Source organism: Pelodiscus sinensis, chromosome 28 (assembly GCF_052426305.1).
Source record: "Pelodiscus sinensis isolate ZL-2025 chromosome 28, ASM5242630v1, whole genome shotgun sequence".
In the NCBI taxonomy this organism is placed as follows: domain Eukaryota; kingdom Metazoa; phylum Chordata; order Testudines; family Trionychidae; genus Pelodiscus; species Pelodiscus sinensis.
The window spans coordinates 7,692,007-7,836,185 of record NC_143079.1 but is presented as its reverse complement, the minus strand read 5'-3'; the positions used below and the strand labels follow the sequence as shown (position 1 = coordinate 7,836,185).

Here is a 144,179-nt window from a genome sequence, read left to right as displayed (position 1 = left end):
AGTTATGCATATTCATCTTCAAAGCCACATTCCTATAAAAATATGGGGGCATAAAATCAAACACCTGTTACCCACTGGGCTACAATCTGCTGAGGGTACAAGTTGTTATAGCCAGCAATTGCAAAGCTTTAGTTTTTATCTCAAGCTATAGTAGTTTGAACTTTTAGCTCTGGAGGTCCCCTGTTTAGTTTCCATTGCCTAGGCCAATAGGGTGGTCACCACACGTGCTATTCTCTGCACCAATTCCGGTTAATCTGTGACTCTTACTCCTCTATCTGAGAGAAGCCGGTTGGATTGTACACTCTTTTTCAGATTATAAATTCTTTAGGGGCAGTAACTGTCATTTTTATGTATTTGTTATGCATGGTGGCCCCAGCTTGGTTGACTGCCGCGACAAGCACTTAAAAAATGGTGTCCATGTATTTTAACAAAGTCTAAAGAGCACTGTCCCCACTGGAGAAACTGAGGCACGGAGATGGGAATGCAATTGCTCCAGTTACCAGAGCTGGTCAGATCTGATTGTAATTATTGTTCACCCACCACCACCCATGGTCATAAGCTGCATCTCCAGTAAATTCTCCACCCTCTTTTCTTAAAAGAAAGGGGATTATAGAAGTAAGCTGTTGCATGAAGAAGTAAATTACTGAGAAAGTAGATGAGATTATCAAGGTTTCAGTGACTATTTCTGTGTCTTCAGGGGTCTGTCGTGGGGACAGATTTATGAACTTTTTGTTAAGAATTGGGGGATTTATCTTTTTCCGCAATGGAGGCGTCGAGCATACCTGGCAAGACCCATGTTATTTTTACTTGTCCTTGAATTACAGTGTCTTGTTTGGTTATTCATAATGGAATTCACAATGAAATGAACAGCTGGAGTGGGCCATGATGGGTTACAGGATGAGACGCAGTGGTAGGCTGAGAGTTATAACTAGGCTAGGACTGCAATGCAGAGAGAGAGAATATTTAGAGGGAAAAGAGACTGATTTGTGATAAGTTCCTTAAACTCATTTGCATTGGACTGTATTTCCCTGCATTCATCAAGTAGATTTTTAACTTTAAGGCGGGGCTTAGGGCTGCGGGGGGTGGGTTTCGTTTTGTTGAATTCGGGGAGGGGGGTTGCGGTTGTGCCGCATTTTCTGTAGTGCTGCCAGGGTGGCTTCAAAAGATAATGTAGTGCTTACAGTCACATTAAAAAGGCCAGGTATTGTCAGCTGACAGCTCCTTGCATTCTGCCTGGCTCAGTTTTGCTGAGATACAGAACATGTCTCCACTGCGGGCTTTGTCTACACTATAAACTGTAGCGCACTGCTCTCCCAGCACTCCTGGTAGCACCCTGCACTACACCCCTGAGCCAGAAAGTTACAGCACAGCAAAGTGCCAGGGTAAATGAACCAAAGTGGGTGCAGAGGGTAATAACTGTCCTGTCGGGGGGAATAGAAGTTACCACGCCACAGAAGCTGAACTGGGTTGGAGGATTCGTTCCTGCTGTTGGCGTCCAGTCCTGTTTCCTAAGAGACAAAACAAGACACACACTCAGAAGCAGAGAGAAAAGAACAGCAAGGCTAGATAATGTAGCTCCTGTATTTGGCTTTGACTCTTACTTGTAACATCGCTGCTGGGAAATACACTGTCTTAGCCACTCTAAGACCTGGCAAATTTGTACCAGCATGGGGCTGTTTTAGGGCATTGCATTTAGCCGCCTTTTTCTAGTCACAGGTTCACAGCAATGTTGCAAGACAGACTGTCCTCACATTATTTTGTCCACCAAGGCCTAATTTCCAGCACATGAATTGTGGTTCACTGAATCCGCTCCTACCGTGTTCTTGTTTACCAGGCATGATCTCAGCACAGTCTTTGAAATATATCAGCAGGTCTTTTTCTTTGGACTGATTTGGTCTTTGTCTCATTATGGCATCTGTACCCTACTGCATTTGTTGTTACAGATTTCATGGATTTTAATTCCCTTTTCCCACATTTGAGCTTGCAGCTGGGATAACTTTGTAGGCCTGGGGAGGTGCCCTGGTATGCCCTTAGGGCCTGTCCACACTAGGAAACTATTTTTAGGTAACTAAAAATCGATTTCATAATTCCCCAACTAACAAAATTGAAACAGTGTATCCACACTATGGGTACGTCTGGACTACAGGCTTCTGTCGACAGAAGTTTTGTCGACAGATACTGTTGACAAAACTTCTGTCAACAAAGAGCGTCTAGACTACATTGAGTTCTGTCGACAAAGCAAGCTGCTTTGTCGACATGATAGTGTAAACGCAAAGGACAGTTTACATTCAATAACACCTTCTGTCGACAGAAACTCTGTCGACAGAAGGTGTTATGCCTCGTAAAATGAGGTTTACCAGCGTCGACAAAACTGCTGAGTTCTGTCGACGTTATGTCGACAGAACTCAGCGGTAGTGTGGACGCAGGTATAGTTTTGTCGACAAAAGTCCACTTTTGTTGACAAAATTCTGTAGTCTAGACACACCCTATAAGAAAGCCTCAAAATTAGTCCGAGGCAGGCTTTGTTACCATGGATACACTGTCTCAACTTAGCACCCCAGGAAGCACTGGAGAGTAACTACAGGCAGTCCCCGAGTTACGCGGATCCGCCTTACGTTGGATCTGCAGTTATGAACGGGGCTTGCTGCCCGTCTCCCTGGTCTGCTGGAGACCAGCAGACCAGGGAGACAGGGAGCAAAGCGGAGCAAAGCCGCAGAGCAAAGCCGCGGAGCACACCGGCAGCGGGACAGCTGCGGCGCGTCTGGGCTGTCCGCTGCCCGCGTGCTCCGCGGTTTTGCTCCGCTTTGCTCCCTGTCTCCCTGGTCTGTTGGTCTCCAGCAGACCAGGGAGACGGGGAGCAATGCCGCGGAGCACGCGGGCAGTGGACAGCCCAGATGCGCCGCGGCTGTCCCGCTGCCGGCGTGTTCCGCGGCTTTGCTCCGCTTTGCTCCCCGTCTCCCAACTCTGGAGTTCTTAAGTTCTTAAGAATGCTTGGGCTTCCCAAGCGAACTCGGTTTTACAAGAGTTCTGGTTCATAGAGGTTCAACCCGTAATAAGAAAAACTTTTCCACACAAATAGCCTGTGGAGCTCGTTGTTACAAGATATCACTGAAGCCAAAACCTCGGCAGGGTTTAAAATATATTAAACATTTATATGTACGGCAGGAACAGCCAATGTTCTCCTAGTAAGGATTAAAAACAGAAGTTTTGGAAAGAATATAAGCTCTCATTCTTCAGGATATAAGAGAACCTCTAGTTAATAGGGGTCAGGAGGAAAATGACACTGAGCCAGCTACTCCAGAACAGCCTATACTGCAGGTTTGTTGCTCCTTCCTCTGAAGCAGATGCTATTCGCCTGTTTCAGAGACAAGATACAAGATGAGATGGATTACTGTTCTGTCAATTGGCCTGTCCAGATAATCTATCAGTCTAAATCAGTGGTTTGCAACTTGTGTCCCATGGGCTGCATGTGGCTCATCAGGGTTCAGTGGATGGCCCACGAGGCATTTTATTTGCCATTACCTACACACAGGAGTGCTAGATTCCGCTGGTTTCCGGTACACGCCATTGACTATGAGAGCCATGTGCTCACCCTGCATCCAATCAAAGCCCTGCTACAGTTCAGTTGGCACCTCCCACAAATTCTAGGAATGCACGTGCAGCTAGCCAAATTGCCTTATTCTGGGAGACCGTCTTGGTTCCAACAATCCCATGGCTCACTGAGATGGAGGACCACTCATGCAGCCCACTTGCTAGCCTACGTTGCCTATCGCTGGCCTACATCTTTTATCTGTCTAGCCTCACTATCGAATCTACCTTCCATTCCTTAAATTACATCATCCAAATGATAGTGAATATGATTCCACTAAAGCAGCGAGGAGTCCTGTGGCACCTTATAGACTAACTGAAGTGTAGGAGCATAAGCTTTTGTGGGCAAAGACCCACTTCGTCAGATGCATGTAGTACATGCATCTGACGAAGTGGGTCTTTGCCCACAAAAGCTTATGCTCCTACACTTCAGTTAGTCTATGAGGGTATGTCTACACTACCCCACTAGTTCGAACTAGCGGGGTAATGTAGGCATACCGCACTTGCAAATGAAGCCCGGGATTTGAATTTCCCGGGCTTTATTTGCATAAGCGGGGAGCCGCCATTTTTAAAACCCCGCTGGTTCGAACCCCGTGCAGCGCGGCTACACGGGGCTCGAACTAGGTAGTTCGGACTAGGCTTCCTATTCCGAACTACCAGTACACCTCGGACTAGGAATCCTAGTCCGAACTACCTAGTTCGAGCCCTGTGTAGCCGCGCTGCATGGGGTTCGAACCAGCGGGGTTTTAAAAATGGCGGCTCCCCGCTTATGCAAATAAAGCCCGGGAAATTCAAATCCTGGGCTTCATTTGCAAGTGCGGTATGCATACATTACCCTCCTAGTTCGAACTAGCGGGGTAGTGTAGACATACCCTAACAGTGGTCCCCAACCATTTGGGGTTGCCGGGCACCAGGGGGTGTGGCCGTTCGCCCGCCAGGCACCTGGGGGGGCGAGCCCCCCCACCATAGCCACATTCCCGGGGCCGGCGCTCTCCCCTCAAGCGCCGCGCACCCGGGGCTGGCGCTGACGCTCTCTCCCCCCCTCCCCCAAGCGCCGCGTGCCTGGGGCCGGCGCTCTCTCCCCTCCCCTCCCCTTCCCTCTCCTCCCCCAAGTGCCGCGCGCCCAGGGATGGTGCTGGTGCTCTCTCCCTCCCTCTCCCCCTCCCCCATGCGCCGCGGGGGGGGGGGTCAATCCGCGGCGCCCCCGGGGCCGGCGCTCACCGTGCCGGGGGCCAGGCCAGCCCTGAGCACTTGGCGGGCACAGACAAATGCCTCCGCGGGCACCGTGTTGGGGACCACAGGTCTATAAGGTGCCACAGGACTCCTTGCTGCTTTTGCAGATTCAGACTAACACAGCTACCCCTCTGATACTATGATTCCACTGAATCCATTCATTATTTTTAGCAGGGGGCCTGGTAGACACATGGGCGTTTCTTGTGCTGTTTGTTTCATCAGCTCTTTCTTCTCTTAGGCTTTTCTATTTGCTTCTCTTGGCAGCAAGACTCCTCGTCGCTATCCCCATGAAATCTACAACTCTCTTTGGGAATGTTTCGACAACGGTTTCTGTGGAGTCCGCCTCTCTGCACACAACAAGATGGATTCTGAGACAAATGTATAAAAGCTCTTCCTTTGAGGTTGTCTATAATTTTTTTTGACCAAGGACTGAGCTCCTGTTTCTCCCAGGGCATCTGCTAAAATCACTTGGCTGGTGCTCTAGTATTAACCCAATCTGAAATTACGTGAAAGGGCCATTTGAGTATTTGCATCCCTACTTTTTGGTTTCTTGGTGCCCACTGTGTCCTGGAATCTCATTGGTTTTACACTTCCAACCACTGAATTAGATCTCAACGAGAATACATGCCTGCCCTTTGTTCCTATTCTGTTACATTTCAATTGTCTCTCTTGTAGCACATCCATCTCTTTAAAAGTGAATAAAAGAGCAAGATCGACTTACGGCAGTGCAAGAGAGCCAGGCTCTATCACAGGGCATTTCAGAAGGATTAATTTCTTGAACAGAAGTAATCTGTGATTTGGAATAGTCTAATACATGCCAGGGAGGACCCTCATCAATCATATGTAGGCTGAGAAATGAATGAAGAGGAATAAGGTATTGGGTTTAAACTATGGACTATTTCCATCTTGGACTTAGAGACATTTTAGATTCACTTTCCCAGTCACCACAGCAGCGGTCTCATTATGGACACCGATTCTTATTCCAGTGTACAGGGGCCAGAGACAATCTACTTGAAAGGAGATGCACTTGGGAGACAATAGCAATTCTTTCCCCTCTTTGCTGCGATGCTCCGTGCTCTAAATGAAATCCTGTGGCCAGTGTCTCATCTCTATGAGCCTCAACATCTGAGATGCCAACTTCCAACCAAGCGTTGGTAGGGTTACTAGGGCGAGATGGTCCCCCAAAATGCTTCCTAAACCACTTTTCTACTACATGGAATTCATTTCATCATGAAGAGTTATATGGATAATGAGTGGATCTGGGAGAATGTCTGTTTTTCATTATTCTGAAAAAAATGCATTTTTGGCAAATTTACTATTTATCCCACAATTTTGCCAAGGTTGAATAAGCACATGTAGAGTTACAATATTTGGTCCTGCCGTGAGGGCAGGGGACTGGACTTGATGACCTCTCAAGGTCCCTTCCAGTTCTATGAGAGAAATATATCTTCATATTATATCTATAATACAAGCTAATGTAGGTTGGGAAGAAATTTGTCCTAGGGGCAGGTTATTCCACCGCTGCCCACTGCAGGCTCTCTTGTCCCTTTTTCTGAAGACACTGACACTGCAAAAGGATACTGGAGTAGATGTTCTGATCCAGTAATGCAATTCCTACGTTACATCCCTTGGTGTCACCTAATGAATGGGAAACACAGAGCCAATGAAAGCAACTATGGCATTGCAGACTGAAGAGCTGATCTTTGGCATTAATTTCTGCAGAAGGTTATGCGTAATACTGACTAAGTTTAAGATCCTTAGGAACCCGGGTTCCGTACTGTAAGATAAGGATTAGCTCATTTAATGCTTGAGAATGTTAACTGATCACATGCAAGGAGCGGAGAGTGATTCCCTCATCACCTCTGGGAGCAGCCTTCCACAGATGACCTGGTGAATTACATCTGCTGCTGCTATCTTCCTCTGAATTATTGTGTATTGGCTACTTCAGGATGCAACATCCTGGACTTGACGGACCAAGTCTCTAATCTACTACAGCAGGGCTGGGCAACATAAGGCCTGGGGTCTGGTCCTTGCCCACCTAACGCTTTGATCCAGCCCTTGGACTTCATCTGCCCATTGTACCGAATTTCCAGGTGGTGGCTCAGGCAGCAGGATCCTATTTCAGTGGCTCCCGTCTTCCGGTCATGGCGCTACCCTGGCAGTGGCTGGAGCTGCAGGCTCTTTAAATAGCCACAGCAACCCCAGTTGGCAGCCAGGCAACATAATAGCAGGAGCCCTTTTCTGTATTTTTAATTCAAAGCCTCCGGCTCCAGACAACTCTGGAGGGAGGCTAGTCCTCAGCCCCTCCCCTTCCTTCCTAGGCCCCGCCCCTTCTGAGGCTGGAGCCAACCCGTGACCATGTACCAACATTCATTAAGTGGCCCCCTTGCAAAAATTATTGCCCACCCCTGTGCTCTAGCAAATCCTATATTTCTAAACCATCCATTAAGGGTAAGTTCCCTCCCTTCTGTGACATGAAAGCTATTTCTGTACATTTTAAACATCTGCTAATGTAGAAATGAGAGGCTGACTCTGTGACCTCGATGTTCAGGTCTCCTCTTCTGCTAGACCAGCCTAAGTTTGCTCTGCTCCCTGTACTCACCTTCAAGATGTCATCAATAAAGGGATGAGATGAAGCCATTGGAGCTAGCCAAAACCACTTTTTTCCCCACTGCAAATGCTAATTCTACAGAATCAAAACTTTCTATGGGAACATGCCAGTTCGGTCAAAATATTTCAGAGACCAGGCATATTCACCGGCTGCCTGGGGGGTCAGGCAGCCCCAGGAGGCAGCTGTTTCAGAGCCAGGCAAAAAATACCTTTTCATTTCTCCACAAAATGATTTTTTTGTCCTGCCATAAGACTTTTTTGTCCCAGCTCCGATTTATTTTTTCCTCAAAATCTTTCAGAAGCGTAGTTGTTAGTCTGTAACTGAAAAAAAACAACCCCTTACAAATCAGCAAATACTCATTTATCTGAAGAAGTGGGTTGTGCCCACAGAAAGCTCAAGATACCCTCAAAATCTTGAAATTTGTCATGGGATAGAAATTCCATTTTCCAGCAGTCTGGACTCCTACAGACCTTCTCCCTTTATCCAGGTCTCTGGCAGAAGACAAAAACTCTTAATCTGAGTTTTGCACGGAATTATCTTTATTGGGGAGGGATAGCTCAATGGTTTGAGCATTGGCCAGCTAAACTCAGGCTATGTCCATACTGGTGGGTTCTTGTGCAAGAACATCTTGCGCAAGGGTTCTTGTGCAAGAACATCTTGCACAAGAACACATCCACACTGCCATGTGCTTTTGCGCAAGAGCATCCATGGCAGTGTGGATGCTCTCCTGTGCAAGAAAGCTCTGATGGCCATTTTAGCCATAGGGCTTTCGTGCGCAAGAAACCCCTGCCGTACGTTCACACTGCCCTCTTGCGCAAGAGCTCTTGTGCAAGAAGGCTTACACGTGTTAGAAAAGATCGTAGCTCTTCTGCAAGAAGCCCTGTCTTCTGACACCATACTGTAAATCTTCTTGCGCAAGAGCTGGTGGGCAGTGTGGAGGCTCTGTGGGTTCTTGCACAAGAATCTGCCAGTGTAGATATAGCCTCAGGGTTGTGAGCTCAATCCTTGAGGAGTCCATTTAGGGATCTGGGGCAAATCTGGCAGGGATGGTGCTTAGTCCTGCTGTGAGGGAAGGGGACTGGACTTGATGTCCCTTCCAGCTCTATGAGCTAAGTATACAGCCAGTCCCTGAGTTACAAGCAGTTGATTTATGATCATTTGCATTTACAACCAAACCTCCCATTAAGCGGTCGTAAAGGCGGTCCCCGAGTTACAAATGCGACCTGTGCTTACAAACAGTGCGGTCGCAATGTAACTCAATGGGTTTGACCTACGAACGTTTCGAGTTTTATGGCCAAGTGTTTAGTCCATAACCCATTCGTAACTTGGGAACCGGCTGTATCGCCGTATTATTATTATTTACACCTACATCAAAAGTGATCGGGCTGAGGTTTGGGAGGGGCAGTTTAGGATGCACCACAATGCCAAAACATAATTATCAGTCAGGCTGTGTACCTATTCTAAGCCAGACTAACACGTGTACATTGCAGGTCCGTATGCTAATAAACACAACTTTCACTGTGACAGCTTCTCATGTATTTACAAGGCCACTTCCGAATTCATGCCTTATTCCTTGTTAATGTCTGTTGCCTTCTGTTTTCTTTCATGGTTGATGCAAAGCTTCCAGTAGCCAGCTCTAGATGAAATCTCTAATCGTGCCTTAATAGAATAATGTTGCGCAAGCTGTGAAGGAGATGAATACAGCCCTTCAGAAGACAGATTCTTGTTGTGCAAAATATGACAGCCTTGAGCCAACTGTGTGCCATCCTGGATTCTAATCACTCAGGAGGAGTTTGATTCTGTCAGTCATTAGCCGGAGCTGGCCTGACCTCCCAAGCTAGGTTGGCTTGAATTCCTCGTTCAGGCCTGTGAAAAACACACCTTAGGAGGTGTAGTTCAGCTGATGTAAGCTCAAGTGTAGACACCACTAGGCTGATGGAAGAATTCTTCCCTTGGCCTGGCTCCCGCCTCTCAGAGAAGTTAATGGAATGCAGCAATAGAAGAACCTCTCCTGTTGCTGTAGCAAGTATTGATGCTATGGTGCTATAGCCGTGTTGCTGTAGCATTTCTTCTGCAGACATACTCTAACAATGCAAACAATACTGCATGTTAACCTAATATGGATGCCGTTGTCTATTATCTTTGTGTGCACTTGCTCACAGGGAATCAGCGGGTTTGATTCTTAAAGTGCTCACCGATGTGTATACGGATGAACAATCTAGCGCTGCATAAATGGTAACTTACAACGAACAATGATGTCAGTTCAGCAAAGCATTTATGCATGTGCGCAAGTGCTTCCCTGTATTGCAAAATACTTAAGCATGTGATTAGATGCCTTTGAAAGTCGAAGTTAAGTAAATACCTGAATGCTTCGCTGAATATACCCCATTTGCTGAAAGGGGCCAATCTGTACTGGATGCCAGGAATCTCTTTGGTTAATCCGATATTCTTAAATAAGTTCTAACTCCAAACAGGTAAGGCGACTTTTTACAGGACTTAATCCTGCAAGAGGGTGAGTGTCTCATAATCAGATGCCGAGTGTGACTTATTTGGGGCTTGTCTTCACTCTGCAGAAAATTGACGCTGCTGTGATTCATCTTCCAGAGTTTGATTTAGCAAGTATATATAAGACTCGCTAAATCAAACTCAGAGGGCACCCCCACCAGCATCCGGTACTCCTGCTTTTGCGAAGAGTAAGGGAAGCCAATAGGAACATTTGCTACCATTGGCGTCCTGCTGTGGGGGATGCTGCCAAGCTCAGCTTAAGGTAAAACGACTCCAGCTATGTATTGCATACCTTAAGCCAAGCTGCCGAGTCTAGTGTAGACCTGACTTTAGAATTTGTCTACACTGGACATAAGGGTTAGTTTTATTCTTGTAATTCCCTGTCTGGATGCTTTGATTCAAAATAATTTAACTGAAAGGACATGCACTAGGATTAGATTTAGGCCAGGTCTACACTAGACCCGGCAGCTTGGCTTAAGGTACTCCACTCCAGCAACGTAGAATACATAGTGGGAGTCAGCTCACATTAAGCTGAGCTTGACGGCATTCCCACAGCAAGAAGCTATTGAGAGCAAATGCTCCTGTCAGCTTCCCTTATGCCTTGCAAAAGCAGGAGTATCAGTGCCCTCTGAATTCGATTTAGTGAGTCTTAACTAGACTCGCTAAATCAAACTCCAGAAGATCAATCATGGCAGTACCGCAGAGGGAAGACATGCCCTTATAGTGCAGGTTCTCTCATTTTAAGGGGCATAGTCTCTGAAATCAGGATCTCTGAAATCTCATTCACTAGCAATATTTTCTTTGTCTGGAATTAAGAACTAAGTTTGTGCAGAATGTGTCGGTTCCGTTTGCTACTAGACTGAACGCAGAGCTTTGGCTGCTATAAATATAAAGCTGGCTCCAGAATCCACTGAAGGGAATGGGAGTCTTTCCATTCAATTCAAAGGGATTGGATCCAATTCACGGAGAGGCATATTCCCCATGGGCCCTCAGTCAAGAAAACTCTTCTGACATCTTCTTTTGAAAGCTAATGTCACGGAAAATGAGCCCTGTAATTGGCATCTCAGGCAGCCTAGAAATTTGACAAACTGTTTGAAAGGTCGTGCCAGCATGATTCTGTAAAGTGGTGCGGCTTCTGACAGCTGGCCTGACTGAAAAATGCCCTCTTGCCATACGCGAGGCAGGGAATGCACGCAACGCGGCATTTTCTGCACTGCAAAGCTGGGGATAATGCTGAAAGCTATAAACAACACCAGGATACGTATAAGCCAACAAACCAGAGCAACACAAAACATCACCGGCCTGGGGTTCAGTCCGGTTAATATGGCCCTGGGTGTGGAGATGTGCCTTCCCCACAAATAGGAGGGCAATTGCTAATGTAAGACGAGAAGAAGCAACACGCTCCGGCTGCTCAAGCCAGTTTGTCTGTAGCGAACACAATTTAGGGTGACATTCACCCCACAGCAGAACGCTGGCCTTATGGTGGAAGCCACTGAGTGTTTGGATTTAAGTGGGGTGTGCTCCTTATGATGTGTGTGTGTGTGTGTGTGTGTGTGTGGCACTTGGAAGCATAAACACTTAGGCTTTAATATTGGCTCTAATGCTGGTGATGTGGGGGCAAGTCACCTAACATTTCGGCAGCCCCTCTGATGGGAGGAGGGAAGGGGGCAGCTCCCAGCTGTTGCCACCACTGCTATTGCAGCCGCGGTGGCAGCCGAAGCCCCAGACCCTTTAAATCACTGCAGGAGCAACCAGGGGAGGGAAGGGAGGCATGAGTAGAGCCATGCTCTGGGCGGAGCTGAGAGCTTCCTGCCCTCAGCCCTGCCCCTTCCACCCAAGGCCCTGCCCCACGGAGGCTGTCGGCTCCCCTGCATGTTAGTCTGTTTCCCCTGCAGTCTAGACATGACATTTGCAATGTTCAGCCGGCTGCCTGACAGCGTCTCCTCATTGTTCTGGCTGTGCACGACTCTCATTAACGTTTATGGGACTCCCGCATGAAGAGCAAGGGGAAAATGTACCTCAGAGGCTCTTCTTCATGCAGCGGTTCCTCACTCTTTGACGCCTGCAGGCTTGGTTTTGCTGCAGGTGACAGAAGGTGCATTGCAAACCCGCTTCGACTTCAGTGGGACCTCGCGTGTGCTACAGAAGGCCTCCACTGTGAGTCAGTGTGATCTGTCGCATGGGTGGACTTTAATCTAGCTAGCACGGGTGATGGATGGGTCACAAGAGTAGTGCAGCCATGGCAGCATGGGCTTCGGCATGGGCTAGCTACCAGTGTACAGGCCGGCTGTGGAGCCTGGTTCTGTACTCTGGTGCCCAAGTGTAACCCACACACCTAGGCTATGTCTACACTGGTGCGATCTTGTGCCAGAGATATGCAAATGAGGTGAAGTGTGGAATATCACCAAGCCTCATTTGCATACCTAATAAGCCGCCATTTTTGCAGAAGAGGCTCTTGCGCCAGAAGGAACTGTCTACACTGCCCCTTCTTGCGCAAGAAAAACCCTCTTGCGCAATGACGTTATTCCCGAAAATAATCGGCGTAGCAGCATTGTGCAAGAGGGTATTTCTTGTACAAGAAGGGGCAGTGTAGACAGCTCCTTCTGGTGCAAGAGCCTCTTCTGCAAAAACGGCGGCTAATTAGGTATGCAAATGAGGCTCGGCGATATTCCATGCTTTGCCTTATTTGCATATCTCTGTTGCAAGATCGCACCAGTGTAGACATAGCCCCACTGTGGTTACTGAGCAATGCAAGTAGTACCTAGACCACAGCAACAGTTAAGAGCAAGAGACCTCCCCAGCATGGGCTGGGAGCCAGCTGGCTTTTAGATCAGAGGGTACAGGCTCCTATACTCAGTTCCAGACATTCCAGGTTCAAATCCACCTGGTGGTTATACAAGCTTGAGCTAAAAGGCAGCTGGCTGTCAGCTGAGGATGCAGAACAAACTCATTCTTGTCTCTCTGTAAGTGGGCTAAGTGCCACTACATGAGGCAGTGAACCACACACAGCAGGTTGTGTGGGTTACACGTGCACTGCCTCTTTCTCAGTTAAACTCTTAACACAGGAACTCAGGGCACGTCTACGCTACAGCATTATTTCCAGATAACTCAGGTTATTTTGAAATAGCAAGGTGAGCCTCCACACAGCAAGCTTGTTATTTTGAAATTATTTAGAAATAACAAGCTCCTTATTCTGGAATAATAAAACCTCATCTCATAAGGAATAACACCTATTTCGAAATAGTGGTAGCGTGGACACTCTGCTGCTGCTATTTTGAAATAGCTTCTCCCCAGGAGCATTCAAATTACTCCCCAGTGCTTCCTGGGGCTCTAAATTGAGGTAGCACATTCACATAGGGGAGCCTTCCTCGGACTAATTTTGAGGCTTCCCTGTAGTGTGGGCATGCTATTTCAAAACAGCTATTTGGGAGTTATTCCAAATAATTTATTCTGAAATAAGCACGTGGGCTGTGTCTAGACTGGCAAGTTTTTCCGCAAAATCATCTGCTGTCTACACTGGCCTCTTGAATTTCCGTAAGAACACTGACGATCTCATGTAAGATCATCAGTGTTCTTGCGGAAATACTGTGCTGCTCCCATTCAGGCAAAAGCCCTCTTGCGCAAATCAGATTTCTTTTCCGCAAAAAAGCCCCGATCGCGAAAATGACGATTGGGGCTTTTTTGCGGAAAAGCGCGTCTAGATTGGCCACGGGTGCTTTTCTGCAAAAAGTGCTTTTGCGGAAAAGCGTCCTGCCAATCTAGACGTGCTTTTCCGAAAATGCTTTTAACGGAAAATTTTTCCATTAAAAGCATTTGCGGAAAATCATGCCAGTGTAGACGTAGCCTTAGGCTATGTCTACACTGGCACCCTTTTCCGGAAATGCTTAAAACGGAACAGTTTTCCATTGTATTTCCGGAAAAAGCGCGTCTACATTGGCAGGATATTTTTCCGGAAAAGCACTTTTTCCAGAAAAGCGTTCGTGCCAATGTAGACGCGCTTTTCCACAAAAAAGCCCCAATCGTCATTTTCGCGATCGGGGCTTTTTTGCAGAAAAGAAATCTGTGCTGTCTACACTGGCCCTTTTCCGGAACAGTTTTCCAGAAAAGGACTTTTGCCTGAACGGGAGCAGCATGGCTTTTCCGGAAAAGCACTGATGATTTTACAGTAGATCGTCAGTGCTTTTCTGGAAATTCAAGGGGCCAGTGTAGACAGCTGGCAAGTTATTCCGGAAAAGTGGCTGATTTTCCGGAATAAGTGGCCAGTGTAGACACAGCCTTAGTGTATACATACCCTGTGAGTCACCTCCTGTAGCTCCAGAAATTGTTCTCTGCCATGCTTTTAGCTACCCTGCCAGTGGGGCCTGTTATTAGAACTACATGACAATTCACCAATGAAACATTTTTTGTCAATGGAAAATGACTTTTTTGATAAATGGAATTTTTCACATGAAAATGTCATTGAAAAAATGGAGTCCCCTCCCCATGAAACCCAAAACAACCTAATCTTGGTTTTGGTTTTTATTCATTTGGGGGACTGTGTGGGGTTTTCAGATTTTGGTTACTTTGATGAAACCCTGAAAAATATTTGTGGTTTTACTAAAAAAACCTCAAGGAAAACCAGCCTCCCCCCCATTTTGTTGACATTTTTTGGTGATAAAATTAATTTCCTGAGGAGCTCTCCCATAGTCTTTCGGTAGGCCGAGGCCCAAGAAAGCAAAATTCCTCATGCTCACAGGCATGATGAACCTGAGTCTCTGGAATTCTGGGATGGTTCAAAGCTGGAACCAAATGTTATGACTCAGGCTCATCTCTTTGCTGGTATGGACACAGTTCTGTATGCAGCTCCGGCATGCTACCTGTGCCAGGGACTCTAAAGGGAATGAGCCACCTAGAAATATGTAGTTATAGGGGCTTTCCTGGGCTAGGTCAGGCTGGCAGATCGGCCCTATTCCACCCCAGTGTAGGAATTGGGTCATGGTTAATGGAGGAGGAATGAAGCTATTGTGGGACACTTAACATATCTTAGAGCAGTCTTGAGGCTGCTCTACTGCACATGCTCAGAGCAGGGGAGTGTAAAGGTGGTGCGAAGCTCAGCCAAATCTTCAAATTTGGGTCAGTTTGGGTCACTGCACGACCTCAGCTTTCAAAGCTGTCTCCTGCTTGGCTTTCCCAGTCAGTGGGAGCCCCCTCTTGAGACCAGCGAGCGGCATCTCATTTCTGTCCTGCATTGTAGCGGTGCTGTGGGTTGGTGTGTGTTTTTTTTTTTTTTTTTTTTTGAAACCCAGCACTTTCCCACATCATGCTGGTAATGCTGCACTGAGCTGCGTGAGAGGCAGGGCCTCCTGGTGACAGGTGACCCAGCGCAGGCAAATGGAACATGACAAGCTGACTCAGCCTGAAATGAACGCGTTCCTACTACAAGGTGACAGCTTGCATTATTCCATTCCGGGGGAGGGTTAGCTCAGGTTCCGGCATAGGGGACAGTACCTTGCCTGTGTGAGAAGCAGCTGCTTCAATTCAAGTTCAGGGTAGAGCCCATTTAAAGCAATTGAAAAGGAGCCGCGAACGCCGTGCGCTCGTAGAGCAATGGACAGCCGCCAGTCTGAAAATACGTCTTAGGAATGAAGTGATGAAAAACCAGATTGTCTCCGACTAGGTCGGCAGAGGTGGGGGGTGCTGTGGGGGGAAGGGAACTAAAGCTACAAGGAGCCTGTCTTGGTGTCCCTCTGGGGATCAGGTTGGGAGGAAGCAGAGCTGAGTCTAAAGGAAACTGTGCTGAGATTAGACCATTACCCCTTCCTGGGGTGGCTTTATGCTGCTCCCTCTACTCAGGGCAGTGCAGAAATGGAACAAGATCTTCCCCACCACCCTGGAGCCATGTCGTATCCCTATTCAGCGGATGGGGAAACTGAGGCAGGTGGAAATTCAGGTCGAGGTTTCTAAAAGTGGCCTCGAGATGTCTGTATTTTTGAGTGCTCATCTTGGGTCTGGCTCCCAGAGATGAGTGTCCAGAGGCCAGCGCTGAAGGGTGTGGGACCCGCAGGTTCTTTGGAAATCAGAACTACTTGTGCATTAAGTTGAACACACCAAACTGGAGGGTCCTGAAGCTAGTGGACACTCTCGCCCACCCTTGTCAGTTAGGGCAGGGTTATAACATCCGCGCCGATGGACAAGCAAGCTGAAGCACAGAGATGTTAAGCTGGGGAGTTAATTTTTCCATCTGGGAAAAGCTGCCGTGGGTAATTACGATTATCCACATGAGAGAACCATCTCGTGCCTCTTCCATTCATTCACGACAAGGCCCTGAGCCTGCAAACTGATCCAGGCAAGCGGACCCTTACACCTGCCTCGAGCTCCAAAAAGTCAACGGGGGGGCTCTGCACGCGTTCAAGGAACCTGATGTGTGCATATCACTTTGCAAGAGCTGGGCTTAAATTTGTCATATGCACCAACTAGGGATGGGAATGTTTCACCGGTTAACCAGATAACTAGTAAGTCTCACCCTTAATGGGCGAGGGTTACTGGTTACGGTAAACTGGTGGGGGTGGAGCAGCCTGCCGCAGGCAGGAGCACTCCAGCCTAGCTGAAACAGCTCTGGTCCGCGGCAAGACGGGCACCCCAGCCCAGCCACGGCAAGCGCGGGGGGGAGGGGCTAGTCCTGGCACCCCTGCACACATTTAATTGGTAAACTGGTTAAACATAACATTTAACCGATTAACGAATTAAATGGGATTTTACATCCCTAGTACCAACAGTCTTTCATTCTAGAACAAAACCTTTATTAGTCACGGCTCATTTGCAGCTGCCATCTGCCAAGTAAATCTCCAAACCTGATTTAACCTCCCCCATTTTGCATGTCTTAAACAGATCCTTTCCACAGCGGGGCCTATAAAACAAAAATCCCATATCTCCACTTGCTTCTGCGGCCGTTATGAATTTACCGTCTTTCTTTGCCAACTGCATTATGCCTCCTGGCCGGATGGACGTCTTAATAAAGTGACTATTGGACAGACAAGGCTGATAAAAGACATGCCACCTCTAATCATGGTTAACGAAGATGACAGCTTTTGGGTTTGGTGTCCTGCCCAGGCCTTAAGTGCAATCCGTATTTCTACTCCATCCCTCATGAAGTCAGCACTAGCTCCATGAGAAAATTAATTTTTGCTGCTATGACAACAATAAAACGAATGCTGGGCTAATAGTTCCGAGGCTGAATCAGCTGCATTTGTTAATTCTTTCTGTGCTCAGAATGTCTGGTCCAGGACCATTGAAATCAGCAAGACAGTTGCCATTGACTTCAATGGAAGTAGTGTTAGGCTTTGCATTTGCAAATGTCAGAAACAGGTCGTAGAGGTGTGTCGTTGTGGTTGCAGTTTGATGCGACGTGGCAGAGTTCTTAACAGTTTTATACAGTAATTCCTTATTGAACACGTGCCCGCTTAGCACGTTTTCGTGATAGCATGATTTTTTTTTTTTAGGGAACGTTTTTTGAATTACACGACCGTCCTCAGAATAACACGATTTCCCCAGCCGACCCGTTGCCGGCGGCTGCGCGGGGCTTCCCCTGCCTCTCGGCAAAGCTGAGGAGGGTTTGCCACGCCAGTCCCTGCTGATTCCCCCTTGCCGGACGACTTGCCCCTTCTCCTCCGCCACTGCTTGCAGTCCAGCAGCTGGGTTTCCCCAGCCTGCCTGTCGCCAGCAGCTGTGTGGGGCTTCCCCGGCCTTCCTGCAAAATGGTGGAGGGTTCGCCGCTCGCCGCGCCGTTCCCTGGCGACTCCCTCTTGCCGGATGCACTGCAGGTCCCGGCAGACCCATCACAGGGGCATACTCCCAACCCAATCCCCCTCCCTTCTCCTCCCCTTTCTTTCCCCAGAGCCAAACACCTCCCCCCTCTGCTGTAACCCAGTCCCCTTTCTCCCCCAACCTTATGTCCCGGTCCCAACAGACACCACCGCTTGAAACGCAGCCCCCGCCCTTTTCCATTATTTTCAGTGGGAGAATTGACCCCGCATAACACGTTTTCACTTAACACGATCATTTTCTGAAACATATCTATAGTGTTAAATGAGGAATTACTGTATTCTGAAATAGTTCGCCTATTCCTAAGTGGCGGGGTTGTTTTTTTTTTTTTAAACCAACAACCCTGCAGCATAGCAGTAGTGACGGAAGTTCATTAGTTCCACTTCTTTATTATGTCATATGATAGCACTGTATTAAGCATAACTGGGGTCCCTTTATGCTAGGCAGCGTACGTACATGTGTATCAGACCTCCGGGACCAAATTGCTGATGGTATGCGGGGAATACATGTCTGTAAATAGGAAAATTAAGGAATAAAATAAATGAATGATTTGTCATAAAAATGAAGGGAGGGGATTGTTCAAGGGTCCAGTGGTCCTTGATTTTTTCAGAGGCTTAGGTACTAGACGTGTTCCAAGTTCATAAAAATGGCAGTTTTCAATATTTGGCCTATGAATGATCTTTGTCTCAGTGTAATATAGTTTACAATATGCCGTGAATGCCTTGGAGCAGGCTTACTTGAGAGACGGCCTCTCTCCCAGGCCATATTGCCACAATCAGCAATCCCCCATCTCTGCACTATGCCTGATACGTATCCCAATGACACCAGCAGGAAGATTTCCATTGACTTCAACATGCTATGCACGGTGCCCTGTGAGAGGGTCTGATCCTGCACCCACTGAGATCAGTGGCAAAGTTCCAGTTGACTTGGGTGGTGCAGAATTGGATGTAGAGAGAGGTGACTGGATGTACAGGTTGGACCTCCCTGGTCCGGCACCCTGGGGACCAGAGTAGTCCTGAAGGAGAGAGTTTGTCGGACATGGGGAGTTCAAACCTCGGGGTCTCCAGGGACTTCCCACCTGGCCACCAGCCTGACCAGTGTGCTGCTCTCAGCTGGTGGTGGGGCTCTACTCCCGGCTGCCATCCTGCTCTGGTGCGTGGGGCTCCCTTCCACTGGCTGGTGGGACTCCCTGCCCCTGGCCAACAGCAGTTCTGTGCCTCCAGCTGCAGGGGCTTCCTACCCCCAGCCAGCAGCATTTCTGTGTCCCCAGCCAGCGGTGGCTCCGTGCCTCCAGCCGGCAGGGCTCCACTCGTGTCTGGTGGGCTGTCCGCCTGGCCCTGCTCTGGCTGCTGGCCACTAGCCAAGCTTCCTGCCCCCAGGCCACTGGCCCTCCAACCTGCCTGCCAGCTGAGCTCCCAGCCTCTGGTCACCTCTGTGGCTGGCTGGAGCTCTGGTCCAGCAACATCCGTGGATGAGTCCCAGATTACAGAGGTTCAACCTGTGATAGGTTCCTGGGGAAAGCCCCTTGGCTTTGAAGTTGCCTGAACTGGCTGATCTTTATGGCATATTGCAAAAAGCCGCCACCTGGCAGGACAGCTGACGGGCTGGGGATATGATTTCCTGCTCTATTTGCTTGTCATGTTAAATTTTCACTGTGTCATGGTGCGGGTGACATTTCTATGTGGCTCGCACGTGTAATTGTAAGGGTGCTGGCACCTTGTGCACAGGGAAATTTGGCCAAGTCTTTTAAATGTGCGATAATCATGCTAATTTCTTTTATTCCACCAGAAGAGAAAAAGCAGCCCCTTTTTTGTTTCGTCTGGGGACAAACATTTGCTGTGCTTGCATCTGTGTTAGCTGCATTTGTACTAGCTACTTGGAACCATGGCCAAGAGAAACACCCGATTTGCAGTTTTCTGACTCCATCCAGTGGCAAAGAGGAGGAAAAGCAAGATGGTTCTTCTCCCCCTGCCTCCGGATTTTAGGATCTAGACACCCAACTTCATTCTGGGTGTGGCTGACAGGACACAGTCTGCAGTGTTTTTCTAGTTCAGCATGATCTGCCCATGAGCTACAACAGAATGCGGGATTTAGCAGATTGGTTCATTCAGTCTGATATCCTTCCCTCTGGCGGTAATTGACTACGTCAGCACTGTGACAACTCTCCGGCCTGTGCCAAGGCAGAGGTGGAGGGGCTGATATAGACCGGTGGAGCTTTCTTTCCTCACCCTTGTGGGGATCAACTCACATCATAAAGCTTGATCAGGGGACAGGTCAAACCAAAACCCCCATTCTGAGCAGCTTCAAACTTAGGGAGGTTAAAACTCCAAAACCCTGATCCTGGCCCATATTTTGTACCAGGTGCCCTTCCCCAATGAGAGCCATTCAACCTTGGATTGGCAGGTATCTGTATCCCATGATTCCTCAGGTACAAAATAGGCTACATAGAATCATAGAATATTAGAACTGGAAGGGACCTCGAGAGGTCATCAAGACCCATCCCCGGCCCTCATGGCAGGACCAAGCACCATCTAGAATCATCCCTGACAGGTGTCTAACCTGCTCTTAAATATCGCCAATGATGGAGATTCCACAGCCCTTGCTGCAGACGTATGCTCCACAATCACTTTTTGAAAACCAAGAGCCAAATCCTCAGCTAGTGTGACATGGGCTTAGCAACACTCACCTGCCTCCTACGTCAAGGGCTTTTAAAATTCCTCCAGTTTTGCTACCCTTGCCCATCTCTGGCCCTGCTAATAGGGAGCAGGTTTAAAACAAACAAAAGGAAGTTTTTCTTCATGCAGTGGCACAGTCAACCTGTGGAACTCCTTGCCAGAGGATGTGGTAAAGACCAGGGTTAAAAAAAAGAGCTAGATAAATTCATGGAGGATAGGTCCATCAATTTTTATTAGCCAGAATGGGTAGGGATGGTATCCCTAGCCTCTGTTTTTCAGAAGCTGGGAATGAATAACAGGAGAAGAATCACTGGATGATTCCCTGTTCTGTTCACTCCCTCTGGGGCACCTGGCATGGGCCACCGTTGGAAGACGGGATACCGGGCTAGATGGGCTTTGGGGCTAGTCCAGTACGGCTGCTCTTATGGATTAGCTGCTTGTGCTACATAGCAGTGCTTCTCAACCAGTGGTATGAGTACCCTTAGGGGTGTGTACCTCTGGGCGGTATATCAACACAACTGAAATGTGGAGAAAACTGAATTTTTGTTTTCAGTTTTACAGCGCTTTATTATTTTTTGTACTTTTTACCCCCACAAATTTAATAGCCTGCCTGGCTATGAATAAGTTGTTTAAACAAATGTGTTGCGATGGTAGAAAAAAAAAATTGTGTCTCTGCAAACTTGTAGGTACTGGGGGTACTTACAATTTTTTTTTTTTTTTGAAAAAGGGGTACTTTATAAAAAAAGGTTGAAACACTGCTATATAGAACTACATCTGATGAGTGCCTAGTGTTCAGTAGGAGAAGGCATGCTTGTAGCATAGCTCACAAGGAATAAGCAGATTCCCTTACAGGGGCAACAAACACCTGAAACAGGGTAGAAACGAGCAGTTAATACTGTGTGATTAAGCTTGGAAGGATTCGATTTTTATTGGTAAATGTCGTAAACTACAGCCTATGGCGCATAGCTGTCAAAAGGCTTAATTTAGATGAAAGGTGACATTTAACTTCGAGGTGATTTTCCTTATCAGCCCCTTTATCTCTGTGGTTGTCTCATGCAAAATAGCAAAACAGTTTGCACAATCTCAATGGCCCAGATCATGTGGTGTGTACTCACCATGAGCAGCACCTGACTTTGTCTACACTGCGAAGTTTTGGTGACAAACAAAATGGTGACATGCAAAAGTCACCAAAAATAAAGTCTCCAAAGCAGGTTTGCACGGCCACAGTTTTAGTTCTCCCATCGCTTTCAGTTGCTAGGCACTGTGGGAACGCGGAAGAGGGTTTTGGTGCCAAAACTCGCCAGTGTTGACATGCCCTAAGAGTTATCTTGTTGGAACTAAGGAGACAACTGGCTCTTAATGATTTTTTAAAAGCCCTAGAAAGGGCTCCGCCCCTCTTGTGAGTGCCCCTCGGTGGCCGAAGGGAGTCTTGTAATTTCTCTACCCGGCTGTCTTGCGGGAAAGGAAGCGTCCAGTATGTGGCCTGGGACCAGGCTTCTTCTTAGTCCCTGTTGTGGCTGCTGGGGGTTGCGGGGGAGACCCAGGCCTGCCCACTCCTCTGGATCCCGGCCCAGAGACCCTATAAGTAGCAGTTACCTGCTGTGTCTCAAAGAGGTCAGTTGCTGTCATGCAGAGCCGGCTTTAGGAAATGTGGGGCCCAATTCAAACCATTTCGATGGGGCCCCGGCAGCCTCTTTAAATCTCCAGCCCCTTTAAATCCCCAGCTACAAGGCACAGTCCCTCCCGCCTTCCAGCCAAACCCAGGGGCCGACTCTCCCTCCCGCAGCGCACAGAAGCCGCTGCGCTCCACCTCCAGGGCCAATGCCCCCTCCCACAGCGTACCCGGCACGTCAGCACACTTCCGGGTTTAGGACGCGGGGCCCTTTTAGGCCTGATTCGGGGGAATTGGGCGAATCGGCCTAAAGCCGGCCCTGCTTCCCTGGGAAGTTGCTCTGTCTAGCCCTTTCTCCTGGGCCTTATGGTCAAATCCTCCCTGTCCAGGGTTCTGCAAAGGGTTGCCATTGGCTTACTGGCTAGACCCCAGCCGCTGGACCTGGTTCTGACCAGGTCTGAAGTCCAGCTCCCACTTGGAGCTGTCCGGAGAGCTGCTGTTCTCCCAGTCATCCCTTCGGTCTGCCTGGGTCCAGTTCCAGGAAGGAACTGGCAGGTCCTGCCCCAGCAGCTTCTTTTATATTCGCCTGCTGCACTCTGATTGGCCTCAGCAGAGGCTGCCACTCTATTCTGCTTGGAGGACCTCTCTTCTGCTCCTGTCGCTGGGCAGGGTGCAGAAAGGCCTGTAGCCTCCAGCAGGGATATCAGGGCCTAGTCCACCCCATCACAAGCCCCCATTCTCTCCATATCATTCTTATACGTTTCTGGATATTTTGCAGCTATTTGAATGATGCCTATGAATTTAACACTTTCCCTTGGGGATCTTTCAGTCAGTCGATGGACTCTGGACCTCACAAAAATCCATGCTGGTTTGCATTTGTTTAACATAATGAGCAGCCACTATTTCCCTGACTGCAGCATTCCTAAGAAAGGTGCCAATTAGATCGAACACGAACCTTGTGAGGCAGGAAACTAACCTTGTAAGGCAGGAAACTGGCAACGTAAATGCGAAATAAGTGCAAAAAGCTGAGAGAGGCAGAAGAAATCCAGGGTGGTACAAATTAAAGCTTGCACTCATTTCTAGGTATTTGGGACTGATCCAAAGTCCACCGAGGACAAGGGGGTGACTCCCAAGGGTTGTAGATTGGGTCCTATTTAAGGGCAAGGGGGAGGGCCTATTTAAGCATCAAAAGAGTCTCGGGGGCGGATCCAGGCAAGTCGTGGGCCGCATCAGGCTTCTGGGCCTGAGGTTCCCCACCCTTGTTATAAGTGATTATTGATACAAAGTGAAACATTTCCAGCAGAAGGGCTTGAGAGACTGACTCCACAGTCCAGTGGTTATCCCTGCCAGGCAGAGCAGCAATGAAAACTGGGGATCTCCCACCTCCCAGGGAGCTGCTGTAACCAGGAAGTTATAGAATTAGTCTCATGCTGTCCTGTCTCTCTCTCTCTCTCTCTCTCTCTCTCTCAGTTAATATTTCATTGTTTATGCCAAGTGGAATTGCTCCAAAAGGTGGCTAAGCTGTTTACCAGAGACGTAGGTGTCCCGGATATAAGTCCTCTCTCTGCCCAATTTGAATCAGAGACTTTGTCTCATACATCCCAAGTGATAGAAATGTAGCCGTGTTAGTCTGGTCTAGCTGAAACAAAAAACAGGACTATGTAGCACTTTAAAGACTAACAAGATGGTTTATTAGGTGATGAGCTTTCATGGGCCAGACCCACTTCCTCAGATCAAATAGTGGAAGAAAATTGGCATGACCATATATACCAAAGGATACAATCAAAAAAATGAACACATATGAAAAGGACAAATCAAATTTCAGAACAGAATGGAGATGGGGGGGAAGGTAAATGTCTGTGAGCTAATGATATTAGAGGAGATAATTGGGGAAGCTATCTTTGTAATGGGTAAGATAAATAGTGTCTTTGTTAAGACCTAGGTGTAAAGTGTCAAATTTAAGCATGAATGACAGTTCAGAGGATTCTCTTTCAAGTCTGGTGTTAAACTGTCTTTGAAGCAGGATGCAGGTAATCAAGTTGTTGAGACAATGCCCTTTCTGGTTGAAATGGTAAGAAACTGTTTTTTCTTTGTGATCCTGTCTAATATCTGTTTTGTGGGCATTGATTCTTTGGTGACGTGTCTGAGACATTTGTCCAATATACATAGCAGACGGACATTTTTGGCACATGATAGCATAAATTATATTTCTGGATGAGCAGGAATATGTGTTCCTGATCTTATAACTCAATTGGTTAGGTCCAATAGTGGTGTCAGCAGAGTGAATATGTGGACAAAGCTGGCAACCGGGTTTGTTGCGAGGGAAAGTTCCAGGATTGGTATTAGTGTGGTATGTCCTGTGGTTGTTGGTCAGAATCATCTTGAGGTTAGGTGGTTGTCTATAGGAGACTATGGGTCTGTCTCCCAGAGCCTCTGGGAGTTTAATATCCTGTTCCAGTATAGGCTGTAGTTTATTGATAATGTGTTGAACAGGTTTAAGTTGGGGGCTGTAGGGGATGACAAGTGGTGTTCTATTGTTGGTTTTCTTGGGTCTGTCTTGAAGTAGATGGTTTCTAGGTATTTGTCTGGCTCTTTCAATTTGTTTTTTTGTTTCTCCGAGTGGGTAGTTGAGGTTTATAAATGCTTAGTGGAGATTCTGAAGTTTCTGGTCTCTGTCAGTGGGATTAGAGCAGATGCGGTTGTATCGAAGGGCTTGGCTATAGACAATGGATCGTATGGTGTGTTCTGGATGCGAGCTGAGGCATGTAGGTAACTGTATGAGTTGGTGGGTTTTCTGTAGAGAGTGGTATCTAATTTTCCATTGGTGATTTGTACTGTGGTATCCAGGAAATGGATCTCTCGTGTAGAATGGTCCAGGCTGAGATTGATGCTGGGGTGTAGGTTGTCAAAATCTCTGTGGAATGTCCAGTATTTCTTGGCCATGCATCCAGATCATAAAGATGTCATCGATGTAGCGTAAGTAGAGAAGGGATAAGAGGGGACGGGAGCTGAGGAAACGTTGTTCTAAGTCAGCCATAAAGACATTAGCGTACTGTGGGGCCATGCGTGTACCCATGGCTGTGCCGCTGATCTGGAGGTATAAGTTGTTCTCAGACTGGAAATAATTGTGGGTGAGAACAAAGTTACATAGGTCTGCTGTCAGATTGGCAGTGGTGTCCTCTGGGATAGTGTTTCTAATTGCTTGTAATCCGTCTTCATGTGGGATGTTGGAGTATAGAGCTTCTACATCCATGGTAGCAAGGATGAGTATCCCAGGTGAGTATTTTAACCACTGGGCTCTAGACCGTTCTTGGTCTGTCTCTCCCTCCATGTCCCAAAATTCTAGCATAGGCCCGAGAAACACTGTCAGTGAATTGACATTAAAAAACCAAGTAAACCAGAAAATTTACTCCAGCAATGCTCCCCCTGCTCTGCTAAATGTGTGAACAACTGGCTGGACAGTACTAGTGACAGTGTGGTGCTTTGGGCTCAGAGGGATTCAGACCCCACCAGTGCAGCGACGAATAAAAGCTGTAACACATATGGATTATGAACACGCTACCGTCCTGGCACCAGGCTCTGTCTTTGCTGGAAATGATTCTGCCCTTGGTAGTGCTGCAGATCAGGGGAGAAACGTGGGGTCCCATTAGAAATATAAAAAATATAGAAAAACAGCTGTTATTCTGAAATAACAATGTGAGCATCCACACAGCCATTCCGTTATTTCAATTTTTTTTGAAATAATGGACAGCTTATTCTGACACCTGTAAACTTGATTTTAGGAGGAATAACGCCTCTTTCAAAATAGCAATTTTGGAACAGCAGTCGTGTGGATGCTCCACCGCTTCTATTTCGAAATCGCTCCTCCCTAGGGCCATTCAAAGTAATGACTCCCCAGTGCTTCCTGGGGCTCTAAATTAAGGTAGCGTATCCACATTTGGGGAGCCTGCTTCGGACTAATTTTGAGGCTTCCCTGTAGTGCGGACGCGCTATTTCGAAATAAGCTATTTTGGAGTATTTCTTTCAGAATAGCTTATTGCGAAATAAGCGCGCAATGTAGACGTACCCTAACTGTGTAACTGATCAATGGTCTATCTGTTGCAAATGTTTTAGGGGATGTAGCGGGAGGGAGGGAAGGGTCGCCGCCCCTCACTGCAGGCTCCGCCCCCTCACAGTTCTAGCAGCTGCTGGCGGGCTCCCGGCTGCTGATGGTGTCCTAGCTGGTGAGTTTAATCATTTAAGTTAAACAGTCAGATGGTTAAACATTAACATCCCTGGGTCCCATCTCCTGTAACAAGCACAGCTTGGCTGAATTCAGGCATCTGGCTCATTGCAGGCACTAACAGGGCTTGATCATCAAGGTATTTTAATTTTCAGGGTGTGCCACTTGAGATCTCACCTAGAGGCGTATGTGCTGAGCCCCTTCAACACCCTTAGACTTCAGTCAGAGCAGGGGGTGCTCAGCACCTCTGCAAACCAGGCTTCAAGGACCAGGTATGGGAATTCCAGGTTTGCCAACCCTCCAGTATTGTCCTGGAGACTCCAGCAATTAAAAGATGAATCTTTAAGTACAGGTTGGACCTCCCTGGTCTGGCGCCCTCAGGACTGGGCCAGTTCCAAAGGAGGGAGTTTGCCAGACCAGGGGAGGTCAATTCTGACCCTCCTGCCACTGACCCCCAGTCTGGCTCTGCTCCTGGACCACCTGCCAGCCCCTAGCTGATCCCTCCTTGCCACCCACCTAGCTGGGCTCCTGACAACAGCAGGTAGAATTTCCAGCCACCAGCCTCCCTGCTGCTGGTCTGGCCATGTTCCCAGCCCCAAAAGGGCTCCCAGCCACCAGCCTCCCAGCCACTAGGCTCTCTGGTCCAGGAACATCCATGGTCCAATGCCAGATCATAGAGGTTCAACCTATCACCTGACCTGATTTGTGTCAGGTGTTGAAATCTCCCGGAATACGTCCACCCAAAATTGGCAACCCTAGTTACAATCAGTTGTTTAGCCTGCCCCTTAGAGCTGGTCTTAAGGGCAGGTGAGCCAGGCGGTCGCCCGTGGCCACTATTTTCAAGGGGCCGCTGACAGAGTCCGACAGAAGCCTGCTCGGGACATGCGGCAATTAAAGGGGCAATTCAAACCTTTTTTTTTTTGGTTTTTTTTGCTCCACAAATTTTCCCTGGCAGTTGTCTGGTGCTGCCAATTGATTAGGACTGGCCCTGCTGCCTCTGGACAAAAAGGGAGACATTTTTCCCAGCCTCCGTGTGTCCTCAGTTATTTCCTGTGTCTCTGTTCTGCCCGCCCTCTACTAGATGTCATTAATATTTCAGGGCTGTTTTCCATTCTGATCCAGGCCCGCAGTGCACAGCTGACTGTGGCATGAAAAATTCACAGCAAATTGCAGCCATCGGGAGATCTGGTGATCGTCAGATGAGTCAGACGCGGGTCCCGCCACGCTGCGTTTCCCTTTTTAGGGCAACACGCTGCCATGCGTGGTGCCTGGTGGAGCGTAAGTGTGTTTGCTGCCCACCTCCAGCTTTTGTGGTTACTCTCACACAGTTACAGAGCAAAGATCAATTTAGGTGCCGCGCTGCTTTTGATACTCTGACACGTTAGAGACGGGCTCCTTTAAATGTCAAGGGTGTGCTGTGGCAACACTATTGAATGTAATTAGCATTCATTACTGCCATACTTAGAGGGCACAACTAACATCAAGGCCTTATTGCTGTACAAGTAGAATAAGAGAGAGTTCCTGCCCCAAAGAGCTTTGTTTTAACAGCCAGGGCTGAAATGAAATTAATAGGCAGCAGGTACAAAACAAACAAAAGGAAGTTTTCCTTCATGCAGCACATAGTCAACTTGTGGAACTCCTTGCCATAGGATGCGGTGAAGGCTACAACTTTAACAGGGTTCAAAAAAGAGCTAAATAGATATGTGGAGGATAAGTCCATCAATGGCTATTAACCAGGATGGGTAAGAATGATGTCCCTAGCCTCTGTTTTTCTAGAGGTGGATGACTGGGGGGGGGGGGGGTCACATGAGGATTACCTGTTCTGTTCCCTCCTTTTGGGGCATCTGGTATTGGCCACTGTCAGCAGACAAGATACTGGGCTGGATGGACTGTTGGTCTGACCCAGTACGGCCGTTTTTATTTTCTTAGGGAGGGAGCATTATAGACGGGCGCTGTATCGTAGAGAGAGCATGGCTAAAGTTTTCAAAAGTGCTTAACACCCACAGTCGGGGTGCGGATTTTCCAAAGAGACCAACACAGTAAGTTCATATTTGGTGCTACGCTTTTCTGAGAATTCAGATCCTGAATGAGGGTGCTAAGCTGTAGAAAAATCTGGCCCTAAGTGACTTGCCAAAGTAGAGATGTTAAAATGGTTAATCGGTAGCACTTACCTGGTTAACCATTTTAACCTAGGTGCTGCCACTGGTGCTGTGGGGTCCTGTCTGCCCGGCATGGCTGGCCACCACCCAGTTACCTGGCAAGGCCTCATGCTTTCCGATTAACCATTTAACAGCCATATGCCAGAGCTCACATACACAGTCTGGGGTGTACCCTGAAACTGAGTCCACATGTGCTGCATCCCAGCTGGTGTTTTATTCACCAGAGCATCCTGCCTCCGTTTTCCTCCACATGCAAGGTTCAGGTCTGTAACTGCTACAAGGCCTCATCATCTGAACAAACACTGCCCTGCAGGCCAGAGAGTCTCTGAATCAGCTGATGTAGTTAATAGGTTTAGCTAATTAGTACAGCACGATAATGTAAGATGTTGGTAAACTGGGGCGAGGTGCACGTTTCCCTGCATTATTTTTAAAGCCCAACATGGAAGATATGTCATGCAGGATAGAACAAGTTGGGTCCAGTGTGTGGAAAAAATAGTTACTTTCCACCTGCGTGCAGCAAAAGATCCAAAGATAAAACCTTCCTCTGTTCTGCCATCCCAGCTACAGTACAAATTAAAATTATATCAGCCCTATCTCGGGCTTAGACAGGGGACTGGTAATTCCGAACACTTCTAAGTCCTGGGCTATGCTGAAGTGCAGATACCCTCCTTGAAGTCTTCTGATGTTATGTTGCTCTCTGCTGGAAAGGGCGCTGCCTACTTATTTACCCTATAATGCATCCATCACCATCTATGATCATCTGGGAGCAGTTCTCGCTCCTTAGGTCCTTTATCGGGTAACACTGTAGTGTTTCAGAAGACATGGGGCCTGGATCCTCACTACCTCTGCTTCATAAATCTAAAATCTCCCCTGTATGAAAGTTGTGCCTGTGAGAAATTGGAATTAAGGTACATTTCTCGTGCTATGATTTGATTTATAGTTTGCACTTTTGGTGGGAGAATAGAATAGAACACTAAAACTGGAAGGAACCTTGAGAGGTCATCAAGTCCAGTCCCCTACATTCTCGGCAGGACCAAGCATCATCTAAATCATCTCTGGCAGGTGTCTGTCTAATCTGCTCTTAAAAATCGCCAGTGATGGAGATTCCACAACCTCCCTAGGCAATTTTTTCCTTAGTGTGGAAGTGCTCTACGCAGTCCCAATGATGAACCCACCCCTGGCCTTAGCTAAATAGTTGCTTTGTCAATAGAGGAGTCAATTTTAGGTTTATGAAGCAGGGAAGGTATTTTGGATCCATTCCTCCTTTCATCTGAAACTCCAAAGGTTTTTCTTGGAGAGCAGGAAGGTTGGATAATTGCTTCTGATTCATGTTTGGCTGGATAGAGGCAAATCTCTCCACTGGACACTAACTCATTTCTCCAGATGGGCTTTGATTTCTCCTGGTATTTGAAATAGATGATTCAGGGGCCTTCTCTTTCTTTGCAAAGAGACATTGACAAATCCCATGGAGATCACTTCTGCTCTTTTGCCAGCTGCCATAGACACATTCATCAATAGTCCAGCCTCCATTTTTCCCCCTAGATGCTTTGAAGGCTGGAGTCATGTATTATGTAGAATATATATGGATCTAATGCCAACTATAGCATGCTGGTCTCCAGACCCATCTTCTGAAGATTGATCTACAGTAACCCGGTGGCCGGGGCAATTACTGGCAGCTCTACGGATAGCCTTGTGCCTCACCAGGGCCTTCAGTTTCACAGTCGCCTAGAGGAAGAATAAAGGCATCCAATTATGCGAGACTTGGGAAGCTTTCAATAAGCCGATGATTAAAGATCATCATCCTCGCCCTCTAACGATAAGTAGCTAATGGCTGAGGTTAATTGCAAGAGCTGGCTCTGGCCCATTGAAATTGTGAGTCTCTCAGTGCAGTTGGATATTGCATAGTGGACAGCAGATACTAGGATATGGATCTTCCGCTGCCGTCAGCTGGAGTAACTCCATTGATTTCAATGGGCTGACATCGACACTGGCATTTTTTTCACGCAGTTTATTCACACATTTGACACAGACATTACCGGCCATTCACAAAATTGCCTGAGCTGCTGGTGCTTCTGGGATACCCTTCTCTTGTCTCTCTACCCCTCTCTCAGTAACCCTTGGTAATGAGGGAGGGAGACTCAGTGTCCCACAGAAAAATGAATCAGGGGCCACATAAACACACACACACACACACACACACACACACACACACACACACACAAACCAACCCCCAAATCCTCACTAATGTGGCCCCCAACTGAGTGTATGTCTACACTGCAGAGTTTTGTCGGAAAAACAGCCGTTTTTCTGACACAACCTGAGTTACGTCCACACTGCAATCGCGTTCTTCTGGATGTAAATCGAAAGAAGAGAGGGGTTTTTCCCAGCATTGGTAATCCTCTTTCTATAAGAAAGAAGCCTTTTTCTGAAAGAGCTCTTTTGGAGAAAGGCATGTGTGGATGGGGAAGAGGGAGTTCTTTCGGAAGAAGAGGAAAGAGAAAAAAGCACAGGTGCCCTGGTGGCCACTCCGTCCATAGCAATCACAGCTTAAATGTGAGAGAGCCTCCGTTCAGTGTGGATGCTATCTTTTGAAAAAGCAGATCGCTTTTTCGATGCGCTTTTGTGTGTGGACGCTCTCTTCCGGAACGGGTTTTTTCGAAGGTTTCTTCCAAAAGAAGCCTGCCATCTAGACGTAGCCTGTGAAGGAGAGAGTATCAGAGGGGTAGCCGTGTTAGTCTGAATCTGCAAAAGTGGCAAGGAGTCCTGCAACTTGCATCTGACGAAGTGGGTCTTTGCCCACGACAGCTTATGCTCCAACACTTCAGTTAGTCTATAAGGTGCCACAGGACTCCTCACTGCTTGTGAAGGAGAGAGATGCTCCCAACATTCCCCTCACACATCAGAACCTAGGCTAGTAGATTTTGTGTGCTCCATCCCCAAGGGTGAATAGCGGGGGGCTGGGGAGCACCAGCATGGGCTCCCCAATACTGGGGGGGAGCCCCGAATCTCGGGGGCCAACTCCAGGCAATCCAGCCCCCTGGCCTTAGGTTCCCTATCCCAGCTTTATAACCTTTTGTGTTCAGGGCACTTGTGCGGGTTCGGCACATCTCTGGAACCACCCTGCAGCAGATTTTTCAATTCACTGAAAAATTTCAGATTTCGTTTGATCTGAATTTTCTTTCCAGAACTGCCACTGAAGTTTAAAAAAAAGTCAGTTACTTGCTCAGCTCTGATTCACACCCACTGGGGCAGAGACCTTTTGCCTTTTATTTGCCCCGAGATAAGTCTGTGTGCCATGCTGTCAGGTGCACACACATTTACTGGCTGGGTTGAGAGAGCCAAAGAATAAAGACTAGACTTGATTTCAAGCTAGAAAAGGGATGCATATTTTACCAATCTGATCTGGTGCGGAATAAGTGAAAGCCTTCGTTTAGCTCAATAGGGCTTTTGAAAGCAAGGCCCTGGAAATCCTTGCACACGGCATTTCTATGGTGTTACGTTATTTGGAGAACGGGCTGCACACATTGATTCGCTGGCTGGTGCCTCTATGTCTGGGGGGGTCTCATGTTGCCCTTCCCTTCCGGCACTTCCTGGGCAGCTCTGTTAATGCATCTGAGTCTCTCACTCAAGGCCAAAGGACATGCCACGCTCGGCAATTTGTGTTTCATTTAAGACAATGGCTACCACACAGGCGCCGACTGAGTTGTCAAATGATTTTTTTCCCAGTAAATTGTCAGGGCGGGATTCATCTTAGCTCCCCACCCCCACAGACCAGTTGGACCTCCCTTGTCTGGCACCTTGGGAACTGATTGGTCCCACTTGAGGGAGTTTGCCTGACCAGGGGAGTCCATTCTGCCCCCCCCTGTTGCTGGCCCCCAGACTCTGTTCCGGGTTGTACTACTAGCCGTGGCCCTAGCCCCAGTCGCGCTCCCAGCCTTGGCTGCCGGCCCCACCTGTGCTCCTGAGCCTTGGCTGCCGGCCTGGCTCCACTCCCAGCCACCTGCCACTCCACCGCCGGACACCGAGCCCTTGCTCCCAAGTGCTGGACCAGAGAGTCCCGGACCAGATCAGTCCTGCCTGTGGTCAATGTCCCATATGCCATAAGGCCGAATGATCCAAGAAGTCTGCATGCAGACATCAGAAAATGTGAGTGGGTCCAAACTGCAGTGGTCCTTTCGCACTATGCGTCTCCCTTCCCTTGAGCCCAGGAAATCGCTCTACACATGCTTTGGAAGGGTGAGTGCAGGGGAGTTACAATAAAAGCAAACAGTAGGGGGCGCTCTCACAGCATCAGCGGAAGAGATGAGGGAACTGTGGGGGAATGTGCTTATCAAAGCCAGAGATATGGGTTGGGGTGGGAGTTCTCCCTCTTGTTTGCAGTAGTGGAAGGGGTGATCGATCCCCCTGCTTCTATGAAAGCTGACCTCGCCCGTGTTAACTGCAGCGAGGATGGGAACTGTTTTCCTGTCCCCGGAGCATCTCTGAGATGGGACAACAAATAAAAATGGCAGATTTTGATAAATTGGAAACTTTGGGGGACAAGGCCAATCACAAGGTTTTATTTAGATAAGTTCAAATTTATTCCGGGTTTCCATTTCAACCTTGTTTTCTTTCTTTAACCTCTTCTTAGACTAAAGTTTCTTATTTTTTCCATGCAAGCGCGAAATAAGTTTTGTTATGTGCACTGAGGCAGGCGCAGATGCGCACCACTAGTAGAAAAACTTGCTGCCAGCTATGGGCGCTCTACTAATCAGCTGGGTGGCATTTGAATCTCTCCTGGGTGGCCAGTATGGAAGGGTAAAGTTTCTTTTAAAAAAGTAACCATGTAATTGATTGAGTTACACAGATGGAGTTATTCAGTCGGTTACACAGTTAAGCACACTGTGGGCTGCAGGCTCCTGACACACTGGAACTGTGGGCTCCCAGTGGCTGCCAGACCTGTGGGCTCCTGGTGCTTGCTGGGAGTTTAATCGATAAGCATCCTGGTTAATCGGATAAACTCTTGCATCCCTAGTAGCTACCCAAGCACTCAGCTTACAGGGAACACACAGGGTGGCTTGGCCCCATGCGCACTATGCACACGGCTGATGTGCTCCTGGAGTCAGATTGAAACCCCAGATGGGAGCAAATAGCATGGGGTGGGGGGTACTGGGACTTACTAGAACACAGCCTGGGGTAGCTGGCATCCTGGGCCGGGTGCAAGGTCAGCTCTGAGTCCCCAAAAGTGGCAGGCCTGGTACCAGACTCCCCCAGCCAGCACTTCATGGCTGACACAGCAGCCAGGAGCTGGGGTGGTGGCAGCCAGGAATCCAGGGACTCCAGTGGCAAGTTGAAGTCCCACTCCAGACTCCGGGGCCTTTTAAGCCACTAGACCCCAGGGCAGCTGCCCCTTTTGCTCTATTCCCCTCCCTCGTCAGACCCTACCATCAGGGACACTGATGGGGGGTGGGGAGACAGCACTTTAACATCAACAGTGCATGGGCCAGTCCCAGTGGCCACTTCCTGCCTACATGCCGTCCCAGCCCGTCCCGGCCCACTTTCACCTCTGTCAAGGTCTCACGTAAGAAAAGAGGGGGGCATCTCTACTCCCATCACACGCAGTCCCTGTTCACTGCACTCAGCTGATTCAAGCTGATGAGCCTGGCCCGTTGGTGTTCCTTGCCCATGGCTGTGTTTCTGGTTCTGCTTCTCCTTCCTGCTTTTCGGGTCCCTCCTCGCTCCTGCCTCCATCCCAGTCCCCATAACTGCTCTGTAGCTCCCAGTCCTTGGCTCCCGCTCCAGCTGATACTCGGGTTCCGAGCGCTGATTTCTGGCTCTTGGCTCCATCTCACTGTGGGTCTCTCCCCCATCCTGCGCGCTCTCTGGACCTCGGAACGTGGCTCTGGAGTTGGGTTCTGGCCGCTATGCTTGGTCCCCCTCACTTCCAACCATTAGGCAAGGCTGTCGCAGGCCAGGCCTTAATAGGATGTGATTACAGCTTGTACCTGAGCTATTGTCAATTTAGCTAACTGAGGTCTCAGACCTTAAGTGTGGCATAGGCACAAGAGTAATTACTGAGGATGCTGTGTCCTCCTTGCTTTGGGATCTGAGCTAGCTCATGTCTGAAAATGTCAGAAAGTATGGGCTAGTCCTGTATCATAGAATCACAGAATTGGAAGAGACCTCAGAAGGTCATCAAGTCCAGCCCCCTGCTCTAGGCAGGACCAATCCCAACTAAATCAACCCGACCAGGGCCTTGTCAAGCCGAGACTTAAACACCTCTAGGGATGGAGACTCCACTACTTCCCTAGGTAACCCATTCCAGTGCTTCACCACCCTCCTAGTGAAATAGTTTTTCCTAATATCCAACCTGGACCTCTCCCACCACAACTTGAGACCATTGCTCCTTGTTCTGCATCTGTCACTACTGAGAACAGCCTCTCTCCATCCTCTTTGGAACCTCCCTTCAGGAAGTTGCAGGCTGCTCTCAAATCCCCCCTCACTCTTCGCTTCTGCAGACTAAACAGACCCAAGTCCCTCAGCCTCTCCTCATAAGTCATATGCTCCAGCCCCCTAATCATTTTGGTTGCCCTCCGCTGGACCCTCTCCAATGCGTCCACATCCTTTTTGTAGTGGGGGGCCCAGAACTGGACACAATACTCCAGATGCGGCCTCACCAAAGCCAAATAAAGGGGAATGATGACATCTCTGGATCTGCTGGCAATGCTCCTCTTAATGCAACCTAATATGCCATTAGCCTTCTTGGCTACAAGGGCACACTGTTGACTCATATCCAGCTTCTCATCCACTGTAACCCCCAGGTCCTTTTCTGCAGAACTACTACTTAACCGGTTGGTCCCCAGCTTGTAACTATGCTTGGGATTCTTCCGTCCCAGTGCAGGACTCTACACTTGTCCTTGTTGAACCTCATCAGATTTCTTGTGGCCCAGTCCTCCAATTTGTCTAAGTCATTCTGTACCCTATCTCTGCCCTTAAGCGTATCTACCTCTCCCCCTAGCTTAGTGTCATCCGCAAACTTGCTGAGGGTGCAATCCATCCCCTCATCCAGATCATTAATAAAGATATTGAACAAAACCGGTCCTAGAACCGAACCTTGGGGCACTCCGCTAGAAACCAACTGCCATCCTGACATCGAGCCATTGATCACTACCCGCTGGGCCTGACCTTCTAGCCATCTTTCTATCCATCTTACCGTCCATTTATCCAATCCACAATCCCTTAACTTGCTGGCAAGAATATTGTGGGAGACCGTATCAAAAGCCTTGCTAAAGTCAAGATATATAACATCCACTGACTTCCCCATGTCCACCGAGCCAGTTACCTCATCATAGAAGCTAATCAGATTGGTCAGGCATGACTTGCCCTTTGTGAATCCATGCTGACTATTCCTAATCACTTTCCTCTCATCCAAGTGCCTCAATATGGATTCCTTAAGGATCCCTTCCATGATTTTTCCAGGAACCGAGGTAAGACTGACCGGCCTATAGTTTTCTGGATCATCCTTCTTCCCTTTTTTGAAGATGAGCACTACATTTGCCTTTTTCCAGTCATCCGGGATTTCTCCTGATCTCCACGACTTTTCAAAGATAATAGCCACAGGCTCCACAATGACATTTGCCAACTCCCTCAGTACCCTCGGATGCACTAAGTCCGGACCCATGGATTTATGTACGTTTAGCTTTTCTAAATAGTTCCTAACCTGTTCTTTACCCACCACGGGCTGTCCATCTTCATCCCATCTTGCGTCACTTGGCGCAGAAGTCCAGGAGCCGACCTTTCCCCACATCATCTGTCACTAGGTTACCTCCTTCATCCATTAGGGGCCACACACCCTCTCTGATCACCTTCTTTTTGTTAACATGCCTGTAGAAACCTTTCTTGTTATCCTTCACATCCTTAGCCAGTCGCAATTCCATTTGCGCTTTCGCCTTCCTGATAACCCCCTGGTTAGTTTAGACTTTAGAGAGGCTCTGATTTGGGCTGTTTGCAGTTGGGGCTTTTCAACAGCAGAGGTCAGGTTTGTATAACAAAATACAAGGGCTGTACAAAACTACTCGGGAGTTAATATGGCCACTGCAGCTCCAGGGGACACAGCAGTGGGAGGGGTACATGTCCCCCAGCTGGGACAGGTCCAGGTTCGTCTGTCCCCTGTGTGCCGCAGCCAAAGTGAGGAATGCAGCAAACTGTGCATGTTCCCCTGTCAATGGGGAACAGCTAGCAACGTCCCTGTACAACTCTGTGGAGGGGAACATCATCCCCACCCCGCCTTCCCTAAAGGGAGCCTGGGGGTAAGGGGCTTGGGGCTGGAGAAATCTGAGGTGGGAAAGGGGGTTGCCTTCACCCAGCCCCTTTCACCTACCTGGTGATTCTCTCTCTTTTCTGTATGGCTTTATGCGACACAGCCCTATTCCAGGCACTTCCCTTTTTCCTGGTGCAACCCTGACCTTGCTTTAAAATGGGGCCACACAAAAGAGAGAAGCAAAAAAAAAAAAGCCCCACAACCAACACCGGGGATCCTGGGCAAGGGGGGAACATTTACCTGGCATAGCTTCCTGGGGATGCACATGGCTCCATGTCTGCCGCAACCCCCAAGCACCGCCCCCTACTGCTCCTGTTGGCTGCAACTATGGCCAATCAGAGTGGTGGGGGAAAAGCCTCCAGGCAATGATATTTCCCTAGTTAGGAGGAGGGGGAGAGTGAGTGGCAGTGAGTCTGCCCTGGTTTGCCTGACTCCAGCCCATGATGCTCTGGGCTCCCCCTGCAGGGTGCTCTAGCCCTGCCAGAGGATTGCAGTGGGGGTGGGAGTGGGAGGATTGGCAGGGGTAGAGTACCAGTGCTGGCTCCCTGATGCTGGGAGGGGGAACCCCAAGCTGTAGGTTCCCCACCCTGCTTTAAGACATGACAAAAGGAATTCACTGAATTTGGAGGCCCAACTCTTACCATTTAGGAGGGGTTCTTGCACAGACAGACAAACTCTCTCAAATACCTAGTAGATGACAGGCAGGAGTGTATGCTATAGTGAATATGGACATACATGCTACTATTGCATACATGCATTATCGTCTTGCACATTGGTCCAGTGAAGAAGTAACTCCTTGAGTATTGGGCATTTGCTTGACTCATTTCAAAGTGCTCAGTTACCATGATGAGTGTAATCCTAGAAGCAATCCATCCTATTGCATCAATACAAAACTTTACTGGGCACTTTGAGGAGAGTGGAGTCCCATGGATTGACAGGTTTATGAATTAGCTCACTCATCTTTTGTTTGTCTTTGCAAAAGTTAATATTCTACAACCAATACTCTGCTTTTGCTAGAATATTTTAATACAGAAACCTTTGTAAATAAAATAAAATAACATTTTAAATCCTCATACACCATGTTTAAATTTGCTTATATTAAATACATCTCCAAATACAAATAGAGAAGAAATTATCCCAAAGTGGAAGGCACGAATGTTCTTAGAGTAAAAATTGAATCTAAAAAAATGTGCACCCAAAACAGACAACCTTTAAGGCAAGTAAGAGAACATTATCATTTCATAGTGTTCTTCTTCTTGTACCGTTTATACAGTGTTTGATTGACAGCCCGAAGGAAATCACAGCATAAGAGAAGAAATGGATATTTTTCACATTGTTTGTGTCGGAGTGACAAAGGGGGGCAGATCGATACTTCTAGCGACATTTTTAAAAAAGCGTAGCTGTTCACTGTCAAAATAAGCCACTGTCGGCTAGAATTTCAACTGGTACAAAATGGCACCACTTCGCTAACATCTAAACCGCCATTTATACCAGCGGAAACTATGGCTCATTTTAAACAGCAGGCTAAACAGAGAACGCTCAATACCCCAATAGGGTTCTGAGTTAGGAGGTAATTCCAAGTTTACCATGGAGGCTTAGCTAAGATTATGACTTCACTTGGGCAGTTCTGAAGCCAAGAGACAATCTCCCTTAGCAACACTTTTGTGCCCCAGTGCATGGAAATCTGCCTTCCTGAACCACATCTGAACGCGTTCTCAAAATAAAAGGACCATTCTGCTTTACCGGGCTCACCCTGGAACCTCTCTAAAATTCTGGATGCTTTGGGGAGAAACTTCACCTTTTTCATTTTTGTAACATCTTTTTGTCTTTTTTCTTTGGCACATATTCTCCTGTGCTTCACCGTAAATATACTGATGCGAACAATGTCAACAATATCAATGCCAAGAGTATCCGTACCAGCAGGCTAACGCTATCATTAACAGCAGTGCCAGCAGCCCAGAACTAATAAACGACCCATAAGAACATACCAGTGTGCAAAGTCCCATATCCAAGAGCAACCTTACTGCAATAAATCAATGTTCCCAGCCTTATGCTCATTAGCAACCTTACAATAAAACAGCAGAGTGCAAAGAGTAATCTTACATGTAAGAAGACACCAGTGTGTGTCTGCTGGAAGGGAGGCGATAGTCCTGGAATGAAGTGGTGAAGAAAACAAATTAATAAAAGGATTTTTTTTTGCACTGTCCTTGGAGTTCATTGATGGCATCTGAAGTTCTCCAGGAGCACTGTGATTCAATCAGCTGGCTGGTTGAGTCTAATACAGTCTCTGGCCAGCTTGCCCATCTTCCCAGCTCGAATGAGCACGCTGCGGGGCCTTGAAAGCGGTTGAGAATAAAGGGGGTACTGTACCCTCCAAATTATTTTTCAGGACCAAAATTCTTCTCATATCTCAAGCGTTGCCAGTCAGTGCAAGAGCTACTGAACTGACCCGGAAGAGGGAGATTCAGTCTAATGCTTCAGTGATACAAGCAGATTTCCTCCAAGGGTCAGGAAGGAATGTTGTTCTACCATGGGCAGCTTTGCCCATCCTTTTAAAGCATCAGGTGTTGTTCACCATGTTGAACCATTGATCCAGCTACTTGGGTGGTCCTTCGGCTTTACATGTAATTTGTAATGTACAGACAGGATCCACTGCACCAGACTTCCCCAAATCTTAGATTATACATATATTGCACTGGTTTAATAACTTACATACAGTAAGCCATGAATGGCAGTCCGATGTCATTATCAAAGAACTATGACACAGCTTGAAAAACGCATTTTCTTTCAGAGAAATGGTCAGTCCATTAAAAAAAAAAGTTAATGGGACTCTCAAAATTTCCTTGGCAAAGGGAGGAACCAGCACGTGAACAGAGATGAAACTGTTTTTCAGACTTTCAGTACTCTCGATCAATTCTTCTTCAGTAGCTTCATACTCTGGGTTGAACCGGTGGCTTCAAAGCCTGAGTAAAAACAAACAAATGAAACAAGTCAAGGGTCAGACACAAGATTTTCCACAATTTCTGTTCACAATTACACATGGGGGTGATCTGAATAGTGAGTGTTTTCTGTGGCATCTGAGAATATCGGTTGCATAGTGATTTTTTTCTGTAGCATCTGAGGCTGTGTCTACACTGGCATGAATTTCCGGAACTGCTTAAAACGGAATACTATTCCGTTTTCAGTTTTTCCGGAAAAGGAGCATCTACATTGGCAGGCTGCTTTTCCGGAAAAGCCCTTTTTCCGGAAAAGCGTCTGTGGCCAATGTAGATGCGCTTTTCCGGAAAAGACTACTGGGCTGTCTACACTGGCCCTTTTCTGGAACAGTGTTCCGGAATAAGGACTTATGCCCGAGCGGGAGCAGCGTAGCTTTTCCGGAATAGCGGCTGATTTTGTACAGTAGAACATCGTTGCTTTTCTGGAAATTCAAGGGCCAGTGTAGACAGCTCGCAGCTTATTCCGGAAAAGCGGCTGATTTTCCAGAATAAGTGACCCAGTGTAGACACAATTTGGAATTGCAAATGCCGCGGGGATTTAAATTTTCCCCGCGGCATTTGCATGAACATGGCTGCTGCTTTTTTCCGGCTCGGGGCTTTTCCAGAAAAAAGCGCCAGTCTAGACAGGGCTCTTTCAAAAAATAAAGCCTTTTCTGGAAGATCCCTTATTCCTGATTTTGTTCATGCAAATGCCGTGGGGAAAATTTAAATCTCCGCGGCATTTGCAATTCCAAAGTGTCTCATTAGCATCCCTTTTCCGGAAAAGGGTGCCAATGTAGACACAGCCGTGGAGTAAAGTACTACTCAGCCCAAGCAACGGTAGCTGAAATCTAGCCCACCCTTCTACACCATGAACATCTTTTGCATGCACCAGTTTTACAACAGCTTGTTCACGTGCTGAAACTAGTCAGATGCTAAAAGCCAAGCACCCAGGATAACTCTCTGTGGGGTTGGAGTCTAGATGGCATGCAGAGGACTGCTGCTGGAATGCTGTGCTTTTATCCTAGGGTTCCTACCCTGCACTGTAATGCAAACGGAAGAAGAAAATGAGAAAGTAAAAGCATTTTAAATACCACCTACCAGACTGTGCATCTAATAGTGTTGACAGCACCGTGTGTCCAAAAATCCTGGCTGTGTGCCACTCCTGCCCCAAACTAACAAGACTGGATTCTCTTTATTTGCCTTCAAGCTTTGAGCCTGTAAGGTAGGGCTACTCAACATGTGGCCCATTTGTTTGCGGCTCACGGGTGGGAGCCAAAACAAAATAGCAGTCAATATAATGGACTTCAGTTTATATGCATTTTAATAGTTAAATTCCTGGACTGTCATTGTTCATTAAAAGTGCTGTCATATGGGTGGAAATCAGGTAAATATTGTGTTTTATTAATATCAGCACAACTGTTTTAATAGGGGCTTGCATGTTGTATAGTCTTGCCTTAATCTTTGTATTCATACCCATCTGTGTTAACAAAGCTATTTGCATATATTTGCATATATATTTGCATGTACATGCAACTACATTTACGTTGCAGCCCTCGGTATGTGCTGTGAGTAGCATTTGTATGTGCTGTGAGTGGCCCCCGGGGATTCCAAAGTCGAGTAGCCCTGCTGTAAGGAATCATGTCTATCTTTTCTCCATAGCCAGGAACACTAAAAACTTACTACAGTAAAACTCCGATGGTCCGGCATCTGATGGTCTGGCACTCCTGATGGTCCGGCACCATCAGGAACCCAGAAGTTCTCCGGGCAGCCAGACCATTGGAGCTGCTCTGCCCCCAGCTTCCCCGATTCAGCCGCTGCTAAAACTGACCAGCGGCTGAATCGGGGAAGCCGGGGGCAGAGGAGCTGGAGTGCTGCCCCTCGGGGCTGCGGGACCAACCCAGCAGCACCCCAGCTGTCCCCGATTCAGCCGCTGCTGAAACTGACCAGCGGCTGACTCCAGGAAGCCCGAGGCAGAGCAGCTCTTCCCTGGCTTCCTGGAATCAGCCGCTTATCAGTTTCAGCAGCGGCTGACTTGGGGACACCTGGGACAGAGCAGCTGGGGTGCTGCCGAGGAGCGGCGCTGCCGGACCAACCCAGCAGCACCCCAGCTGCTCTGCCCCAGGCGTCCCCAAGAGCAGCTGGGGTGCTGCCAGGTTGGTCTCGCAGCGCCAAGGGTCGGCGCTACCGGACCAACCCGGCAGCACTCCAGCTGCTCTGCTGCAGGCGTCCCCGATTCAGCCGCTGCTGAAACTGACCAGAAGGAGGGGCTATGAGGTGTCTGGGGTGGCATCCACCCCACCCCAGACCCCTCATAGCGCCCCCTTCCGATAGTCCGGAATATTTGATAATCCGGCACCCCCTGGGTCCTAAAGGTGCCGGATTATCGGAAGTTTACTGTATTTGGAAGTTTCTTAGATTGTAACATGACTCTTAGCTCTGGTCTACACTAGGGCCTTAGACCCAAATAATGCCCCCACCTTTGAATTAGTAAAAAGTGGTGCGTCCACACACCCAGTCCATTATTCTGGAATAACAGACAGTGGAATTCGAACTCTGTACTCCAGCTTGTTATCAGGAATAATGCGCATTCCAAACTTGTGAATCCGAAATAACGTTAGTGTGAACACTCTGGTGTTGCTATTTCAAGCTAATTGGCCTCCAGGAGGCCTCCTGCAGCTCCCCGGAGTGCTTCCTGGGGCTCTCAGTCTGAGGTAACACATCCACATTACTGGAGCCTGCCTCAGATTCATTTTGATTCTTCCCCATAGTCAGGGCTCGCCAAGCAGCAGCAAGCCCCGCTCGCCAGCCATGCAGTTCTGTGCTCTGCGCATGCACAGATCGTTCTGTGCCAGCTCTTCCAGGTCGTAATCTACTAACCACAGGCAAGTAGATTACATTATTTGTCGAGCCCTGCCCATAGTGAGAACACACAGGTTTGAATTTGTTAAATCGGGAGTTCTTAAGTCGAATTTAGTAATTTCGAAATAATTTCCTTGTATAGACCTGGCCTCAGTTTCTGAGGCTGTAACGTGGCTCCAGGAGCCAAGACCTTGTGAAACAAACTCCAAGAATCATGGGGCTCACAGCGAACTCATGAGTTGGCAGAACCGTGTTAAGATTGATCTCAATCTCAGTCTTGCATTTGTAGTAAGATGAGGGTCTGAAACATAAGCCCACGTATCACAGACCAGGTATGAGGCCTGAGGCCTAGACAGCAATGGTCAAGACTTTGCTAATATTAAGCAGAGTGAAGCTGTGAGCGAGAGGCAGGCCTTGCTCACAGAAATTGGCAAGATCAGGGCTGATATTACAGAAACATTCAGACCTAAGAGATACCAGGCACAGGCTGTGAGCCCATTCCAGAGGGGTTGTAACAAAAGAGCTCCTTAAGAAACATCTTGGTACCAGCACACACCCCACAAACAACATACATACCAATCCAGGTTCAGAACCAGGTCTAAATTGACAGCATGACAGATAGTAATGGAACCCCCCCCCCCCCTCTGTGAGGTAAGGGGTGATAACTGGCTAATGTCAGGAGTGATGTGTAATTTGTTTGTACCTGTGTATACAAGTATACCCCAAAGGGTGGTCATCAACTGACCATGGTGGGGGCGCAATGTTCCAGAGCGTTTAGTTGGGTGTTAGCCCATTGTCTCGGGGTTCATAAGGTGTAGTGGTGCAGCGGTCAATATGTTTGCTGACAACTATTATTGTATGTCTCTTGGCAATAAACATACTCAGGTGCTTTCGATCCTTGTCTGATTTGTGGTCTCTGGGGCCTCTCTCCGAGTCTGTCATGGTAACTCATTGCACATGGCTAACATGTTAGATAGGGGAGTGCAGGTACACATGTACACACGCAGCCGGAAGTTTATCATCATTGACGGAGTAGAGGAACTCATCGGGTTGACACAGCCGTACTGATGACAGCATTCAGTCATATTTGAAATAGCATGTGCATCGTGCACTGGGATTACCTGTGGCGGAGGTGGAGGTCTGCCCTTAGGAACTGGGGAAGGAGTGGACTTTGTCTCTGCTACCTGTGACAAAAATAAAGTTGGGTTATGCCTTTGTATTGAAGTGATTACAGGGCTCAGCTGCTGTGGGGGTTGTCCCCCATATTTATAAAGACATTGTCAGAGACAAAAAGACAGTGGGTAAGCTGATAGTCCTAACGTCTTTCCCCTATACACAGAGCAAATATAAACAGAGAGACATACAGATCTTGATTCTGGAAAGCACTCACGTACATGCTTAACATTATGCACAGGATGTAAATTCATCTGTATTCAGAACAGGGTCTTCAACCGGGCTACTCAGCTGCATAAAGTCAGACACATGCTTGGGGCAAAGACTGAGGAAAGAATCTCTATTCTGAATAGCAGTTAAGCACATGCTGAACTTTAAGCACATACTTCAGTCCTATTGGAAGTCAGTGGGATATAGGCTTGCGTTTAAATGCATGCTTGTGCTTTGCTGCATCAAATCCTTAATGGAAAATCCTCGCTCATGGCAGCAGTAGCACTGACTGGTGGTAGCATTGCTACTATGGGTTCAACCTCTCTAGTCTGGCACTCTGTGGGCCAGCGACATGCGTGGTCTGGCATGATTTGAGTTAGCCAGACGTTCACTTAGCTCAGGTGTGGCCAAGTTTCCCGCCGTCCCATAAAGTTTGTTTACAGCCACCAGTCCAGGTTCTCCGTGTTCTGTGTTATTTAGCTCTAATGTAGCCCTAAATGAGCCCAGCAAGCAGTGGAATGGTCGGTAATGCTGCTAGACAATAGTGACCTCCCATGGTCTGGCAAATTCTCTGGTTTGGCACCGATCAGGTCCCAGGAGTGCTGGACTAGAGACATTCAACCGATAGCCTAAGTAAGGACTACTACAGGATCAAGCCCGGTGAAACCCAGACTTTCAGTGATGGTTTGGCTGGGTATTTTGCTTTTGGAGCAAATTTTCTGGCCTTTTCTCATTTATACCAACGGTGTCTTTGTACCAGCGTGACATGGCCTTAGTGTAAATGCGAAGCAGGCTCACTGTCTTTAAAACTGTTTCCTCCTTAATTTTTATTTATAAATTATCAATGACCTACTCTCCTGGTACTGCCCTTTCCGTAAGTCTAAGGCAGGGGTCTCCAACCTTTTTAAGCACAAGATCACTTTTTCCATTTAAGTGCAATGTAAGATCTATCTCAGACCTAAATCCCCTTGCCCTGCTTCCTTCCCACCCTGTCTCTGAAGCCTCACCCTGCTCACTCTTTCCCCATTCCTTCCCCATCCTCACTCACTTTCACCAGGCTGGATAGGGGGTTGGGGTGCAGGCTCTGGTCTGGGGCCAAGGGGTGTGAGAGGGGCTCCGGGCTTGCCTGGGGGTGGAGGATTGGGGTCGAGGAGGAGTGTCAGGGTGCAAGCTCTGGGAAGGAGCTTGGGTGCAGGGGGACTCACGTCTGGGCAAGCAGTTGGGTGCAGGAGGAGGTTCAGGGCTGGGACACGGGTTCAGGAAGCAGACTCTGGCTGGGCACCGTTTAACTGAGATGGCTTCCAGGTGGGGGAGCAGTGGGTTTAAGGTGGCTCACTCCTTCCTTGGCCCTGCACTCCTGAAAGCCGCCGGCACGTACAGCAATGGCTCCATGGTGCCATGTGCTGCCCCTCATCTACAGCACTGAGCCCACAGCTTCTACCGGCCACGGTTCCCCATTGCTGAGCAATGGGAGCTGCAGGAGAGTTGTGTGCAGGCCAGGACAGCACGTGGAGACCCCCTGCTCTGCCTCTCTCAGGGGCTGCAGGGACCTGCCAGCCACTTCCGGGAGCAGCAATCACGACGGGGATAATGACTCCAGCCACGACAGCTTTGGCATTTCAGAACTCCCTACTCAAAGAATGACATGTAAGCGTAAGTGAGAAATGAAAATTATGAAATGGACAGACTAGTCAAAAACTAAAAGTTTCCCACTTTGCAGGCAGTAAAAGAAGTAACAACAACCCCCCACATGTGTGTTGGGTCGGGAGATGAGAGGGCAGGACAGTGCGTGTTTGTGAGAATGACAGACACAGTGTGTGAGAGTGACAGAGATTTGCACTGCCAAGCTCCCTCCGTCCCCTTCTCTCTGTGTGGAGACAGGGTACAGGAGTGGGAGGAGGAGGGGCACCCTGACATCAGCGTGTCCCCCCCCTTCTCCCTCCCACACGCTGCACAGCAAGCAGGCAGCTCCCAGAGGGGCCGCTCCAAGGCCGAAGGCAGGAGCAGCATGAGAGTAGGGGGGAGGGGCAACTGACGTGCCAGCACTTGAGAGCTTCCTGGCCAAACCAGTCAGGGTCACCTGTCGGGGCTCCAAGATCTACCGGTAGATCCTGATCGACTGGTGGGTGACCACTGGTCTAAGGCAATTTTAGTGACAACCCTCCAGACATAGGATCACTGCAAAAATGGGACATAGGCTATTTATTGTTTGTATCACTAGCACTCCCCGTCATGGATCAGGACCCCATTGTGAAAGGTGCTTCACCATCACAGACAGAACAATCTCACCAGCTTCTTAGTTTTAACCCTAAAACTTGGCTGGCTGGTGTCCACTGCATCCAGATCCCATCCCACGGGTATCTTGGTGAGATAAGACACATGAGAAAAGAGAAAAGTTGATGAGAGTCTACTTACGGACTTGCCCGGGGCGGGAGGAAAGGCGGGTTTGGCGGTAGGAACTGGAGGTGGTGGAATGCTGGGCTTTACAATCGGCTGAAAAAGGAGAAAATAATCAGTATGTTACCGGGAGAGAGTTTGTGTGTGTGCGAGAGAAAGAGGGGCATGTGAAGACTGTTGCCCCCGATTCAGAATTGTCCCAGCCTTCGGTGCTGAAGTCAATGGGAGTTTTGTCATGGATTTCAGTGGAAGCAGGATTCCACTTTAATTCCACTCATCAGGTCCTTACCGTTTTTACAGTTTGGTAGAGGGCTGGCCTGCCATTGGATCTCTCCTCTGGGATGTTCTAGGGAGTAATAATAAATTAAAATGTGAGTGTTGCAGACCTAAAAGGCAGCTTCCAATTATATGGCAGACAATATGCTAAAACCAGGGCTACTCAACATGCGGCCCGCAGCCCGTTTGTTTGCAGCCTAGTGATGCAGTTTGGGTTTATGATGCGGTTTGGGTTGATATATGTTTTAGTAGTTAAAATCATGGACTATCCTCACTCATTGAAAGTGCTGTCATATGGGTGGAAATTGGGTAAATATCGCATTCTCTTAATATCAGCAGAACTGACTTAAATGGGACCTGCATGTTGTGTAGTCTCGCCTCAATCTTTGTATTCATGCCTGTCAGTGTGAAAGAATCTATTTGCATATATTTGCATATATATTTGCATGTATATGCAACTACACTTAAGTTGCGGCGCTCAGCATGTGCTGTGAGTATCGTTGTGGTTCCCGGGGTTTCCAAAGTTGAGTAACCCTGTGATAAACTATCACTAGCAAACAGCTGAATATAGCACAAATTGTCATATTCAGTCTCCAGGACAGGACTGATAAAACCTATTTGTTCCCCCAGGCTTTTACCTGAGGGGATGGTGTGGCAAATTGAAGTTGGACTTTTTGTCCAAATTGAGGAAGGACTTTTCTATTCAATCCTTTGGAGCTAGCAATGCTGATTAGGCCTCCACTGGGGTATTGTGTCTAGTTCTGGGTGCCACATTTCAAGAAAGATGTGGAGAAATAGGAAAAGGTCCAGAGTAGAGCAACTAGAATGATTAAAGGTCTAGAGAACATGAGCTATGAGGGAAGACTGAAAGAACTGGGTTTGTTTAGTTTGGAAAAGAGAAGATTGAGAGGAGACATGATAGGAGCTTTCAGGTACCTAACAGGGTGCTGCAAGGAAGGGAGACAAATTATTCTCCTTAACCTCTGAGGCTAGGACAAGAAGCAATGGGCTTACATTGCAGCAAGGGAGGTTTAAGTTGGGCATTAGGAAATACTTCTTAACTGCCAGGGTGGTTAAATACTGGAATAAATTGCCCAGAGAGGTTGTGGAATCTCTATCACTGGAGATATTTAAGAGCAGGTTGGATAAACATCTGTCAGGGATAATCTAGATGGTGCTTGGTCCTGTCGTGAGGGGAGGGGACTGGACTTGATGACTTCTCAAGGTCCCTTCCAGTTCTAGTGTTCTATGAGTCTATGATTTAACCATTTGCGTTTTAATTGCTTTATAACTGATGAATATGCACCTGAAGATGGGAGAAGTGTGTTTTATAAATGCAAGGTAAATCCAATCCAATAAGCATTCTCTTCTTGCAGCCTTAAACATTCTGTGAACTCTAACCATTATAGTGCCAAGTTTATTTTGCTCTGGCTCAGAGGTTGCTACTAGAGATGTACCTGAAACACAGATATTTGGGTTGGGGAGAGTGGGGGCAAATTTCTAAAAGCTTCAGGGATTGTTTAAATCTAGGCCATTTTCCTGGGCCCATTTCTGATCACAACAGGACTAGTCCTGAAGGACACCTCACCGATGGTCTGATGATGCATGCCCATGAGTAGATGATGGGGGCACTCAGAATTTTGTGGAATCAGACTCAATGCTCATCTTTCTCAATATTTACAAAAGTCTTGTTTAAATGGTCTGCCTTTGCATATTCAATCTATCTAAAGGACTTGCCTAGGACACAAAGGGAAATCTTTCCATTGTGTCAAGCTTTTTAAGATGTACCACAGATGCAGGTCCAAACACAAGGTTTGTCAAATTTCTGCATTTTATCTCTCTTCTGTAAGGTTTATTATGAAGCAATCCTATTGCAGGTTCATCCTATTTTTCTGGCTCATCTTGATTCAGTCTTTCAATATTCACTCAGTTATGTCAAGGGTGATGACTGTACTTGCTTTGGGGACTCTGTCTCTTTTTTCTTTTTGGTTTTATGAGAAGCAATCCCATTCCAGGCACATTCCATTTTCCTGGCACAACCAAACTCTTACGTTGCTTTAAGAGGAAGCTGTGTACCAAATTTGGTGGTCCTAGTTCTTACCATTTTGGAGGAGTTCTTGATCAAACATACAGACAAATAGACAAACTCTCTAAAATACATAGTAGATTATGGATCAGTAGCATATTGAAATATGTGAAAATGATGTTATGCTCCACTTAGCATTAATGGGAGTTGGACACCTATCATCAAGGAGCAAAAAAATCTCCTAAATCTATTTAAGTATATTGGAGCTAAGCAAAACTAAGAGCAATTTTTGCACAAGGAATATTTTGTTTGTTTCGAGTGATTTCACGCCCATTTAATTAAACGTGTATCTATTTTTGCATCAAAATTTCAAGATTTCATTGATAGATTCTGAATTTGGAAAGGATCTGTTTTTCTGTGAAAGCCTGGCAAACTCTCCTGAGAAAGGGGGGTTCCATTCTTTAGCAAAATGAGAGAAACACTAAACGGCTGAGAGCATTTTCACCTTTTCTTGGGCATGTATCACCTACTTCTGTTTTTACATCCACTGCTGCTAACAATAAAAGGCCAAATAGGAGTTCACAATTTTGCACTGTTGGGCAGCTATTGAATTATTGTCTGTCAGTTGCAAGTAAGCCCTTAAGGCATGTGCTTAACTTTGAGCATATGAATAGTCTCCTTGAATAAGCAAATAATGAAATGATTGGCTAAATAAGTACTTGAGTGCTTTGCTAGACCGGGATTGATAATCCCTGGATGAGTTGCCAGTGTCTATTTTGCAAGAAATGTGTTTGTTTGGATATGAATATATTCTACATAGCAAGTGTGGACTTCATTCTTCCTCTTTCTAATCATCTATGGGTGTATCTGCATTAGGGAGTTATTTCTAATGTAACCCACACACCAAGGTTTTGCAAATGAAGCATATATTAGCATATTGCCATGCTTCATTTGCATAATTTATTCAAGCCATTTTTGCATAAGGGGTTTTTGCACGAAAACAAGCCATGTGGACAGGGTTTTTTTGCACAAAACCCCCCATTTTGTGCAAGATCCTTTCTGCCTTTCCCAGAAAAAAAACGGGCAGGGGGGTTTGCGCAAAAAACCTCTGTCCACATGGCTTGTTTTTGCACAAAAATGGCTTGAATTAATTATACAAATGAAGCACAGCAATATGCTAACCTGTGCTTCATTTGCATAGACACTGCCGGCAAAGCCACTTTTGAAAGTGAAAGTAGTCAAGATGCATTTTTTCGGCAAGCTCCTCCCCTTTTCGAAAAGTTGCTTTTCCTCAAAAAAAAAAAAAAAAAGAGGTTTATGCGGCTTTTCAAGAAAGGGGAAGTTTGCCCAAAAAAAGGTGTCTTGACTACTTTCACTTTTGAAAACTCTGCTTTTGAAAGTGAAATCAGAAGAAGGTATGCAAATTCCTAAGGAATTTGCATATCCTCTTTCAAATCTTGCCCGTAGTCTAGCTGAGCCCTTAGACCGCTTACCGTGAGAGATAAGAGAGCACTACCGCATAAGCTGAAAACCAGCTGGCTTTATAGCTCAAGTAGTCGAAGCTCTTACCCTAAGTTCCAGAGGTCCTATCTTCAAATCTGCTTGATTGCAGTTGTACTAAATAAGTTATTTCAAAATAATAACTCCGAAAGTAACAATTTTAAAATAGCGCTATTCCTCTTCACAAGTAGGAGTTATTATTTTGAAATAACATGCCCTTTATTTCAAAATAACAGGCTTGGTAGTGTGGACCCTTGCCTTGTTATTTCAAAATAACTCCCTAGAGTAGCCATGCCCTCTGTTAGCCCTAAAAGAACATACTGAGGCCCCTAATCCAATGTCTACTGACTTTCAATGGATTTGGGATCAGCCCCCAATTGTGGCCGACCACAGCAGCTCTTTGAATACTGTGTTCAGCCTTATCAAAACTGAAATTGATTTTAAAGAAGAAAACGTTTTCCAGATGTACGTACAACACAGACTTGCGGCTTGCTTGCCTGCGGCGGAGGGTTGGGAAGAAGGAATCCTGTGTCGTTGATCTGGAAATGGGAAACAAGATGAAACTTGATGTGAGCCCAAGTTTAAAATCTTTGTCTTGTTTCTTGGCTTTGCTTTTAACACCCACTCCAGACTGACAAAATACAGAAATTAGACTTGAAGCCAACTGATCTGCCCACTAATCCATGCTTCACCCTATCAGAGCTAGGAGAGGAACCCAAGAGGCACAGTAGTCTAATCACTAGGCTACGTCTACACTGCACACTTATTTCAGAATAAGCTATTCCGGAATAGTTATTCCAAAATAGCTTGTTTTGAAAATGCATGTCTACACTGCAGGGAAGCCTCAAAATTAGTCCAAGGCAGGCTTCCCTAATGTACATGTGCTATCTCGATTTAGAGCCCCAGGAGAAATAACTTAGAATGGCCCTGGGTGAGGGGCTATTTCGAAATAGCAGAAGTGGAACATCTACACACACCTTATTTTGAAATAGCTCTTTCAGAAGAGGCATTATTCCTCATAGAATGAGGTTTACAGAAGTTGGAATATGCCGTCCATTATTTCAAAATTATTTTGAAATAATGGAATGGCCGTGTAGACATTAACATGGTTATTTCAGAATAACTTTACTGTGTAGACACACCCTAGATCAGTGGTTCTCAACTCATTTCAGTCCACGGACCACCAGGCCAATCAAAAAATTTTCGTGGCCCACCTCCTTTTTGAGACTGCGTGTGCTGACAGATTTGGGCAACTCCCAGTCACGCTGGCCCAAAATTTCTCTATAGAAGTCACGCCGTGTGACTTTGGACAATGTTCCTGTGGACCACCGAAAAAGTCACCATGGACCATCAGTGGTCCATGGACCATCAGTTGAGAGCCGCAGCCCTAGATGATTCTGTGGACTTGGGATCTTTATTAAGTAAATGCAGGTAAGTTTTGATATTGCAGCCACTCTGTTAGAATGATGGGAGAATATATGTGTTGCACCAAACAGTCTTTAATTCAGTCAGATGGCCAGAGACTTACCTCTTTTCTAGGTTGCCTGGGTGCACCGTTCTGTCTTCTCTTCTGGTCATGCCCAGAGAAGCCTAGATTTGTCTCTCCGGATACGCTTCTGTTCTGGCTACTACAAAGATATTCCATATAACGTACAATTAGCACATGTTATCTCGACTGTCTTAAAACCGGCAATATTCCCTGGAAATCTTTCCACGTGCGGAGTTTAATAGCAGACTTGCGATTGTTTCATTAGCACTTAAAGAAAATAAACTGCTCTGTAAGAGCAATGCCTAGACATTAACTAGTTATGGGAGGGGGGGACTCCATGTCAATTTCGGGGCTCAGGGCTGACATCTCACATTCTTCTCGCACAGTTCATAGAAGCCGGTGGGAGCTAGGAGCCAACCTCCTATTGGAAAACTTCAGCCTTTATTCCTTTATTCCAAACGTAAAAACATTGTACCTGTGACTTTGCTTCTTCTTCGTGTTTCGGTAATAGATGAATAAAGCCACAACGATCACAATGGCCGCTAGGGCAGCTAGCACACCAGCAATGATGGCAAAATCTGCAGGGAAGATATATTGCAACACGTGAGTGTTTCTCAACACTGAGCTTCGGAGGGGTAGCCGACTTAGTCTATAACTGGAAAAACTTAAAAAAACCCAATAGTCTAGTAGCACCTTAAAGATTAACAAAGCATGTAGATGGTATCATGAGCTTCCGTGGGCACAACCCACTTCTTTAGATAATGGAGTATTAGACGTCCAGATCCAAGAATTAAAAAAAAACACACCGAGGCCTTGTCTATGTCACTGCTGCCATAATCGATCTTCCAGAGTTCGATTTAGCAAGTCTAGTTGAGACTCGCTAAATCAAACTCAGAGGGTGCCTCTGTGGGTGTCCGGTACTCCTCCTTTTGCCAGGAGTAAGGGAAGCCGACAGGAGCATTGTTCCCATCAGCCTCCCACTATGGAGGCGCCACCAAGCTCAGCTTAAGGGAAGCTAACTCCTGCTGGAGTTGCGTACGTTAAGCTGAGTTGCCGGGTCTAGTGTAGACCAGGCCCGAGAGGTAGCAGAGGCTTGTAGACAGAGCCTCATAATTTCCCTCTGGTAAGGAGTTTCTTAAAGCTGAATTGTGTCCCAGTCATAAGTGGCCACATGGGGGAGAAAGACTCCACTCCATTCTTCTGTGTAATGCCATGTCTCCCTGAATCCTGGGTCTGTGCGTGTAAGGGGAGAACACGAGTTGCATGTCTCGTTGATAATCACAAGGGATATGGGCAGAAAGCTGAGGGAAGTACGTCAGGGCATTGTGTCAGCTAGTGGATTGCCAGGCGGAGGGGAATGTTGTATTGTATAATGGGCTGATGCAGTCTATTTCTCCCAACTGATGAAAGTTGGAGGTCCAGAGAAATAGTGATTTGGAGCCTTTCCTCAGTGCATTTCCTCAGATTGTCAGTACTCAGAGTAGAGCCTTCAAGCTCAATCTAGCACAGAATGAACTCAACACGTTCCCCATTCAATAACAAAAGTTGAGGAGGGGGGCAGGCGAGGGCCTTACTGATAAAATTCAACATTGTGGGTGCTTTTTCTGTCTTAAAAGCACATACTCACTAATCCTCACAGCACCCAGGTGGGACTCTGGACCAAATTCAGAATTGGCGTAGGAGGTTTTCTTCTAACCCACCACAGTGGGTTGGCAGCTGCTTACATTAGTTCAGAATGTGACCCCCCGCTGGATTTAATTTAGCTTTTTATTCTGTTGTAGATACTGGAAGGCAGGAGTGAAACCGGGGCTTTGTCTTTACTGCTAAAAAAGTATGTTTCTACCCCAGGGTAACTAACATGTTGGCTATCTGTGCTAAAGTGCTAATGGAGTTAACATACTGTAGTTTTGCTGTGAGGTAAAATTAGGGGAGTTTTACCATTGGGAAGCGAGGGGTGGGCGAGATTCTGTGGCCTGCACTGTGCAGGGGGTCAGACTAGATGATCATAATGGTCCCTTCTGACCTTAAAGTCTATGAGTCTATGAGTCTAAGCAGTTTAGAGTTGTCTTTCCCTGGGTATTTTGTGTTAAAAACTACCAGGATTTTACAGGTGTAAAAAACCATGTTTTTAAGCAGTGAAGACAAAGCTTCTTTTCACCCCTCCCTGCCCCCTGTACCCCCTCCCCCCCCCCCCCCCCCGCAATGTGCCAATTCTTTAGGACTATCAGCAGTAACAGCTTTGTTTTTAATCACTCAAGTAGCTATGACAGACCTGCAGAGAGCAGATATGTAGGAAAAGAAGATGCTTTATTTACTTAGGGCACATCTTTACTCTGCGCAAGATCAACGCTGCCGCTCTTCCGGAGTTCTATTTAGCGAGTCTGGTTAAGACTCACTAAATCAAACTCAGAGGGTGCCCCTGCTGGCGTCTGGGACTCCTGTTCTTGCCAGAAGTAAGAGAAGCCAATGGGAGCATTTGCTTCTGTCAGCCTCCTGCTCTGGGGACACTACCAAGCTCGGTTTACCATAAGCCGGCTCCAGCTGTGTATTCTACAGAGTTGGAGTTGCCTGCCTTAAGCCAAACTGCTGGGTCTAGTGTTGACCTGACCTTAGGCCTGGTCTGCATTAGGCACTCAGGCTGGTAGAACCGCATTGCTCAGGGATATGAAAATCCACAGCCCTGATTGCAGTGGTTAAACTGACCAAACTGGTGTCAGCAGTGCTAAATTCTCCCCTCAATCTAGCTACTCTCTCGTGGGGAGGTCGATTGCTCATGCTGATGGGACAGCCCACTTCCTCCCTCTCCCCCGCCAGCTAAAGTGCTGCACCTGCGCCTGCGCCGCTGCAGTACTTTAAGGGCAGATAAGCCCTCAGGGCCATTGCCTCAGCTGGGGCAAATCAGTGTTGCTGTTTTGCTGATGTCAGTGGAGCCATGCGGCTCACCCCAGCTCTGGCTGGCCCACGGTTTATATTCTGACCAGTATCCCACCTTCTCGTACGCCTCACAACCAACTCACGTGTAACGGTTGTCGCGCTGTCACAGTCGGGTGGCGCCCATCCTTCCTCACACTGGCATTGCAGTTCATGGTCGCACACCTAAGAAACCAGGGGTCTGCGCTCAGGTTTGAAATTCGGGCCGAGAGGGTGAAGAAGCCATCTTAATGCCCAATGGGGTCAAGAGACTTGCCAAGCCCCTGGGCAAAGTAGGAGGGGAGGGCACTGCGCTCCCGGAAGGGGCGGGGCTTCGCACAGAAGGGGCGGGGCTTCACATGAAAGGGGTGGGGCTGGAGCAAGCCCTCAGCACTGCCTGGTGCTTGTCACACCACAATCCTCTCCTCTCTAGGCAGCTCTCAGGACTGTGCCCAGTGCAGCACCCCAATGGAGATTTAAAGGGCCGGGGTAGCAGGGGGGGGGGCGAGGCTAAATTACCGGGCCCCAGGAAGTTGTCCCCCTTTGCCTGGCTCCCATCACCAAGCCTGTTAATACCATTGGCTAATATTAATCCAGACTTATACTAGTGTGAGAACTGTATTTGGACCATTATACATAAGTATTTGGGGCCTGATTGAAAACCCATTAAACTCGGTGGGAATCTTTCTGAATGATGCTTACTGGGTACCGATTAACCGGGAGACAGGAGCAGAAGCTGGTCACTCTGTGCATTAAGGGGTGGGAGCAGAAGCCAGTCCCCCACTGCTGAGCTGCTGGCCTCTGCTGCCAGACCCCTGCATGCCAGGGAGGGGAGGAGTGGGTTCCCACTTAAATTGATTAGCTGGTTAAACTTAAGGCTTAACCGGTTAACTGATTAAGCAACTTCCCTACTTCAGACCCATGGTCCCAGGGTCCGTTGCTGTGCAGCACGGCTTTAGCTGTCTGTCCTAGACTCTAGAAAGTATTACACCGGCCTGGTTTGGCACATTCCCTGAAACCATGCACCTCTCCTTCCTGGGACCCCAGACTCTTGGTTGAAAACCACCATGCTGTGCAAAGTTAGTGATGGACTATTGGGTTATGTGTGAAACCAAAGGAAGTTTCAGAGTTCTTTTGTCTGGATTCTTTCACTTGATCACCCAACCTCCTGGACTTAAAAAAAAAAAAAAAAATCCCACGACTCATGCTGTAACATCTAAACTAGGCTGCGGTTCACACACAAGAGCTTCCTTGGCACCAGGAACTCAAATCTTACAGCATGTCCTTTGCACTTGGTGGAACAGTTTGTCGACTTGTAGGCGCTCTCGATCTCAACACATTGTCCTCGGCTACACACCTGAAATTCAAAGTGCACAAGTGACTACCAAGAAGGGATTCTTAGAGCTGGTAAACTGCTTCACAACGTCATAACTGTGGCTATGTCTACACTGCACTCTAAAATCGAAATAAGATACACGGTTTGCGTTACGCAAATTGCATATCTTATTTTGATTTTATTTCGAAATAGTCTATTTTGAAAGTTGGCACGTCTACATGGCACCGAGTGCTATTTCGAGACCTCCCTTATGCCTCATGGAACAAGGTTTACAAGGATGGCAAAATATCATGTCCGTTATTTCGAAATGGCAGACACATTCCTTAGACACAGGGTAGCTATTTCGAGATACCTCTGGGAGGGAGGGTGTTGCACATAGGCATCCTAGGGTCGGGGAGGGATTCGGATAGTGTGGAGACCTGAGTATATGGGAGTATGCTGCACCAGTAACAGGCCAAAAGGGCCATAGAGAAGTCCTCCAGGAGGCCAAAAGGGCCATAGAGAAGTCTTCCAGGAGGCTAGAGTGGCTGTGGAGGAACAAGCCAATCAAGAGCCAGGAGGGACTATATCAGAAGCTGCAGGACTAGAGGCAGTTTAGTTGCAGTCCAGACCTGGAAGGGAGAAGGTCGAGGGGGCTGGCTGGCAGAACCAAGGGTAGCTCAGAGTGGGGAGCTGTGTAGGACACTGTCTTTAGGAGAAGAATCCCTGGAAGCACCACTCTCCTACCAAGTGGGGAAACAGACTGAAAGACTGGACTCAGAGAGACACTCTACAGAGGGCACGGGGATGGGCCCCTGGGAGAGGCAGAGCCCAGAAGGGGAGGCACATGAGGCCGTGCGACTCAGCCAGAGGGCTGAGTAGGCACCACGCTTTTAAAACTGAGGCAGTGCAGGAACCAAACGGGGGACGCATCGGTGACCCCGTTACACATACTCATGCGCTTTAGACACTTCAGACTCCACATGCCTGATGCTCCATTAGCAATTTTATAGCAGGGCAGACTGCAAAATGCAGGCCAATCGGAAAGTAGCACATTACGCTCAGCACAGGAATAAGAGACAGAAAAGAGTGTGAGATGGTAGGAAACGAAAACTGACACAGTTTAGAGTCACCTTGACTCTAACTTTTCAAAGCCCTCCTTGTCTTGCTGGAGCGTGGTGGTATAAACAAGAAACAGCTAACAAATGGCACTGCAGAGAAATGACTGGGAAATAAAAACTTCTTCCACTAACCATTTCATCGCCACATTTCGTTCCTGTCGCCACCATGCCTGTGTCTTCGTTGTTGTTGTTGTTTGGAAAACTGCCTTTGCAGGAGTCAAAGGACAGTAGGTTTCCATCTGTAGGCATGCGTGAGCCACCGGTACAGAATAACTTCCCGCACTTTATATCTCTGGGAGGAAAACGAGACCTTAACTTCTAGAACAGCAGTTTTCAAACTAAGACCTCCAAGGGCTCTGAGAGTCATGTCTGGGACCACTGGTCCCACCGATGAACTCCTCTTCCTCCCTCCCAGTGCCTCGTGCATGCTGCAGGACAGCATGAGGTGTTGGGAGGGCAAGGGAGGAGCAGGAATGGGGCATCCTCAGGAGAGGGGCTGAGTGGGGACAATGAGAAGCCATCTTAGGAGTCCTCCCCAAAATTGTACCAAAATGGAGGTTCTTGGCTTGCTAAAGTTTGAGAGCCGCTCTTCTATAATAACACCGGAGCATAGCAAGCTTCCTGGATGTTGTCTCCACCACACACCAAAGCCCTGTGCGCACTGAGGGTACGTCTACACAGCAAAGTTATTTCGGGATACCAGAGGTATCCCGAAATAGCTACCCTGCGTCTTTGGAACGCGTCCGCTATTTCGAAATATAGCCGAGGCGCTATTTCGCCATCCCTGTAAACCTCGTTCTATGAGGGATAAAGGATGTTCAAAATAGCGCTTTATTTAGAAATTTGGTGCTGTGTAGACTGCGCCAAACGATGAAATAAGCTATTTCGAAATAGACTTGAAATAAGCTATGCACATTGTGTAGCACAAATTGTGCATCTTATTTCGAGTTTTGGGTGCTGTGTAGATGCACCCAAACAGATTAGCAATGAACATTTGAATGATCACCCATGTTATCTCGCTTTGCGTAGACACGAGCCCTACTGCTCAACTCTCCGACTTCAGTGGGGGCATGGAGGAGGCTTGCGGTATTTTGCAGGACTGAATGCTTCGTTTAAGTAGACCCAGCCCTTGATTCTCCTCAGGTTCATTCTTCCTTAGTCAAAAGTCCCTCCCTGACCAAGAACATTCTAGTTTACCCAGCTCTCGTTGCCTGCATCAGAATTGTATTTAGAAACTGAGCGTCTCTCTCTTTTTATCAGAAACGACCCTGCTTTGCTGCCACACCTAGATTGAGAAGAGCTGAAAGAAAGAGCTGCTAGGAAGGAGTTGGCCTAGTTTCCACCTCTTCGGATGGACACGAGTTCCCTCGGTTGCCTAGAATCCCATGGACTTCAATGCGGTAAGTACTTTTTCACTTACTTTTTTGCACAGGGGATAAAGGTGCCATTTCCCTTTCTGCAGTGTCCGTAGTAAACTCCGTTCTGGTTCACCGCATAGCACGAGTCTGGAGCTACTGTTGAACCTGGGGAGGGGGGCAAACAAGACAGAAAAGCTGTGAAGAACATGGGAAAATAATACAGCACAAGCCAGTTCCTCTGCTGGCAGAAAACTGAAGGCATCACCAGCAGAGGAAACAATCCGTTCTGTTGCCATCACATAATGTATGGATCTAATCTGAGGTGCAGGGGCACCTCATTCAAATGAATCGTGCAAGGCACTAGCACCCAGGATATACTCGATGCTGTCAGAGCTATGTAGGAATAGCCGAGACACAAAGGGAGGAGGTGTAGCCACAATGCAATATTTTAGTATTGGTTTAAGAATATAAGTATGATGTATAATGATTTGCTGATCAGTTCTGCATGCCTGACTTTCACCCTCTTTCTCAGAATTAGCCAATGTCTGCATTGCAAACTAAGTTGTGCCTTCTAGTAACTCTGCCAGCCTTTGTCTGGAATGCTCCGTCCATTGTTTGGTGTGAGTGGAGAATGGGTGAAGCGTCTCACCAGGAAGGTTCAGATGGTCAAAAAGACTTGGGAGACTTGGGGCACGTCTAGACTCCATGGCTCCATTGACGGCGCCATGTAGATTTGTTTACTGGGCATAGGGAAATGAAGTGGCGATTTAAATAATCACCGCTTCATTTAAATGTAAATGGCTGCCGCGCTGTGCCGATCAGCTGTTTGTCGGCACAGCGCTGTAGTCTGGACGCTCTACGGTCGACATCAAAGCCCTTTGTCGACCGCCCCGGTAAACCTCATCCCACGAGGATTAACGGGGCGGTCGACAAAGGGCTTTGATGTTGACCGCGGCGCGTCCAGACTACAACGCTGTGCCAACAAACAGCTGATCGGCTCAGCGCGGCAGCCATTTAAATTTAAATGAAGCGGTGATTATTTAAATTGCCACTTCATTTCTCTTTGCCTACAACCTTAATCTACATGGCTCCGTCGACGGAGCCATGTAGTCTAGATACACCCTTGGAGAGACCATCCCTGGTTCCCAAGGCTGAATGAATTAGCAGAATAGAGAAGCTCTGGAGACAGACAGATACTCCCCAAGGAAAACCCCACAAGATTTACTTATCAAGGACTGTAGCATGTCACTGCAAAACCCATCAGCTCACATGGGATCTTACAAGTAGAAGATAGAGTGTTCTTGCCGTAAGTGTCTGGGTGTGGTCCTGCAAGCCAACCCTCAGAAGAGCCTCAAATCATGATTCATAAGCACCGACTCCTCTCTCCATGTTCACACTGACTTGGCCAATAAGATTCGCTTGAGTCATGAAAGGCTGGATGTTCTCACTCATCTGCAGGTCTTGAGTATGTGTGTGTCAATACATGTGCTGCTTTTCATGCTGTGTTTTTAATAAACAGCCATTCCGTGTGCTTCTTATAAGCATAACAGGGGAGATGGACAAAAGATAGTTGGGTCAGGGTTCCTGCTAAGATTTTCCAACCATGAGCAGAGTGAGTTTTGGCTTGTGCACCAATATTGAGGTCATGTGTGCGGTTTGGATGTGTGCCACTGTGGCACCCAATTTATTCACACGCACGCACGCACACACACACACACACTTTCTCTCTCTCTCTCTCTCTCCCCCCCCCCCCTCTCTCTCTCTCTCTTGGCCACCAGAACAGAAACCTTCCTCCATCCCCTGTCATGCGCTGCTGGAACAGACCCCCGCCCACCCATCCATGCGGCAGGTCCTGTTCCAGGTGCAAGCCACCAGAAAAGGCCCCGAACTCCCCTGCCATATGGCAGCTCTGGCTACCAGAGCAGGCCTTCCCCCCTGCCTCTGCCATGCAGCCATCGAAGGTCCCAGCCCTCCCACCCATGCGACTCCCTCACCACACCATCTGAGCCAGCACTGCCCACTGGAGCAGCCGCCTGCTGCGCAGCTCTCCAGAGGACGTTGGTTGGAGAAGACTTCATTGTGCACGGCCTCGCAGGCATGCACCTTTTATGGGAGCTATGGTCAGGGGTTGTGTACAGCTGGAAGGCATGGCTGTGATACACCAATCCCCAGCTGTCATTTTGACTCCCTAGAGCAGTGATTCCCAACCTTTTTCCCATGGAGGAACCCCTAAAATAATTGTTCATATTCCGAGGAACGCCTGCCTATGAAAACGTTTGCTTGTCCAGAAAAAGTTGACAGCGGGGAGCGCAATTCAGTTACTGCTAAATTATAGTCAAGAACATTTTTTGTAAAGAGCTGTTATATACATCAGCGTTCATGGTATGAAAAAAAATATTTATTTATTCCACGATTTCTCGTGGAACCCCTGATGATGGTCTGTGGAACCACAGGGTTCCGCAGAACCCTGGTTGGGAAACACTGCCCTAGAGCCCAAGATGTAACTTCAGGTGCCTCTAGATTACCCTAGAAGACCAGGCTAGCTCCCAGTTGACCAAATTTAATGAGCTCGAAGCAAACTTTTGTCCTTCCCTTCTCTGCCCCACCCTCAACCCATGTGTGCTCCTTGCCCATAATTGAGGATCCAGTCTCTATATAAACAGGCCCGGAGGGCAAAGGGGGCAGTTGCCCTGGGGCCCGGCAATTCAAAGGGGCCCAGAGCTCCTGGCTCATAGTGCTGCTACTGAGGCGGTGGCTGAAGCCCTGGGTGCGTCTGAATCATCGTCGGAGTACCAGAGTGCTGCTTTGCATGGCTCTGAGGGCTGGTGAGGGGTTAGCTGCAGTCTGGGGGATGCTGAGGGCTGGGTGCCTTGGCCATACCCTTCTTCCCAGGGCCTGACCCCTCCAGGGAAGCAGAGCTGGCCCCTACTGTACCTCACCCCAGGCTGCATGGTGCTGTTGGCCTTGCTGTATCTAAACCTGGGGCTCCCTGGCTATAAATGAGGGGAAAACTTGCAGATACGCCTTTGCTGCCTGATGTTTGAGGTGAGCATGACGCAGTGAATAGGGCGCTGGAGTATAAGTTAAGAGGTCTTGGGTTCTTTCTCAGTTTGCCACTGATCCTCTGTGTGGCTAGAGCTTGCCCATTCATCTCTCTCTACCTCTGCTCCTCCTTTGTTTTCATTGCCTATTTATACTGTAAGCTCTTTGGCACAAGGACTATCCATTACTACATGTTTGTTCACTGCCTTGCAGATTGGAGTTACTAGGTGCGATGGAAGTAATAAATAGTGAGAACAGCTGGAGCTTCTGAGCTGGGTGTTAAGACATCAAGCACAACACACGTAGGATCTGAAGATTAGTTTGAGTCCCCACTGTAGAAGGTCGACAGGAGAGTCGACATGAGAAACTCTTCTGTTGACTTCCCTTAGTCCTCGCAACCCAGTGGAGAACTAGAGCCAATGGGAGTGCAATCAGTGATAGATTTAGCAGGTCTTTACCAGACCCACTAAATCAATCCCCAGGAGATTGATTTCTGCAGTGTCAATCTCCCAGTAAGTGGAGACAAGGCCTAGTAGGAACCTAGTTTATAATTTGTCATTGACAAGCAAGGGATAGTTGCATCTTGTTTGCTCTCCCATTTCTCTAATGGCCCTATCGAGCCATAAAAATATAATTATTATGAAGTAAAAAAGAAACGTGCCGATCATCACAGCAGTGTGGAAACGGAGATATTTCCTCAGTTTGTCATGTAAATCTTTTTTCCCACATTTTGCAAAAGAGGAATTACTTTCTGACTTCCTCTTTCCCAAGAAATGGCATACTGAAAAATGTCTGAAATGTGGTACTGAGCTAACGAAACTGGTAGGGATCAGCAGATGCAGAGATGACGTAAAAATAGTAGATTACACACAAACTAACGTACAACAACCAGACCCCAAGTTAATGAAGTCTTGAAAGCTTTCTTCCTTTTTGGGGGGGGCGGGGGAGGGAGATGTGTGATAAACTAGTGAGGGTTTCTCTACAAAGTTAATGTGGATTAAGCTCAAGTATGAACTTCAAGTCCAGCAACTACTCTGCACTAACTCCCTGTTACTCCACATCAAGGTGTCTTTGGTATTTATCTACATGGCTCCACAATTTGACTAGCATGTTGTGCTGTAGCTCCCCTGCAAGAACACAGGTGGGGTGAACTAAAAGATACCTAGTTTGCAATCCTGGATGTTTTTGTTTGCACTGGAAATGTGTATGTGGGGCAATTACAGTGCATCACACCAGAGCACACTAATGCACACTGCAATTCGCATCCTACTAGTCTGAAGCCTGACCACCGCCAACCATTTAACCTGCTGATAGGGATCAAGAAAAATGACATGTCTTGTATACTGCAAGTGCCAACAAAAAAAAGCTAAGGCACTAAGACTTTGTCACCACTTGCCAGGAGAGCAACACTATGGAGATCACTTTCTCAGGGGTTGATTTAGTGGGTCTAGTAAGGACCCACTAAATCAACTGCTGATCGCACTCCTGTCAATGCCAGTTCTTTACCGGGATGCAAAGAGTAAGGGAAGTCGACAGAGGAGTTTTTCCCATTGACCCAACCTCCTACAGTGGGGATGCCACAGAAATTCAAACTAGTGTACATTGACTCCAGCTACACTATTCACGTTGCTGCAGTTGTGTATCTTAGTTCGACTTTGTCCCCTAGGATAGATTTGGTCTTAGACAGAAAAGAGATGCTAGTTATACTACACTCTCTAGCGCTCCATTCTTTTTAAAGCAAGCATTAACAGATTAATAGAACAAAGCTTCTGTGGGCTTTGTTTTCTAAATGAATGTGACAATAGGAAAAAGAGATTAAGCATGTTCTCTAATGGAAGAAACTCTTAAAGTTGTCCGCCCCCCCCCCCCATATACATTTTTGTCAATGCTGGGAAAGTGGTAAGTAGATACCTCTCAAAACCAGTTAATCCTGATGATAAAATGGGTTATATATTAAATACAGTCCGGTTCTAGGATTGCACCTGTATAACTGACATACTGTCTCCACTGCTCAAAATGCACTTGACAGAGTGCCATACAGCAGGCAAAAATCTGTCCCAAATGCCCTCCCACACACCTTAAACAATCAGATTTTTTTAACTGACAGCCTCACTCACCTGGTCCCCAAAGAGCAACACACTGGCTCTCTCGGGTGGGGCATTTCCCCATGTAACAGTAACCCTGATCATCTTGGCAGGGGTATCCATTGACTCGGAATCGATCCACTGGGCACTCGTGGGACCAGCCAGTGCACAGCTCGGGTATGTCACAGTCATGCTTTTTCGCTCGGCAAACTGTCCCAGCTTTTTTAAGCTGTAGCAGAGAGAGAAGAGCAGGTTCAGGCATGCTATTCCCGCCCACTGCTGAAAGTGCTCGGTAGTGGACTTATCCCAGCACTGAATAGGACTTAAAAGCCTCTAATGGCCTGACCATTCATGCTACCCATTAAGATCAAACCCTGAGACCATGTCTTCACTAAATGGAAGACGACGCTGTTGCAATCGATCTTCCGGAGTTCGATTTAGCAAGTCTAGTTAAGACTCACTAAATTGAATTCAGATGGTGCCCCCATCAGCATCTGGTACTCCTGCTTGTGCAAGATGTAAGGGAAGCCATTGTCCTCCCACTGTGGGGACAGCAGGGAAACTCAAAACAAGGTACGCTAACTCCAGTTAGTCAACCTCAGCTATGTTCATTGTATATCTTGATTCGGTGTTCCCTTTTCGTGTAGACCTGGCCAGAGTTTCTGGTATCTCTGCAAACTGGGCCACTCAGAACCAGTGGGGCAGGCTTTCCACGCATGCTTCCCTCATGAAACTAGTCAAACTTCCAATTCCCACAGAAATCAGTGGGACTTCTGCATATATAATGACTATGTAATGGCCCTTTCACTGAGCCTGCTAATCAAGAACATTGGCGGCACTCCCATAAACCCACCGGTGCTAGCCCCAAGATGTGTCTAGTGACTGATCTGTAAGTGCTGTGTGACATTGCTTATATAAGACCTAATATAATTCCCAGAGAGAGGATTAGTTGAGGTTTGGTGCAAATTAGGTATTTGCTGACTGCTATTATTTTCAATGAGATTCTATAATATCCTGATGTAAGGAGCTACAGCAGTTTTAAAGAAGCCTGGAAAAAATATTTTATATATATATATATATATATATATATAACATTCCAAGCATTTAAGTCTTAATGTATTAAGCTTTAATGGCTTTTATATTGTATACTCTGCCAAATCATTATTATTAGAGATAAAGATTGATATGGATTGGACTCCGCTAAATGTATTCAAGATTAAATCTAAGGCTATGTCTACACTGCACTCTAAAATATGCCTAAGATACGCAATTTGCTTTTTAACTAGCAGAGAGGGTCTTACTTGGCAGTTTTCACAGCACTCTCCAAATCCACATTTCGCATTCGGCTTCAGCTTGCACGTCGCAGCTTCGCAGCAGACATTTGTGCATTCCTGGAAAACAATCACCGAGAAAATTGTTGGTACGGTACAGTGCTCTGTGTTTTCTTTTATTATTTTTCCCCCGGGAGCCCATTTTTCATAGGACAGCGTGTACTTCGCTTAAAGAGAGTGAGAGTGAGGTGCAGTTGTACAACACGTATCTAAAATGGCTTTACGGTAAAGGAAACTGATACGAATCGTACTAAGTGGGACTGTGCGTGATGAGGAAGCCTGCTTGATTATAAAATTACAGAACCACGTGCTCCAGGGAACTGCTGATTTTTGTTAAGGCCCAGATCACATAGAACTCTTCCTTATTCTAAGTGAATAATAGAACCGCAGAATTCTAGAACAGGAAGGCATCGTGTCCAGTCCCCTGCCCACATGGCAGGACCAAGCACCACCTACATCATCCCTGAGAGGTGTTTATCTAACCTGCGCTTAATTATCTCCCGGGATAGAGATTCCACACCCGCCCTAGGCAATTGATTCCGGTATTTAACCACCCTGAAACTTAGGAAGTTTTTCTTAATGTCCAAACTAAACCTCCCTTGCTGCAATCTAAGCCCAGTGCATCTTGCCCTATCGTAAGAGGTTAAGGGGAATCTTTTTTCTCCCTCTTTTAGGTACTTGAATCAGCTTACAGCTCAGTTCAGCCACAACTCTGTCTTCTGCCAGGCCCGTCTAAGGGGCCTGAGGGCTGCCTTGGGGTGGCTAGTCCCTGCCCCACTCCTTCTGCCTGAGGCCCTGCACCTTTCATCCTCCACCTTGCCCTGGGGCCCCTCACGTTTATTGGCCCCATAGAGCTCTGCTGTCCCCCCTGCACACACACACGTTCTGCTCTGACAACCGTCCGGGACTGTGGTGTTCTTAGAAATAAGTTTCCACGCTAACTGGGAGGTTGTTTTTGTGGCCTTGTATGGCATGGCTCATGGTGTCGGAATGGCTATTCCCTGGGAAGCATACTCTGGCGGACGCTAATTTGGGGCATGAGACAGCAAAGAGCATTGGGGCTGATGCGCATTTGAGTTGGCCTTGATTCTCCAGTGATGCTGCCGATGTAGGTGAAGCTCCACAAGCTGGAACGCCCGCTTAGTGGATCAGATGAGGGTTAAGTGCTGAGCTCCCGAGGGGCCATGCGAACTGAAGCTCCCCCTTTGAAAGTCTGGTACCTCCTCCTGCACAGGTCCTCCGCTTCTCAGGCTTGATGACCAAGGGGCTGATTCTTAATTGCATAACGGCCCCTTCTGATAACCCTGGCTGTGGAAAGGGGCCTTCCCCCAGGGGTCATTGCAACATAGAGAAAACATGCTACCAAACCGCATACCTCCCAGCATTCCCACGGGCTAAAATGGGACAGGTTCTGCCCCCGGGGGGGTGATGTCAGGGGCAGCTGCATATGTGCCCCACACCCACCCAGAAGAGGCAGCTCCTGTCCAGCAGGGCAAGCTGGCCTTGGCTTCAGTGATATGAGCACAAGCTTGGCTTGTGGAAGAGGGGGCTTGTGAATGGCCCATGGCAGGACAAAGCTGAGAGTGAGGAGAGAAGGAGAGAGTAGGGAAGGGGAGAGGTTGCCAGGGAGGAGAAGGCGGAGGGGGAATCCGTCATAATGCCTACAGCTAGCAGGGGCCAAGTCCAGGAAGGGAGGCTGGAGGGTTGTGGCTAAAGTGGGATAGTCCCACAAAACCTGGAACCTGGAAGGTCTGACTCAGAGCAGTATGTCACGCTGGGGTAAATGACTACACAGTGACTACCGTCTCTGTAGCTCAAGATTTCTGCACCCTCAAGAAATGGAAAGTTGCAGTTGTCTCCCAAGACCTCTGGACAATCTCGGGTTTCTATCTCTTGATGAGTATTTTTTTCACAACTATTTATCGTTACCTCAGGAGTTCCACAATCGCATTCTTCTCCCTTCTCTACAAAGTTGTTTCCGCACACGGGGGTTGCTATTATGTCTGTTGGGGAAGGGATATTGGTGATGCACGCTGGCGTTCGGTCCAAAATGTATTTCTGAAATTCCTGTAGACTGCATGTGCTAAAATCCTTGGGGGTATTGTAGCTGCATAAAGGAATCAACATGGTTTCCATTTTAGTTGATTACTCACGCGCGCACACAGGCACACAAGCTAATAGTCGTTTTCACCAAATATTCTTTAAGAACCTGAGAAGTTTAATTTCTAAACATTTACAAATATTTTGAGGGTGAAAAATTAAAAAAAAAAACATAACTTTTTTGGAGACACTGAGAACATGGAAAGATCATCATCTTAGATCAGAAATTCCTGGCCTTATAAGACAAGTGTGAGATTGGTTACTATGGCTATGTCTACAAAGCAGTGTAATTTTGGAATAACATCAGTTATCAGAATAACTGATGTTATTCCAAAATAACATAATCCTCATCTACACACAAGCAGTTATTTTAACATAATATTGAAATAATGTTGAGCCAAAGGACTGCGTACTCCAACTCCTGTAACACTCGGGCTACGTCTACATTGGCCCCTATTACGGAATAGGCATGCAAATGTAGCACTTTGGAAGAGGCAAATCCGCGGGGGATTTAAATATCCCCCGCGGCATTTGCATTTTCATGGCCGCCGCTTTTTTCCGGCTTGGAGATAAGCCGGAGAAAAGCGTCCAGACTGGCGCGATACTCCAGAATAAAGCCCTATTCCGGAGGATCTCTTATTCCTACTTTCAGCGCTTTGCAAGTAGGAATAAGAGATCCTCCGGAATAGGGCATTATTACGGAGGATTGCGCCAGTCTAGACGCTTTTCTCCGGCTTATCTCCAAGCCAGAAAAAAGCGGCAGCCATGAAAATGCAAATGCCGCGGGGGATATTTAAATCCCCCGTGGATTTGCCTCTTCCAAAGTGCTACATTTGCATGCCTATTCCGTAATAGGGGGCCAATGTAGACACAGCCTCATTGAGGAGTAAGGGAAGTTGGGGGAAGAGTGCTCTGTCTCGAAATAAGTGCCTTGTGGACAGTGCCAAACATCGAAATAAGCTATTTCGACTTTAGCTACACAATTAGCATAGCTCAAGTTGTTTAGCTTATTTCGAGTTTAGCCCTGCTGTGTTAGATGCATCGTATCTCTCCTTATGAGATATTTGATTTTCCCTACTACAATCCTGTGGCAACAGTACTAATCAGTGATAACAACCAGCGTCCTAAAGTCTCAAATCACAGTTGAATTCTTTGAGCTTCAGGAAGTTCTCCTCCTACTGGAGTTTCAACACATGATCTAAAGTTTCAGGGGAAGCGGGAAGTGTTAAACAAATTGTATAACTTCAACCACTCTTTTAGCGCTTTGCAAAAGGCAGAGGAAAATAATAGCTCATAAAAGGGAAGAGAGGACGTGAGATTGTAAGAGGAACAACAGTGACACAATTCCTAGAATCATAGAGCTGGAAGAGACCTCAGGAGGTCATCAAGTCCAGCCCCCTGCCCAAGGCAGGACCAATCCCAACTAAATCAACCCAGCCAGCCGAGACTTAAAAACCTCTAGGGATGGAGATTCCACCACCTCCCTAGGGAACCCATCCCAGTGCTTCACCAGCCTCTTAGTGAAATAGTTTTTCCTAATATCCAACCTAGACCTCCCCCACTGTAACATGAGACCATTGTTCCTTGTTCTGCCTCTCTCCGTCCTCTTTGGAACCTCTCTTCAGGGAGCGGGAGGCTTTTGCAGAATGAAACCCAAATTTCTAGAGGAGTCAAGCGAGGATCAAAAACCTATCTCAGTCAATGCGAATCTTTTTACTTCCTCGGGCCCTGGATGAGCAGAGTATGAATGGGATCCCTGGCAGAAGTGCAGCAAACCCACATTAAGCAAATGCTGAGAACAGAGCAATTTTGCAACTAAGCGCGAACAGCAGGAAGTGAACCTTCTTCCTGAGTGTGAAGGGACGCTTGTCTTACTCAAGCCTGGGTGGGAACTCTGATTCCTGCTTGCTGTCTAGGAGAGGTAGGTGGCTAAGTAAAGGTTAAATGAAATTGTACTGGACACTTCAGTGATGCTTTCTATTGGCTGCTTATTAGAGAGGCTGGTAAGAAGTGCAGATGTCATTCGACATGAGAAATCCACTTAAGTTACGAGCAAGAGTTTCAGGATATGAAACAGCATGCTTTCTGCATTCATCGTTTCACATGTGCTAGTTATTGCAAGTGTTTCTGGCACAGTCCACAGCCTGGTATCAATGGTACGCTCTGAGCCTTATCCAAAAGGAAGAAAACGGAAAGACTCCTATTGGCATCAAGGGCAGAGCATGCTCATGCCGGACCGGAGCTGCCTCGCAAAGCAATCGTAGACTATGTGGTTTCCTTTTTGCAGATGCCTCACCTGAGTTGTGCCGCCATGATGCACGATGCAGAACTGCATTTGCAGAAGTTAGTGTCATGGTTCATACCAAAGTTGTGCCCCATCTCGTGGGCCATGGTCGCTCCAATTGAAATAGAATTGGGATGATGGTCCTGCAGCGAGGAGAACAACAGAATTGCTTGTTATTTCTGCAAGCAGGTTTGGAACAGAGCACAGGATAAGAGAAATGACATGGCTAAAAAACAGGAATCTTGGAATAAATCTCCCCAAATACAGAACTGGCCATTTTAGTTTGTTTAAACCAGGAAAAGGGTTTTTTTAGTTTAATTAATTGCATCTTAATTAGAAAGCAACAATATTACTTTGCTCAAAATTCTCTCTCCATCTCTCTCTCTAGATTGGGATTTTCAAAAGACTCTAAGGGTACGTCTAGACTACATGCCTCTGTCGCCAGAGGCATGTAGATTAGGCTACCAGACATAGTAAAATGAAGCGGCGATTTAAATAATCACCGCTTCATTTAAATTTACATGTCTGCCGCGCTGAGCCGACAAACAGCTGATCAGCTGTTTGTCGGCTCAGCGCGGCAGACATGTAAATTTAAATGAAGCGGCGATTATTTAAATCTCCGCTTCATTTTACTATGTCTGGTAGCCTAATCTACATGCCTCTGGCGACAGAGGCATGTAGTCTAGACGTACCCTAAGAGTATACCAGTACAGTTTTAGCAGTGAAAATCTTCACCTCCCTTCAGTGTGGACACAGTTAAAATGGTATAAAAGTGCTTATTCCAGATCAGGAAGTGAAGAATAGTAAAATAAGGGCAGTTTCATACCAATATTACTGTATTCAGACTAGGGTTTTCTCTGTTATACCTTTATGGAGGGAGAGGGAATCACATCCCAAAATGACCTTGATATACTTGATATAACTTCTTAGCATATATCAAGCTTAAGAGAAGTAAGCAGCCATTTTTATTGAATTGTAACGGGAATTGGGCACTTAAATCTTTTAAACTTGGAAGTTCCCAGCCTTTTCCCCTTGATTTGTCACGTCTAACGAACACTGTAATATGTTTGCACATTATTAAATGATGTGGGGAGGAGAGAAGTGGTCAGGGTAAAGAAAATGACGGTCGATAGGGATGATTCTTATTTTTGCTCTCCAGTGGTATGCTTTTAAATGTATGCCAAGGGCTACCAGAACTCTGGATGATTCTCTCTTTGGGAAGGAGGTACTTTTGGGTGGAAAATCTAAATAAACAAGCAATGATTGATAATAGAATGGCACAAAAGTCGAGGTGCCCTGCGTTCTTCCAAAATCCCCACCTGACAATGCAGTACGTGGTGCTGCCTCCTGCTCCTCCCCCCATGGGTTTTAAAGTGTGGTGTGTCTGGTTTCACATCCAAATCTCAGCTGCTTTTCAAAGCAGCACGTGGTTTTAGCGATGTGACTCGGTCAGTGACGATTGAGTCCAGCAGGGAACTTCCCCGTGTCCAGAGAGGTTTTGCATCTAATCTTCTGGTTTGTGTCCATATCTAACACTTTTTTTTTCAGACAAGCTCAACCGTCTCTAATTTAATATAGGGATGTGAAGACGAGTCGACTAGTCACTTCCCCTCCCCCCTTGCTGACTCTATCAGCAAGAGGGAGGAAGAGCAGGCGGTATTTCAAAGCGACAACGCCACTTTAAGCCCGGGGCCAGCTGGGGACTCCTCCCTTGGGCTGTTGCTACACATCAAAGGCAGAAGCGCCCTATCAACTAATCAAATAGTCAATGCAAAATGCATTGACTATTCGATAAATCAATTAGTCGATATTTAACATCCTTAATTTAAGATGCTCACTACAATTTGGGGCATTCGGATTCCATCATTTATCCCCATTCTGCTGTCCCTTGGATTCCCTTATATTAGTGTATATAAATAAATAAACCGTTCTGTATGTTTTTCTCCAGCCTGGTGCACCAAGGAAATGTACTCCAAATCATGCTGCTGTTTAAAAAATCCAGTGGCCATTGCGTGCTGGTGACACGTAACCCAACTGTGAAAAAACCAACCAGACCTGAATAATGCCTGACGAATGAGTAACACTGCACATGGTTCCCACAAAGGCCAGTCCTACTGTTGGCCCTTCCAGGTCAATCCCTCTGTAAGGAAGCAAAGAGACACAGCATGAATCCCAGTGATCTTAACTATGAGGACAGGACAAGAAGCAATGGGCTTAAACTGCAGCAAGGGAGGTTTAGGTTGGACATTAGGAAAAACTTCCTAAGTTTCAGGGTGGTTAAACACTGGAATAATTTGCCTACGGAGGTTGTGGAATCTTTATCAGTGGAGATATTTAAGAGCAGGTTAGATAGACATCTATTAGGGGTGATGTAGCTGGTGCTTGGTCCTGCCGTGAGGGGAGGGGACTGGACTCGATGACCTCTCAAGATCCCTTTCAGTTCTAGTGTCCTATGATTCTATGGTCTGTCACAAGGGTGCAAACCTGATGATGGTGCTGATGGTTTTATTTATTGACTGGCAGGTTGCCTTAGGCACAGTCCCCTTAGGGCCAGTACAAGATGGGAAAGACTTTCAAGAGCACAAGTATCAGTTAGGACCCCTACTCCCATCGGCCTTCAGTGGGATTTAAGCACCTATCCCTTATATGGAACTTTCGAATATCTCCCTTGTGATCGCACATTGGACACTGTATCTGAATAATCCTGAATTTTGTATACAAATTCCAAATTTGCAGCTTAAAGATATCTTTATAATAGCCCCAGTTTTATAAAGCACTTAAGCACAGGTTCAATTTTAAGCATTTTAAGTAATTTACCCCCTTCTCTTCAGGACTAGATTTATCAAAGCCTTTACGCATATGATTAAATTAATCCTGATTTAGCAAACCCCTTCAGGACATTTTTAACTCCACGTATGTGCTTAAGTTCCACTGACTATACAATTAGGCAAGTTTGGATTCAGATTAGAATCTGCCTCTGAGCTCTGTATTTCAGGCCCATCATCAAAAGCACTTTTTGTGGAAAAGCGTCCATGGCCAATCTAGATGCGGTTTTCCGCAAAAAAGCCCTGATCGCCATTTTCGCGATCGGGGCTTTTTTTCGGAAAACAGTACTGTGCTGTTTACACTGGCTCTCTTGTGCAAATGATTTGCGCAAGAGGGCTTTTGCCCGAACGGGAGCAGCACAGTATTTCCACAAGAACACTGATGATTTTACATGAGATCGTCAGTGTTCTTGCGGAAATTCAAATGGCCAATGTAGACAGCTGGCAAGTTTTTCCACAAAATCAGATGATTTTGCTGAAAAACTTGCCAGTCTAGACACAGCCTAGGACTCTTAGGCTACATCTACATTGCAACGCTATTTTGGGATACCGGAGTATCCCAAAATAGCTATCCCATGTCTTAAAAGGAGACCGGTTATTTCGGGCTCACTATTTGAATGTCCCTGTAAACCTCATTCCACGAGGAGTAAGGGATGTTTCAGAATAGCGCTTTATTTTGAAATTTGGCACTGTGTAGACAGCGCCAAAGTACGAAATAAGCCATTTTGAAATAAGATCAAAATAAGATTCGCAATTTGCATAGCTCAAATTAAGTATCTTATTTTGAGCTACAGTGCAGTGTAGCTCAAATCCTTAAAGACTGCATCTCTGGTTATCTTTGTAAACAAGTTTCTGGGTAAAAATTCTTCTGGCGTATTTGGAAATATAAATGGGAAAGGATATGATGCATACGTGAGTAACTGAGCGTTGTCGTTCGTCTTTCGCTTCAGCAGATTCGACTGACGCCACTCTGAGAATTTGTCTAATGTGGTGCCTGCTGAAGAGCTCACAATGAACGGATCCCCAGATGTCCAGACTTCTAGACCAATCAAAGCCACGTGAACGTTTATGGCTTTATAAACCTGCAGGAAGGAGACATTGTGGCCAGAGGAAGTAAGTCACTTATAATTCTGTATAAAGGGAACTAGCTCTGATAATGAGTGAGTATTTAATCATGTAACATTTGGCCATTTCTAAAACTAGATGAACTTTTCTGAATTCTGAGATTCCAGTGAAGTTTGAAACTTTAAACCAATCAGAAATAATAACATTTTTTAATTCCTTCCCACCCGCTTTTGAATAGCTGAAGAAACTTTCAAGATTTGTCACATTTTGAAATTGTCATGGCAATTTTCCAACTGGACCATAGCAGCACTTTGGATGCAGAAGGAGCACACGGTTCTCACAGTCAGTGTTGTGAGCAATCAGACACACGCCTCACATGACGTACCCCTTGCTTGAGGTGTGTGTCCCTTTAGTAATACAGGTAGGAACAAAATCTACACACAGAAAACCAGAGGAAATTTGCAACCCTGCACGTGGGCAATGGTAAATAAAATATCTCTTGGGCTGCCATTTGCCCACCATTGCTATAAGAGCAATATAACGAAGCATTACTGTAAATGAGCATCAGGCACATGGAGTTCAATGGAACTACCACCTGCTTAAAAGTTAAGCACTTTCAAAAGCATTTTGAGGATTGGAGCCGAACTTTATAATAACTTAGGGTGAGTCTACACTACGGAAAAGATCGACCCTCCGCAGGTTGCTCTTCTATTTCTCTAGGAGGACGGGGAAGCACTGGGATGGGTTCCTTAGAGAGGTGGTGGAGTCTCCATCCTTAGAGGTTTTTAAGTCCCTGCTTGACAAAGCCCTGGCTGGGATGATTTAGTTGGGATTGGTCCTGCTTTGGGCAGGGGGCTGGACTTGATGACCTTCTGAGGTCTCTTCCAGCCCTAAGATTCTATGATTCTAAGCTGATGGGAGGATGTTCTCCTGCCAGCCTTCCAAACTTGTAGTTGTTGTGGTAGCTCATCTTAATGTAAGCCAAATCCAGGTACTTATTTTCAATAGCCGGATGGCATACCATAAGCCATCCAGCCTGGTCTAGTGTAGACCAGGCCTAAGAAACTTGGCATAGAGATTCCTCTTAAGGAAGATTTTCTTTGAAAAAATTGATGGAAATTGGGAAGGCTTTGAGAGACGCTTTTACTTTTAAAAAATGACCTTTGTAAAGTTAATTCTGATTTTACCTTTTACTCAAGCACGATTTGCCACTAACTTGACCCTGTGTAGTAATTTGCTTGAGTGCAAAGTTGGAGTAACCCCCCATGTTGATTTTGCAGCCTTTCATAACCCATTTGCATTCGTGTAAATAAACTGTGCAAAGTATACAGAAGGAGAAAATTAGACTCAGTGGCTATACTTGTTTTCATCCAAACCATTGTGGCCTTTGAGGAAAATTGATTAATTTGATCTCGTGGTTCTGTTGCTTTTATAGATGTGAAGGTGCCGATTCTTATTTTATTTTTTCCATCTTTTTGGTCCTTTATTTCTTGTTTAGTCACTCTTTTGTAAATGCCAGCAGGTCCAATTCTCTTCATTCTTTTCCAGGTGTAACTGCAGAAAATTTCTAAGACTGTACAATGTAATCAATCCAGTAGCATTTTTACATAACAATAACAGAGCTTACCACGTTGATGTAATTGATTATTTCATATACTCGTGTTCTTATATTCGTCATGTTGTGGTTGTACTTCCTGTACTGCAAAAATAAATATGAAAGCTTCAGTAACTGGATAAGGGTGGAAAAGACAGGCATTGGTGGAAAAGACCTGAAGCATCTCAGATAAAACTGTACCAGAAAATAGTATTGCCGGTCTCCACAGCAGTGAATTTCACCCATTTATCGTTGAGAAGTGAATAGCTATTTGAGAGCAGCTAGTGGTGGTAAGAACAGAAGAACTGCCATACTGAATCAGATCATGGTTCATCTCCTGTCTCTAACCCTGGCATGTAGGAGAGTTTCAGTGAGCATGTACAAACAGGGCAATTATGAATCCCCTGCTGTTTTCCACTCCCAGTTTCTGGCAGCCAGGTTTTGAGCCTGAGGTTGCATCTCTGATCATGTTGGCTAACAGCCATGGAGGGATCTTTCCTCCATGAATTTATCCAATTCTTTGTTAAACCCAGTTCTACTTTTGGCCATCACAACATCCCATGGCGGTGAGTTCCGCAGGATAACAATGCATTGTGTGGACAAAGTGCTTCCTCTTGTTTTTATTAAACTTACTCAGCATTTAATCAGATGACCCCTAGTTTTAGTATCACGTGAAAGGGTAAATAACATTTCTCTATATACTTTTTCACCCAATTCATAATTTTACAGACCTCAATCTTATTGCCACTAAGGATGTTAAATTTTGATTAATCAGGTAATCGAGTCGTCAGTGGAATTCCCATTGACTACTTGATTAGTCGATAAGGGGGGCGCTTACTATCCCACTGCCCCTCTCCCTTTGAAATGTACAAGAGACGCCTGCGGCTCTTCTATATTTGAAAGGGCGAGAGCCGGCGGGAACCCATGCCAGCGGGAGCAAAGCAGTCCCTGCTAGCACAGGTTCCCCCCTGCGCCTCATCCTTTGCAAGCATCTGTTGTACATTCCAAAGGGAGAGGAGCAGGAGTGGGACTGGCGCAAGCGGGACTGTTTCAATATCCACTCATGCCGCTGCCCCCTGCTTCTCCTGTCCCCCACGGAGAGGGTTCTGGGCGGAACCAGCTTTTAAGCTAGTTCCCCCCAGCACTGGCGTGTACTCCCCCACTTGCTGCCTCTCTCTGATAGAGAACAAGCCGGTGCTGAGGGAAACCAGCACCGTCTCCGTGGGGGGCAGAGGAAGCAGGGGGCAGCGGCATGAGCATGTAGCAGAGTAGAGGCAACAAGGGGAGGGGGAAGAGACTAGTTAAGTTCTTACTCAACTTACCGGGTAGTCGACTAGTCGCTTACATCCTTAATTATCACCCCTCTGCTCCCGTATTTGTCTCTTTTCTACTCACAACCACATATAGCACTATCGGTACTGCTGCCTGCTACACCTTCGTTATTGCAAGTGCAATACGGTAGGTTGGGAACCAAAAGGTCAAGAACTCGGCCTCAAATCCTGTCCCCCATTTTTGTTTTTCTTTGGCTGATACTGACTGTTCTCGATATTAAGCCAGAACTTCAGCATTGAAATCAATGCTGAGTTGTATCTGCTATGGATTAGCCCTTTTGACTTTTAAATCACGGCGCCAAGTGACTAGGATATTTACTGTGAAAATGTATAATGGTCTGTCTACACTGCAGCTAGAGTGAGGTCACGTCTCCACTTACCGAAGGATCGACGTACCGGCAATCAATCTTCTGAGGTTTGATTTAGCAGGTCTAGTAAAGACCTGTTAAATTGCATGCTGAGAGCACCCCCCATTGACCATGATACTCCTTGCTGTCGTGAGGAGTAAGGGAAGTTAACAGGAGTGTTTCTCCTGTCAACCTCCCGCTGTAGGGTTGCCCAAGAAAACTGATGCAAGATACATTGACTCCAGCTACACAATTCACATATCTGGAGTTGCGTATTTTCTCTGCCAGCATAGACCCGGCCTGACTCTCCCAGCCCAGACAAATGAACTAATGCTAGTGGAGTTTGAGCTAGTATGTTAAAAATAGCAGTGTGGACTTTGTGGCTGGAACTACAGCTTAGACTTGTCAAGTCTCAGGGTCGGGCGGGCTTACCCTAAGGGGCCTGCAAACACTTACTATCAAGTGTAGCATTCCTGTAAGGCTACATCTAGACTGGCATGATTTTCCGCAAATGCTTTTAACGGAAAAGTTTTTCCGTTAAAAGCATTTGTGGAAAAGAGCGTCTAGATTGGCACGGACGCTTTTCCGCAAATGCACTTTTTGTGGAAAAGCGTCCATGCCAATCTAGACACGGTTTTGCGCAAGAAAGTCCTGATCGCCATTTTCGCCATCGGGGCTTTTTTGTGCAAGAGGGCTTTTGCCCGAACGGGAGCAGCATAGTATTTCCGCAAGAACACTGACAATCTTAGATGAGATCGTCGGTGTTCTTGTGGAAATTCAAGCAGCCGGTGTAGACAGCTGGCAAGTTTTTCCGGAAAAGCAGCTACTTTTGTGGAAAAACTTGCCAGTCTAGATGCAGCCCATGTGTTTATTAATATGAAATCATTTGGGATTACCTCTCATAATAACTGTGAGGTCTGATCCAAAGTCAGTGAAAAGACTTTCCTTGATTTCAACAAGCTTTGGATGGGCTTAACATCTGGTAGTGCTTTGTGTGCTAACACAGAAGGTACCCTCACAGGCCCTGATTCTGATCACAAGTGAAATCCATTTTTTACTAGGGTAACTCCACTGATTTCAGTTGGTTTAATCCTAATTTACATAAGTGAGGAAGAATCAGATTTGTGGCATGTTAGAAGGGCAATGAAGTAGCCTAAACTCCTACAGATCTGAGTTTATTCCTGTCCTTTTAGGGTTTGGTTAACATTAAAGCCCCTTTGCATTGGTCTGGCAGAAGAAGGAGCCTTAGAATAGGTGTAAAATACAGTTCCAGTCACTCGAAAGCCTCTTTCCACTGTGGTGTAAAGAGGTCTTAGTACAAATGAAAAGGAGGCCCTTAGAATCTAAAAAAAAAAAATGTTAATAGCAGGTTTAATGGAAATGAGTTTAAAAGAGATTGCTCCTGGGTTGATGTCAAGTTTCTGCCGTTGGCAAATATTTCAGGCTGAGTAAACTTTCCCCGAAAACTGGGTCATATGATAGAACTTTCACATCACCAAATAGAGTCCTTTTCTTAGAAAATATGCTGATAGGGAAAAAACAATGATTTTAAATAAAATGGGTTCAGTTTTTGTTCATTATATTTTGTGCCAAGATGATTCACCTTTCCGGCTCTTTTCTGGTTTAGATAATGGAAACACATTCGTCTGCAAGGCAGCAGCTCTGTTAACTTCAGAGGACTGGGTCCAGTGGATTTTAGAGGAGATGAGCGTGAATGTGTAGATGAGAAATAGGATCAGCTGGGGGCCTGATCCTGCAAACACAGATTGCTTAAGATTAAGCCCATTGGTTGCAACTGAGACTACTCTTGTGCTTAATGTTTAGTGCAGATGTAAGTGTTTGCAGGATCACGCCCCTTTTACCATAATCATATTTTACCTACACAGAGGGTTGTGTAACTGCTTGATTATTATGCTCCATACTCAAAATCAACTTTTTAAATCTGCAAATCTGCCCTAGTCAATAAACCTTTCCAGGCCCCTGGGCAAGACAGAGGAGTCCTGTTCTGTGCCCTGGAATGGGCGGGTCTCAGGCAGAAGGGGTGGGGCTGGGAAGCGATTGCGGTCAGGCAGCATATAGGCTAATGAGTTGACCTTGCACACTGCTCTGCATATGTGGCTCTCTGGCCTTCCAGAGAGTCCCACCAAAGTAAATCGGGGTTCCACATGGGCACAGAGATTTCCTTGTGTGGAGCAGCTTGGGGGCTCAGGGTCAAAGTGTGTCATGTGGCTGGTCCTCATAGAGGGTGACAACCTACTCCTCTTCCCAGCTGGCTCAAGTGGTACCCTGCCTTGAGCCCCTTAGAGGCACAACACAGAACGGCAGGCAGGGGGATGGAGAGGATTACGGTGGCTAAGTCACCTTTGAGGTTTGCTGATCCTGTCTGCTCCCGAATGCCTGGTATCCTGGCCCTGCCCATTCTCCGCCCCCCAGAATGCCTATTTGCATACTGGAAGCTGAGTGTTCTTGACCTACGCGCCCATGGTCTTGGACCAGGAAGGCTGGGGCTTGCCTCCCCCAGCCCCACCTTCACCCACTACCCATGCCTACAGCCCTGCCCCAGCACACCTCCTATGCCAGGGCTAATGAAGGCTCTTCAGAGAGCAGCTTTACAAACTTGCCCTGGCCCATAAACAGTAGGGCTTACAGCCTTCCTCAATGCCTGCTCTAGGGGAACCTGCCCATAGCCAGAACTGGGGATTTTAAGTGCCATAGCACTCCTAGGTGGTGCAACTAGATATGGCATGTGGATAAGGATCTCACGCTAGCTGCAGGGCCACAGAGAACCAGGCCATACACAGACATTTTTGCCCTCCAAAAGGCCAATCGGTCTTCCTTGAGACATTTATTTTACTATCCATTGTCCAGTTCAAATCTTCCTAGGACAAGCTCTTCCTTGCTCAGAGTTGGCTTAACTTCGCCCTTCCTGGACATCAGGGATCGTATTTCTGTTTACCACGATGGGAGTGCAGCAAAGCCCGTGTGGAAGGCTTTGGAAAATCTAATCCAGAGTGACTGTTTTAGAGGTAAAATGAAAAATGTTTGTCTGGGTACTCACCACAGCGTTGTCTACAACTATGTAGATTTCGACGTACTTCCTTGCTTTCAGGTACTCTTGTTTCTATGAAAAACATTTTGCAAAACATGGTTACGACCTGTTCCAATCCACCCACTGTAGATTCAAAAAGACTATTTTATAATCGCATGTTTTCTCAAAGTTCCTGAAAGTAAAATGCTGCCATTCCCAGTTTACAGTTGAGACGCTAAGGGACAGATTTTCAAAGGTGCCTAAAGATGCAGACAGGGACCTAGCAGAATTTACAAAAGCGTTTGGGGCTACATCGACCCTACAAGACAAAGTTGACTTAAGCTATGCAAATCCAGTTATGTGAATAACGTGGCTGGAGAAGACACACTTTAAGTCAAATTTCTGTAGGTGCTACAACTGTGGGGAATTGATGGAAGAGTTTCCCTTCCTCTTACTTAAGACTTTCTTTCCACTTTTCATTCAGGGTAGCATAACAGGGTTGACAGGAGAGTGATCTGCAGTCAATTTGGCAGGTCTTAATTAGACCCTTTATATCAACCACCAGTGGATTGATCTCAGAGCATTAATCGGGGCAGTAGTGTAAATGTAGCCTAAGTCAGCTGAGTACCCAATTCTCATTGACATTGTTTGGCACCTAACTCCCATTAACTAAGCCTAAAAATCTTTGTAAATCTGGCCCATAGTTCTTTTTTAAAAAATTGAAATTAACTAACTTTTGACCTTAGATCAATGTGCAACTCCTATCGACCAATGATATTCAGGTCTATAGTGGGTAAACTACTCGATTCATTGATTCTCCACTGTCAATTCTATGCCTGTACCTGCAGGCAGAATATGCCTTTATTTGTGTTTAAAGCTGCCTGCTGCTACATTAATTAACATTGCACAATGCTTTTGCAACTATAAATGAAAGATAAATTGAGTTGCCTCCAGCTGTGTACAGAGTTCAGCAGCTTGAGTCACATTTTATACATGTAATTTCATACATTAAAAATGTATACCTGTAAGGAGCCAAACTTTCAAAATGCCCACAAAGTGTATGTGTAAAGTGGGCAATTTCCATGGGCAAAGTGTGTATTTGCAGGTGCAATATTTGCATGTTAAATTGGGGGTGCTTAAAGAGTTGTGACTGAAGATCAGGCCCATTTTGCTGAGACTGACTTTAGGATTTTACCTGTATTGATTGAAAACCAAATTAACTCAAAACAGATCGGCTACGTCTAGATTGGAATGATTTTCCGCAAATGCTTTTAACGGAAAAGTTTTCTATTAAAAGCATTTGCGGAAAAGAGTGTCTAGATTGGCACGGATGCTTTTCCACAAAAGCGCTTTTTGCGGAAAAGCGTCCTTGCCAATCTAGACGCGGTTTTGTGCAAGAAAGCCCCAATTGCCATTTTTGTGATCGGGGCTTTTTTGCACAAAACAATACAGCGTTGTCTACACTGGCCTTTGCACAAGAGGGCTTTTGCCCGAACGGGAGCAGCATAGTATTTCTGCAAGAAGCACTGATTTCTTACATGAGATCGTCAGTGTTCTTGTGGAAATTCAAGCGGCCAATGTAGACAGTTGGCAAGTTTTTCCGCAAAAGCACCTGCTTTTGTGGAAAATCTTGCCAGTCTAGACGCAGCCATCATGTTTTCCTCCCTTTCTAAGCTATGGGTCCCAACCAAAACCAGCAACATATACAGTGTAGCAACCTGCATGGAACTTGGAGGGAGGAACACAGATTGGAGTTCGGAGCAAGTATCAGGAGTCGGTCTGTGTGCACACGGCTGGAATGCTAGTCCAGGTTGCAGAATCTCTATAAATAGTTGCTTTAATGAAGGACCTATTTAGTTTTATGAGCAAAGAATTCCCTCATGAAGTTAACCAGCATACAGAACATGAAACACAGATTGCCTCTATTTCAAATGACTCCCTAATTATACCTAATATCCTGTCTCACATTATACTTCTCAATAGGATTATTAATTTTCAAATCATGCTGCAATTCACCCCTTTATGCCAGAATCACAAAAAAACTGAGTCTTAGAAATGTTCATAGGGATTTCACTTATCATCAGCTCAGTACTCACTTCTAGACTGGTGCTTGATCTAGAGGACTTTTTGATAGGATCTTCCAATTCCCAGGTAGTGTTGGTCACGCCACAAGTTTTTGGGACTTCCACATTTTCCAGGTTTTCGTATTTAAAAACTGCATGTTCCTCACTGTCTGTGAGCTTCATGGGTTGGATAAGGTATCTTTGACCACGCCTCTTGAAATATCCTCTGTGAAACATTGTTTTAAAACCTTCAGATTAGAATGAAGGGTCTTTGAGAACTCATTGGATTTTCTCAGAATAATAACTCACATTTGTACACCTACTGTAATGGTACACCGTAGAATTTTAATAGCTCTCAGATACAATACACAACAGCTTAAAATTGGAAGTAAAGAATGCCACCAGAACCTGAAATTCCAGGGGAAATTAGACTAGAGATGTAAAATTACTCAAACTGGAATTAAGTTTGAGCAGAATTTTGTTCATGATTTTTGTACCCATGAGATCTGACTGAGAAATGGACTTTTGGTTTGATGGGGAATGTTGGTATTCAGACATTTGTTTTCTTTCTAAACCAAGAAGAAAAGTTAAAATATAAAAATGAAAAGTTCTGAATCATTTTAAATTGGAAATGTCAGATTGTTTTGTTTTGACATTGGCGATGAAAACAAAATGTGCTCACATTCTGAAATTAGAATGTTTTCGTGTCAGTGTGTTAAACTGAAGGAAAACATTCTGTCGAGATATTGCTGACAGAACTCTGCTGATTAGAAAGTCATCTTTTCCCCCAGAAAATTTCTATATGGATGAAACTCCATTTTCTGCCAGCGCAGAGTTTCTTTAAAAATTGTTTGACCAGCCCTGATGCTAATGTTCCCAGCCTATCAAAAGATGCAATGGAATCTTTAATGGTTATAAAGGACAGATTTTTTAAATGGATTGCCTTTTGCAAAAGTTTGGGTCTCACAGTTCCACCTAACACAAGCATGGGTTCAGATTGAATGAGAAGATTTGGCACCTCTGGCCAAATTGTTAACATAACTTCCTTCATCACGTAGGGGGGGTTCCTTTAGTTTCCTCTTTAGTATTAGAACGAGAGTGAAAATATGCAACTGCACTTCCTCCATATAATTGCTGGGTTTTGCTTATTCCTTTCCCTTTTCTTTATAAACAGTTTACCTCAGAAGTAGATATATAGGATAACTACCCATGCCCATTTTCACTTTGATTTTGCCCTTATAGAGCTAAACTTTTAAGATCTTGCTAATTCATCACACTGGATGCAATTGGGGCTGTCAATAAATGTCAAGCGAACAACAAGTCTTGTATCATTACACTAGGAAGACCATTAGCAACAATCTTACTTCAAACCACGGCAGGCACTGATGCTTGCTTCTGAGTCATTATCGTTTTGGATGTGACCGTCGTAAAAACAGTGGTCCTGTTAGGAAACAACGATCAGTTGTCACATTGGGCCAGGTGGTCAGCTGGTCTGAGCTGGCTTATCAGTAGCATTATGTTCTATTACGTGATCTGAGGCTGTGTCCCATGGAGAGATGATCATTTGTCTCAGAATATTGTCACTTTTGTTTTATATCCAACGAGAAGATTTATCTGGCAGATCCTTAACTCAAAATATATATATATATATTTGTGAGCATATATATATGAACATAAAATGAAATTGTCCAGGCTTCATTTAAAATCATTGCACTGGGGCAGGGCTGGGGATGAGGGGTTCAGGATGCAGGCTGGCCCTGGGGAGAAAGGACAACCCCAGCTCTCTCTTACCACAGCAGTTTTGGGCCAGGTGAGAAGTGCCTCTCCATGGCCACTGAAGCTCCAGTGGGCACAGCGGGGGGAGGGATGTATGTCTCCTGGCTGGGGCAGGTCCAGGTTCATGTTCCCCCTGTGCTTCTCAGCCAGAGTGAGGAATGCAGCAAACTGTGCGCTTCCCCCTCGCTCCCTGATAAAAGGGAACAGCCAGCAACATCCCTGTATGACTCTGAGGGTATGTCTACACTACCCTCCTAATTCGAAATAGGAGGGTAATGTAGGCATACCGCAATTGCAAATGAAGCCCGGGATTTGAATTTCCTGGGCTTCATTTGCATAAAGCCGGCCGGCGCCATTTTTAAATGCCGGCAGTTCGAACCCCGTGCTACACGCAGCACAGAGTAGCTAGTTCGGATTAGGCTTCCTAATCCGAACTAGCTGTACTCCTCATTCCACGAGGAGTACAGCTAGTTCGGATTAGGAAGCCTAATCCGAACTAGCTACTCCGTGCCGCGTGTAGCCGCGCGGCACGGGGTTCGAACTGCCTGCATTTAAAAATGGCGCCGGCCGGCTTTATGCAAATGAGGCCCGGGAAATTCAAATCCCGGGCTTCATTTGCAATTGCGGTATGCCTACATTACCCTCCTATTTCGAATTAGGAGGGTAGTGTAGACATACCCAGAGGGAACTGGTGGAATTCAACCTCCCACACCCTCCCTAACAGGCTCCTGGGAATTTGGAGACTCAAGGCTGGGGTAGTCTTGAATGGCAGGTGGGCGCAGTCCCAGCCAGCCTCTTTCACCTCCCTGGTGAGTCTGTTTCTTTTCTGTATGATATTTTGAGACGCAATCCTATTCAAGGCACATCCCATTTTCCCATGTCTACTGAATGTGGTGTTCCTAGCTCTGGCCATTCAGGAAGAATTCTTGAACAGACAAACAAACAAGCAAACTCTCTCAAATACATAGTAGAATCTAAGTAACAATGTTCTGGTCAGAAAGGAAATGGGTAATTGCTCTAAAATCATGTTACAGTAAAACTCCAATGGTCCGGTATTCAATGGTCTGGCACTCCTGATGGTCCGGCACTATCTGGAACCCGGAAGTGCTCTGGGCAGCCAGACAATTGGAGCTGCTCTGCCCCCACCTTCCCCGATTCAGCCACTGCTGAAACTGACCAGTGGCTGACTCAGGAAAGCCGGGGGCAGAGCAGCTCCAATTGTCCGGCTGCCCAGAGCGCTTCCGGGTTCCAGATGGTGCCGGACCATCAGGAGTGCCGGACCATTGGATTGCTCTGCCCCGGGCTTCCCGGAGTCAGCCGCTGGTCAGTTTCAGCAGCGGCTGACTTGGGGACGCCTGGGGCAGAGCAGCTGGGGTGCTGCCGGGTTGGTCCCGCAGCGCTGAGGGGCGCATCCCGCCCACTCCACCCCAGACCCCTCATAGCCCCCCCCCTCTGATAGTCCGGCATATCTGATAATCCGGCACCCCCGGGGTCCTAAAGGTGCCGGATTATTGGAAGTTTACTGTAATTGTCTACATTTCCAAAGGGAAATTATGACTTATAGAAGGTGACAATTCCCAGGTATAGCAGCTCTCTGTTGGTCTGTTGGCACAAAGGTACCCTAATTTTGGCAAGTCAAAGCAGTGTGGGCTTTCTCCTCCATGGAAGGATCTTCCAGTGGTTTACAGCTGCCTTCTAATTTGCCCTCTAATTGCCCTTATTCAGCAAAATCTTTTTTTCTGCCTTTAATTTTAAACATGTGTTTCCCATGCTCTCCAAGTTAAGCATGAGCTTAAATGTGGAATCAGGGCGAGGATTACTCTTATACTTAAAGTTAAGCACAGGCTTAAATACTTTGCAGAATTAGGGGGCCAAATTATATTCTTTCACTGTGAGCTCAGTGAAGCAAAGCACGTAATTATATGCTTAGTTTTAACATGATTAAGTCCTGTGAAGTCCTGTTGAAGCTAAGAATATGGTTAAAAGTTAACATATGCTTGAGGATAACCTTTTAAAGGAGGCCCAAGTGTTTTAGGGATCTAAATTCCAGGGGTGCCGAGTGGGTTCAATGGAATGACTACCTCACATGGGTGTAGGGTCGCCAGATGGTTTCAGAAAAAATACCCAACAACAACAAAAAAGGACCCTGTGAGTTGTTAAGCAGAAAAAAACCACCGTGGCCCCTTTAAAAACTGTGCGGTGAGGCTTTTTGGCCCTAACAGTCTGCTGACGGCCACCCGCCATCTTGCCTCCCTGCACCAGGCCTGACAGCTCCCCGGTCAGCACTAGGGTCGCCAGGCTGCCTCTGTATTGAGCTGGACAGCTTGGGATTTTCTCCTCCTGGCTGGGAAAAAATCAGAAAGTACCGGACATTTTAGGTGTCTGGTATTTTCTGAATTTTTTACCAGACAGGAGGTGAAAATACCAGACTGTCCAGTTCAATACCGGACACCTGGCAACTCTACAATGGGTGCTTTTAAAAATGTTACGCTGACTACTTGCTTGAATAGGGGCTTAGAAAACAGCATTTAAACCCCCATCTGAGCATACTTCTTTTATTGATTGCGGATGTTGGGTTTCACATTACCATTTAGCACCCACTCATCATCATACGTCAGCTTCTTTACAAAGAAAGAAACATTGACGAAAGGAACATTATTTGAGAAAATAATGAACAATTGCTGCAGGCCTCATGCTGATGCAAATTAAGCTGAAAAAATGTTTGACCACTAAGAAGTGTCAGCAAAGCTGGAGTTCCTCAGTCATACAGCGTGTCAGATAGAGTTGTCTGTTTGGCAGACCGTGTTTGGAATAATCTTTAACCAAATGCAAGCTTTCATTTGGTGAGAGAAAGAAACAGAACAATGAGGAATAGCTTCTGTAATTGTAAGAGAAATCCTGAAGTCCTTACACAGATTTTATTGAGCCACATTTCTATTGTTTCTTTTGCTTTCTCCAGACAAAGAATATTTATTTTTGCATTTCAAATTGTAATTGCTAAAATGCATACAATGAACAAAGCCTTAAATTAGGAGCTTTTTTGTAGTTCACTGGGTCAAGACCCACAAACATAGTTAATTAAAAAAAGAACTTATACAGTGACTGCCTTTGTGCTTATAACTGAGTAACTCATTTGTCATGGTCTAAAGAAGCCAGCTGGTATAACCTGTAATACATTAATACAGCTACTGTGTGGGTGGGAGGCAGAGTTAGTGTAGGTGTGTTTATCTCATTTCATGATCTCCCTGAGATAACGCTCTTAAAATGAATAATGAAAGTTTCACAAAAGGAGCAAAGTTATGTGGTATCAAGCCATAGATACTTAGTCTCAAAAGGGCCCATTGGGAATTCCAGCTGGTCAGCCGGGGTGAGAAGGTATTCATCAGCTATCAACATGCAAAATGTTTTCTTTTTTGCAAAGAAAACTATGGTTCAGATTCTTAAGTGGTGTAATCTCATTGAGGTCAGAAACACCCGCTCAATCATCCAGGCCAGTGACCCTCTACCAATTTATATAAGCTTAGGATCTGGACCTAAGTCTTCCATTAACGAGGGGATTGTGCTGTTGTTCGCATACTTGCGAATCCCACATTGAATGCCACGTGATTATACATGTGCAGAAGAGCCTTCATGTGTTACCTTGACCTCAGGGCTTGTGGTCACTTCTCGACCATCATGTGAGTAATGAGTTTCAGAGTAATCCTTGGCAAACAGATCCCTGGAAAGAATACAATGGACCTGTTATTCAAGCTAATAATTCTGCTGGCGTAATCAAGGGACGGAGTAACTATGTAATGAGGTTCAAACCATTTTGGAAACACTAGCAAGCACAGTGATATTTTTAGCATCAAAAGACTAGAGAAATGAGGCTGCTGGACAATTAGGCGTCTTCACAATCCTTATCCAAACAAAGGGGGATTTCTAAAGTAAAACTCATGTCCATTTCTTGTATTAATATAAAATAACTTCCTGATAGTATAAGACCATACAATTTTTTAACTACAGTTGTGGGGCTGATTCTTTCTTGGGTTACACCTTGGGCAGTAATTTGTATGAGTCCAAAGAAAGTGAGTGTGAAATCCTGTTATTTTGATGCAATAGTCCTTTACACCTACTTTGACTAACATGCAGAGCAATGAAAGATCAGGCCCACCTATGTACAGACACACATACATTTAGGGACTAATCAATGCTTTGGATTATTACCCTCTGTTTGCAGTTATTCATAACTTTGTCAAACTTTAACCCGTGGAAAAATCCATACAGTACTTGGTTTGCTGTTAAGGGTGATTGTTTTCCCCCTCTTAATGTATCTGTATTTAGAAAGATGTATGTATGCAAAAGATGTAGATGCAAAAATAGTCAAACACCTCTGCTGTGTATATTGGCCAAACTGGACAGTTTCCGCATCAAAGGATAGACACAAATCAGGCATCAAGAAAGGCAACATACAAAAACCAGCAGGAGAACACTTTAACCTCCCTGGACACTGACTAAGGCCACAACTCCACTGATGTGCTGGAGATCAATCTTCTGGCATTCAATTTAGCAGATCTAGTTAAGACTCTGACGGCGTGTCGGGTACCCCCTGATCCTGCACTCCTGTAGCAGCAAGATGTGACTCCGCCAGCTAGTAGAATACGGGTTTATTGTTTCTTCAGCATACAGCACAGCATAGACGTGGTGTGGACATAAGGAGTCAGGGGCTGGCAGCCCCAGCTCCCTTGGGTAGGGGTGCATAGGCCCCTCAACTCCCAGCACTCTGCTTAGTCTCCTCTCTTCACGTTTCTTTAGTCAAGACTGACTCTTCCCAAACCACCCCCTTCCTTTGTCCCAACTCCTTCCCAACTCCGGTTGGGTCACTGTCGATGTGACATGGGAGCCCTCAGGGCGACCTCCCGCTGGGCAGTGCTTACAGACAGAGACCAGTAGGGGTCATCCACAGCCGACATCCCAAGCATAGCGACCAGCGAGTGGACCGTCCCTCCACTACATCACAGACCCACTAAATCGAATGCTGAGGGTGGTACCCGTCAGCGCCAGTACTCCTCATAGTCACAAGGAGTAAAGGAGGCTGACGGGAGCATTTGCTCCCATCAGCTTCCTACTGTGAAGATGTCCCCAAGCTCGGGTTAAGGTAAGCCAACTCCAGCTATGTATTTTACGTAGCTGGAGTTGTATACCTTAACCCAACCTTCTGGGTCTAATGTAGACTTGGCCTACCAGATGTAAAAGTAGCCATCCTTTTACCAAAAAACTTCAAAACCAGATTACAAAGAGAAACAGCAGAGCTGCAATTCATTTGCAAATTTAACATGATCAAATTAGGACTGAATAAGGATTTAGAACGGTTATCTCTCTAGAAAGGCATTTTTCACTCTCTTGTTATTCACACCTCCCCATCAACTCCCTACATCTGTGATTTCCACTCCATGCATCTGACAACATGGTTCTTACCCACAAAAGGTTATGCCCAAATACACCTGTTAGTCTCTAAGGGCACATCTACACTGCAGGGCAAAAGTTGAATTAAGCTACGCAACTTCAACATGTCAATTGCGTAGCTGAAGTCAAAATAGCTTAATTCAGCTTTTGGTGTTGACAACACAGCAGGAAGTCGAAGAAAGAACACTCTCCCTCTGACTTCCCTTACTCCTTGTGAAATGAGGGTTATAGAAGTCAGAGTAAGCAGTCTGCCATCTTGAAATTATTTCAGAATAACGGCTTGCTGTGTAGATGTGCCTTAAGGTGCCAGAGGCTCCTTGTTGTTTTTGCAGATACAGACTAACACCGCTACCCCTCAGAAACTAAATATGTGAGCATGAGATCGCTGGAATACATTCTCTTAAATCAGCACCCACTGACCACACTGCATTCATTCTGCATTCTGACTTGCTCGCCTGCACATTGGTCACCAATGCCTCAATTTTGCAGTTTTCCGAGCAGTCTGGTCCTAGTCCACCAAAGCACCAGAGTGGACCCACTGAAGTCACCTCAGCTTATATTCGATGTTCCAAATCTCGGTGAGCAATTTCAAAGGGCCACCATATTTTTAAAGAAAGGAACCTACCAGATACAAGGCTTCCCAATTCTTTTCCCTCTGCTGCCTTCAGATATTTTGATTAGGTTAAAGCAGGGCCTAACATTTATTTATCATTTCTATTTGTTTGTGGATATAAACCATTTGCCATTGTAAAACATATTTATACAATCTTTAAAAACACACCACTTGAAATGGACCCAAATTGACATGATGTCAGACATGAAGAACTCAAAAGACACACTTAGCCAATGCAAAATAATGAGCACATGTTATTTCATGTTTGCTGTGTACGGTCCAGTAGTGTTTATTGTATACTTTGTTTTATAGCCTCTTCTGTATGTGCCTTGCATACATTACATGTATAGACTAAGCACCCAGTCCCAGATGTTTCTTTTTTCCTCTTTTCATTTTTCATTCGGTATGGAGTACACTAATAGGGTGTGTACCCGATACTGACCCAATACACACGCCATTAGTGTACCCGATACTGCGTGAAATATTATTCAAATCCAGGACCAGCAATATTAATTCACAATTTAGAAGTCTGATCACTTGTAAACTATCAGGGTATGTCTAGCCTGCATCCCTCTGTCGGCAGAGGGATGCAGATTAGGCAGGTCGACATTGCAAATGAAGTGGGATTTAATGTGCATAAAAAATGGCTGCCTTTTTTGCAGTCTCAGCACTTTGTTGGCAAAAAGCGGCAGTCTAGAGGGGGCTCTCTCAAGAAAGAAAGCCTTTTTTGACAGATCCTGTAACTCTCCTTGCAGGAGGCATAAGGGATCTGTTGAAAAAGGCTTTCTTTCTCGACAGATTCCCCTCTAGACTGCCGCTTTTTGCCAACAAAGTGCTAAGTCAGCCGAAAAGCAGCCATTTTTATGCAAATTAAGCACAGGATATTTAAATCCCCGCTTCATTTGCAATGTCGACCTGCCTAATCTGCATCCCTCTGCCGACAGAGGGATGCAGTCTAGACATAGCCTCAGGATTGTTTCTTCAGATTACTCTTCTTATATTTTTCCATTCTGAGAGAACATGCACCCCCTAAACAGGAATCAAAGCTCCACTGCATTAGACACAGAACAAACATAACACACAGACAGTCCCTGACTCACAATAATCTAGGATTCAGACAATAAACAAAAGGTTAACTTAGATAAATGGGTAAGAGCCAGAGAACAAAGATAGCAGTAGAGGTAGGTATGACTTATAAATGGGCAGTAACAGTAGCTGTAGTTTTCAGAGGGTAACCAGTGCTATCCTATATATCTAGCTATCATTTTTGTAATTTCTTCCTTCTGAGAATCTCAGGATTCTTTAAAAATTCAAACACACAACATCCCTAGAAGCTTCAGAGAGATAGCCGAGTTAGTCTGTAACTGAAAAAAATTAAAAAACAACAAATAGTCTAGCAGCCCCTTAAACACTAACAAAACATGTAGATGGTATGCGCTTTCATAGGCACAATCTACTTCTTCAGATGACTGGAGTATTAGAAGTCCAGATCCAAGAATAAATAAAAGAAGGCAAGGGGGAAGAGGGTGGGGGAAAGAAAAAAGAGAGGAAAAATAGTGAATTGGATTGTTCAAGTTACAAGAGGCTGATAAGAACATAGAATCATAGAATACTGGGACTGGAAGGGACCTCGAGAGGTCATCGAGTCCAGTCCCCTGCCCTCATGGCAGGACCAAATACTGTCTAGACCATCCCTGATAGACATTTATCTAACCTGCTCTTAAATATCTCCACAGATGGAGATTCCACAACCTCCCTGGGCAATTTATTCCAGTGTTTGACTACCCTGACAGTTAGGAACTTTTTCCTAACGTCCAACCTAAACCTCCTTTGCTGCAGTTTAAGCCCATTGCTTCTTGTTCTATCCTTAGAGGCCAAGATGAACAAGTTTTCTCCCTCCTCCTCATGACACCCTTTTAGATACCTGAAAAACGTCCCTGAAAGTAAGTCAGTGTTATTCTCTCCAGTTTACACACAGAAAAACTGAGGCACAAATCAGGGAAGTGACTTGCTGTCCATTAAATCACAAGTCATGTTTGCTGCAACCAAGGTTTTAGAGTCCAACAGAATGCAGCAGCAGCTACATTCTATGGGTGGCATATCTTCTTGTCTTTATAATTCTAGCAATGGCTTGTATCTGTTTCGGGGTTGTGTCACCCAAGCACCACTGGTTCCATTCTGATCTGTTCTGTTCTGTTCAGGTTTTATTCTGCTGCCACCAGTATGATCTTAAAACTTCCAATACTGCTCTGTCTTTGGGGCCTAAGTCCCATTTGCTTCTGAAAACTTTATCCTATGCACCTTCTTTCTAGTGATCTGGGTGACAGAATGAGCACATTATAAGAAAGGAAAAGTGATTGAACTTACTTATTTTTTTCTAGATGAAGTATCACTTTCTCTCCATTGACTTTAATTTCATATTGCATGCTGTCGTCATATTTTGCCTGCAAATATTGGAGTATTATCATGATGGTTATAATAAGTAGCAGCCTTACTGGTCTTGAGATGCCAACTTCCCCATGCCAATAAACCCTCTGGTCGTTATAAAATAAATGCAGGCTGAACCTCTCTAGTCTGGCACTAGTCTCTCTAGTCTGGCACTCTGTGATCCGGCAACATCTGTGGTCCAGCATGATTTGAGTTAGCCAGATGTCCACTTATCGTGGGTGTGGCCAAGTTTCCTGCTGTCCCATAAAGTTGTTTTACAGCCACCAGCGTACTCTGCTGTTATTTAGCTCTAATTTACCTCGGTAATGTTGCTAGACAATATTGACTTCTTATAATCCGGCAAATTCTCTAATTCGGCACCTGTCAGGTTCTGAGGGCGCCATACTAGAGAGGTTCAACCTGAATCAGTTTTTAAATTACTTTAATAAATGGAGCTCTAAAATCTAACGTCTGCTCTCAAAGGTACCTGTACATCTCTGCTGACTTTGGTAGGGGACAATGCTTCACTTAAGACCGAGTTTTGAAAACTCTTAAGACTATGATTAATTTTAAGCATGCGAATAATCCTATCCCTATTCATTCAAGCATGTTTTTAACTTCAAGCATTTGAATTGCCTTAACTGAACCCAGTAGTGTGCTGTATCCTACCCTTTGTCAGTCTGGTCTATTAGATTGCAAACGTGTCGAGGAAGAGACTGTCTACTACTCACTGTTTGTGCAGTGCCTACGTAGTGGTAATTATGAAAGTGCTTAACATTAAGCATGTGCTTATGCTGCCCTTTCTTGGAGCCTTTAACCCGAGGTCTCAAAGTACTTTATAAAGGACAGTCTCGGTCACTGACCCATTTTACAGATGGAGAAAGAGAGAACCAGAGAACTTAAATGACTTACTCAGCATCTGCCTGAAGGTTGATGGCAGATCTAGGATTAGGAATCTGTCCAGAACCCTAACCACAAGTTTCTTCCACCTCCGGACAGGTAGATTTGGAGATGGAGCTAAAATCTCAGCACCCTGGAATGCTAGGTTGGTCTGCTCAGCTGTTTTCCACTATCCACTGAACTGTACTTTTGAGCTATTCATGCTGACTAATGAGTTTGTTTACACTGTCAATAAACATATGCTTATGAGCTGTGCTAGGGCCAGGGGCCAGATCCGGCCCACCAAACTGCCGGGTCCGGCCAACCAGCAGGGGCCTCAGGCAACCTCCCTGCCTTCTGAGCCTCCACATGACACTCAAATCAGCCAGCGTCAGGGACTGTGTGCTTCTCTGAGTGCCATGAGCCCCTGGGGGGAGGCTTCATATGCTGCCCCCTCCCCCCCCCCCCCCCCCAGGACCAGCACAATCTCCCAGTTCCCATTGCCCAGTTTCCAGAAACCAGCCAATGGGAGCTGCCCGGGTGTGAAGCACACACCCACATTCAGAGGCATGTAGCGTGTGGAGAGCACATGGTCCTCGCAGCCAGACACGTTGAGTGACATGTGGGAGTGCGGAATGCAGGGAGCCTGCCTGAGAGTCCGGCTGGGATGCTGGTAAGTTCCTCCTGGCTAGAGCTTTCCTCTGGTACCTCCACTCCTCCTTTTCCCCAACCCTCTGCTCCCGTTCCGAACCCCTGCCCCACGTCACAACCCAAACCCTCTGCACCCTCACTCGTGCACCCATATCCCTCCCAGGTCCTACACTCCAATCCCCTGCCCCCAGGCACAACCCAACCCAACCCCCTGCACCCTCTCCTGAAACTCTGCCCCAGGGCACAACCCCTTCCTGTCCTAGGTCACAACCCAAGCCCCTGCACCCCATCCTGTACCCCTGCACCAGGTCACAACCCCCTCCAAAACCATGCCCCCTCTCCTATACTTCTTCTCCAGGTCAGAATCCTCTCTTTCACCCAGATCCCCTCCCAGACCCTGCACCCCGTCCCTACCCTGAGCTCCCTTCTGCACCCAACCTCCAACCCAGATGCCACACATCCTTCATTAAGAGCATGGAAGAATACGGCCCTTAACTTCATAGCAAATTCATGGAGTTGCCCCCCCATCAAAAATTATTGCCCACCGCTGAGCTAGGAGACGGACACTTACACTTTGCCACCTACTTCTCTGTGTGTCTGTCAGGGCCTGCCCTTGAAGGGGAAGGACTCAGCAGCCTGGTTATTCTCTTCCATTAGTATGAGCTGGTATCTGGATCTACCTTATCTTGAAAGTTAAGTACATTCTGACCCAAGGCAGAACTATCCCATTGTCATGCAAACAAATAAAAAAATGCGCCTTTTATTACCCCATTGCTGGGATTGTGGTTTCCTGCTGCATCTCTTTTATGCAATACGTGTAGTCTCTGTGGATATACCACTTCGTAGTCCTTCACCCCAAGTAATTCCCTTTGTGCAGTCCCTGGGGGAAACAAAAAGGTTTGTCAAAACAAATGGTTTTTTTTCGTTTTTTAAAATTCCACAGTGTCTAAAGGCTGCATTGTTTTGCGTAATTGTCCTGCAATTCATACAATTCTAGTCTAGCACTGTTTGATTTGTGGACCAACATGCTGGACTAGATTTTCAAGATGTCGCCTCTACTTTTGCATTCACCTGTTTTGTAACTGCTGCCGATCAGGTAAGATGATTCTGAAGAATTAATGATTTGCAGACTCTGTTACAGAAAGCTGTACAAATGAACACAGAATTCCTTCTGTATGGCAATTAAACTCAACTATGGTGCAAGATTTTAACTTTAACTCTACAGGTATGGTACAGTTAAAATCTAGGGTACGTCTAGACTGCGGGGGGTTTTCGGGATACCTCCAGTACCCCGGAAAAACTCCTCCATGTCCAGGGAATGCATTTGCTTTTGTGCTTTTTTTTTTTTTTTTTTTGCGGAAGAGCAAACACGCTCTTTCTACGAGAAAGAAGGAATCTTCTGAAAGGGGGATTTTTCGAAATTTGGCCCAGTGTAGATGGGCCAAATTTCAGAAAAACCTCTTTCGAAAAAAAATCGGAAAAAGGTACACAAAATGCAGAGCGCAGGTTGCAAGACAGATATGAGTATTAGCCCTATTTTACAGGTGGGTAAACTTAGGTGTAGAAAGAGTAAGTTGCACAAGGCTGAACAATCAGTGGGAAAAAAAATCTCAGAGGAGCTGCCATATTAGTCTGTAACTCGAAAAACAACAAGTGGACCTGCGGGATGTTTGAGACTAACCAAAATACAGCCAAGTGAGTGGCAGAGCTGAAAGAAAAACCCAAGAGGCCAGATCTCTGGGCATATGATCTAGCCATTTTGTTCTGCTCCTCCTCATTAGAGCAAGTTGAAAAATTCCCATTAAAATATCTTTTTCTAGGGAAAATGGCTTGTCACAAGAGTAGATTTTGCCAAAAAAAAGTTATGTTTTGGAGGGGGAAAAATGGATTTTCACTGAAAAACCAAATATGGGAGTCTTTTTATGCCAAAGTCAGAAACCTTTCAAAGAGAATTGTTATGGGGGGGGGGGGGGGAATCATTTCAGGTATTTGTGTAACCACCACCAGGCAGATTTGAACCTAGGACCTTAGTATAGGAGCCTCTACAGCTAGAGCTATAAAGCCAGCTGGCACGCAGCCTGGGTTGTAGAGGTCTCTTGATCTTATCTGTGGCTGTGGTCTGGTGCCACTGCATGGAACAGTGAATCATATGAGGTACGTGGGTAACACTTGCGTATTCCAAGTGTCAGTCTGTAGACTATGAATATTCAAAGCATATGTATTAGTATGGCCATTGGGTGGGGCAAATCTTTCATTAGTTAACACCTCTTGAGGGTATTCATTTTTTCTACAGAATCACACAAAAGCCCTGGCAATATCCAAGCCTGGGGTGAATTACATGCAAAAAGACCCTAAGGCTATGAAACTTGGGTAATGACAGGCTGACATTGCACTCAGCTGTGAACAGATGTGCACACAGCTAACAGCTCTTGCCAGAATACAAGAACACCAGTTAAGTCATCAGTGAGCCTCATTGTTAGTCAACACATCAGCCTGTGCACATTTTGCAATACCTGGCCACTGCCTCCCGTACATGGGAGAGCTGCCGTCCTCATGAAGGGTCAGATTGTACCTGGATAGGCACTTACCCAGGGGGCATTTCAGACTGCATCAGCTCAGTGGTAGCTCTAGGAGGGTTAGTTCTTTGGGGTAAGGGCATGGGGCTGTCAGAGGGGCGGGTGAGCAGGTATGGATGGGGACTGTATGAAGGAGGGTGCAGCAAGCTATCCTCCTCTTGCCTTCCCCTGCAGAGCATCTGGCTATCCTCACTGGTTGAGGAGCGGATGAGAGAAGGACCATGGCTCTTTTTGGGTGGATTTCAGCAAAATGGGTGGTTTCAGCCATAGCTGAGGTGGGCCCAGGGGCAATATTCCCTCTAATTTTTCCATCTGCATGCGGAATTAATTTTCTCATGTGCACCAAGACATATGGGGTGCGTCTAGACTACATTCCTCTTTCGAAAGAGGAATGTAAATGAAGGAAATTGAAAATGCAAATGAGGCACAGATTTACAAATCTTGCGCTTCATTTGCATAATTGCATCCAATTGCTTTTTCGGACAAAAACAGTCTAGACGAGGTTCTTTTGAAAAAAAAACACCCTTTTTCGAAAGAACCCTGTAAACCTCATTATTTCAGGAATAAGGGTTCTTTCAAAAACGGGGTTTTGTTTCGAAAGAACTGCGTCTAGTCTGCTTTTTTTAAAAAAAAGAAACCTTTTTCGAAAAAGCAATCGGATGCGATTATGCAAATGAAGCGTGAGATTTGTAAATCTGCGCTTCATTTGCATTTTCGATTTTCTTCATTTGCATTCTGCTTTCGAAAGAGGAATGTAGTCTAGATGCACCCATACAGATGTGCACCACCGATAGAAACACGTGCTGCCAGATGTAGGTGCTCTGCTAATCAGCTGGGAGGCATTGGAATCTCTCCTGGGTGGCAGCCCAAATGCTCATCGTACAGAGAACATTGCCCAAGGGCTGCAATTGTACCTTCCCTATGCAGAGCCCCTCCTCATTCCTTCTCATGCTCCTCTTGGGCTGTCTGGTCCTGGCCATGTTGTCAGTGCTTTTATCTCAGCGTGTGCCTTCTGTCCCCTCTCGGGGCTCCAATTGCCCCTGTTAGGTATGATGCTGAGCCCAGTGCAAGGGGAGCAGATTGCATTCCAGATGTGCGTTGTGGATTTGGCTGTGGGAACCCAGTCCAATTATTAGCTAAGCCTGTAGGTCTGGCTAGATGTGATCTTGCTTCTAGATCCCTCTGTTACCCTCCACAAACTCACACCTCGGAGCAGCGCACAGAAGAAAGAATGGGGCAGCACATCTGTCTCGAGGCACCCGAGTCTTTTTGAAAAATCTGATTGATTTCACGTTAACTGCAATGCTCCCTCTAATCTTTTCCATCCTATGCGGATTTTTTCTATCCATGTGCAGAATAAATTTTATATGCACTGAGGCCTGTGTGAATGTGCACCACCAGTAGAAACACAAACCTACGTATGGGTGGTCTGCTAATTAGCTGCGTTTCATTGGAATCTCTCCTAGGTGGTCACACAGGCTTGGAGGGAATGCTGGTTGCCAGAGTAATTTGTGATTATTTCTGAGTGTGTGTGGGGGTGGGGTGGGGGAAGGAAAAAAATATAATTGCTGGTCAAGCTGCACAGGTATGTGGCATCCATGTGCCTTTTATATACCAGTGCCAGCTAATGTGTGTTCACTCTAAATATTTTTCCACCAGGCCTTTCCTGGGTAACCCCGTGATCTTTTAGTACATTACATGTATTACATGCAGGAAAAGGGCAGGGCCAATGTAGTGCCAAGCTACCAAAAAAAAAAGAGAAATAAGGACAAAGGGGTGAATTACACACCAGTCTACTTAACTTCTGTACCCGGAAAGATAACAGCAAATAATTAAGCAATAAATCAGCAAACATATAGAAGATAATAAGGCATAAAATAAAAGTCAGCATGGATTTGTCAAGAACAAATCATGTCAGACCAATCTGATAACTTTCTTTGGCAGGGTAACAGGCTTGAGGATGGAGGAAGCAGTAGATGTGGAATAGCTTTTGACTTTAGTGGCTTTTGATACCGTCTTGCATGACTGTCTCATATTTGCATAGCTGAAGTTGCATAGGGTAGATCAACCGAGGAAAGGATTAGTGTACGCAAGACTTAAGATGGCTCCTTTAGGAAGAATTTGATTGTTCTGGGACTGCTACTGATTCCTTTATGACCTTGGTCATTACTAGACACATATGTGGCAATATACATGAGTCTACTCCTATCCCAAGTGGCTGCTGTGAATCTGTTACGCCTATATTATGTCTACGTATCCTGATCTCCCTTTCAACAAGCTTTGAGGTAGCAGAGGTCATATAAGTGATGTACTGAACAACAGCCACTCTCTTGTTTTGGACAGATCACGACCAGTGATATGAGATGCAAGCTCTTGATATTCCTGTCTGGAGCATGGAAGCATCTTCATTTGGATCACTAGAGTGGGTAAGCATTAGAATATACAGGACTAAAATGCATGTCTGTAGCTCCTGGGTCCAAATTGAAATGAAAAACAACAAAAGTTCAAAATTTCCCACAAAGTGATTTGGGGGAGGGGTTATTTTGGTTCAGTCACCACCTGCCATGTTGTTAAAGTTGAAATGTTTTGTTCTGATTTGATTTTTTAAAATAACAAAGAGGACTGTAGCACCTTAAAGACTAATCTGTTAGGGTATGTCTACACAGCGAAGTTATTTCAAAATAACAGCCATTATTTCGAAATAACTTTACTCGCATCTACACAGCCAACCCGCTATTTTGAAATTAATTCGAAATAGCAGAGCACTTATTTCGAATTTGGTAAACCTCATTCCATGAGGAATAACGCCAAATTCAAAATAGTTATTTCAAAATAAGTGCTGTGTAGACACTTATATCAAAAGAGGGGGCCTCCAGCCTTCCCAGGGTGCCCTGGTGGGCACTCCAGCCTCAACCAAGAGCACTCCTCTCCCTCCCTCCTCCCCAAAGCCCTTAAAGGGATTGACTCTGACCACAGTGCCTGTGCCAGCTCCAAGCTTGCCAGCCCAGAGCCAGCAGTCACTGCCCCTGACCCATGAGCCAGCAGGCCACTGGCAGCCAGCCCTCCACTGCTCCCCAGGAGCAGTCTGCCAGCTCCCAGGAGCCTGCCAAGGCCCGGAGAAGGCAGGCGCCTTCCTGGTCCAGGGTGGAGATCATGGACCTTATTCAGGTTTGGGAGGGATGCCCCCAACGTCCATGATCTCCGCACTAGACAGAAGAACATAGCTGTCTATGGCAGGATAGTGCCAGCCTGGCCACCAAAGGCCACATGAGAACCCAGGAGCAGTTTTGCATGAAAATCAAGGTGATCCGGTGAGACCCCCCACCCCTGAGTCCTGAGCTTCCCCTCCCTGTTATTCCCCTTGCTTCGCCTTTCCAGCTCCCTCCTCCCAGGTTTCTCCCTCCCCTCCCACCCTCTCTTCTCCCTTCTCCCACTTCCTTTCCTCAGTCTCACCAGAGTTTCATTCCTCCCTCCCATCCCCCAGTTTTTGTTAAATAAAGAGCATTTGTGTTCATGAAAATACGGGTATTTTATTTGACATCAGGAAGGGGGGTTGGGGAGGGGTAAGTGGAAGGATGTGAGGGAGGAATGAGGCACGAGGCCCCAGTGGGGCAGACCAGAGAGGCTCTTAGTGCTCCTCAGGGTGGAAGCTCTCCCGCAGGGCCTCCTGGATATGGACAGCCCCCCGATGGATCTCCCAGAAGGCAGCCTGCAGAAAGTGTAGCCAGACTTGCAGCAACGCATCCACGAGAAGCACCAGAGTGCCCAGGGGCAGGTGCCCATGTTGCATAGTGCTGTGGTGTCCCAAGTGAGGGCAACCAGAGCATGCAGAAACAAAATGCTTTACTGTCCCTCATCGAGGTAAGCAAGTAAGCAGGGAAACCTGAGAACCGGCTGTCCGGGGGGGGGGTCCGTTCAAGCACAGGCCTCAGATAGCCTCAGGCAGCAGCCACACAAAGTAACCCCTGACCTGATGCCCTGCTGGACCTGGTTCTGGCCAGCCTTAAATGCGATTCCGAGTCTACTCAGTGTGGACGCACTATTTTGAAAGAGCAAAATGCTATTTTGAAATGCATTTTGTGTGTAGATGCGTTATTTCAAAATAAGCTATTAAGGGTATGTCTAAACTACATGACTCCATCAACGGAACCATGTAGATTTGTTTGTTTGGCAAAGGGAAATGAAGCCGCTATTTAACTAATCGCGGCTTCATTTAAATTTAAATGGCTGCTGCGCTGAGCCGACAAACAGCTGATCAGCTGATTCTCGGCTCAGTGTGCTAGTCTGAACGCTCCCCTGCCAACATGAAAGCCCTTTATCGACCTCCCCGGTAAACCTCATCCTACGAAGCATAACAGGGAGGTCGATAAAGGGCTTTTAGGTTGGCGCCGGAGCGTCCAGACTAGCGCGCTGAGCCGACAAACAGCTGATCAGCTGTTTAAATTTAAATGAAGCCATGATTATTTAAATCGTGGCTTCATTTCCCTTTGCCGATCAGCCTAATCTACATGGCTCCATCGATGGAGCCATGTGGTTTAGACACACCCTAAGATATATGATATTTCGAGATAACCCTGTAGTGTAGATATACCCTTAGTCTTTAAGGTGCCGCTGGACTCCTCGTTGTTTTTGCAGATACAGATGAAAACAGCGACTCCTCTGAGACTTTTAAAAATGTAATGCAATCTCTTAATTTAGACTATAAAATAAATTGTGTTTTGAAATGAAAGGGCATTCCAATGCATACATTCGAAATTGCTTTGTTCTGAAAAGGTCATCGTGCTTCATTTAAAAAAAAATGAAATTGAGTTGTGATTGTCATATTCTTGTGGAAAGTTTCTATTTCAATGAAAGTTTTGATTAGCTGTAGCGGGCAGCATCTTGAATGGACTAGGCAAAGCACTGGAAAATATTCTAGAGACAGGGAACATACTTGTACATAAACAATGTGGCAGGGGAGACATCTTAAATGACCCAAATGGCCTTTTTCCATCTCCCCTTATGTACACGAGTACATTGTCTGTCTGTCTGTGTACTAATGAATCATAGAATCATAGAATACTAGGACTGGAAGGGACCTCGAGAGGTCATCGAGTCCAGTCCCCTGCCCTCATGGCAGGACCAAATACTGTCTAGACCATCCCTGATAGACATTTATCTAACCTGCTCTTAAATATCTCCACAGATGGAGATTCCACAACCTCCCTGGGCAATTTATTCCAGTATTTAACCACCCTGACAGTGAGGAACTTTTTCCTAATGTCCAACCTAAACTCCCTTGCTGCAGTTTAAGCCCATTGCTTCTTGTTCTATCCTCACAGGCCAAGATGAACAAGTTTTCTCCCTCCTCCTTATGACACCCTTTTAGATACCTGAAAACGGCTATCATGTCCCCCCTCAATTTTCTCTTTTCCAAACTAAACAAACCCAGTTCTTTCAGCCTTCCTTCATAGGACATGTTCTCTAGACCTTTAATCATTCTTGTTGCTCTTCTCTAGACCCTCTCCAATTTCTCCACATCTTTCTTGAAATGCGGTGTCCAGAACTGGATGCAATACTCCAACAGAGGCCTAATCAGTGCAGAGTAGAGCAGAAGAATGACTTCTCTTGTCTTGCTCACAACACACCTGTTAATGCATCCCAGAATCATGTTTGCTTTTTTTGCAACAGCATCACACTGTTGACTCATATTTAGCTTGTGGTCCACTATGATCCCTAGATCCCTTTCTGCTGTACTCCTTCCTAGACAGTCGCTTCCCATTCTGTATGCATGAAACTGATTGGTTCCTTCCTAAGTGGAGCACTTTGCATTTGTCCTTATTAAACTTCATCCTGTTTATCTCAGACCATTCCTCCAATTTGTCCAGATCATTTTGAATTATGACCCAGAGCAGTTGCAACCCCTCCCAGCATAGTATCATCTGCAAACTTAATAAGCGGACTTTCAATGCCAATACAGGCAGTCCCCGGGTTACGTACAAGAAAGGGACTGTAGGTTTGTTCTTAAGTTGAATTTGTATGTAAGTCGGAACTGGTACATATTGTAGAGGAAACTCTAGCCAAACATTTCTCCAGAGCTCAGTTTTTTTCTCCCACACCTCACTTCCCTCAGTCCTTTATTCTCAAGCTGAGGTGTCTGCTGAGAAAAGCCGCTCTGCGTCTCCCTGGTCTGCTGGGGGGAAGCAGCTAGTGCCGGGGTTGCCTCACCCCGTTTGTAAGTAGGGATCCAATGTAAGTCGGATCCATGTAACCCGGGGACTGCCTGTATCTAAATTCTTGATGAAGACATTGAAGAGAGCCGATCCCATGAAGTATATGAGTATGTCTACACTATATATGGGAGTATATGGGAGTATGTCTACACTGCCACCCTAGTTCAAACTAGGGTGGCTAATGTAGGCATTCAAACTTGCAAATGAAGTCCAGGATTTAAATATCCTGGGCTTCATTAGCATGTTCCTAGGAGCAGCCATTTTTAAATGCCCCATAGTTTGAACTACCTGCCCTTGGCTATACGCGGCATGAACTAGGTAGTTCGAATTAAAGCTCCTCATTAGAACTACCATTAAACCTCCTTGCAGGAGGAATAACGGTAGTTCGAATAAGGAGCTTTAATTCGAACTACCTAGTCCGTGCCGCGTGTAGCCGCGGGTAGGTAGTTCAAACCATGGGGCATTTAAAAATGGCAGCGCCCAGGAACATGCAAATGAAGCCCAGGATATTTAAATCCCAGGCTTCATTGGCAAGTTTGAATGCCTACATTAGCCACCCTAGTTCAAACTAGGGTGGCAGTGTGGATATAACCTGGGAGAAGTACTGTGGGGAAGCAAGGAACTTATTAAGGGGAAGTAGAAGAGTTTTTCAATTTGTGCATGTGAAAAAACATCAGTATATTGTGACCTGATTTTCAGAGATGCTCTGCACATGTGACTTGCATTGAAGGTGCTCAGAGTCCCTGAAAATCCCATGAGATATCACAAGGTCTATGGACTGCATACGCCCCCTTTAATCTTGCTCCAGGGGGTGAATTTTATCCTAAGGCAATGCTCTCTCTAATGTTTCCATCAATGTGCAGAATAAATTGTATGTGTACTGAGGCAGGTGTGGATGCGCACCACTAGTAGAAACATATGTTGCCAGTTTTGGGCTCTGTGGGTGCTCTGCTAATCAGTTGGACAGCACCTAAATCTCTCCTGCATGGCTACCCAAACTCTCAGCTTACAGGAAACACTAAGGGACAAATTTTCAAGGGTTCAGCACCTACATTTGGGACCAGAATTTCAAAAATAGATCAGCTCCTCCTTTAATCACATAACTAAAGGCCAGGTTTTCCTAAGTGCTCTGGACACAGCATCTCCCATCATGACACTTACAGATCCATTTTCAAAAGAGCTGAGTTTGATTTTGCAGCTACCCTGTGTGAGAATACTCCCTTATGTAAATAGTTTCAGTGAAATCAATGGGTCCCTTTAGTCTATTTTTGGGAGTGAGCACTAATCAGTGAGAATGGGTTGGTTGTTGAACCAAACCTGCACTTCCTATTACAGATTCACGGTAACACCTTGAGCATGATTTTAGCAAGTAAAATTACGGCTTCATTTGCTCTATAATTAGGCTGGGTTTCACAAGATAGCCTGATCTAACTTTTGCTCTAATCAAGACAAGACTTATTGATAAACACATTTGTTTTTGTAAACATGGTGGCTACGTCTACACTGGCCCCTTTTCCGGAAGGGGCATGTTAATTTCAGAAGCCGTAATAGGGAAATCTGCGGGGGATTTAAATATCCCCCACGGCATTTAAATAAAAATATCCGCCGCTTTTTTTCCGGCTTTTAAAAAAGCTGGAAAAGAGCGTCTACACTGGCCCCGATCCTCCGGAAAAATGCCCTTTTCCGGAGGATCGGGGCCAGTGTAGACGCTCTTTTCCAGCTTTTTTAAAAGCCGGAAAAAAGCGGCGGACATTTTTATTTAAATGCCGCGGGGGATATTTAAATCCCCCGCGGATTTCCCTATTACGGCTTCTGAAATTAACATGCCCCTCCAGAAAAGGGGCCAGTGTAGACGTAGCCGGTATGTATCCCATATGAGAATTCTCAACTACAAGATTCTGGCTGTGTTAAGTAAGCAGTTATATTTTGCACTGTGTCTTACAGTGTTCCTAGTGCATTTTTTCAGAGTGCATATACGGAGCCATCATGTTTTGCTTGAGGCATTATTGTAACTCAGTAGGGTTTGGTTTGTTTTTTTCTGAGCAAAAAGGTGTGTTCTGGATCTGTTACAACAGGTACAAAATTAGCAATAGGTATAAATAAATACTGCAATTTCTGAACCGTCTTAAATCAGGAACTAATACTACTAGTTTTACATATGAAAAGATACATAAAATCTCAAAAGGAAGGTTTTCAGAACTCTTCACACACAAATACTTATAATTCCATACACAAATCCATTTAATTCTGAACCCAATGTATAAGTGCATTGAAGACGTCCAGAGGACCGTCACGTGAATGTGCAAATCTATGTATGTTTGTGCCTGCTATGTTCCGAAAATCAGCTCCTGGGTGATTCAAAGAGCAAGCAAGCAAGAATACCCATAAAAAACTAATGTATGGCATATCATGTAGAATATGCTGAAATAAATAGACTTTAATATTGAAGGGATTTAATATTAAGGGATAATTACTTGATCATATTGTAGACGATCTTAAAGTATTATTATTCTGATGCCGCATAAATGTTATGGGTGTATCATTCTATTTCAGTTGCAAGGTAGAAAACACCTGTTCATTTATTGCCAATAAAATTAGTTCTTTTGCTATCACTATGTTGTAAATGCTACCAAGTATACAAGTTGGATAAATCTTGCACAAGTTGTTGAAAAACTGCTTCTTCACTTTCTTGGAACAAGGTTTGAGCCAGTCTGAGTTGAGTTTATTCAATCAGTTACATATTTTCTTTGCTAATCTCTCCTTCTCAAGAATCACATTGATTAATTTTTAACTTTAGTAAAACAAAACCCAAATTCCCTATATTCAGCAACCGGCTTGTCAGCACTGACTTAATTTCACATGAATACAACAAATACAGTCTTGGGTATTCCCTATCAGCCCTACCTGTTAATAATTACAAGCTCACAAAAGCTATAGAAATTTATCTGCCACTGTACTTGGCATTGACTTGATAAAAGGGGCAAAAAACTTACCTTGGTGCCGAGAAAGGAGCAAAAATGTAGAAATAAGAAGTACTTTAATCATTTCAGATGAGACTGGAAATCTATCTCCTTGCTTTCTGAAACACTGGCCTCTAATTTCCCCCCACTATGTCTTACCCTGCCTTCTTCAGTGAAAGAGAGCAAATGAGTCCTTCTGCTTTATTCTTGTTCTTACATGAGGAAGTGTTTGCCGAAGGTGTTGCACAATTTTCAAGTTACAACAATACCACTGCATGCGGAAGTCGCTGCCAGTTCACGGGTGTTGAATTGTGATATGTAGGGACTGCTTTTTTTCAAATGATTTCGCAGAACGGATTGCCCATCACCAAAAGGATTGGAGTTTTCTAAAACTGTTTTTGTTTGATTTCATGGAAAATAGACAGGGCTGCTTGTAAGGCAGGGGACTTTCCTTTTGTCATGCCTGCATGTGTAAATACAGGGAGAAGTAAGAGGCTGTGAAATGTTGACCACCTTGTACTTCCATGGAGAGTTAAAGATACACCACCGATTTCTGGAGGATTTCAGCACCACCATGATTTCAGGTCCTGACTGAATCACCTTTTCATCTATGTCGGTTTCAGTCTGTGCGGATTAACATTTCACTTGTGAGGAAGGGGAGGGTGCTGAGCAATAAATAAGGGTGTGTCTAGACTACAGGGTTTTGTCGACAAAAGGCCACTTTTGTCGACAAAACTATATCTGCATCTACCCTACTGCCGAGTTCTGTCAACAGCACTTGGCAGTTTTGTCGACGGGAGTAAACTCATTCTGCGAGGAATAACTCCTTTTTTTATTGCATCTACACTGTCCTTTGCGTCTATGCTCTCATATCGACAAAGCGGCTTGCTTTGTCGACAGAACTGAATGTAGTCTAGACGCTCTTTGTCGACAGAAGCTTTGTCAACAGTATCAGTCAACAAAGCCTCTGTCGACAAAAGCCTGTAGTCTAGATGTCCCCTAAAGGGGAAAGCAATGCCCCCATCTGTGAACCATTTCCATTTTATAAACCCATGTCCCTTCCCCTGCATGAGTGCTGTTCGGTTTGGGCTGATGAGGTAGATTCATAACTACAGAGGGTTTGGAATATTGGGAAGTGAAGATGGAATTCAGGAAAGAGACAATGAGCCCCAAAGTCAAACTTCTACAAGGGAAAAACCAAAGTTAAGTCCCTGCCACTGAGAATGTGTCTACACTAGAAAGTTGTACTGCTTTAACTATACCAGTGCAGCTACAGCAGTGCAAACTCCCCAGGTTAGCTTCAAGACATGTCCATTTCCTACAAGTCATCTCCACACAGCACTAGAAGACTCACTCCGCATTGCTCGAGTCCTTCACTCATATCATTTTTTTCTTCATGTCAATCATTGCTCTGGGGTGGGGCTGGGGATGAGGGGCTCAGTATGCAGGCTGCCCTAGGGAGAGGGGACTACCCCAGCCCTCTCTCACTGCTGCAGCAGGCACAGCTGGGGGAAGGGTGCATGTCCCCCGGTTGGGCAGGTCTATATTTGTTTGCCCCCTGCTTTGGGATTAAGGGATGGAGCAAACTGGGCACTTTCCCCTCACTCCCTGACAAAGGGGAACAGCCAGCAATGTTCCCATACAAATGTGGCAGCAGGGGAGTTGCAGCTCCTCCCATCCTCCCTATATGGTGCCTGGGGGGTGGAAGGATCAGGGCTGGGGCAGTCCCGGATGGGGTTATGCCCCCAGCCAGCCCCTTTCACCTGCCTGATGGTTGTCTCTTTTTTATATGGTTTTATGCATCCCCATATGCATTGGGGAGCTTCAGCTCTCCCTCCCTGTCCTCCCCCCCTCCCCACAAGCAAACACTTGCTTTGCTTTAGGTTATGGTAAGAGGAAGTGGCATACCAAATCTGGTGGGTCTACCTCTTGCCATTTAGGAGAAGTTTGTGAACAAACAGATGGATGAACAGACAGACTCGCTTGCTCGCTCACAGACAGACAAACTCTCTCATATATATGTAGTCGATAACTGTATCCACTCTTGCTATTTTCCCTGCTATAACTATATTGGTAAAAATTTAATCTCCTAACCAAAGTAGTTACACCAGTAAACCTTTCGCGTGAAGAACAAGCCTAATTAGGTATTTAAATATATATGTAAGTGTCTGTCTTAAAGCATCTTAGATATTAATCTTTGTGTTTTTTCAGTTTGGTAACATTTATTTAATCTACAGACGCAGTGAGAGTTAGTGGTTTGTCTGTCTGTCTGTCAATCAAGACTGTGAGTCTCAATGTGCTAAGCTTTCATTAACAGAGTCTAGATTTACAAAGATTAGGAAGACCCGGCCAAAGCTGATTGCAAGATGTAAGGGCTTGTCTTCGCTGCTGCGGAGATGAATGCTGCAGAGGTCGATTGTCTGGTGCTCAGTTTAGCAGGTCTAGTAAAGACCCACTTAATCGAATGCTAATGGTGTTCCCGTCGACCATGGTACTCCTTGCAGTTGCAAGAAATAAGGAAAGTTGATGGGAGCATTTCTCCCGTCGGCCTCCCACTGTGGGGCTATCTCAGAAGGTATGTCGACTCCAGCTACACAACCATTGAAGTTGGAATTGCGTATCTTACATCAATTTTCTCCTCCAGTGTCGACCTGGCCTGAGTCTGTCAATGGAGGATAGTAATTTAACAAAAACTGATTCCAAGACTAAGACCTGATTCTCTGTTGCCTGGCACCTTACAGTGTCATTTCACTAAGTTAATACTTTTTCATGGTGGGTGTAAAATTCTCCCACCTTGAAATGGTACCATTTTGCAATCGCCTTGAACATAAGAACATTACATAAGAACATAAGAATGGCCATACTGTGTCAGACCAAAGGTCCATTCAGCCCAGTACCCCGTCTGCTGACAGTGGCCAATGCCAGATGCCCCAGAGGGAGTGAATCAAACAGGTAATGATCAAGCGATCACTCTCCTGCCATCCATCTCCACCCTCTGACAAACAGAGGCTGGGGACACCATTCCTTACCCGTACTTGCGTTCACTTTGCACTGGGTGAAAGTGACGACATAATGTGCAGGCTGTAGAGAATCTAGCCCAAGCTTTGGCACAGTGACAGCATTGTTGTACAAAGTGTCACAAATGTAAAATGCTTCCTCCCAGGAGATCATACGGGTCAGATGTCCCTTCTGGGCCCCGATCCTGCTTTGGGATCTGTTAGTGCAGGGTTTCCCAAGTGTGCTCTATGGCGCCCTGGGCTCAACCGGATGGATCCAGGGAGAAAATAGGAATGACAAGTACATGACCCGATTATTTTGTTACTAATTTTCTGTTAGTTTTCTTAGGGAAACAAATATATAAGAAATAGACAAGAAACAAAATGGAATTCCAAACCTTTGTCTATTTATTTGGATTCCTGTAGAATTAAAAATTATTATATTTGAAGGGTGTGCCACATTTCCAGGACCCTGTAGCGGCTCTGCAGCTGAAAAAGTTTGGGAAACCCTGTGGTACTGCAAACACTGTGGCTTACAAAGAAATCCACTGGCTTCAAGTGAGTGCTGCATGGACACAAAACTTTGTGCTCACAGACTTTGGTCCAGAATTGAGACCTCGCAGAGTTGAAGTGTAATATTTTTACAGCATATCTTTGTTCCTCTTTCATAGAGGTTAAAAAACCATTAATTAAGCCTCCCCTCAGCCCTGGGAAGTGTGTCCATTTCCTAGTGGCCAATACTGAGGTATTTCATTGAGGGAAGGGCCTCACAGCAGCAGAACATGAAACAGATCCTAGGAATCCTGATTTCTAGTCCCCAGCACTGGTGACTAGGTCTATGCCCCTCCTATATTCAAAGAATAGAACCCAGGCATTCGGGCAAGTTGCAATTGTATTCTTATGCTATTGTTGATGCCAACGATAACCTCCAATTCAATGTGTTTCTGCTGATGTGACCTGTCTAATTTCAGACGGTATTTTGCTCGTGCAGTGGTTTTCAAACGTTTTGGCCCGTGGCCCACCCTGCTCAATGCAGACCTTTCCGTGGACCACCAGCCAACCACCCTGATGACAATACGGGTGCAGAGCCTTGCTGGGAGGAAGGGTGCAGGAGCAAGCTAGGGTGAGGGGTCTGACTGGGAAGTTGGGTGCAGGAGTGGGCTGAGAGGGAGAGGGGTGTAGAGAGGGAGGAGGCGGGGGGGCAGTTGCCTCCAAGTGCCATGCTAGGGTGAGCACAGGAAGAACTGTGTGGGCGGGTCTGACGTGGCCGCAGCTGCTGCAGTGGGGCCAGGTGGTCCCAGACCTCGCGCCTTTCTCCCTGCATTTGCCCTAGCATTGCACCCAGGGGGCAGCTGCCCCTCCCCCTTGTGCTCCCCTCGCTATGCCCCTGGAGAGGGAGGGTCTGACCGTGAGCAGGCTGGGGGGTGCGTCTGGCTGGGAGGTTGGGAGCGGGAGCAGGAGCAGGCAGGGGATGGGGGATCTGACTGGGAGTTTGGGTGCATGAGCGGGGTGGGTGGATCTAGGTGGGTGCAGGAGCATGAGTGGTCTCAGTGGGAGGCAGTGTGTAAAGGGGATGGGGGATGCAGGGTCTGGGCATGTAAGGGGAAGGGGGAGCACTTCTCTGGCTCTGTGCCTCCTGCCACTCTCAGGCACCATCTTCTGCTGCTCCCATTGGCTGTGATTCCAGCCAATGGGAGCAGCAGAGAAAGCCTCCAGGTGAGTGGTTTCCTGCACTGCCATTCCCCCAGCTGGGGGGGGGGAGGAGAGCAGTAGCACACAGAGATGCCTCCTTCCTCTGCAAGCCAGATCCGACCTGTAAGGCTCCCTGCCCCTCTCTTGCAGTGGGAAGCCAGAAAGTGCTGGCACTCCAACCTCATGGGAGGGAAGCGGGGGGAGGAGGGGGCTGGAGTACCAGCACAGACCCCCGCTGCAGGGGGTGTGAGCTCCAAGCCCCCAGCCCACCCGCAAGATGACCATGGACCACTAGTGGTCCATGGACCACACTTTAAGAACCACTGCCAGAGCGGATGGTTCCCTCCCATCTCCATTAAGGTCCGGCCTCTTGCAATAGGCCTGTAAGGAACGAAACCGCACTGGGACAAAGTCATAATGCAACACCCTGAGACAGGAATGCTCTTTGGAGGTAAGTACTTAGGGGCCCTCTAGCCTGGGGATCCAGAATGTTTGCTTTCTGCAAGAGAACTATCTCCACATAAAGCAAGAGGTGTACCCAGCTGTTGTTGCTCCACACCGTGCAAAAGTGATCAACACAGGGACCTCAGGAGGCCTCATTGCGAAGGGCGTGTGCACACATGTAGTGCCTGTTTTAACAGCTGCAAACCTTACAGAGTGGCTGCATGGTTTAATTCATGTTTGTAAGGTGTCTGGTTGAGGTAAGATATTTGAGAGGGCTTATGCAAGTGAGAAATATAAATATTTAATCTGTATCTCTGTAAATAAAGACCATGTTCCTTACTGGACAGACCGTTGAGTTGGCATGCAGGAGATCTGGAATGTACTGCCCCTGGCCTGCTGGGTGCCTGGTACAAGCCACTTCCACCCTCTGGGCCTTGATTTTCTCTCTGTAAAATGGACTTAATGAGACCAACCTCCTTTCAAACATTTTTAGATCTGTGGCTGAAGAATGCTATCGATGAGCCAAGCATTTGTTTGTTTTCATTATAGATATGCATAGAAGTCTGAGAACATTTTTTGTTTAAAACAATACAGTTAAAGTAATAAATGTACTGGGCCATAGCCTCAGCTGGTATGAATACGGTTGTACTTGTTTGCCTCCACTCAAAGAAACCCCACTTCATCTGAACAATTCAGACGTATGGCTTGTTCCTTCATTGGTTGCTTGGTTGATAATGTGTGAGCCATCCGATATCACGATTCAAACCGTTAGCATAAGAATTAAACTTGTGAATGAAGTTAAGCTCCAATCCTTCTCTGTGTATTTGGCTTGTGGAATTGGTCTGAAACAAAACAGTGACTTGGAGATCCATTAATGAGTGTCCAGGAAGATTGAAATGTTCGCCAACAGGTTTCTGTGTGTTGCCTTTTCAGATATCTGATTTGTGTCTATTAATTATCTCCCGTAGGGACTGTCCAGTTTGGCCGATATATATGGCAGTGGGGCGTTGCTGGCATTTGAAGGCATAGATCACATTAGTCGATATGCAGTTAAATGAGCCTCTGATTTGGTGGCTGATGTGTTTGGGTCCAGTGATGAAAACACTTGTGTAGTTGTGTGGCACCAGGGTTGATTGCCGGGGTGGGTTCCTGGATGCTTATGATGTAACTGTGTTGAGTGGTTACCGGAAAGAATTTGTTTCAGGTTAGGGGGTTGTCTGTTAGTGAGAATTGGCCTTTCTCCCACGTTTTATTCTTGGATCTAGACTTCCAACACTCCAGTCGTCTGAAGAAGTGGGTTGTGCCCTCAAAAGCTCATGATCCCATCCACATGTTTTGTTAGTCTTTAAAGTGCTACTAGACTTTTTGCTGTTTTTTAAGTTTTTTTCCTGTTAGGCTGCGTCTACACTGGCCCCTTTTCCGAAAGGGGCATGCTAATTTTCAACTTCGTAATAGGGAAATCCGCGGGGGATTTAAATATTCCCCGCGGGATTTAAATAAAGATGTCCGCCACTTTTTTCCGGCTTGTAGAAAAGCCAGAAAAGAGCATCTAGACTGACCCGATCCTCCGGAATAAAGCCCTATTCCGGAGGATCTCTTATTCCTACTTTGAAGTTGAAAATTAGCATGCCCCTTTCGGAAAAGGGGCTAGTGTAGACGTAGCCTTACAGACTAACTCAGCTACCCCTCTGAAGCTTTAGGACAAATAAGGCTGTTTAGGAGTTGTGAAGTTGATCACCCAGTCGTTAAGGCCTCTGGTGAGGAGGAGTGGGAGAAGAGAGGAGGTGCATCAGTGTGACAGCGCGTTGGGGGTCCCCCGTCTCCTGTACCCCGAAATGGCACAAACAGACTCCACCAGCCAGTGGAATTGAGGGTGATTTATTGCTCCTCCAGGATACAGCATAGCACAGATGTAATCTGGTTACAGGAACTGGGGCTAAGAGGCCTCAGTGCTCCCCTTGAGATAGGGGAGTCCCAGCCCCCCTCCCCAGCTCCTTCTCCCCTGCTTTCCAGACAGGAACTAACCAACCCTCGTCCAGCCCTGCCCCCCAGCCAGGGCAGCATTCCACCTTCCTTTGTTCCTCTCCATGGGGGGTGTCTGGCCATTCTGGTTTGCATAGTGACTCATCCTGTTTTGCTGGGTCGTGATACCCACGGCAGCCAGTGGGGGTTACCCCAGAGCCAGCAGCATAGAAACCAGCCAGGTACCCCCACTACGTCACAATCAGTAATGACTCTCATTAGCACATTTAAATCTATAAACAGTCTCATACTTCATATTTCTAACTTCATGTAGAAGAATGATCCTGTACCAAGATAAGAGGAATATCTTGGGGGGAAAGGGATAGCTGAGTGGTTTGAGCGTTGGCCTGCTAAACCCAGGGTTATGAGTTCAATCCTTGCAGAAGCCATTTAGGGATTTGGAGGCCATTTGGGGCAAGCATTTGTTGGGAATGGTACTTGGTCCTGCTGTGAAGGCAGGGGACTAGACTTAGGGTTTCAAAGTCCTTCCAGTTCTGGGAAATAGGCAATCTCCATTTAAAAAATATATATACAGGTCCAGCAGATAACATTAAAATTAATAGGCTGCATGAGATATGTTGTCCAATGCATCTGTGAGTTATCATAGAATACTAGGACTGGAAGGTACCTCGAGAGGTCATTGAGTCCAGTCCCCTGCCCTCATGGCAGGACCAAGTATTGTCTAGACCATCCCTGATAGACATTTATCTAACCTACTCTTAACTATCTCCACAGATGGAGATTCCACAACCTCCCTGGGCAATTTATTCCAGTATTTAACCACCCTGACAGTGAGGAACTTTTTCCTAATGTCCAACCTAAACCTCCCTTGCTGCAGTTTAAGCCCATTGCTTCTTGTTCTATCCTCAGAGGCCAAGATGAACAAGTTTTCTTCCTCCTCCTTTTGCATATTTATATTCATAAGCCAATATCATAAAGCATGGGGGGGGGGGCAGAGAGGTTCTAGCCCTCAGCCAATAGTAAGTTAACTGGCACATTTTCAGTGAGGGGCTCCGATGTGACATTTGAGACCCAGTTGCCATCGCAAAACATTCCCCCCATGCCGGTGGTGATGGGCAAAGAGATTTAGATGAAATAATAATGCCCATCTTCCCGCTGCCGTCTCCTCGTCTCCCAGCTCACACACAGGCCATGTGCAATTCTTTTTGAGATATAAACAAAGCCATTAAGCTTTTACATTACTACTCCTCTCCTCCATGTTTGCTCCTTTTCTCTATTTTCAGCTACTTTCTAACCTTCCCCCCAACATATTGCTGCTGCTTGTCATCCCACCACCTCACCTTCCTTCTCTACAGCTACTCTGTAGCCCAGGAAAGTCAGTGGAAGTATTACTAATGCCTTCAAAAGACTTTGACTTGGTCCCTTAAAAACCTCCTTAAAACCCTCTTCTTCCACAAAGCCGTCTTTCCCTTCGGCTGGCCTCCTTACGTTTGCCATAATTACCCTGTGGGGTCTCACTTGTTTTAAGATCGAATCCCACCAGGTGCAGAATCCCTACTGTGTCGTACCGACTCCCCTCACTTCCCACTCATGTCCATTTATAGCCTAAGGAAGGGCCTTAGATCACAGACACTTTGGGGGCGGGGCCATGTCACACTTTGTCTTGTAGAGCAGCATATTCATAATATAAGTAGATGATGATGAAAACTCTGCCCTAGATCCCTTCCTCTATTCCTCCCTTCCCCCTTTTATTTTAAAGGAATCATACGTTCATAGAATACAGCCAGTCCCCGAGTTACGAACGGTCGATTTACGAACTGTTCGCATTTACGACCAAACCTCCCATTAAGCGGTCATAAAGGCAGTTCTCGAGTTACAAACGCGACCTGCGCTTACGAATAGCGTGGTTGCAATGTAACTCAAGGGGTCTGACTTACGAACATTTCAAGTTACGGCCAAGTGTTTGGTCCGTAACCCGTTCATGACTTGGGGACTGGCTGTACTAGAACTGGAAAGGACCATCAAGCCCAGCCCCCTGCATTAATGTATTTAGTTGGGTTGGTTCTGCTTTGGGCAGAGGGTTGGACTTGATGAACTCCTGAGGTCTCTTCCCACCCTAGCCCTATGAATCTATGATTCTGTTATTGTAGCTTGTTGCTCAATTCTGTGATGTATTTCTACTGTATTTTGCTTATCTCTTCCTTCCTACTCATCACTGCATAAGAGGAATAAAACTGATAAAGCCCATGTTGCAGGAGGAGGCACAAGTGAAGGGGGAATTAAAGAAACACTAACTTCTCCCAAGAATGTGTCTTCATTGCGGCCTGGTTCCCCACTGCCTGCAATCTTGGGTCCTTTGCCCCCCCTGCAACGTATACACTGTTTCATCCCCACACCAAGTAAAGGGTAAGACAAAGCCACGGAGGAACAGGCCTTGTGGTCGTCAATCACTTTGAGAAGACGTTCCTTCCTCCTTCTTTAAAGTTATTCTCTCACATGAAGGCTGAGCTGTGGCTTTGCACAGCAGCCGCAAGTATGTGTGCTGGCCTCAGAGCACAGAAGGAAGCAAGAGTGACTCAGAGTCACGGCCTACATCCTGGCCTTCCCAGGCTTCACCTAGGAGGCACTCTACTGCTGGACTTGACCTAGACTGTAGTCTCCTCCCTCTGCCCCACGTGCAGCCATGCTAGCCAGTGCATTCCATCCCACTTGTGGAATGTCCACACTTTAAATCCTTGCGTGGTTAGTAGTTGGGGGGAGGGGAGCAGGAGGCGTTTACTTACCTCCCTTTAGTCCAGGTGTTTCTTAAACTTTTTAAGACTGAGGAACACCAAACAACCCTTGTTTTTATGAGGAACACCAAGGATTTTTTGTTGAGCAAAAGAAAAAAAAAAAGGTCACCTTCCCCTTTAAGGGTGGCCATTTTGAACTCTGTTTTTCTCCGCAGCACACCTCCAACTGTCTCATGCCCTGCAAACTGGGTCACAACATGGTCCTTAATTTTAATTTGTGGCTTTATCTCACTGGGAAAAGTTTGGCATAACCCCTTTGTCTTCAATTATTTATTTGCCAAGAGGGGAAGCGGAGATAATCGTATCTGGATGACCCTTCTGCCATGGGTTCTGATTGTTTCTCACGCCCAGCTCGTACCAAACTTTTTACTGGATACTTCCTATAGGTCCAGTCCTGCTATCGCTAAAGTCAAAGGGAGCTTGACTTTCCACATGTGGGCCCTGATTCGGGAAAACACTTCAAGTTCTTCAACCAAGAATGTACTCTCTTGGCATGAGGGGGACCAAATGTCCTGATTTAACAGGGATGGTCCCAATATTCATGGCTTTGTCTTCTACAGGTGCGTCTTGCTCCACCCCCTCGCAATTTTTCACACTTGCTATCTGGTCACTCTACTTTGCATACATGTAAGTGTCTTCCAAAGATACAAAGCAGTGAAGAATCAAGCCCACTAATAACTTTGGGAGAGTCATTCTGGTTTTATCCCCTGGGTAGGTGACATGAGAATTTGGCCCTTTGGTTTCCTGTGACTACAACTTCCTGCTTCTGACTCCTACCACACCTAAGTCACAGATGACAGAAAATACAACAGTTCCTTTGTGTGCACTACCCTCCCCACCGCTCCCGTCATCCGTAACTGCAGATCCGACATAAGTCGGATCCGCGTAACTCGGGGACTGCCTGTAGTGGAATATAAAACTCTACAGCCACTTTTCCCTGGTGGATCAGCTATGCAGGGGCCAAACTCTCAGGTATACCAGTTTAATCCAGAATGGGCCTTATTTTCATTTAAACTATGTAAAATGGGTGAGAATACAACTGAATTCCTTTTACACTGCCTTATTGTGAATTAGAAACGGACCCAGTAAATCTATTAAGAATAATATCTAACTATCATATAGAACTTCTCATCAGTTGATCCTAAGCTACTTTACAAAGTACATCCCCATTTCACAGATGGGGAAACTGAGGCACGGGGAGAGGCAATGACTTTTCTCGAGGTCATTGAGCAGGCCAGTGGCAAAGTCAGGAGCTAGAACCCATTTTTCCTGAGTCCTACTCCGGAGCTCCAACTGCAAGGCAGAAGAGTTAACTTTATTCACAGTTACTTTGATTTTATTGAGACCAAAATATGGCCCACAAATACGCCCACTCTAAATTTTATTATTCATGTGCTCTATGCAGCCATTTAGATCACTGGCATGGTAATAGGTGATCTAAAAGGCACCTGCCAGCCACACATGTACAAGCATTTGAGCTTTGATTCTAGCACTTCCTTATCCCTCCACATGACCTGTACTGGAGAGGCAAGTTTGGTCTCATTCTGATAAATTAGAAAATACAAGGGAATGTTACTTGTAAAGCTGGTCAAAATTTGCTTTGCCCTATGAAAATGTGGTTCTGTCAAGACTGAAATTTTCCATCAGAAAATGTCCATTTCTAATTTTTGTCCATATTGCCATAGGGAAAAGAGACACAAAAAATTTGGTTTTGAAATGTTGTATCATTTTGTTTTGACTGGAAAAGTAAAAACAAAAATCCAGCTCAAAACATTTTGAAATTTTTCAACTTGGTGAAAAAAATTGAATGTTTGTTCTGGTGCAGATTGAAGAGTGATTTTGACATGCTGAGATTTCCAACAAAAGGAAAATTCCATATTTCTGACTGTTCTAATTAATATTATTTCCCCTGCTAAGTGTAGGGGTGATGGTAAAAAGCACTCCAATGCACAGAGGCAGTACCAAAGTCTCAAGATAGTACCAAAGTCTGCATACGTTTAACTTAAACCCTATTTTGAGGTTTGCTGTGGAAAATATCTTATACCAGTAGTAGGCAAACTGCATGTGACCCATTGAGGTTGTATATGTGGCCTGTGAGACATTTACCGTTGCCCACACACAGGGTTGCCAGATTCTGCTGCTTTTTGCACACAGTGACATGCCCTAAAACAAGGGCACGTGAAGTGAGATGCGCATTGATTGAACACAATACTGACTGTGAGGGCCATGTGCTCCCTCTGCAGCCAATCAAACTGCTTCTACAGTTCCGTTGGCACACTCCGAAAATTCTAGGTACGCAAATGCAGTGAGCAAAACTGCTCTAACCCTTGGTTACAACAATCACTCGTCTAGATTGCCCCTCACTGCCGCATCCTGAGCCTCTGTCACTTTTTTATGCTCAGTGCAGCCAGAGCGGTAGTTACTAATTCAGGCATGAGGAATATGAACGTATCATTCCTGGAATCCCTACTACTGCACATTAAAAAGCAGCCTTGGATGGAACATTCTTTTGTTTATTTCTTAGAAATCAGAACCAGATCTGGGCAAGAGACCTAACAAAACAGTTATGAAACGATTATCAAGCTCTCTGACTCACAAAGTCATTACATTTTTTCTAGCTATGCAGATTGATGCTTAGAGAATGGTAGATATTATAGTCCAGTCTTGAAATCAGAACCCACCTTTACTGGTTATTACTTCTTTAAAAGTGACCTCTGTAGGAATGCAGGAGGACCTTCTTGGTAAAAAAAAAAAAAAAAATCTATGGGTGAGTGTCTACTTCAGCCTTATGTTCATTAGACCTGTCTCGTTACAAGCTAACATAACATCCATACGTGGGCTGTACACTCGAATATGGTCCATCTTCTCTTACTTCAGCAAATCACAAGTCACTCCACTGAGATTAATGAAGTTACGTAAATGCAAAGACTAATCTAAATGTAAAGAATCTGTTCTCACTATCATGGTACCTAAATTCAAAAGCATCTAATGTTTCTGGTTTTATTTTCACAATACATTTGCATGCCAAGCAGTGCTTCACTGTAACTGGAGCTAAATGTTGCAGCTAATTGTGCATTGTAGTGCAAATGAAGAGTCACTAGTCCTGCTTCACCATCGATCAATTCCTGCAATCCTTATTTGGGCTAAACTGCCATCAAATTCAATAACAGAGAGAAGCAGGATTTGGTTCTACTTTATAAGTGGGTGCTACTTTATATTATGTGAGGCTCTATTGTGATAAAGCAAATTTTCCAAGGAGTCTGAACATGGCTTCTATGACTATGCACATTTTACAATTTCGTTTGTATTTGAATGCCTATTTCTGCATACACTGGTATGCTGCAGCTATAAATAACAGACTCTGCATATGCAAATGATTGTTGGTAAAATTTCAAAACTACTTCAGTCACTTAGGGTGTGTCTACAAATTACATAGTTTATTTCGTGTGTATTTCAAAATAGATTATTTCGTGATTTTAAAATAACTCGCTATTCCGAAATTCCCCTTAAGCCTCATGGAACGAGGGTTACCTGAAATAAGCCGCCCTTTATTTCGAAATCTATTTCAAAGTAACAGTCTGCTTCAATAGACACAGAATAGCTATTTCAAGATACTTGTGATTTCCCTCAAATAGCTCTGCAGTGTAGACATACCCTTAGATGCCAAAATATTTTCTAATGCACCTAATGTACCACTGAAAGTCAGCAGGGCTAAAGGCTTGTCTAAACAGGGATGCTCTGGATTTATATTTTAAAGTGGGTTAGTTACATTGCATTCAATCTCTGTGTAGGTGCTCTTATTGAGAAATTAGATGGCCTTAAGTAATTAAGTTAATCCAAACTAAGGTCACTTTAATTCTGAATAAGAGCATTCACACAGGGTTTAATGAAGTCAAACTAATCCACTTAAAAATCACACCATGAGTGAATTTGGATTAATTTTCCTGAATTGTCATTATGTAAACAGACCCTTATCCTCTTAAATGACAATTGTGCTTTTGGGAATATTTACACTGAATTAGATATTTGCATTTGTAAATAAATGCATGCACAAGTATGTATGCAAAATTCACAGCCCGCTTTGAAAATTTGGATTATTGAGGGAGGAATCATTCTTGGCACTACAGTGTTGAAGAACAACTTTACTGATTGTAAGTCATGTTTTATTTTTAAATTAATTTGCTCTTAAGTTTAAAAAAATACTGCAAATCAATATATAGTAAGAGGAATTATCTCTAGAATGGTTAGCATATGCATCAAGCTATAACCTCCACAGAGAAAAAGCAGTATATTTTCATTTTCTTCAAAATTCTTGTTTCCAGAAAGCCTCACCTTTTGTGTCACTGGACAAACAGTGAGATAGCAGAATTCACCAAGATGTCTTATTCTGTAAACAGCAGCCTAGGAGCAAACTATAAAAGAAACTAAATCCTTACAAATTCAAAGGCCATGTAGCTCAATGTGGCATTCTCAAGTAATCTATCTTTTCACCTGACAACAACTTGGCTTTGGAGTGTTTGAGCAACAATAATACTAGCTTTCCTACCACAGCATTCATTGTAACATTATATAACACATTACATCTGCATGTTATATAAAGGGTGATAGTCAATGTTCCCTCTAATCTTTTTTATACATGGGTGGATTTTTTCCATCCATGTGTGAAATAATTTTATGTGCACCAAGCACGGGAAGATGTGCACCACTAGTAGAAACAAAAGTCTAGCTGTCGGCTCTCTGCTAATCTGCTGGGCGACCTTGGAATCTTTCCTGAGCGGCTGCATAAGTGCCCATCTTAGAGGAGACACTGGTGGTATTGCTGTTATGGTGCTGGGTTAGGAGATCTAAACTCCATTCCTCTCTCTGCCACAGACTCCCTATGAGACCTTGGTACAGCCTGAAACAGTGACCCAGACATGGGCAGTGGGTAATGGAGGCGGGGGAAGGCTAATGCTTTCTGCCTCCACCCTGGAGCCAAGCCATGTCAGGGCTCAGACCTCCTTTGTGCAACTTGAAATCAAGGCTCAGGGCTTCTCCTGACTGCTCCAGGTGCTGGCAGGGGGGTGTGTGTGTGTGTGTGTGTGTGTGTGTGTGTGTGTGTGTGTGTGTGTGTGTGTGTGTGTGTGTGTGTGTGTGTGTGTGTGTGAGAGAGAGAGAGAGAGAGAGAGAGCTAACCTCCCAAATGGAGGGTGCACATGCCACTAAGGACTTAGATCAGGAGTGGGGAACCTAAGGCCTAGGAGCCAGATGTGGCCCCTGGCTTGCCTGGCCCCTGAAGTTTGGGGCTCCCCTCCAGCACTGGGGAGCCTGCGCTGGTGCTCCAGGCCCCCCGCCATCCTTACACGGGGCTGAAACACACAAAATCTTCTAGCCTGGACCCCCTTAGGCTGTGGTGTGTGAGGGGACTGTGGGGCACGTCTTTCTCCTTTTCAGTCTAGGGCCATATCACTGCGGGTATGGGGAGGTGTTTTGTTTTGTTTTGCTTTGCTTTTTTGCTTCTCACTTGCATGTGCCCCACTCCTGATACTTTCCTGTGCAGTCTGCAGCTCCCAACCCGAAAAAAGTTCCCCCCGATTGAGATCCTCAAAGTTCCGTAGAAGCCTAACTCTCATTTGGAATCAGACACCGAAATGCCTTTGAGGATCTGGGCTTTGGGGCCCTGGTTCCCCATTTTGCAAGTGGGGAAAATAATCCTTGCTGAGTTGTGAGTGGGATTGTGATGATACATTCCTCCGTGTTTGTTAGTTGCTCAGCTGCTCTGGGATGAGGCCATGTCACTGAAATAAGGACATGGATAGGAGTTTTGCTTACCTACAATGCTAACATCACCTTGTTCATTGTGGGCTAGGTTTTCTTCTCAGTCAGATGGGTTTAAATCAGGAGTAAGTCCTCTGCCCACGAAATACTTTCCGTTTACACAGAGATAACTGAGATCAGTCTTTGGGGAAGTAAAATTGATATAATCAGGCTACGTCTAGACTGCAGGCTTCTTTCGGAAGAAGCTTTTCGGAAGAGATCTTCCAGAAAAGCTTATTTCAAAAGTGCAATGAAAAAGCAATGTTCTTTTTCGAAAGAGAGCGTCCACATGGATTGGACGCTATCTCACATAGCTGCCATCAGGCACCATGCGCCCAGCTTCCGCAGTGCCCTTCCCTCCGCAGTTAACCCCTGCAGTGCCCTTCCCGGCCAGGCGCAGCCCCGGGCTGCACGCCAGCGGCGGTGGTTGGGCAGCGCATGCGCATGAAAAGCTTTTTTGGAAAAAGGCTTCTTCCTTGTTGAATGAGGTTTAAAGCCATCAGAAAACCTCCTCAGTTCTTTCGACTTTCTGTTGAAAGAACTCAATGGCAGTGTGGGTGCAAGTATTGTTTTTCCGGAAAAACACTGCAATGTAGATGCACCCTCGGACACCTGAACAGAAATATCAGAGGTTTACCAAGTTAGTCTGCATCGCCACAAACCACGAGGAGTCCCTGTGGCACTTTAAAGACAAACAGATTTATTTGGGCATAAACTTTCATGGGCAAAGACCCATGTTGTCAGGTCAGGACAGTAGAATGACTTGCATGGAATGCAGCAGAAGGTTTGGGGGGCTTTTAATCAGTTGGCACATATCCTAACACAACAGAATTTCTATATAGTTTGGCTAATGGCTTTCAGCATAAGTGAAACTGTGACCCATTTCCTAGCAGTTAGACTCATGGAGTTTATGGATATATCACTGGAGCCATCTAAACCAGTAAGATTTAGTGGCACTGGGAATGGGGAGATCTCTCCTCAGTCTGGTCACTGACTCATTGTGTGAATTTGAGTGAATCACTTCCCCTCTTTGGGCTTCAGTTTCACTGGCAGTAAAATGAGTCTGTCTGCCCCCGGGACTGGAAATCCCTAGAAAGACACTCGATAAATGCAAAGGTTCCCTGCTCTAACTGATCAGCTCAAGATAGGAGGCAACTGGTAGGATTGCCAGGTGTCCGGTTTTTGCCCGTACAGTCCAGTATTTGTGGCCTCTGTCTGGTAAAAAAAAAAACCCAGAAAATACTGGATATGTAAAAAACTGGACATTCTGTTTTTCTCAGATGGAAGACTGGCGAGGACATTCTTCTCCTGCCGCATCTGGAGATTTAAAGTCACAGTGACTTTTTCTTTTTTTTTTTTTTACTCAACCAATTTTTTTCCCCGCCATGTTTGAGATTTTTTGTGAAAGTATATGGCAACCATAGCCACTGGGAGCTTGCTCTGGTCGCTAGATTGAGGCCAGCCCTGGCTTGAGGTCAGCCAAGAGGCAGCCCTAATTAACACCAATAATGGATTAGGCACAGCAGAGCCAAACCCCTCCTTGTTCTTGCCCGCCCCTGGAATGCCTCTGCCCTACCCTCTCCTCCTCTCTGTGCTCATGTGCTCATGGATTATGGGAGTGAAGTGAACCCTGGTAGATGACGAATGGCCCATAGACCTCCACGTCCTGCAAGGTGCTTTGTGCCACCTCTGTGCTGCACAGTGGCTCGGAAAATCGGACCCCAAAACCATTGCTTTATTTTAGTAACGCAGGGACTGACTCAAATAGTTTCCCCATTATATTTTGTTAGTGCTTCAATCCATTTTAACTCAAATCAAAGGTGTCCACAAATATTGCTGCGGCTATGTGCTTTTTTTTTTCCTGCTCGTGGGTGCAACGGCCTGCCGCCTCATTGCGGAATACTTTCTGACATGACCTTACCCCATCCGAAAAAGGGAAGTTGCAGTATTAGAAACCAACACTTGTGTTCACTTTGCATAACTGTGTCCCAGGAGAGACGGCAGGTGCCCAGAAGCCCTTTTCACAGCCTGTCCATCCTCGTTCTGTAAATGTTAGCTCGCCCTAAACTGCGCAGGCTGGCATTCATTTTCCTTTTAGCGCTGGAACCAAGCCAGCTTTTTAATTTGTGTCATCCAGATGAAAGTTATTTACCATCGTCCTGGCTTCCTTCTGACTGTTGGACACTACGTGCATTTTCATTGGCAGCAAAGCAAAGCGGCGTTAAAATTACATTTGTACGGGAGATGCTTTTGACCATCCTGTTGAAATAGTACATTTGTGGTCTGCCAATGCAAACAGTCTCAGGCACTTAAAATAGTACAAGCGCCTTTAAAATTATTACCTGCAAAAGGTAGAATTCTAGGAAAGAAAATGAAGCAAAAACTAAACTTCCGAACGTACCCAGTGATGAAAGGCAATTGAAAGATAGCCTGTTTTACGAAACACAGTAGATTTATTAATTGAATACATTTTGAAAGGTTGATTCCCATTTTCCTGTTGTAGTTTCTTTTAAACCTCATAACTTTTTTTTTTTTAAAGCATAGATCTTGGCAAAAAATTCCTAAGAGTCAGGAGAAAAAGGTGATGTGTGTAACAGAAGACCCACACTGTACATATACATAATTTAAACATATAAAATCTGAAGGCCTAAATTAGATGTTAACACTCAGGCTACAGCTACACTGCTAGATTTTTTTCAGAAGAAGATATGCAAATCGTGCTCACATTTGCATATCTTCTTCCGATTCTTTTTGCAGAAGAAGTTTTTACGATATTTGGCCCCATGTAGACGGGGCCAAATGTCAGAAAAACCCTCTCTTTCGCAAGACCCCTTATTCCTTGGAAATCCAAGTTTACAGGGTCTTGCAAAGGAGGTGTTTTTTCTGACATTTGGCCCCGTCTACGGGGGCCAAATATAAAAAAAAAACTCTTCCTCAAAAAGAATTGGAAGAAGATATGCAAATGTGAGCATGATTTGCATATCTTCTTCTGAAAAAAAATGATAGTCTATCCCTAGCCACAAGAGTGATCTTGTCATAGAGAATAGTTCTCTGAAAACATCTACTTAAGCTGCGTCTAGACTGGCATGATTTTGCGGAAATACTTTTAACGCAAAAGTTTTTCTGTTAAAAGTATTTCCGCAAAAGTGCATCTAGATTGGCACAGATGCTTTTGCACAAAATGTGCTTTTGTGCAAAAGCATCCATGGCCCGATCACCATTTTTGCCATTGGGGCTTTTTTGCGCAAAACAGTTCTTCCCTGTCTACACTGGCCCTCTTGCGCAAGTATTCTTGCGCAAGAGGGCTTTTTCCCGAGCAGGAGCGTGAAAGTATTTGCGCAAGAAGCACTGATTTTGTACATTAAAAAGTCAGTGCTCTTGCGCAAATTCAAATGGCCAGTGTAGACAGCTGGCAAGTTTTTGCGCAAAAGCGGGTACTTTTGCGCAAAATCTTGCCAGTCTAGACACACCCTTAGTGTGCAGTGATAGTCAAAAAAGCTAACGGAATGTTGGAAGTCCTTAAGAAAGAGCTAGATAATGAGAGAGAAAATGTCATAATGCCTCCACTGTAAACCCATGGTACGCCCACATCTTGAATACTGCATGCAGCTGCAGTCCCTCCTTCTCAAAAAAGACATACTGGAATTGGAAAAGATTCAGAAAACGGCAACAAAAATGATTAGGGTATGGAACAGTTTCTGCATGAAACAAGATCAATAAGATTGAGACATTTCAGTTTGGAAAAGAGTTGACCAAAGAGGGTCACAAGAGAAGTCTATAAAGCCATGAGTGGTGTGGAGAAAGTAAATAAAGATGCATTCATTATTTACTCCTCATGACACCAAAGCTAAGGTTCATCAAATGAAATTAATAGGCAGCAGTTTTAAAACAAACAAAAGGCAGAATTTCTTCACACATGCCACACAATCAACCTGTGGAACTCCTTGCCAGAGGATGTTGTGAAGGCCAAGATTATGGCAACCAAAGATTAGGGCAACAAAACTGATCAGGGGTTTGGAATGGGTCCCATATGAAGAGAAATTAAAAAGACTTGGACTTTTCAGCTTAGAAAAGAGGAGACTAAGGGAGGATATGATAGAGATCTATAAAATCATGACTGATATGGAAAAAGTGAATAAGGAAAAGTTATTTACTTATGTGGATAATATAAGAACTTGGGGTCATCAAATGAAATTAATAGGCAGCAGGTTTAAAACAAACAAAATGAAGTTTTTCTTCACTCAGTGAACAGTTAACTTGTGGAACTCCTTGCCAGAGGATTCAGTGAAGGCTAGAACTTTAACAGGGTTCAAAAAAGAGCTAGATAGATTCATGGAGGTTAGGTCCATCAATGGCTATTAGCCAGGATGGGTAGGAATGGTGTCCCTGTCCTTTGTTTGTCAGAAGCTGGGAGTAGGCAACAGAGGATGAATCACTTATAGACTCATAGACTTTAAGATCAGAAGGGACCATTATGGTCATCTAGTCTGACCCCCTGCACAGTGCAGGCCACAGATTATCTGTTCTGTTTATTCCTTCTGGGGTACCAAGCATTGGCCACTGTTGGAAGTCAGGATATTGGGTTGCATGGAACTTTGCTGTGACCCATTCTTATGTCCTTACAACATATTGCGTACACATTTGTCATTAAGAAGTCTGTGCTGACCAACAGTTACCATACCGTGGTTCTGGCTGATGACAGCATTTCCTTGTAGCATGGCATCTTCTAGTTTAGCAACTGATGTCAAGTGTTGACTTTCTAAAAGCATCGGTTCTGCAGAGTGTCTTTCCCCTGAGGCTCTTAGCACATTAAAAATATAAGTGAAGGCTCCTACGACCCTATTGACAGGCTGTGCAGAGGCATGTAAACAAAGAGACTTGCTAATATTAAGCAACCGTTCAATGGCAGACCCTGCGAGATTCTTGTTCCACTCAGCTCACTTCCCCCAAGATCTCTGGCATTGTGCTAATGTAATGGAAAACGGCTGCTAGTCCTTGCCTGCAACTTGTATAATATCTGTGTCCTTGCGTTTCTTCAAGAAAGGCACCGTGTCTTCTAATGTTTCTTACAACACTATGTGGAATGGAGTGAGGCCACTGTGTTCTGCTGAAATATCAATTAATACTAATAATTGATACTTATTTTAAATCACCTGGGTTCCTGGACAAGGACAGTGTGTTCCTCTGTCTTTGCGTGGGGCTAACACATTTTCAGTGAAGAGTTAATGCCGATACTAATAATAACCTCGTCCTACAGTCTGTCAGTCCAGGACGGCCGACGGGAGACAAAGCGGGCATTGGGCCAGAGTCCCAGGTGATTTTGAAGGGCCCAGGGACCCTCGCTGCTAGTGCGGTGGGGCTAAGGCAGACTTTGTGCCTGCCTTCTCCTCGCATCACTCCTGGAACCAGCCTGCACTTCACTGCAGCCCCTGGAGAAGGTTCTTCATGTAGTACCTCTGCCCTGAGTGACTACTCTGCAGTTTCCATTGGCCGGGAACTGCTGCCAATGGGAGCTGAGGGGGTGGTGCCTGTGGGCAGCCGTCCATGGAGATCCCCTGGAGCCTCCGCCTAGAAGCCACTGCCCGGGGGTTTGCAGGTCGCTTTTGGAAAGTGCCTGAGGTAAATGCTTCCCCTCTCACCCTTCCTGCACACTAGTCCCCTGCCCTAGCTCTGCAACCACATCTTCTTCCATACCCAAACTCCCTCCCAGAGCCTGCACCCCACACCTCCCCCTGTGCCCAAACTCCCTCCCAGAGCCTGCACCCCACACCTCCCCCTGTGCCCAAATTCCATCACAGAGGACAACCCCTCACCTCCCCCTGTGCCCAAACTCCATCACAGAGGACAACCCCTCACCTCCCCCACACCCAAACTCTCTCCCAGAGCCCACATTCTGCACCATTTCCTGCATCCTAACCCCCTTACCCAAGCCTGATGAAAGTGAGTGTGGGGCATGAGCGATGGGGGAGTGGGGGGTGTGGAATGAGCAGGGGCATGGCTTTGGGGAAAGGGCAGAGTGGGGCAAGACTCTTTGGGTTTGCATGGTTAGACAGTTGGCAACGCTACCTGGCAGGCATGTGGAAGTTCTGCCCGTGCTTGAAGAACGTGCCCATCCGCGCAGGCACGGGTGCACCAGGCAGCCTGGGCACTACGCAGCCCAAATGTCAGGCGGATTGCACCCACTGATTTTTTGGAATTGCTGTCAGCAGGCCTGCTTAAGTCTGAAGTCAACAGGGCTTTTGCAAGCTGTACATTTGCTCCTTGACACTTTTTCACGTCTTTCATCAGATTGCCTGGTCCGTGCTCAGGGTGACAAGGCGGGGACCGCTTGCTTCTCTCTGAAGGAATGAGCAAGATGACACTCCCGATTGGACAAGCGATGGGTAAGCATGACCCTCCATTGCTGCACATATCAGCTATTCCTCAAATTCGTCTCCATGCTTTGCCATTTACTGGATAACTTTGAGCTCAGAGGCACTCTTCAAATCTTACCCCTCTTAATCTGGAGGGAGAAGAGGGGATTTGAAAAGAGCTCAGGGAAGTTTTTCAGGCCTCCGCACCTGCCAGGAACTAGATTCTCAAAGCTCAGGAGGTGAGATTTTTTTTTCAAGTTTTCACCACACAGTGGCTCCCATTTAGACAGGACCAGGATTTCAGAAGAGATCAGTGCCTACCATGCTGAACACTTGCAAAACTGACCACTGGTTTTGGTGCCAAATGGGGAGCTAAGATTGTTTTAATGTCTAGCTCTGATTGTGCTCAGGTCTCGAACACCTTTGCATTTTGACTTTGCTAGCAGCCAGGTATTGGAATTGTGTGTGCATGTGTGAGAAAAGGATTATGAAATACATAAGTAAACCTATCTAATTGCTGCATTTTTGGGGTGTAGCAGTTTCTCTAGTAAGTTTAGCTGAGCACTTTCAAGCTGACAGCTCTCTTCTTAAAATACATCTGCTGAATATTTTTGAGCTCCGATCTGATTCCTAGGAAAATTAACATAAAATATATATTTTTAAAATCATAAAAATGTGGGAACAGCACGTCAGTCTTGGAACCTTTGTTGGGACCTGAATCCAAAGCCAAACCTCTTTTTGACATTCATAAAACTTCAGGGAACGGGGTTTTTTTTTTTTTGGTAACTTTTTATGCTACTCTGAACATCCTGCTTTTAGCCAGTTCTGGGCACAGAAGTGCCAGCACACTGCACATGTGTTGATTTTGCAGTATTTCCAGGTCAACAGATGTCATCAAGTAATGTAAAAAACCCCAAACACTTCACAAGAAAGAATTCTTATAAAATTTCCAGGAAAAAAAATATTTGCGATACATTTAGACAAGTGTCATAGAGAACTAAACCCTTCTGAGGGATTTCTGTCGCTACCAGAACAAAACACAAATCTAATTTAAAACATCTATGCTGAGGTAAAGACACCCTATTTTTCAAAAGTTCTCAGAATGGGCATGTCAGCAAAACTTCTATTTCAACACCAGACTGTGTATTAATGAAGTGCAACGGGTAACTATATACGCCCCATTAAATAAATAACTTTTATTACCCTATGTAATCAGTATAACATTTCTTTTACTCATTGCTTAGCAATGCAGCAAACTTATTCGATGTTTTTCTCAGTCTTTTTTTTTAAACTGCATGTGATAAAACAGGTAAGTAAAAGCTGTTCTCGCTACATATACTTAATCTGGTGCCCCTCATCGTCCCAGAGGCTGTGTCCAGACTCAGGGGTTTTTTCGAAAAAAGTAGCCTTTTTTCGAAAAAACTTCACCTGCGTCCAGACTCAAGCCGCGTTCTTTCGAAATTAAATCGAAAGAACGCGGCTTTTCTTTCGATGGCGGTAAACCTCAATTTACGAGGAAGAACGCCTTCTTTCTAAAGTTCCTCTTTCGAAAGAAGGCGTTCTTGAATGTAAATAGGGCTTCTTCGAAAGAGAGCATCCAGACTCACTGGATGCTTTCTTTCGAAAAAGCAAGCCGCTTTTTCGAAAGTTCAACGTGCAGTCTAGACGCTCTCTTTCGAAAGAGGCTCTTTCGAAAGAGGCTTGCAGTCTAGACATAGCCTGAGAGTTGGTGATCAAGAGTGTGTAACTTCTTGGTTTAATACCTGACAAGCTATGAGCACCCACAATTCCTATTTTGTATTCTATCCTCTCGTATGAGGCCCATCACCATGGTATCTTGGCACTTTTCATTCACTCACTTCAGAAATGCACACTTTATATTTAAGCAGGCCATAAGAAGGGCCACATTGGGGGTATATCTACACTGCAAAGTTTTTTTTTTTTTTAAAAAAACAGTAGTTTTTCCAATAAAAATCCTTCACTTACGTCCATACTGCAATCGCGTTATTTTGGGAAAAAATCGAAAGAACAGAGGGGGGTTTCTGACATTGGTAAACCTCTTTCCACAAGAAAGAAGCCTTTGGAAAAAGGCGTGTGTGGATGGGGAAGAGGGAGTTCTTTCGAAAGAAGAGGAAAGAAGAAAAAGCACAGGTGCCCTGGTGGCCACTCCGTCCATAGTAATCACTGCTTAAATGCGAGATAGCATCCATTCAGCGCAGATGCTATCTTTCAAAAAATCAGATCACTTTTTCGATGCACTTTTGCTGTGTAGATGCTCTCTTTCGGAAGATTTTTTCGGAAGATCTCTTCCAGAAAAACTTCTTCCGAAAGAAGCCTGCAGTCCTCCTAGGCCAGTATCACGTCTCCTTACACTGGCCAATGCCAGATGCCACAGAGGGAGTGAATAGAACAGGGAATCATCAACTGATCCCTCTCAATTCATCCATTTCCAGACAAATAGAGGCTACGGACACCATTCCTATCCATCCCGGCTAATAAGTATTGATGGACCATGAATTTATCTAGTAATTTTTTGAACTCTGTTAAAGTTTTGCTCTTCACAACATCCTCTTGCAAGGAGTTCCACAGGTTGACTGTGCACTGTGTTAAGAAATACTTCATCTTCTTTGTTTTAAACTTGCTACCTATTAATTCCCTTTGATGACCCCTAGTTCTTATGTTATGGGAATGAGTAAATAACTTTTCCTTATTCATTTTCTCCATACCTGTCATGATTTTATAGATTTCTATCATATCCCCTCTTAATTTCCTCTTTTCTAAGCTGAAATTCCCAGTCTTTTTAATCTCTCCTCATATGGCACTCGTTCCAAACCCCTAATCATTTCTGTTGCCCTTTTCTAAACCTTTTCCAGTGCCAATTTATCTTTTTTGACATGGGGGCCATAATTCCCATGGTCTTGAAGTTCACCTCATTTACATTAATTGTAATTAATTACATTACATTTCATTACATCACATTGCATAATATGTTTGATCAAATGTATGAGAAACATGTGCCTGATTCACTCATGTCTCTATATTTCTTAAAATTCACAGATGCTCTGTCCGGAGTTCTAGGCATATTGCAGTGCATGGCTGAAAGCTGAGATTTTCAATACTACCTCCAAGATGTTGATATCTGGCTCTCACGATAATTATGCCTGGGGTTGATTGAATGTTCAGCCTTGCTTTTGCTCTTAATAGCTATGTGGTGGGCTGTTGGTATCCCCAGACACTGCTCACTCTGCCTGCAAGCTCCAATAGAGTTCCCAGGAGGAGTCAAGACCAATCCAGACAACGGGCTGAGGTTTTGGAATCTGCAGCTATTTCCCAGGCAGGATTCAGAGGTAGCTCAGAGCAGCGTTCCTACCTGGGAGTGAATTTATATTCAACTGCACCTAATTTGCCTTAAAGGAAGGAACATTTCAAAGAGGCCAGGAGTAATTGTGTTGACCAGAGGCAGGGCGGGGAGCTCAGGGAAACATAGGCGCTAGCCTGGTACAGTTTATGGCTGGTATTTTCAAAGGAGTCTAATCAGGTTTGGAGCCTAGCTCCCACTGACTTCTCATAGGATTCAGGTACCTAATTCACTTTGGCCCCCTTTAAAAATCCCAACCTCTGTCATGGGGTATGCTTGTATTACTGATGGTAGAACCTCACGGAAGGAGTCAGCAGCTGGAGACGTTTACTGGAACCATGTCAATCTGGGTTAAATCAAGACCCCGATAGAACATTCCTACCCAGAGAAGGTGATTTCGATTTCCATCCTAAACCTTCAGTATTCAGACTTTAAGGCCAGAAGGATCCATCATGATCATCTAGTCTGACCTCCTGCACATCACAGGCCACCAAAGCTCACCCACCCACCCACCCACATATCCCTGCAATAGGCCTGTAGCTGAGCTACTGAAGTCCTCAAATCTTTATCTGAAGACTCTGGGTTACAGACAATCCACCATTTACTGTCATTCAAACCAGCAAGTGATCCATGCCCCACATCGCAGAGGAAAGCGACCCCACCTCCTCCAAGATCTCTGCCAGTCGGACCTGGGGATTGGAGGTGACGAAGTGGGGATTGCATTCGCTCTGTTCACTTGTCATATTGTATGATTTCCACTGTCCTGTGCTGTTTTGATGTAATGCTGTGTGTGTGCCTCAGTTTCCCTGGGCACTGAGTGGGAGGCTGCCCCAGGCTGCCCCAACCCAGCACGGACACAATAGTTCAGGCTGCCTTGTAACTTCAGCCTAGATGGAGGGTGCAACCAGATAACACCTTTGGCCCAGGAAGGGGACAGAGCAGGAAGTGGGGCTGCCTGCAGGCTGGGTCTCGTTGCTGAGTGTATGAGGGAGTCGCGGCTGGCTTAGGATGCAGGGAGGGGCCCTGGCTCTGGGCCCCCCCTCTTCCCAAGATGAATTGTAGTGGCTGCTTCTGGTTCCTGTATGGACAAGTCTGTGCTCCGCTGTGTCCCTGTGAACGAATAACCCTTCTGTTCTGCTTAACGGCTGAGCATCACATTTGACATCTGGCTGCGGATGGGGGGTACAGGGCCCGGAGATTCCCCACTCCTCTGTGACGGGAGAAATTCCTTCTGGACCCCAAATGTGGTCACAAGTTAGACCCTGAGCCTGTCGGTGAGACCCATCAGCCAGGCCGCTGGAACAGAATTCTCTCTTGCCGCTCAGTGTCCTATCTCTGGCTGTTGGAGATAGCTGCTCATAGCAATTGGGAGGGGCCATATGTCATTGTGTGCAGCCTCATTGTTCCAATCCTGGCCATGAAATATTCTCAGTTTACTCTCAAAACTTGCTGGGGCCCTCTCTCCATTGTTGGAGCCTTATATAAGCTAACTTGTATATGTTCTCAGTGATTAGTTTTGTCTAATCCCCTGCTCTGGCAAAAGCCACTAGTGCCATTAAAGGGACAGTCCTAATCCTAAAAGAAAGGGGACCATAATATACCATGTCAAATCCTATCTGTGTCTAATATATGTAATTAATAACTATGCGATGTGACATTTAAACAAAGGCTTTCCCATGGCTTGTATTGGGAAATAACCCCTTGCCCATGTTTATATTTAGGCAGAAACTAGTCGGCAAACTGTAGCAGGGAGAAATCAGATATCCATCATCTCTGAAGTGAGGTTCTCAATTCCTTGCCCTCTTTGTTCTGGCTTAGAATGGAAAAATCACCTGAGGATATTATATTCCATCGCAAACACCCTTGGACCAACAAACAGCCCTTGGTGGCAAGAAGAAGTCAACAGTCAAGGCATTAAGGAAACCACCAAGACAAACGCTAATCCAAGCATGTCTTTTTATTCTGCAGTATATTCAGCTGGTTGTCCAGTAGCAATGAAACTTGCTGGAAAAACAGACATGGGACAATCTACACAATATTAGTGCACGCAAGTGCAACATAGCTGAAAATAAGAGCAAAAGTTATTTAAGAGGATGAATAAACGCAAAAATTTGCCTTGCTGATTGCAGAATATTATTTATGCTCTTGAACGGCCAAAGAATCCATAACATTAGAATTAGACATATAGTCCTTATGGAAAAGTTGCACAGTATACAGAATGAGATCCTCTGATAGGTTTTTTCCAACCCTCTTTTTAGATCTCAACAGGAAATGATATTACTGCATTAGAACTCAAGGGGATGATACAATTTATTAACCCATCAGAATAATGTATATAAAACCACATTATGGCCCTAAACCAGAGAAGCATGGAAGCACCTACTTAATGTTAAGTACATTGAATAGTCCCATTAGGACAAATGGATCTGAGCATATTTGCATAAAGTTATGGAAATACTTGAGTGGTTTGCCTGCATGGCATATGTGAAGCCTAGATTCAGATTAGGAGCAACCCTTGAGTAAGAACTCATGTAATCTGTGCAGTGAAGACCTCTTCAGAAACCTGATGGTATCTTCCCTATTAAATGTACTAATAGCTTTTCCATATGTTGCCAAAATGAGAATCATAGAATCATAGAACACTAGAACTGGAAGGGACCTCGAGAGGTCATTGAGTCCAGTCCCCTGCCCTCATGGCAGGACCTAGTACCATCTAGACCAGGCATGTCCAAAGTCCGGCCCGCGGGCCAATTGCGGCCCGTGTTCCGGTTTAATACGGCCCCCCAGGTAATTTGGCAATATCTATCTTTTATGGCCCCCAATTAATCCATATGTATTGAGATGAATACATTGTAAAATCTCAGTTAATGTCAGTTGGTCTAAATCAGTTATAAATATATTTGGACACAACATGTATACTGGGTGTTATGTTCCTGTTCATATTTTTTGAACTTAAAAGTTGACAGACAACCTTTATTACCAATAATATGTAATGTACTTTACAATGTTCCTGACATATATTTCAGCTTCCTGGATTTTTTTTTTCATCTGGCCTTCAGATATGAAAGGCAGAGTGATTCAACACCTGTTTAGATTTGTCATCCATGTGACGAAATGAAAAGTATGCCGTTTGCAATAAACTTTGCATAAAATAGTTAATTTGCATTTAATTTTAATGGTTCAAAGAATGTCAGGCAAAATGGTCGGCCCTCACGCATGTTCACTTTATCAAATCTGGCCCTCTTTGAAAAAAGTTTGGACACCCCTGATCTAGACTATCCCTGAGAGATGTCTATGTCATCTGCTCTTAAATATCTCCAGAGATGGAGATTCCACAACCCCCCTAGGCAACTTATTCCAGTGTTAACCACCCTGATAGTTAGGAAGTTTTTCCTAATGTCCAACCTAAACCTCCCTTGCTGCAGTTTAAGCCCATTGCTTCTTGTGCTATCCTCAGAAGCCAAGGAGAACAATTTTTCTCCCTCCTCCTGTGACACACTTTTAGATACCTGAAAACTGCTATCATGTCCCTTCTCTGTCTTCTCCTTTCCAAACTAAACAAGCCCAGTTCTTTCAGTCTTCCTTCACAGGTCATGTTCTCTAGACCTTTAATTATTCTTGTTGCTCTTCTCTGGACCTTCTCCAATTTCTCCACATCTTTCTTGAAATGTGCTGCCCAGCACTGGACACAATACTCTAATTGAGGCCTAATCAGCACAAAGTAGAGTGGAAGAACGACTTCTCGTGTCTTGCTCACAACGCTCCTGTTACTGCATCCCAGAATCATGTTTGCTTTTTTTGAAACAGTGTCACACTGTTGGCTCATATTTAGCTTGTGGTCCACTATGACCCCTAGATTCCTTTCTGCAGTACTCTTTTCTAGACAGTCACTTCCCATTCTGTATGTGTGAAACTGATTGTTCCTTCCTAAGTGGAGCACTTTACATTTGTCTTTATTAAACTTCATCCTGTTTACCTCAGACCATTCCTCCAATTTGTCCAGATCATTTTGAATTATGACCCTATCTTCCAAAGAAGTTGCAGCCCCTCCCAGCTTGGTATCATCTGCAAACTTAATAAGCATGCTGTCTATGCCAATATCTAAATAGTTGATGAAGATATTGAACAGAACTGGTCCCAAAACAGACCCCAGCGGAACAGACCCCTGAGAAGTTTGATGACATGCCTAAGGTCATGTTGTCAGTCAGTGGCAGAGCCAAGTTAAGAACCCAGGAGTTGCAAATGACAGCTCTCAGCTCTACCCAATCAAACTGTTCCCTTTCTAATGCACTTTGTTCTTAAGCTTATTTTTTAAGAAGTCTAGATTGGTCTAGGTAACATGTATATGCATGCACACACATTTGCACACACATTTGGGGACCATTATACCAATATGGGCAGGTGGAGGCATGCAGAACTGGATAACAATTTTCAAGTCTTGGGCTGTTTGGATCTAGGGTCCCATCTTTAGCTGCAATCAAACTGACCCGTGGGAACAGCATTTTTAAAAGCATGCACTGACTTTGTATTTGTTTCTTAATTCAAAAGCTTGAGGAAACAGGTTTTATGAGGACATATAACCAAACGTCTGGTTTATCTTACATCTTTACGGCTTGTTTTAATATGCTGACTCACACTGCCGTCTGGGTAAAATCTGAAGTCAAGAGGTCTCAGTCATATGTTTTGTCCTATGATCACAACACTCCTTTGTGTTTCAAAGTTCACATCTTGCAGGGATGCCGTCTTCTTTGGGCTGGATATGCAATATAACAAACAACAACAAGGAAATATTGAGGTCACAATGGAGAGGAAACATTGCCAATTTCGACTAAAGAGGACTTAGGCTATGTCTGGACCGCAGAGCTTTTCTGGGATACTGGATGTGTCCAAGGAACACTGTCCGAAAAAGTGGATGCATTTTTTTGGCATCCTTGTATTCCTCTCAGTGAGAAGAATAAGGGATGTTCTGAAAGGGAGTTTCAGAGCCTCTGAAAGAACCTCTTTCAGAAAAAAAAGTGGAAAAATTGCGGTTCGCAATCTTTTTCCGACTTTTCTCAGCAATCTAGACATAACCTTAGTATAAAGGAGAGTCAGCCCCCTATGGCTACACCAGGGGTTTCCAACCTTTTTAAGCACAAGTTCACTTTTTCCATTTAAGTGCAATGTAAGATCTATCTCAGACCCAAATCCCCTTGCCCCATTTCCTTCCCACCCCGTCTCTGAAGCCTCACCCTGCTCACTCCATACCTATTCCTTCCCCATCCTTACTCGCTTTCACCAGGCTGGATAGGGGGTTGGGGTGCAGGCTCTGGTCTGGGGCCAAGGGGTGTGAGAGGGGCTCCGGGCTTGCCTGGGGGTGGAGGATTGGGGTCGAGGAGGGGTGTCAGGGTGCAAGCTCTGGGAAGGAGCTTGGGTGCAGGGGGACTCACGTCTGGGCAAGCGGTTGGGTGCAGGAGGAGGTTCGGGGCTGGGACGGGTTCAGGAAGCAGACTCTAGCTGGGCACCGTTTAACTGAGATGGCTTCCAGGTGGGGGAGCAGTGGGTTTAAGGTGGCTCACTCCTGCCTTGGCCCTGCACCACTCCTGAAAATCGCCGGCATATACAGCAATGGCTCCATGGTGCCATGTGCTGCCCCTCATCTACAGCACTGAGCCCACAGCTTCTACTGGCCACGGTTCCCCATTGCTGAGCAATGGGAGCTGCAGGAGAGTTGTGTGCAGGCCAGGACAGCACGTGGAGACCCCCTGCTCTGCCTCTCTCAGGGGCTGCAGGGACCTGCCAGCCACTTCCAGGAGCAGCAATCACGACGGGGATAATGACTCCAGACACGACAGCTTCGGCATTTCAGAACTCCCTACTCAAAGAATGACATGTAAGCGTAAGTGAGAAATGAAAATTATGAAGTGCACAGACCAGTCAAAAACCAAAAGTTTCCCACTTTGCAGGCAGTAAAAGAAGTAACAACAACCCCCCAGGTGTGTGTTGGGTCGGGAATAAGAGATCCTCCGGAAAAGGGCTTTATTCCGGAGGATCACGCCAGTCTAGACGCTTTTTTTCCGGCTTTTCCCCAAGCCGGAAAAAAAGCGGCAGACATGTTTATTTAAATCCGCGGGAGATATTTAAATCCCCCACGGATTTCCCTATGCTGACTTACCTGATTTGCATCCCTTTTCCGGAATTTGTGGCCAGTCTAGACGTAGCCACAGTGTGTGAGAGTGACAGAGATTTGCACTGCCAAGCTCCCTCCGTCCCCTTCTCTCTGTGTGGAGACAGGGTACAGGAGTGGGAGGAGGAGGGGCACCCTGACATCAGCGTGTCCCCCCCCCCTTCTCCCTCCCACACGCTGCACAGCAAGCAGGCAGCTCCCAGAGGGGCCGCTCCAAGGCAGAATGCAGGAGCAGCATGAGAGTAGGGGGGAGGGGCAACTGACGTGCCAGCACTTGAGAGCTTCCTGGCCAAACCAGTCAGGGTCACCTGTCGGGGCTCTAAGATCTACCGGTAGATCCTGATCGACTGGTTGGTGACCACTGGGCTACACTCATACGTGTGTGTGTCTGTCTGTGCCTGTGCGTCTGTCTGTGCCTGTGTGTGTCCAGAGAGAAAACGTTCTTCTCTTCTGAGTTAAGAAAGCTCTGCATTCTTCTGTAGAAAGACCAAGAGGGTGAATGTTTTTCTTTTATTTATAAAGAGCCAAAAAAGAGTTCCCGTCATGACATATAACACGGTGGCCAAATTGTGGCTTGCAAGCCACCTCCACCTACCAGAGTGTGTATGTGTATGTGTATGTGTGTGTGGGGGGGAGTTCACAATCTCTTGCAGCGTGGTGATGGGGTGGCACCTTCTGCCAAGTGGGAGGGGGGATCTTAGGGTTTCAACCCTGTGAGGCACACATGCCGGGGCTCAGGGCTTTGACAGGACAGGGCTGAATCCCCAAACCTGGCAGGCTCTCTGACACGGAATGGAAGTTTACAGCTCTTCTGTAAGCTCTGTAGAGCCTATTGCCGAATCTCAGCTGGTGTAACTCAGTGGCTGCGGTATTTTTCCTTGTAACAACATCTCAGCTCCTCTGTTCTCTGTTCCTGTTACTACTTTTAAAAACACATTGGCTGCATCTAGACTGGCATGATTTTGCGGAAATACTTTTAACGGAAAAGTTTTTCCGTTAAAAGTATTTCCGCAAAAGAGCATCTAGATTGGCACGGATGCTTTTGCGCAAAAGCATCCGTGCCCAGTATAGACGCGTTTTTGCGCAAGAAAGTTCCGATGGCCATTGTAGCCATCGGGCTTTCTTGCGCAAAAAATGAAGGTGCCTGTCTACACTGGCCCTCTTGCACAAGTATTCTTGCACAAGAGGGCTTATCCCTGAGCGGGAGCGTCAAAGTATTTACGCAAGAAGCACTGATTTTGTACATTACAAAGTCAGTGCTCTTGTGCAAATTCAAGCGGCCAGTGTAGACAGCTGGCAAGTTTTTTTTGCGCAAAATCTTGCCAGTCTAGACGCACCCCATCTCCTTTCTTTATTTGGTGCCTCTCTTTATTTGAGAATCACAGATGAAAAGGGCTAGGCCAGTATTAGTGTCCTTATTTCACTATGGATATGCTCGAGCTGAGCGCTCTGAGGCAATGGTGCAATAAATGCCCGTCTGAGACCAATCAACCGAGGTCTGAGAGCACTTAACGAAGGGGGAGGGTGATGGGACATGCAGCGCCTACACCGGCCAAGTTAATGAGAGCCTGTGGGCCCAACCCTGTGGCACCTTTGTGTGTTATCAGGCCCTAGCCTGGAGGAAAAGCCCAGCTCACTCCGTATTTGGTGGCAAGAGGGATTAGGCCGTTTGCATTAGTCCTGTGAAGGAAGGCAGGCTTGGCTACGGCCTACCCAAAGACCTAACTGTAAACAACATTGAGGCCTTAGACACTAACACATTTATTAGCCTGGCATCTAAAGTAGAAGGTGGGCCTGGGTTCCCTCATTGGCCCACCTAGGATGATGGTGTGAAGACGCCAGTGTCAATGGCTGAAGGGCCCCCAAAGCCAACAATGTGGGCTGAAGCTCTAGCATGCTGTGTCAGAATATTGGCGTGTGGCCCTGAAAGAAGAACATAAGAATGGCCAGACTGGGTCATCCAGCCCAATATCCTGTCTTCCAGCAGTGGCCAATACCAGAGTACCCAGAGAGAAGGAACACAACAGGTAATCCTCACGTGATCCCTCCACTGTCACCCACCTCCAGAGAAACAGAGGCTAGGGACACCTTTCCTACCCATCCTGGCTAACAGCCATTGATGGACCTAACCTCTATGAATCTATCTAGCTCTTTTTTGAACCTTGTTAAAGTCCTAGCCTTCACCACATCCTCTGGCAAGGAGTTCCACAGGTTGACTGTGCACTGAGTGAAGAAAAACTTACTTTTGTTTGCTTTAAACCTGCTGCCTATTAATTTCATTTGGTGACCCCTAGTTCTTATATTGTGGGAATAAGCAAATAACTTTTTCTTATTCACTTTTTCCACATCAGTCATGGTTTTATAGACCTCTATCATATTTCCCCTTAGTCTCTTCTTCTCTCAGATGAAAAGTCCAAGTCTTTTTAATTTCTCTTCATATGGGACCCGTTCCAAACCCCTAATCGTTTTTGTTGCCCCTTTCTGAACCTTTTCCAATGCCAACATATCTTTTTTGAGATGAGGTGACCATATCAATACACAGTATTCAAGATGTGGGCGCACCATGGTGTTATATAGAGGCAATAAGATTTTTTCTGTCTTATTCTCTACCCCTTTTTATATTATTCCTAACATTCTGTTTGCTTTTTTGACTGCCGCTGCACACTGAGAAGGACTAAAAGTGAGCTGGACAGAAAGCTGAGTTGTGGAAAGAAGCAGACTGTTGAGAGAGAGAAGTGATTCTTGGCAGGGGATCCCAAAAGAGAAGATGCTGCTGTGCCACACCCAGCCAGGAGGGGATGTGTCTGTCTGTGGTGAGTAGTTGCTTTCACTGGGCAAATATTGCTATTGCAAGGGTACATGTTACAAAACTGAGAGAATGAAGTGAGAGGCATAACAAGGGTCAGGAATAGAATAAGCTATTTTGTCTCCTTGTCACCTGCCTACAACTTTCAAACTAGAATTTTTTAAGGTGTGTGCAGGAAGCTGGGTTCCAGCTCCTATGGAAATGCAATGGGATTTGGATAACTAACCAAAGCTCTTTAGAACATTACAGCAGTAATGATTAAGGAGAAAGTTTTCAAAAGAGACTTAGGAGCTGGGTTCATTTTCGGCAGTAATTTAGAGTCTTCCAAGTCACTTGAGTAATTAAGAAAATTTTACTCTTATAAACTTATCTCATTTGAGCCTTAAGCTCTTCAGTGTCTAAATCACATCTGAGACTAAGAAGTGGGGTTCTAAGTCCTCTAAAATTCTTGACTAATTACCCTAGCCTACAACTGTCCCTAGAAAAAAATGTAAGTTATCGGTAAAGGATCTTTTATGTTGAGTAACACAGTTATAAAAAATCTCGGGGGATAGCCATGTTAGTCTGCAACTTTAAAAGACAATGAGCAGTCCTGTGGCACCTTAGAGCAAATATATTTTATTATATCGTGACCTTTCATGGGTCAAACCCACTTCATCAGATAGTTTTACCTACAAAAGCTCATGATATATTTGTTAGTCTCTAAGGTGCCATTCTTTTGACTGAGGAGCTTGTTGTTTTTACAGTTATAGAAATGATGATGGAAAGAGAGCTGAATTACTGCTTCATTGTCTAGGTATTGGGAGAAATATGATTGTAAAATAAGACTGTAAAATTGTAAGATCTCTGAGTAATTTTGTTTCCTTCCGGCAGCTCTTGCACCACTGACTAATACCACATAGCTATTGCTAGGCAAATAATTCTGTACTTACATCATCCAAACACTCACAAGGAGGAAGTTTTACTCACAGCAATTCAACAAAGCTGAGAAAAAAGTCCTTTTGACTGCTGAAAATAAAAGAAAGGATGTGCAGGAGGGATTTGCTGTTTCCAGGGTTTTTGAGAAGTATTTCTTCTAAACCGGATGAGCGAGTTAAAAATCTTAGTAGTCAAGGGACATTTCCTGTCCATATTTAAATCAGTAGTACCCCTCCCTTTTACTTCTGAGAAAGCCATTTTGGGCTCTGTGAGCAGAATTTGTGTCATCATTTTTAGAGACAAGTGAATAAGTTCTGGTAAGACAAAAAGCCACTTGGACCGTCACTCTGAGCCGAGTGACTTTTGAGGTTTGAAGCAACTCACTTTCACAGTGGCGGTCTCCACTCCCTGCCGCGCTTTTGGGTTTCACATGGGAAAGGGACAGTACAAAATACCTCAACCTGCAGTTTCCCTAAAGATCTCCAACCGCAGCGGAGAGGCGGATTATTGTTTTTATTTTTATGCACTTTGGCCCAGATCCAGCAGAACATGTTGGAATGCGCTTATCAAATACATGAATAGCTCCACTGAGAAGCACCAAGTCCATAAAACTTAAAAAACAACAAATAGTCCTGCAGCACCTTACAGACTAACAAAACATGCAGATGGTATCATGAGCTTTAGTGGGCACAACCCACTTCTTCAGATGAATGGAGTTTAAGGTGTCCAGGTTCTAGATAAATAGGTTCCATAAAGTTAAGCCTACGCTTAAAAGCACACAGCTGAATCAGGACCTAGGAGCCAAACCTTTACTCTGCTATCCAGTCTGAGTACATCTGCAGAGAAGTACAAGAGCAGCAAGGAGAAGGCATCTGTATCCAATCCTAGGCAGTAACTGTGTCACTGTTCCATGGATGCTGAGGGATATGGGACCCAATGGCTAACGCATCCCTAATATGGTACTACTATGGCGCAGGGAAAGATTAGAAAGGATCAGAGTAACTGTGGCTCTCCAGACCCACCATTGCTCTGCCTTTGCTCCATGCAGGATGGCTCACTGCCCTAGGCTTTGGGAGCGGTGCGTTTGTTTCCTTGTTCTGGACATCCTGTGTGATCTTTGGCAAGTCACTTTTGTGTCTCCGTTCCTCCTTTGTAAATGGGGAGGATGATAGTTCACACCTCCTGGGTGTGTCTAGACTATAGGGTTTTGTCGACAAAAGTGGACTTTTGTCGACAAAACTATACCTGCATCTGCACTACTGCCGAGTTCTGTCGACATAATGTCAACAGAACTCAGCAGTTTTGTAAACCTCATTCTACGAGGAATAACGCCTTTTGTTGACAGAGTTCTGTCGACAGAAGGCGTTATTGCATCTACACTGTCCTTTGCGTCTATACTGTCATGTCGTCAAAGCGGCTTGCTTTGTTGACAGAACTGGATATAGTCTAGATGCTCTTTGTTGACAAAAGCTTTGTCAATAGTATCTGTCAACAAAGCCTCTGTTGACAAAAGCCTGTAGTCTAGACGTACCCTCTGAGGCCTGCCAAGGATTACTTTAAAAGACTGTGAGATCTACTGGTGAAGAGCACTATGTACGAAATAGACTTGATTTATTATTATCCACACCCAGAAGCCCTGCTCAATCTGATTGCACACTTGTACAATAACCCTGGCAAGTGGAATGTTATAAAGATACAGTTAATGGGGCTGATTCTGCACTCAAATCAAAAGTCCCATAACTGCTGCAATATAATGTGGGTCCCTTAACATTAATTTAGATGCACCACAGCAGACGCCTGAACTGCAGTCTCGGAGTCTAATGTGGTGTGAACACTAACCAATGGGAATTGGGTGTGAATTCATCATGTACGGTCGGGTTGGAGGTTAAGGAAAAAACTGGCACTTGCAATTGGCAAAAAGCATGCTTGTTTTATATGTATTACAGTTAGAGCTCCATGATTTGAACTGAGTGAAATGTCCTGAAGGCTGACTCGTCATGGGAATAGGATCCATTTGCAAATGTTGGTTCTGATTTTGGACCTCTTCACACATAAGAATTGTCAGGATTTGAGGATTTGGGTCATCATGAAGAGTCTGCAGATGACCCAAAATGATGACCCCAAAATTGAGTAGTAAACAATGAAGAGGGCAGATCACTGATTTAGAGTCATCTTGCCACAAGCAAACCATGAGTTTTGATATGGCTAAATGTGAACAAAGCAGGTAGGCCATACTTAACAGTCTGGGAGACTCTAACCTGGAATTTGGTGACTCTGAAAAAGATTTGGGGTTTGTAGTGAATAATCAGCTGAAAATGAGCTCCCAGTGGGGTTCTATGAATGTGGTTGAAATCATTATATACACTTGCTAGTGATATGCAGATTGTCTCAGCCAGCAAGAAAACCAAACTGGATTATTTCTTCAGAACTTAAGGAATGTTTTGGTATGGGACTGGAAGCAGAAGTAGTGAAGTACCACAAAAAGAGGCTGATTTAATTATATTTCCTTTGAATGTGTCATCAGGAAATTGTGGAAACTTTACTGACAAACTTGAGATTTTGAAACAAGTTTTCAAAACAGGCCTTTTGCTCTGGCCGCTTGTAGGTGTAAACATGCTAGCAGGACTATCTTGTCACCTTCTAGTCGGTGGGTCTCCTTTTAAGGGTATGAGCCAGAGAATTTTTTCTAGTTCATAACATTCTTCTTCCTCCCACTCTCCTCAAATCGCAGTGCCCTGTGCTTTGGAGTTAAGAGTTTTTTCTGAGACCCAGCCATGCTGGAAATTACACTGCAAATACATTAGTCATCCCCAAATTACCTTGCTATTGAAATATCTAGAGAAGGACTAATAAAAGTTGCATTCAGTGAGAACAGAAAAGTAACCTCTTGAAACACCCCTTTTACAGAAGTCTAAATGACTAGACAAGCTTCATACTAAACTGAATCCATATGAGGAAAACTCCCTCAAGGTAATGGAATTATACCCACTGAGGATCTGATGCTGCATGAGCATTTAGGACTGAGTGGGTACCTCTACATGGTGAAAAATCACCCGTGGGTATCAGGTCTGCAGATATGCGGTACCTTTTTGAGTGACTCTTATATGGTGTGTAGGCTTTTACCCAAACCTCTGCACAGAGTAAATTCAACTTAAATCACCTTTTATACTCAGGCTCACTGACGGGGTGGGGCAAAAGGGCAACTGTGGCGGGGCCCAACAATACAAGGCCTGGAAGCGGCTGGAGCCCCGGACCCTTTAAATCGCTGATGGAGCTCTGCATAGCATGCTATATACGGGCAACACTGAGGGCTATCTGGGGGAGGTGTGGTGTGCTGGGGCTGCTTAGCTCTTGCCCCGCCCCTTCTGGCTGGAACCCCGCCCCTTCTTGAAGTGTGGCACCCCCTCTTGCTCAGGGGCTTAGCGAGGCTGTCGGCCCCACTGGTTATATTCCTGATAATTTCTCAGTGACTCGATTCAAGCAGCTCCCTTAGGGTTACTGTATTTGAACTTTCAAAAAAGAGGACACTCCTGAGAGGAGTGTAGCTGTATCAGTATCTACCAACTCACATTATATTAATGTTATCCTATATACTATACTATACTATACTATACTATACTATACTATACTATACTATACTATACTATACTATACTATACTCTATATAACACATTAATACACAGTGGCTACGTCTACACTGGCATGAATTTCCGAAAATGCTTTTAACGGAAAAGTTTTCCGTTAAAAGCATTTTCGGAAAAGCACGTCTAGATTGGCAGGACGCTTTTCCGAAAAAGCACTTTTTGCGGAATAGTGTCCGTGGCCAATCTAGTTGCGGTTTTCCGCAAAAAAGCCCTGATCGCCATTTTCACAATCGGGGCTTTTTTGCGGAAAACAGTACTTTCGGAAAAAGACTTTTGCCCAAA

General features: G+C 45.7%; 1 protein-coding gene across 1 annotated transcript; it reads right to left on the bottom strand.

Moving 5' to 3' along the window:
- Nucleotides 1-37,707: 37,707 nt before the first annotated feature.
- LOC102456835 (zinc metalloproteinase-disintegrin-like NaMP) lies at nt 37,708-105,161 on the bottom strand. The gene is made up of 25 exons (XM_075911070.2): nt 104,983-105,161; nt 93,969-94,081; nt 91,612-91,688; nt 86,826-86,904; nt 82,775-82,851; nt 81,444-81,636; nt 79,378-79,440; nt 74,675-74,746; nt 72,895-73,064; nt 71,213-71,297; nt 69,170-69,300; nt 66,703-66,880; nt 64,744-64,833; nt 63,476-63,671; nt 58,379-58,481; nt 57,091-57,250; nt 55,799-55,879; nt 54,630-54,708; nt 52,088-52,190; nt 51,652-51,751; nt 50,597-50,662; nt 46,611-46,667; nt 46,340-46,417; nt 43,663-43,725; nt 37,708-39,667 (listed from the first exon to the last, which is right to left on the bottom strand). The coding sequence occupies exons 1-25, from the start codon at nt 105,032-105,034 to the stop codon at nt 39,635-39,637; spliced, it is 2,499 nt and encodes an 832-aa protein (XP_075767185.1). The 5' UTR covers nt 105,035-105,161; the 3' UTR covers nt 37,708-39,634.
- Nucleotides 105,162-144,179: the final 39,018 nt, after the last annotated feature.

Bases quoted from the DNA above. Each gene is read 5' to 3' on its own strand.
- LOC102456835 (XM_075911070.2), bottom strand. From the start codon at position 105,034: ATGATTAAAGTACTTCTTATTTCTACATTTTTGCTCCTTTCTCGGCAC. The intron at 73,065-74,674 runs GTAAGCTCTGTT...TCCTTCCTGCAG, and splicing joins TAATCAATTACATCAACGTG to GTTTATAAAGCCATAAACGT. The intron at 54,709-55,798 runs GTAAGATTTGAG...CTGGTTTCTTAG, and splicing joins CCAAGTGCAAAGGACATGCT to GTGTGCGACCATGAACTGCA.